At 38.4% G+C, this 144179-nt stretch overlaps 3 protein-coding genes across 4 annotated transcripts; all 3 read left to right on the forward strand.

The window, feature by feature from the left end:
* The first annotated feature begins 2082 nt into the window (after window positions 1-2082).
* Window positions 2083-69376, forward strand: gabrb2b (gamma-aminobutyric acid type A receptor subunit beta2b). Of its 2 annotated transcripts, none has more exons than XM_080867578.1 (10): window positions 2083-2363; window positions 2501-2598; window positions 3145-3212; window positions 30451-30671; window positions 42941-43023; window positions 53486-53623; window positions 55563-55715; window positions 63147-63391; window positions 64863-65000; window positions 65127-69376. In XM_080867578.1, the coding sequence occupies exons 1-10, from the start codon at window positions 2281-2283 to the stop codon at window positions 65472-65474; spliced, it is 1575 nt and encodes a 524-aa protein (XP_080723704.1). In that variant the 5' UTR covers window positions 2083-2280; the 3' UTR covers window positions 65475-69376. The 2 variants fall into 2 exon arrangements, with proteins under 2 accessions (XP_080723704.1, XP_080723705.1); XM_080867579.1 differs by having other exon boundaries at window positions 30478-30671.
* A 15837-nt stretch (window positions 69377-85213) lies between these two features.
* Window positions 85214-87731, forward strand: LOC308387160 (uncharacterized protein). Its single transcript, XM_080867054.1, has 5 exons — window positions 85214-85383; window positions 85957-86081; window positions 86357-86456; window positions 86562-86671; window positions 86904-87731. Exons 1-5 carry the CDS (start codon window positions 85302-85304, stop codon window positions 87090-87092), a joined length of 606 nt encoding a protein of 201 aa, XP_080723180.1. The 5' UTR covers window positions 85214-85301; the 3' UTR covers window positions 87093-87731.
* A 17854-nt stretch (window positions 87732-105585) lies between these two features.
* Window positions 105586-106916, forward strand: LOC308387310 (putative nuclease HARBI1; the record flags this gene model as incomplete). The annotated part of the gene is made up of 4 exons (XM_080867254.1): window positions 105586-106241; window positions 106318-106430; window positions 106516-106627; window positions 106708-106916. Exons 1-4 carry the CDS (start codon window positions 105809-105811, stop codon window positions 106914-106916), a joined length of 867 nt encoding a protein of 288 aa, XP_080723380.1. The 5' UTR covers window positions 105586-105808.
* Between the last annotated feature and the right edge of the window lie 37263 nt (window positions 106917-144179).

Consider the following 144179-nt stretch of genomic DNA (forward strand, 5'->3'; position numbering starts at 1 on the left):
CATCTTGAGTTTCCAAGTCCCTAAATTTCGTCCTTTTTTGTCTATAGTTATAGCTGGGCTTTGTGCCAGAAATAATTTTAGCAAGACCAAATAAATAGCTTACAACTATAGCAGATTTGAAGCACAATTAAACTTATCTATGGTGGCTTCCAGATGACAAAAATGGGGACAAAGTCATTAAAGCACCATAAAAATAATTTGAGTTTGAATGAATTCAGCCAAAATAATGGTGGTAAACATTCTTACGGGTGATCATGTAAAGTGGAATGCCAACTGTTAACTACCCAAGAGGAGCACAGTGATATATGAGTTTTCAAGGCTTTATGAGGACCAAAGCATCTGTGCATGTGTTTCAGTGTAAAACCGTACAAAGACTTATTAGTAAAACAGGCCAAAAGCCCATAATGCTGATGTGCAAAACTTCAAACTTGTTCAGGTTTTTTCTTTTTTTTAGGTAGGATTTGTGCATTTGTGTGCAAAAGATGATTTGCAAATGGCCAGTGTTCATTAAAGACTATTGAAATGATTGTACCTCCCTGTAGTGAAATGCAAGCTACTTCATAACTTACAGCAATAAAAAATGTTTGGTTTTGATGTATGGGGTTGTATAGAATTAACGAAAAATAAATAATAAATCTGGCAACCTAATGTTTGTCTCTTAACGTGTCATATCAGCCCCCTGCAGATAAAGTTTCAATGTGTGCAATGGGGCTTCAAATATACCCCGATTATTATTTGATTTACTTAGACTTTAAGTTAAATTTACTTTGGTTTTTGTTTTCAGATTTTTGCACAATTTTTAGTTCCAGAAACGCCATCAGGTCGAATAAGGTGCAAAAATTCCACCTGTTGTCTTGATAATACAGGGATTCCATTGATTTATGTGAATAAATCACAGTAATGAATAGAAGTCTCAATATGAAGAGAGTTGTGCTTTGAATTGAAGAGAAAATTCTGCAGCTTCCTGGCAGGATCCCCCCACCACCAGTACCACACACACACACAGAGCTGTGAATCGCTACTGGACTCCTACACGGGGCTCACTGCCTTTTGCATCTGCCTCTGATCCCACCATATTCATGACGCTTCGTGTCCGAGTTTACACAGCGGCGCACATCCTGCTTACCGGTGCGTGGAGCCACCAGCGTGCACGGCTGTGTGAGACGCGCAGAGTGCAAGCTTCAGCGCATAGTGCTCTCCTCCATGAAACCTGCTTCCAACCTCGAGGCACTGCGCTGGCAAGGCGCTTCCCAGAATGTAAAGCCAAGCTGCTCTTTTTGTCAGAGGCCTCAATGCGTTGAGGTCGATGTGTGAGCAACTGCTGGTTTAGACACGATATCACGATATACAGGAGAGAGAGAGAGAGAGAGAGGGAGAGCTCCATGGGCAATGTCAAGGGGAGCGGCTGACTGAATTCACTGGTTTAAGCATCATGGATAGAAAGGCTTTTTTTTCTCTTTCTCTGGGCGTTGAGCAAATTGCGGACCTGTTGTGTACCCCAGCTGTAGGAAAAGTTTTTTCTCCTGGTTTGGACAAACAATGTCACTGATGTATACTCATATCTGATAATATTTGCACATATCCTATGTCGATTAGATCTTTGGTTTAAGAACGTATCATACATATCCTTTCCTCTTCACCAACGCTTAGGTCTGTGACCAATTCCAGAATCTATAAAACTAGATTTTAGTTAAATGCTTCACCACAGTGCTGCTGTTTCACAAACAAAGATGCTAAATTTAGAATATGAACTGTGTCGTGCAGACTTCAACTGAGAGCTGCCGAGTTGCTCTGCAGGAGCAAAGAGATTTAGTGCCTTCAGTGGTTTGCTCGGGGACTGACGAGTTGGCTAACTGATGTCCGGAAAAAAAAGCTAGTGGAAAGACACAACCACACCCACAATTTTCAGTAATCTCACGAGTGTCGAACTATCGCTTTTTCTATCACAGTTGTTGCTTTTTAAACAACCGCTCAACGTGTAAAAAATCAAAACACACGCCCACGCATTCTCTCTCTCTCTCTCTCTCACGCATATCCAAAACAAACAAAACAAAAAAAAGGAAAGAAACGGGGAGACCCCCATATGCCCCTGAGCAACCTAAAGTCTTGATTCTCCTTTAAATTTTCTCCTAGATTTGCCAGTACCATCAGCGGCAGCGGTGCTGCCTCTCGGTGTTGTGGTCGGGAGTACGCATGCGCCCGGCATTGGAATTACTGCGCTGGCAAGAATAAGTTAGACCTCGTCTTTCCTAAAAGAGCGAAAAAACACAGAGTTTAAATATGGTAGTGTTCAGAAGACGAAGAATGATGTGTTTTATCGTCTGCTTGCTCCCCGTCATTGTGGCCATGGTGTGCGCTCAAAGGTAAGTGACGGAGGATGCTCCACTCGTTTTACTAAGTGTATTACAGACGGCATGGGAAATACTTAGGCACTTCTGTTTGAAGAATATATCCTGTTTGAATCTGATTTTGTCTCTTTCTGTGTTTTCTTCGTCCATAGTGCCAGTGTCAGTGACCCTAGCAATATGTCTTTGGTCAAAGAAACGGTGGACAGACTGTTAAAAGGTTATGATATACGATTGAGGCCAGATTTCGGAGGTAAATGTACTTCTATTTTCCGATACTATGTTAAAGGCAGCGCGTTGTCAGCCTGTGAAATATTACAGTTAATGTGTTAACTGGGCAGTTTTAAGCAAGTAAGGAGGGGGGGAGGATATATCAGCTTTAGAATGACAGTGTAGATAAAATACGACTAACGCCAGAACACATGTGGATGATAAATTGCACCAGCACATTTATTTGAATGACGAGTCTCCAGAGTTGGGGAAAAAAACAGTATCTGCTCATTTTTCTTAATATTAACGTCCAACTCAGGCGTTTATTGTCACGGAAATACGTTAGAACTATCTGAGCTAAAGTCAGCAACTTTTAGAGGCAATACCAATACTTTCACTGCTGGCCAACGCATCTAATCCCACCCGAAATGAACACTGTAAACTGTTATTCAGCTGACAAGAGCTAAATTCACAACTGTGTGCTTCCTAGTCACGTACTCATTATTAACCGATATGTCAGCGAATCACTCGGGCTACATCTGATGTGCAGTGTCTTCTTTTTTGTGTGTGCTTGTTTTCATCTGCCCAGGTCCTCCGGTTGGAGTGGGAATGAATATAGATATAGCCAGCATAGACATGGTATCAGAAGTCAATATGGTAAGTAGGCCATTATCACCTCTACTTTTGGGACAGTGTGTGACGATAGTGATAGCTGTTATGCTTAAGCCTATGGTGGGAGATGCCCACCATAGGCTGTGTGAACGTGCCAGATCAAATCAGTGGGCGTGAGTTTGAGACTTCAAAGCCACTGATCATTGTGTGTCATGACACGAATTAAACCTCTTTGGAGCTTTTAAATTGACTGGAATAGATGGACGATTGGTTTTTGGTCTTTTAAGCTGATTGCAGCCTCATTTTCTGAGCAAAAAGGCTGCACAGCCAAGCATCACTAACCTAACACAATCAATTGTTTTAGGGAATAAAGTTCAATCTGCATACATGGCACGCACCTGCAGTGTACTTCCATCTATCTTGAGGGAAGTTTTGATATTAACAAAAGTCTCAACGCTGACAAGATTTTCTGAAACATCGTTTTTGACGAGTCTGTCAAAGCTGGGATTTTGCTAGTAATAGTGACAGTGGAGGAACTTCAGCAGCTGTAGCTATGAGAGGTGATTAAGTTTCATACAAGTGCGCCTCCTAGTGACGATATTATAGAACATCACCTCGGTTTTGAGAGAAACAGAGACATGTATTTTATCACACTGGAAGGTCAGCTTGACACTTATAATACACCAAGCAAAGGGGGCCAAAATGATATTTATGATGTTATGCATTAGCTTTTGATAGGTGCATTGTCACTCCTACATTTTTTTTAAACTTCTTCTTTTAATGTTTTACTTCAACAGTGGGAGCTGGCACATTAGTATTTACAACTTTTACATGAAATGTCTAGCTGTGTCCTGCTGCAGCAGTTGTTTTGGTGTTGCTATCTGTGATATGTTGCATATGTTTCACTCTAGGAAATTGTGGGCTGCAGCACCCAAACACTGTCGCTTGTGTTGTTATCTTCGTGCCTCTGTTGATTCGCAAGAGTGAGAAAACAGATGATAATATGTCTATTTGCATGTATTTGAGGACTTGCACAATCAGTCACACACACACCCACATACACAGGTACGCACACACATGCATACACAATGCAAGTCTTTGGAGCCTAGGACTGTGGCTTTGAATTCTTAATTAAAGCCATGTTTTCTCTGTGTGAAGGATGTTGAAAGCTGCCTTACATAGAGGTTGTTCATGTATATGTACTTGTTAAAGAGAGTGTAGGTTCAGAACTGTACTGTAAGTGCTAAAATAAGATGTATTTTCATGTATCAAATGCATTCATGATGTTCTTTCCATCCTCATCCAGATTAATTATAGAATAACTAAGCATGTGAACATGTTTATGCAATTTATAGATGCAGGCTGGTTAGGAAAAAAGGACAGCATACCATGTGTTACGTTACTAGTGATTCACATTATTTTCAAACTCATTAAACCACATTAGGACCCTTATGCCCTATGGATGGGGAAATTGTCATCCAGGATGACACGATAGAAGTGTTTCATCGTAGCAAAAAGTTATTATTAGAACAACCTTATACTTTTCTCCTATTTTGATCAAGTCTACCCAAATGGCAGGGTTCAGGTTCCCACAGCATAACAGGTCGTTACATCACCTCACTGTACAGTGGGGGTCGAGCATCATGGTTTTTCATTTAATTTGTGTCCTCTCTGTATATTTTCTCAGAAAATGCACAACAGCAGGAACTTATTATTAAATGACAATAGTGCTAGAAAGTAAATAATGATATTTATGTTATTTAGATTACATGGAGCAGTGCGGGAAGCAAATCAGGAAACTGTAATAGATTATGAGCTAGATACCATGGTGTGCCAAAACTATTTTTGCTAATACTTTCAACTCCCAACAACATTCAGAAAAAAAAACTGACCTAACCTAACATCATTATTCTTGCCTACAAGCACACCACAGCTGGGATTTATATTCATGCACCCCCACACGGACAAACAACAAAAAAAAAAATCCCACTCTCCATCTAAACACAAAAAAGCTGCTTCTTTTGATCATGAGAAGCCTTTGTTAGGTTTGGCCTACTAAACACCCTCTAATGTGAAAGCAGAGTCATTACCACCTGACCCACTGGAGTCTCATAAAAAGAAGAGGCCACATGTGTGTGTAATGGTCTCAGCATCTTTGATCTCTTGTCTTCCTCTAAATGTAGCCACTTTTCAGGATAGCAGCTGGTGTAGAAGCACTTTCCTTTCTTCCATTTCCTCTACCCCATCTGGCTCTCTGTCTGCCACTTATTTCAGTGCAGGGATAGAACCTCCCTGTGTACTTTCTTTATTGAACGGAAAAGGGTTGAGGGTCGAGGATAATGGAGAGATGTCACAGAGGAATGCATCCAGCAGAGCTGCATTTATCTTCATGGTAGAACAGAACATCCATGTTTTGGTATGTATATATCAATTGAATCTGCTAGTCTGGCATTACTCTATGTTGGAGGCCTCACATCTGAAGCAGAGACACCAGGTGATGGCATATGTATTTGTTGACATTTTGCAAAAGACCTTTTAAAATAAATACATCTTTTGCAGCATTTGTCCTCAGTGTCATAGATCCATTTGCATCAAACTCACTTTAGATGAGTTCTCAACCTAAAAGAGCCTTTAAGCATGGGTGGCCGTCTCTGGTATTCATCACATAACCCCTCATAATATTTATGAGGGGTTTTAATATTAAAACTGTACATGCATATCTTCACTGATGATTGTGCCATATAGAAAACTATATTACATGTTTGGGTTTTTTTAAGGATTGCGGCTTGACAATGAAGAGGATGTGGCCAGTGAAAGGTCACTTGTTCCTGTGTTTTGGACCCAGTGTCACAATCTTTGGCTTGGGACTTTGGATATGATTGTCTAAGACCTAGGGGTCACATTTTTCACTTTTCAGTATGTGACATAAAGAGACAGAGAGAGAGACAGAGACAGATAGGAGAAAGAGCTCTGACATTAACAAGTTACCATGTGGAGAGCCAGCAGCGGTGCTGGTGTTGGAGGGAAGGTCATGTACCTAGTGCTGCAGAGGGTTCATTCTGCGTGACTCAGAGGTGGACATACAGAGAGGGACGCACACTCGGAATACCAATGACATGTTAGACATTCAACCTAAGGCAAGTGGCTTGCAAGCCTTGATTCATGTCGTGGTCAAAATAAAAAATAGAAAAAATAGTGGAAGTGGGGTGCCCCCGGCCTCTCGGCCTGGGGCTCGGTCACTCAGGCACAGCTGGGGGCCGGCGGAGCTCACGGGCGCGTCACTGCAACTCCCCCTGACTTCTGCTCCGCGGCTGCTGGGCGAGCCCTCATCTGGGACTCTCCTCAGCTCTTACTGGAACAGTGGCGCGGCTGCCCCTCTGTTGGTCTTCCATGGTCTCTTGTGTTCTGGGGGCCTCTGGATGTCTGGAGTTTTGATCTCCTCCATACCCGCTTCACACCCTGGAGGACGGGGCTGTGGCCCCCCCCACACTCCCTAGCAGATCATTACATGGAGAAACCTTTGGAATGCAAGCATGCTGATCCACACAGGTATGCACACATGGGTATTCACAGACGCGGACTAAAGCTTTCTTGGCTGCTACCTCAAAGCACACTGTGCGCTGTCTATCTTGCGTGCTGCACAATATCGTTTATTATTTAGTAAATATTGATATCTATGGCTAGCTAGTTTATTGTGATGGTGCTTTGTTTTCTCTATTATTATGTTGCTCTTTGTTGTTTGCTGTCTCCTCTGTTTGTTTTTTTTGTTTGTTTTTTTTTTTTTTTTCTCCATACAGGTGACCCAGGAGTTCTTTTTTTTTCTTTTTTTTTTCTTCTCTCTCTTCCCCCCCCCTTCTCACCGTCTCTTCTCCCCTTTGGTTTTCTTTCTTTCTCTCCCCCTCTTTCTCTCATTCATTCCCCCTGTCCTATTTATTAAAAAAAAAAAAAAAAAATGACACAGGATGAACTGAAGCTCTGCCATCACGTAATGTCGCATACTGCTGTTTCTGATGTCATTTAAAAAAAAACAAACAAAAAAAACAAGTTACCATGTGGAGAGCCAGCAGCGGTGCTGGTGTTGGAGGGAAGGTCATGTACCTAGTGCTGCAGAGGGTTCATTCTGCGTGACTCAGAGGTGGACATACAGAGAGGGACGCACACTCGGAATACCAATGACATGTTAGACATTCAACCTAAGGCAAGTGGCTTGCAAGCCTTGATTCATGTCGTGGTCAAAATAAAAAATAGAAAAAATAGTGGAAATTAAGTGGGAATATAGAGGCATTAGTAGATCTCCCTTCAATCCTCTCAGTAATTGTCTTCTGCTTCTCTGCTGCTCAAGTCTCAATATTTACTTTTGGTTTAGCTCCTGAGCAGTTGAAGTTTAAGCCAGCAGTTTTCACAGGAGAGAAATATTCCTGTCTGAGGATGAAGAAAAGTTCTTATCCCCCTCCAAAAGGCAGAAATACCATTATTGATGCACATAAAGGTCGAAAGGAGCTTATTGATTGTTGGAGAGGGACTGCAAACTTCAGACCCCCTTCAATTTTGGTACCACCTCTCAGCACGTCTGGTGTAAATGCATGAAGACTGTACGGAAAACTCTACCGCTTATACTATATATCATAAAGATACATTATAATGGATGTTGGCTGAAAGGCAGGAGATTATTGCTTACCACATGATATTAAAAAGGAAGAAAGATTGTGATAGCACTTATGTGGTATTGCACAATATCTCATCCCAGACCTAAGAGCTTTAAAATGATATTAAGCCTGCTTCTATAGATATGTCTAAATCTATGTCACAGCCACCTTCAGTAATCTGGATAGAGCTGTATACCAATGAGCAGATGACGTACGGAGGAATGTTCAACCGTGTCAGTATTAGTTTAAATAGGTTTCCATGACATGGGTTTGAACACTGAAGAACACTTAGTATAAAATGTCAGTGGGGAAGAAAACATCTGCTTAATCAGATCATAATAAGGTTAAACCAATTGATGGGTGTCATGTAATCTTAGAAAATAATGAGCGCCACTAAATCTATTTTCATTAAAGAATACATCAGCTCTATTGTCTTTTTTTTGTCAAAGCCCACACACTTTGGCAGGGTTTCACCAAAGCTATACACAGGTTGATTGCTGCAGGCTTTGCCAGTACTCCAATTACCCCCACACTCCTGCTCCATGGTTGTTGCATAGTAACTAATGGAAGCGAAGAAGCAATGTGTGAAGATTCACAAACTGAAACACCTTTCATTTGTGGAAGGAAATAAAAAGAAATGTGCTAAAACTCAATCAACATGTGTGAATTTGTGAAGACACACCAATGTTTTTTGGTGTGCAAAGTGTCAAATTAAATGTGAAACTATTAAATCGTCTTTGCTCAGATATAAATTTGACACAAGCTATTTAGAAAATATTGGTAATATTTATTTGAGTTGGAAATTTTGCAACTTGATGGCATACTTTGATTAAAATGACTAAAAAAAAATCTTCTTTTTTCAGTGTAAAAGTTATAACCATGCCTCTAACTTTGGGAAGGCTATAACTAGTCAAAACGTCTTCATTAAAAGTTACACTTGCTAAAAGCTCATTGAAGTGCCTCGTGTAGTGAAGTGACTTCTTATCCTCAGTCTGTGAACAGACATGGACATACTTAAAATGTCTTTAATGAGAAGTACAGTGTGTCTGTGTTTCTCCCATGCACATGCATACATTCGCAAATCCAAAGCCCTCGCTGGTCTATAGTCATGTCTCATCTCATAAACTGGTATTTTAACAGATCCTCAGTGAAGTTGTTGGAATAATGCAAGAGACCAGAGTTCAGACAAATGCACCCATGGTCACATTCAGGGTTTTTATTTATTTATTTAAGAAAACAAGCTGAACACAATAATTGTACAGTTGCGGGCCATAAAACTACTTTATAAGCTAAAAGAGACTATGGACAGATGCATAGCAGGTTTGCATTGTGCGTTGCAGTCTGCCACAGTAACTTTTGCTTCCAAAACCTACAACATCTGAAGCATCCTTAATTTGTAGTATTTAATCAGCTGATTATGAAAGCGCTGGAAAATGTTATGTAAGAATTGTGAACAACCTTTATATATCAATAGAAGAACACATTTGGAAATAAAAGACCTCCTTCATTGTATATTGATGCTACCATGTTATTTGGTAGGAAAAGCTTATAATTTATTTGTGAATACTTTCAGGTTTGTTTACTCTTATTGTAGCAAAAGTTTGAAAGGGGAAAAAAGGCTGATTTGGAGGTCAGTCCAAATAAAAATATTTATCACAGTGAGTATTTTAGTGAAACGTGTTTACTCATACATTTATATTCACAGGGAATATTTTCAACTCCCTCATTATTAAGCTGTGATGCATTTTGAACTTTTCTAATAAGTTCCTGTCCTTGGCATTCACTTGTCTCTCCCACTGCTTCCAGGTGTAACCTGTTTCCTTGGTATAGTTTGTTCTTCAGACAGAAACCCTTGTGTCACAGAATATTCTCCACCCTCTCACTCTCTTAATATTTTCTTTCATGGCAGTTTTCATTGTGATACCTCTTTCCACCTGTAAATCTGGCCATGACTTTCCTCTGTCTAATCAGCATGAAGAGGAAAAACATGAAACGGAAATGGAAATTCTTCACCTTGCATAGAAATCAACAAGTAAATATGACATTGTGCAGAGGATGTTGGAGATGAAATTGTGTTTTAGTGATGACCCTGTTCCTCACTGGAGAAAGATTCTAGGTTCTGAGGCATTTTTGTGTGTTAGTACGTTCTCCCTCTGCATGTGTGGGTTCCCTCCTAGTGCACCAACCTTTTTCACAAGTCCAAAGACGTGCATATTAGGGTAATAAGCGATTCTATTTTGGCTGTATAGTTGTGACTGCTCACATTCACACCTATATCCATGTCGCTGTCTCTCTGTGGTAGACTGGCAACCTGTCATGGGTGTCCCCCACCTCTTTCCTATGTGTGATAGGCTCCAGCTCTGCCTATGATCCTGAATTGGATACATGGTTATGAAAACAGATGGATGGATGCCAGCCTATAGAGTTTTAGTAATCTATTTACAGTTAAGTCATGGGTCACTTGAATCTTGTTTTAAAAAAAGGCATAATTTATGTGGGTGTTTATGTACACAACATAGGATTACTTTTTTATGTCAACAATAAGAACACATAACCTACAGGTAGGTGTTAGCAGAAGCTATTAGCAGAATATAAATGAGGCTGAAGCTAATAATTGTGTTTCTGCGATAAGACCATGATATAATAAAGCAGGTAAACAGAAATAAGGTTCTAAATGATCCTCTTCATCAGGGAGATTAAGAAAATGAATGTAAAACTTGAACAGAATAAACATAAATGAGGAATTTCCTCCTTTGATGAGCACTGTACACGATAAAGTGATCACCGAGGATGTGCCTCACCAATAAATACCAACAAGTTTAGGGTAAAAAAAAAACACGTGTCAGAGCCTTAAGACTCTGTTTGTTGGCTTTATGAATATAGTATGTAAAGTAAATTTAAATTCTTTAACACATACAAAGCAAGTAATACATGTTCCATCAGTGTTCACATATTTTGGAAACTAGCTGGAATTATTCATTACTAAACTTCTTTATTTTAAGTATTGATTGTTTTAGAGACAGGGCATGGACATCAAAAAGCACTTGTAATGCAATTTTATTAAATGTTATCCTAAAATGTTTTACAGTAATAAAAACAAAGATTTCCACTCGTGTTATCTTTTAAAAAACAATTGCAAATTTAACAAATTAACATATTTCTTAACTAGACCACTTACCATTCACACAGTGTCTAATAGCAATTAAAAGCAACTAAAGTAGTACCAAACTGAGCGCCATGACACAACTGCCTAGCAACAACTGTTATAAAGAGAGTGCTGAAGGATCTCCAATCTGGATTGCTGAGTGTAGCCTGAAACTGTAGAGAAGATTGAGTATTTAGTTGCTCAATAAGCAAGCTAACAGTTGGAACCAAAGTCAATCAGATGTAGCAAACACATTTAAAATGCCGTGGGTAGGCAGTAAATCAAAAAGGAGGCTGATGATCATATAAGCAGGTACAGACAAGTGGAACACAGTGAAGGCTGCAGCAACACGGGAATAAGACAACTTAGGCAACCTGGAAAATGTTTTCTATGTGCTATTAATTTCAGATAAGGTAGAAAGAGAGGTCATTGTGATCAGTGTCAAGAAGCAACAGGAAAATTCAAAAACAGTGGCTGGTGGGCATGAAGAAAGAATGACATAGCTGAAAGTGATATTATATTACTGAGAGCACAGGAAATAGTCAGAGGCAGAGGAGGGAGGAGAGAAAGATGGAGCAGCTGTCCCCATGACAAGATTACCACAGGTTTTTGTGCAGTCGAAATCTCTTAAGCCGTGTGTACAAAGATGTCTGACTAAATAGGGACTAAGGAGTTAGCTTGCCATTATTTCTCATCTCACTGCAGGTATCTTTTTAAAATCACACAACTCGTCTTTACAAAACCTGTCCTCAGCCCCGAGTTATGATTCAAAAGTAGTTTTTCGATCACTGTATTTAATTAGGCGTAGCCAAGTGTTGAAAAGCTTTCACTTGGGCAGTCTAACAATCCCTTTTTGCAGATGATGTGGTTCTGTTGGCTTCATTAGGTGGTGGCCTCCAAGTCTAAGGCCATGGTCCTCAGCTGGAAATAGGTGGAGTGCCCACTCCAGGCCAAGGATGAGTTACTGAAAGAAGGAGTTTAAGTATCTCGGGGTCTTGCTCACGAGTGAAAAGAGCAGTAGATCAACCGACAGATTGTTGCAGTGACTGCAAAAATGCCGGTATGTCCATCAGTTCGTCATTCTAAAGAGAGAGCTAAATGTAAAAGCCAAGCCCTCGATTTAACGGTCAATCTATGTCCCTACCCTCACCAATGGTCACAAGCTTTGTGTAGCGACTGAAAGGAAAAAGTAAACGGATACAAGCAGCAGAAAAGAGCTTTCGCCGAAGGAAACCTAGCTTTTCCCTTAGAGATAGGGTGAAGAGTTTGCCCATCCGGGAGGGGTTCATAGTACTACTCCTACAAATCGAAAGGAGCCAGTTGAGGTGATTCGGGCATCTGATGAGAATGCCTCATGGGCGCCTACTCGGTGAGGTGTTCCGGGCATGTCCCACCGGCAGGAGGCCATGGGGCAGACCCAGGACACGCTGGGCTGGCCTGAGTACACCTTCTTGTTCCCACGGACAAACTGGAGGTGGTGGTTATCCGCTTAGGCTCCTGCCCTGTGACCCAGCCCCAGATAGGTGGAAGAACATGTACGTATGGATGGATGGTATTTAATTAGGTTCAAAGTTTAGGCACAGTTCACAGCCTTGCTATACTTAGCCTCTCACTTTTCATCCTGTTCCATCATAAGGTTAAAAGTGTTGAACCTTAAGCTGTTAAAAAGTTTCTGTGCTGGGTTGAATGCAAGCTAAACAGCAAAGATGGATATATTTACTGCCAGAATACCATTGTCTTACTGCACTTTGCCTCTCTGCACTCTTTCCTGTTAAGGAAACTGGATAGGCAGAACAAAGAAAGGAACATATGGAGTTCAACACTTTCGCAAATGCAAAAAAACAAATTCACTAAAACTTTTCAAAATATTAAAAGCTGGGTGTCCCATGGGTACACTAAATTGTACATGGAGGAATCCTTTAAGTGTTTGGCCACTGCATTTTCACATCTTGATATAACTCAAATCTGGTTATCTTTGAAATATCAGCTGAGTTTCATACACCCATCACTGTATCCACACATGCACCAGAAATGTACTTCTTAGATTGCTATTAATATTACAGACATTGCATATTGTACAATTAGTACCATAGCTCTAAATGTCAAGGGAAGGAAGGCATGTAATCAATTCCCTCTGGTTAAACAAGCTCACTAGTTAAGCATCTGATTCACTGCTGCCTGTGACAGAGAATGATGGGCTGGATGTTCAGACAACAGCACATTCCCTGTAGCAGTAGGTCTAAAATCATCTTGTTTTCGTGTCGGTGGGCAGAGCAGGGCGATTTAACAGCATATTGCCACTGTTCTATTGAGTATTGCAAGGTAATAATTTCTACCCTTATATTATGTTGCTCTGTTATATTTTCCCGTCTGTCTCTCTCTTTCTCTCTCTCCCTCCAAAGTGTATCTCTCATTTTCATTTTTTCTTTGCCTATTTGATAATGACACAAGGCTGAGGCCCTGCTGCAGGGGGGATTAGACAGAGTTACAAATCAAAGTGGGTTAATCGGCTAGCCTCCCATTTTTGCAGGCATCTCTCAGTTCAGTGGTCCCACTACTCTATTTGTTTGTGTGTATTACTGTAGTGTTTGCGCACACCTGCTCAATGGTTGTTGTTTTTTTTTGTTAGTTTATTCGTTAAAACAAAAACGAGCAAAAAATATCACAACATATTTCTTTTGAACTTTTTATGGACTCACCTTTGGAGAGACAAATTAGGAGTGACAGTACAATCAACCATCCGCTTTCAGGAAATAAACCCAAGATGGCTTGTGTGGTTGCATACAAAGTCAGTTGATGAGCATGGTTCTGGTGATTCTCCTGCCTTCAGGTTTGGACATTGTGGACTCTTTTTTTGGAGACTGCTGTTTGATTTTTTGTGTGCAGCAGAAAACTCTCCACGCCAGGCATCATCCTGCACATGAAGATTGGGTCACATTCAGAGCTCTTTGCACAAGTTTGAAGTCCATGTTTAAATCACAAATGAGGATTTGCAAGTTTAGTCCTAGACTTCCAAGGAGAAAATGTAGCATGAACTATGTGCTGAGCTTTAGAACCTTTTTATTCAACCCCACATACTGATGAATATTCTTAAAATCCTGTTAGTTGCTGAAACTAAGACAGTCAGCACAGTGTGGAATGGACTGGACTAGGACACAAACAGGTCTAATCTCAGATTCCTCAAAGCTAGTGTTATTTTTGCCAAAGACGCTGAGCCTATATAATTACTTAATTCCCAGTGTTAATCAGTGATAAATGTTTAGTGGCAGCTATTTTCCTTTGATTGAAACATTTTTTTAGCCATATGCTGTCATGGCTGGATGCCAGGTGACTATTTATGCATTAAAGATGGTATGATATGTCTCTGACACTCACAGTTTACTGTGCACACATTTATCTTCAAAGCTGAGAGCTGCACAGTATGTTGTGTCACTGAAGTTGTGTTACAGAAAAGCAAAGACAGATGCATATAATACTCATAGTCACAGCCACATTTGGGTGCACTTTCCATTTTGCCTGCTCTTTTTCTTAATAGGAAGGGCACGAGTTGAATCACGATCGACTGTGTGTTCAAAATATGAGTGTTAGTGTGTAAGCATTGCTGTTGAGTGTTGTGTACCAGGGATAACACTCATCACTGCGTGGGATCTATTTTTAGGTTGTTAATCAAGTAACATGTTCTGACTGACACACTCAGTATGATATCCCATGAAGTGTGAGTGCAGGGAGATTGCTTCATTTTGGCTCATCCCACCGCAGTGACCTACCAGAGGTCAAAATGATGTGTGTGAGAGTGCAGATGCAAGTCTTTGCTTTAGTGCCTGTTGTCAAACAACAAAATAGCTCTGTACAGTGTTTCCAGATGCAAAGGGTGCCAGACACATTTACAGAGATTTGCTTCTCTTTATTTGTATGTGTTTGTTCTCTTTAAATGCATCCCAAAAATTGGACAAGAGGGAAGGGTAAAAATATGTTTTTTTTCTAAAACGTCTATTATGAAACAAGAACGGTCATGACACAGAAAGATGCCGTAATTATCCAGGGAACAATACGACACAGCGTAGCCACTCACATTTAGTACAACCTTTTGAACAAAGTTAAACATGTCAGTAGGGCAAAATTTTAGAGTGACATGAAGGTTACAGGTTATAAAAGTCAGATGACATTTATAGTCATCAGAACTAAGCAAATAAGACACTAATAATATGTAATATACAATTGTTTGTTTGTTTTTGTTTTTCATAATTCTATAATGACTGATGAATTAAAGCCAGTTAAGCACCTGCACTACAGCAGGTAATGTTTGAGATAAAGGATTAGCAGTCACCCTCTACTGACCAATCAGTGCTCAGGAAAATAACATAACCATACATGGAAGACCCCTTATCTCCCAGTGATAGGACAGTAATAGGGACTAAAGTTTTTTTTAAGTGTTAAAGGTGTTGTTCTTGTTTTTCTTTCTGATTAGCAATATATAATGATTTGTAAGATGGACATTGTAAACACCTTGACCAAAACACAATTGAAAAGTGTAAATTATAACACATAGACATGGACTTCACACCTGACATTTGAGGTAAACAATGATTTCACAGGCTACCCTTACCACAGCAGTTAAAACATTTGAGTTGAATCACATAAAGACAAGGAAAATGACACAAGTCTTTTTTTTTCTTACTCTCAGTTTATTGTTAGTGTAGATGTTATTCACATACATTAAAATACAGTGTGTACAAAAGCGTGGCCACTAAGAGATACAGTGGTTTAATCCTAAAACAGGATAACTATTTGCATTTGCTGACTTTTAATCCAAATTTATAGGCAAGCTGAGTCTACATTTGATAACCACCATAGTGTGAACACATTGCTGAATTGCTAGTATTAAGATAACTGAGCCCAGATAAGACAAAGTTATCCTGGGTATGCTAAACTTGCTTTGTAGTACAGCCGCCGCAAAAATTCTTAACAATGCTGGGTTTTTTTCTCCTATTATAAGAGAATAATGATCCAATCAGTGATACCTGTTAAATACAACAGTAATACTTACCGGGGTGCTACATTAGGAGTCAAAATCAAATCACTATTTCATTAAAATTATTTCATTTTACCAACCAACTGAGAATGTTGTCAGTTGCAATAACTATAATGTATAACAAACCAAATGAGAAAGTTATTTGGAAGATTCTTGACGCTAATCTTTTAATAAACCTTACATGAGGCCAGCAATTACAAAGTTACAATATTTTTTTTCCTTGTGTATATTCTTGTGTGTATATATTTTCTTCCTTCTCTGATTAAACAGATTTATTAACGTGTTTGTGACTGTTTATCTTTGCTATAAATTTGACTGTTGGTCACATGATTTGCTTCATGTCTGGCAATAACATAGATTTTACAGTGTGTGAAAACTCATGATACTAGCTGTCAATGGAGCACAGGACTATATCCTACTTTATCGCAGCTTGTCAAAATACGAGAAGTTGATAATGGCTTGGCAGGAGAACCAGGGGGTGTGGATTGGTTTTCACAGCAGTTGAACGTGGCACAGAGTTGATAATGGGATAGCGCTGAGCGGTGTAATGCAGCAGTAGCACTTGGCCTAAAGGATATGTTTGCTCTCACTTCTGTCTTATGGGAAAGCATTTTAGCATTGTTACTTTTATGCAAGTTACAAGTTTAGTTTAAATTTAGATGGCTAGTTTTCGGTCCAAAAAAACCCAAAACACAGACAATACAAGCTTATTGATCATAGTCTTAGGTATGGGCTAGGTATGATTTTCCCTCTCGTATTTGTTTCCAACAAGATAGAACAAGTTCTGTGGTTGCCTGTTGTGCCATTAAAGGGAGTTTTATGTCCAGCACCCGTGTTGAATATGAATCATGAAACAATTTCTATCTTATTCAACCTTGTATAGACAGCTGTGATAAAGTATGAAATGAGTCTTTTGAAGGGCTTTTCCTTTTGCTGTTGCAGATTCTCTCTCTCGTACTTCTCTCTCTAACTGTGATTTGTGTTTATGTATGTATAATATAATAAGTACATTTCCTAAGTTCAATTCCATTAACAACAACATGTAATTTATATTACATGGCAAAGAAACTATTATAAGGAAAACCCCCAACAATCAGTTGAGCAAACACCTATGAGCAAGCACTTGGTGACAATGAGAAGGAAAAGAAGAAACCTCTGGAAGAACCGCTATCAGGGAGGGGCAGCATTCTGCCATGACCATTTGGGAGATCATGAGAAAGAGGGGGGAAAAGAAAAGCTTAGAGAGAACGGACAAAACAAATACATTTTATATTGCAATACTAACAGTTTCTTGATTGATAAATGGTGGTACAACTTGATAGCCAGAAGAAAGTACTGTACTTTTTGTCACTCCCATATATGAAATAAGGTTTTTTTTCTGCACATTGCAATGGCTTAAAATGTTCATCAGACCTTTGGGAATTTGTGAGATCACTGTCGAAGTTACAATTGTAGATAAACAAAATAATTCTCTTCGAACAGTTATATAAGGATCGAATGGCTCCTAGCAGTGGGACAGATACCACATGCTCCCAAAGCACCTCTCACAGAACACACAAGTGAAACAGTCGAATGCCTTCTCCAAGTCCACAAAACACATGTAGACCACTTGGGCAAAATGTCATGTACTCTAAAGTATCATTGAGGGGGTAAGGAGGTGTTCCAGTGTTCCATGACCATGGACATGACCAGTTCTTTTCCAGCACCCTGGCATAGAGGCTGAGGAGTGTGATCCACCTCTAGTTGGAGCATATCCTTCGGTCCCCTTCTTCAAAAATGGGAAGCACTACCCTAATCTGCCAATCTAGAGGTACTGCACCTGATCTCCACTAAACATCGTGGAGGTGTGTCAACCAAGACAGCCCTACAACATCTAGAGTTTTCAAGCAACTAAGGAGTTGTTTAACTGGCTCAGTGACCTTGCCCCCGGTGATGGACGAGTCATCCCCCTTGTCCCCAAATTCTGCTTCCTCTATGGAAAACTTGTCGATGGGATTAATTAAGTCCTTGAATTATTCCTTCCACTGTCCAAAAATATCCTCAGTTGAAATCAGCAGCACTTCACCCACACTCTTCCACCATACACAGTGGAAAAAGAGAACCTCCTTAGTCGCCTGACAGTTTGCCAGAATCTCTTTCAGGCAGTCTTTTTCCGTGGCCTCTCCAAACTCCTCCCACAGCTGAGATTTTTCTTCAGCCACCACCAAAGCCACGTTCTGCTTGGCCTGTTGGTATCTATCGGCTGCCTCCGAATTCCAAAGGCTAACCAAGATGGATAAGTCTCCTTCATCAGCCTGATGGCTCTGTTCATCTCCAGTGTGCACCATCTGGTTTGGGGGTTACAACCATAGCATGCACCAACCACCTTGCGGCCACAGGTCAGTTCAGCAGCTTCAGCATTGGAAGTGCTAAACATGGTTCATTAGGACTCAATGTCCCCACTTGCTCTTGGAACACTGTTGAACATCTGCCAGAGGTTGGACTTGTAGAACTCATGGATGGGGGCTTCTGTCAGGTGTTCCCAGTTTACCCTCGCTATACGTTTAGTGACCCCAGGTCTGTCCAGCATCCTCCCCTGCAACCTGATCTAACTCATGGCCAGGTGGTGATCAGTTGACAGCTCAGCACCTTTCTTCACGTGTGTGCGGAATTAATGGTAGCTCTTATGATGCGATTACAAAATCGATCATCAACCTGCGACCTAGGGTATCCTGGTGTACATGCACTGATGGATACCCTTATTTTTGAACATGGTGTTTGTTATGGACAGACTGTGGTTTGCACACATTGCCCACATGAGCGTTGAAGTCTCCCAGTTAGACTACAGAATCCCCCAGGTTGGTTCCACATTAGACAGATCAAACCACACAAAGATATTCAGCCTTTTGGAGTTGCCATGTAAGACCTCAAACCTTAACCAAACAGACATGATCTCAAGGGACTTATTCACATTGGACATTCAAAGAATATGGCTTCACTAACACAGCTGTGTGAAAACGGATTGCCCTATAGTCATCTTGAATAGTATGCATGACTAAAGTTTCCGATTAAAAGTTAATGTTTAAGTAACTGTGGCCAAAGGAGATTTTATTATTAATTAAATATCAAAGTTCAATGTTTTTTGAATGCCTAATTGGTGTGTTAGTAAATGCACACAAATCTAAGAAACTTACCTGTTACTGTCTTCTGTGTACTTTTTGAAGCAGATACTTAAATATTTTTAAATGGAAGGTGAAATATGAAAAAATGTTGAATTGTATTTTTGTTTGTAGAGCACTTTGAGCATTAAGGCTTCTTGATGCTCATCTGAGATTATTAATGGTATACATTCATGATGGCAAATATAGTTCTCAAAACAATTCAAACTGATCTATTTGCTTAGGATCTCTCCTGCACTATCATATATGGACTTGCACCTTCCTAAAAAGTGATACATTTGCAGCCTATTACATTTAGTTTCAGTGAAAGCAATGCAAGTTCAAGTATGTAGGTCATCTGTTTCAAATCATCATTTGTTCGTACTTAAAATGGCTTTGCAGTTATCATTCCACTTTATGCCCTTCCCATCACTGATATTTTATATGTTTTTGTAGTGTTGTCAAGACAGATAGAATTATGGTCCACAATAACACATTTCTAGTGTTATCCTTGTATGGCATTGCCCCACATACACATACATACATTTTGGCACTGACACCCCTAAAGCACCCCTGTGTGTATTGTAGGTCAATCCAGCTGTGAGGAAATATTGCTTCTTCAAGGGTATCCTAGCTCAAGGAGATACTGTATTCAGACCATCAAATCTGAAGTCACAAAACTATGTGCATGAAAAAGAAAGAGACATTTGCTCCTAGCTACATAGGTAAACTGGAATAAACTGTATTTGTGGGTCATGCATATCTTTATAGCCAATTTTTTTATGCTCACTGTGGTTGTATATTTTCCTTCGATCTGGAGATACTGCATTAGCTCACTGTTGACAATGTGTATGTGTGCTGTGTACTTCTTGTTACACAACTTGAATAACAAACAGGTTCTTCCTCAGTTCCCCAAACGTCCATAATGCATGAGATGCTGGAGTCCAGTAGATCAGCGTATTTCTATGTGCATTGTATATGTGCTGTAGTAAAAGGATAGTTGTAGAGAGCCTCAGGAGCATCAGAAAGGTAGATATTTGACAAGTTTTCAAATGAGTATATGCATGCAGTGTGCACCACACATTTAGCGTCATGAGACATGCAGGTCACACACATATACCTGCCCACACACACATACCCCCACCCAAAACCCACACATGCAATCTTTGAAAGCAGGAGCGGTAAGTGGAACAAATAACATGCACTGAGACAGACTAATTTTTTTTCCCCCTTCATCTCTTTGGCTAGCTAGCCATCTGATGTGAATGAGATTGAAAGCTCCATCAGCTACACCCTGTCTTTAAGTGAAATTCAAAAGCACCCTAATAATCTGCGTCCTACTCTGTCCTCTCTTCTCTTCCCCATCACCCCCCACTGACCCCCTCTCTGAATTGCCACTCCACTCTACTACTCTCCGGGGATGCAAAAGGGCCTGCAGATGCTCCAATCGTCTCTAATAAATTGTATGTAGTCAGTTACGCTACACAGCTGCCAACTGGCAAAGATTTTAACCTCTGCTTTGGGAGAACTCTGGGAAATAAAGGTTCCTCTAAATTCAATTCACCTTCAGCGATCGCTTTTGAAAGCTATGTCCAGGCCAAAGTAAATGATGAAAAGTATAGAGGGGGAAAATGGGTGACACACAGAAAGAGACAAAATAGAGAGACAGGAGCTACATGATGGAAAGAAAGATTAAGCAAAGTAAACAAACAAGAATCTGGCAGTTATTAAAATACATCGTCTGGATTTTGACCAGATGATGTATTTTATATATAAAAAGAGTATAAACAGTTTTGGTCAGATAAATATCCTCATGGAAATTAAATCTCAAGACCTGAGCAACAAACAAAATTGATCATACTCTTTCTAATAAACTCACATTTGCTACTCTTATCACTCCAATCTCATGTATTAATCAAGAGAACACTAATAATACTGGTCCTAATAATTTGGGAAAATTTTACAAGAATCCCTTAAATTTGCTTACACTTGTGATTATGAGGTTTAATCACTGAAAAATATGATTTAAAAAAACTCATTTATTTTTTTTGCATCTGTTTGATATATTTTTACATTATATGTATTTTCTCTCAGCTTGACCACCTATAAACAAATACTAGTGTTATTAATTCTGGAGCAAACAGGCCAAACAAAACCCCCGCAGCAGCCCTTGTGTGGTTTCCTGTTGCCTATTTACTCCATGCAGTGTGCAAGCTGTTCTAGATACAGCTCTGAATCATAACCCCAGACTGAGAAATATATGTCACTCTGCTCTGGAGGGATGGATGTTTATTATTAGACTTCTTTAGAAATGCTGTGCCCTATTCCAGGTTTCCCGTACCCTGTCGATGATGGGGTGAGGGCCATGGGAGACAGGAAATTGAAAGCCACTTGTTGTTGGAGGGCTTTTTTGGAGGAACTGAAGTACTGGTGTACTAAAGTATGGGCATATGGGTGAGTGGCGAAGTGATCACTTCTCGTCCTCACTAAAGATATTGCAAAATAGAGGAAGAACAAAGAAAATGAAGCAGAAAGAGTGATAGAGGCCTTACAGTCAGGATGCTTTAGTATTCAACCCCAGTATTCAAGGTTACTGCACTTCAGAAATAAATTTAAACAAAATTAGGTGAATGTGTTAAATATGAAAATCATTGTTTTGTGTTTTTTTCAGTCAAAATTTGGTTGATTTTACCTGAATGCAGGATATACAGTTTGGGGTAATAAACTGGAGAGGAGATATTTAAATCAGAATCCTTAATGGAATTGAACAGCTACAGAACTCATATAGCACCTTAGAGGCTGATACACCACCTGTCATAAGATAAGATAAGATAAGATACTTTTATTAGTCCCACAAGGGGAAATTTCATGTTCTCAAGATGGCTTCCATCTGCTTAGTGATCATGATACCAGCTATTAAAATTCCCCATTGATGAATTCCCACCTATTTATTTCCCAAACCACATGCAGTAAATGCAACAAGAAGTCCTCTGAGATTAAGAAAGATGGAGAGAAGAATCTAGGGAGAGAGGAAAAGCTCCAGGGGAAATAGATGGAAGGATATTCATCAAAGGAGTGGGGAAAATCTGAGCTCAAATGGGAAAAAATAGCATGAAATAAGAAAAAAATAAATAGTTGGAGGAGATGAGGAAATAAAAATGGAGGGGAGACAATGTTTCAGAGGGAGGTCATAGCTGGTGCTGACTGGGAATGAAGAGCAGTGAGAATAAAAGCAATTTGCATTACCGTTCCACTGAGCTTTCCAGTGCCTTTCATTTGCCCCCATACCTCTCCACTCCACCCCACACACACACACACACACACACACACACACACACACACACACACACACACACACACACACACACAATTCCTTTCTGCAAACTAACCACACTGTTCCACATCTCTCAATAGGAAAACTTTCTTCAAGGTTAGTTAGAAGAAGGAGATCTATAGTATTTAGTAATCCTTATTCTGGCCCTCACCTTTTCTCTTTTGATGTAGACTTTGTATTCCCACTCTAGTCCAGCCTTGTTCACTTACAATCAAAACAAATCACTTTCCATGACTTCTGCTATTTATTTTTCTGCTTTGTGTATTTGGTTCACAGTTTTTGTTAATTTCTTTACCATATCTAAGTTACATTATGCCTTAGAATATATAGCTATATATACTCCTTAAGCTTTAAAATTGTATATATACTATAAACACTAAATAGAGTGTGAGCTGAGCAATCAGCTGAACACAACTTGGTAGTAACCTGGATCAGGTGGTGTACCGTCCTAGTGTACCATTCAATAAGGTGGCAGTGTACCATGTTCCACACCTGCATTGCTAAAATGTCTGTATGGAGCTGTGGCTTTAACACAGTTGGGGCCTATACTTGTGGTGGCAACCCATAAACTGAAGGTGAACAGAGGGCCATCAAGCTAAAAAGACCTTTTCAAGGGTGGTAGGCCAAGTGGAATGCAGCTTTGGCAGCCATGTTGGTCTTAAACTGATTTTTCCAAACTGTTGGGGTGTTTGTGTCTCAGAAGGTGGAGTAGGTTGTAGTTTGAAGGTTAGTGGTTTGATCACTGGCTGCTCCAGTCTGCCAAAGTATTTTTGGGCAAGATACTGAATTCTGAGTTGCTCCCAATGCATTCATCAGAGTGTGAATGTGTTTGTGAAGTTTAGATAGAAAGCATGTAGACACTAAAAAAAAAATGCTTGTATGAATGTGTGTGAAGGAGTGAATAAGCCTGCTGAGAAGGGGAAAGCGCTGCTCTGCTCACACAGTATACAGTGATAATGGGATGCTGCTGCATTTCCTCAATCCAATTCCCATATTGGGAGAAGTCTGCGGACTAGGCAAATAATGTGCCAATCACTGGAGTAGATAATTAAACAACCCTGCCACTAAGAAGTTGGGTCAAATGAAGTTCACATTGAGTTTCTTAATGCCCCGGATATTGTGGGCCTGACCTAGGTTAGCTGACACACACCTCTGCAACATTACATGGACTGGTACCTCAAGATTGGCTGGAGGGTGTATTCCAATACTCTTAAGCCTCCCTGGGAAGGTCTGTTCCAGGGTACTGAAGAAGCTACCTCCATTTGTCAAACCCCATATTCAATAGCAACAATTTGGTTTGCATCCTGGTTGCAAAATACTGGACCAGTGGGAGTTTGCCCAATAAATATGTTTTGTGGACTTAGTCGAGGTATCCAATCACATCCTTCAGGGTGTCCTTAGAGTTGTTCAGAGTGTCAGATATCAGTCCAGTTGTTGCAAGCTACTGAGTCCAGTCCGTGTGCTACCATAGCGTGAGCTTGTTTTACATTGGTAGCAATAACTCAGACTTAGAGTCAGCCACTCAGCCAGGTCACAGCCAAGAGGTTGAGGTTATCAGGTTTGGTGATTTCAGGATGTTGTCTCTGCCTTTTGCTGATGTTGTGCTTTTGACTTTACCAAGCCACGAACTCCAGCTTACACTGGAGTGGTTTGTAGTTGAGCGGGAAGTGCTTGGGATGAGAAATAGCACCTCCAAGTCTGAAACTATGAGAGGGTCGTGGCTTCAGACTGGAAAAAGATGGACACTCCAGGTTGGAGAGAACTTGCTGCCCCAAGTTCTAATGTGGCGTTCTAATGTTACTGTTTTGTTTAGAAGCAAGGGGAAAGGGAGAAAGGTGTAGTGAGTTAATTTGACATCTAACTAGGATGTCTCTTTGGAGCCACCTAAGTCAGGTGTTTTGGTCATGTCCTGCTGGAAGCTCCGAGGGAGTCCTAGGACATGCTAAAGGCAATATACTGGAAAAGTTACCTATGGAGAAGGATGTCTGGGTGCCTCTGCTTAGACTGAGGCCCCTGTGACCCAGACTTGATACTGGATAATTGGTTGAAGTTGAATGCAAAAACATACCATCTTTTTTGTCTCCCCTAAATATGAAGAAAATATTTTATCATTCACTAGAAAAAATTGAGATAATTGTATCAGGAAGAGCATTCAATGTAAAACCTGTACTCAAAAACAAATATGTAGATCACAAATGGATGCTTGTATATATTTTTGTGTCGTCTTGGTAAGACGCTGATAAAAAAAAAAAGTATGCTACTATATAGTTTGTTTGTTTTTTGTTGTTTTTGTTTTTTGTTGTTTTACTTATTTTTCCAAAAACAAGAAGAAAAAATAATTGTCAGATACACAAAGCAGAGTTTATACAAGGGCTTACAACACAAGACAAAAAAGAATAAGACAGAAAGACCTGAAGAAAAAGCTTTAATGCCGTGCAGCGATGAGGATGAGAGGGTTAGTAGACAGGGCGGCTTGAAGGATGAGTGGGGTTGACGAGGTCAGACTGGGTAGCTGGAGCACCTTTATTTTGGGGTTTTCAGTAGTTTTTCTTCTTCGTGAGTTCACAAAACTGGTCTTCAACAATGTATTTGAAAAAGATGTAGAAGGAGCTTTAGTTTTATTTTTTTCTAGTGTACTGGAGAAAAGATATTCAAGGACAATTTATGACAGAAATAATAGTTTGAGCATTTCGGGAACAAACCATCTGCATGGCCTTTCAGAATATGTTGAAGTTTGTTGCAGATTACCTGCTCACTTAAGATACATATACACACATGGGCATTAGGTAGTTTATACTATATAGAGCTACTGATTATCACTTAATTTAGTGCGTGACTGTGAGTATCTTTTTTGTCACTCTTTCAACATAATGGCCTGACCTAAACTGTCTGGAATTGAATCACTTTCCTAAGTGGATGGAGGGGCTTTCCATGTGTTCTTCTGTGTTGTTTATGACTCATAACTCTCCCGTGTACTGTTTTTAGATAAGATACGTGCTTGGATTAAACACAGATTTGTTTTATTTTAGAAGAAATCCTGGTCATTACGACTAATTGAGGGTCATCATCCATAGCTAGGAGTAAGATAGCTCAAGATTATAAGCAGTCTAAAGGACTTACTTGAATATGCTCTGGGAAATAATTGTCGCCTTTCCCATTTGCATTTCACTGAGATAGCTGCAACTTAAGACTTATAATGACAGTACCTCTATAGCGATGAATGCTGTTGGCAAGCTGAGCAGAATAAGCATATAGAAACAATCTTACAGCAGGATATAGAGTGGAGTGCACCCATGACATGATTGACTTTACTGCTTTTTCAGAAGAGTACTATATATTTCCAGTGTCTATATATGGAGTTGTAATTTCTGTAAAATAAAATTTCTACAGTATTTTAACAGACTTACTTACTAACAACATGTTATAGAGAAGCAATCAAAAGCAGTTTGACCAACTGTCTTATAGATTATAGAATTTCTTTTTTTAGTTGTTCCAAAAAACTCTAATAATATATTTAACCTTCCAAAAAGAAACAATTATTGCAGAGTGTAAAGCATCCTGCTGAATTGGATATTGGTTATTAGATATAATGGATCATGTCATAGGGTTGTGTGTGAAAATTTAATGATCACTTCGCATTGTCCCCTCTTTGACAGTGTGGGAGCACAGCATATTCTGCACACGTAAATTCAATATCATTCTTCCTGCTTCACTCTGTCTCCTTTTTCATTTCTCTCCATCTCTCTATCTCTCTCCAGCATAGTTTATATACCGATGCTCATTATGACTGTTGTTATGACAGCCTCCCTTGCACTTACATGCACACACCCGCTGCAGTTATTCTGGTGATTTACAACCTCTTTCCTCCACAAGAGAGATGCACTATAACTGTTTTTGAGGGGAGCTTTATGTTCACTGTAAACTAGCCACAGTGGCACCTCCACAGGGCCTGTCCTGCTCAGCAAACCACAGCCTCCTCAAGCAGATCGGTGTGCAATAATAGGCTCTCAGGGATGACAACTGAAACATTCACTCAGTTTAATAACCAAACCGCAGGCCATTTAACACCCTTCTTTTTCCACCAAGGCTGTCCTTTATTTATTTATTTTTTTACACTATTTCTAAAGAGTATTTCAAATTCAGAAAGTGGACTTTGCCTTGTGGGAATTGTGGCTTTAAATGAAGTTTTTGGGCAGTGGCACAGTTTTGTTTTGTTTTTTGTGATGTTGCCTCTGTGCACCATTGGAGTGGATATTGAATCAAAAAGATACAATTTTAACCTTTAAATCAAAAGCATTGAATTAACTGTTTACAAATTATAATCAAATTTACACATAATCCCAACAGTTCAGAGTCCTATACCTAAATGATCAGACTATGCAGATGAAACATCTGTTCATTGGAGCTCTGAATTTGAGCGTGAAAGAAATCACGATGAAAGTATCATCAGTGTCGTCTCTGTGTGTCGGCCACAATATTGTCATTGTGCAAATAGATATGGACCTAACTGTGAGTGCAACATAAGATCGAAAAAGTTATTATGTAGTGCAAAGAATTCTTTAAGAATGGAAAACTTGTAGAGAGTTGTAGGTAAAAATCACGGTTCTTTTCTTGTATTCCTTTATTAGTCAAGACTGTAATGCCACAAGAAGAGCATACACATTTACAACACATTAACAGACCCTTGTGTACAAACTGCAGTTCTACAAGGAACATTTGTAAAAAGGTGCAACACATAATTGAAATGTCATTTTCAGTGTCCAGACAAAAACATCTGTGTGTTTGTGAGGAAGAGGTACAAAAGCATTCCTATTGTTCCATGTATCACATGAATGCTTTTGTGTGATGCTGTGTCTAATAAGGGCATCAGAGATAGTATAGGAGGGGAACATTTCAACAAGCATCTCTTCAGTCACACGTGCTGTGGTGCATAGCATGGCAGAAAGAGCAGAGTGTGAGCTGTTACGTAACCTCCAATCCGGGACAGAAATGTTGCAAAGGCAGCACGTGCAGTAAAGGATCTGTTGGCGCAAGACTGAGGCTACCCAGAAATTAGATGACTATAGTTATTTACTGAAAAGACACAATAAAACATTTGTTTTAATTTTAATGTCTCTTTAACGTTGGGTTTTAGCATCTCTTGTTTCCAAAAGTCTTCCAACATGTTATTAAGCCTCCTAATGAACTTTTAAATGGAGATGCAGAAGTAAGGTTTCCCATTATTATTATTTTATTATTTTTATCATAAATTAAGTAAATAATGTACATTCTTGATTTATTGCCAGTAAGGTATTATATGGATGAATCCATGTAAATGGCACAAAGACTATAATGAAATTATATGAAATGGGTGTTTACACAATTCCAAACTATGTGTGACCCTAAATTTACCAGTGTCACTCTGTTCCTATTCCAAGTCTAATTATAGTATTGGATGCTAGTATTGCCACTCTACTGTTTATGTCTTGAAAAACCCAGTTCCCAAACTCATGGTTGTCAGCACCCAAGCCAAATAAGGTACAAACAACAGCAACATGACAAAACCGATTTAAGTCAGACAGCGGTTTTACTCTGAAAGCTGCTCCCATTTTCCTGACTCCATACAGTCGATATCCAAGCCTCTAGTTCCCAAGGTGCTGTTGGATGTCAGATCTGTAGCCAACAGGCATACTCAAAAATGCATGTTCAGCCTCTTTGCCAGGAAGTGGATGTGCCAGTCATGACAAAAAGTTCCCTGAGACAGCAAGTTTGTTTAACTTAGTTTTTCATGGATGATTGGTAGGCTTCTTACTGCAGTAAGCTACATGAGCATCTGACTGCTGGCTTGACTATTTTTAACGTGCCCCAGATTTACCAACAGGGAATTTTCTTGCAATTTATCACACTTCTTGTATTTTTAAAAAAAATAAATTATTAAGCTGCTCTATGAGTTTCAGGTGATGTGTGCACTGTAGATCAGATTTCCTTGTACATTTATTCATATATTCATTGCCGGTTATTGACAGCATAGTTTCTACCACAAAAGTACTGTACTACTGCTCTATACTGTAAAGTACAATATAGAATGATACTGTATTATTACAGCAGTAGATGTTTTTCACATCTACCGCTATGACTTATGGGTTTATTTTGACAAAACCAGTTTTTTACTGACAAATCCTCATGTTCAGTTTTGCTAGTGTAGAGAGTTTGATCATTTATTCACCTGCTAGGCCACAAGGTCAGCTTTAATACAACATAAGTGGAAGGAAGCTGCAATGTTAGCTATATAAAAATATAAGATTAAATAATACAAATAAATAGTTCAATAGACTGAGCTGTGGACAATGCTGTGCAGTGTTGTATACAAACTTCGTGATAAACAATTGCATTCAGAAATAAACAAATTGAGCAAATTGTGCTTCCATAACTGCAGCTCATATCACCATTTCTCTTTTTTTTTCAGTAACATCCTACAAGTTGCATGTTCTGTGTGATTTAATGTTGGTGTCAGTATTTACTGTAATGTTGTATTATTGTCATGACATTTTACAGACAGAGCAAGGTGATAGCAAGCCTAAATTAGCTGTGACAGAAATCACAGTCAGTGCTTGCTGCTCTTTGAATTTAAATGCTAAGATCACAGTCAACATCCTGGCTCACATAGTAGATTTGAGGGATTTATTTGATCATCTTTTTTTTTAAGGTTTGCTAATGTAGTTGTTTTTGCAGTGGTACATTTCCTGGCACATTACCCCACTAATTGCAGAAGTGAAATAAACAGTCAGAAGTAATTTGCATTGCACTCCATGCACCCTCAACCTTGAATGCTTGTAACAGGAACTCTCTTATCAAAACATTGCTTCACAGCAGAACTACTGCCCAAATCCAAAAGCCAGTGGCAGAAAAAAAAGGAATACCATTCAGCTTAATTCAGGTCACACATAGAACTACAATGATCAAAATGTATAGAATTTATTAAGGGTTTTAACAAATTTTGAACTAAAGAAGAGCTCAGCTTTCCTTTGATAAGCTGAGCCCTTAGTTGTGTGGTAGGCAGGTGAGCTCTCTGTCTCATTACTAACAGTTACTGTTGGTTCTAGATTTCCACGTCTTAGGAGAACATTAAGCAAAAGCCAAAATCCTTTCCTGTTAGTGATTTCTGCAACTCGAATACATTCTGTGAGAGAGTGCGCTTTCTATACATTTCTTCATTTGACTTGACTGAGATATCTAGCGTTCCACTTTTGGGCTGAGCAAACAGTAGATGGGTGAATATGTTATGCAAGCACAACACAGCAAACCCAAACAGTTCTTAATCCCAGAAAGACAGCCACTGTCAAAGGAAATAGAGCATGTAGGAAATACTCGGTAAAACTTATTTTTTGAGGTTGCTTGGAGGTTATTTAGAGTTTTCTCAAATATGCGGTCTCTCTTGCTTTGTCTTTCTCTCTCTCTTCTATGTATGAGTCACATGAGTCAAAAATACACAAACACTCGCATTAAACCAACTGGACATGCCACTGACATGTGCTATACTCCACAGCCATACTGACAAAAACATACACACACTTACACACCAAACACGAGCCATCTTTCTCCCTCGCTCTCTTCCTCTCTCTGACACATACACACTCTTTCACACTATCTGTCTTAACCTCATGTTTCTATGAACAGAAGGAATTCCCAGTTGCTTTGTACTGAGGGTTTTTTGGCCTGTAGTGCTACTATTTCATTTGCTTTAAAGTGAACTTCATCCAATATTGAAGCCTGTCTAGTCTGGTCTAATCTAGGAGTTTGCATAAGAAAAGTCTTACAGACCAGCTGTGTAAAATGCTTGTTTTTTGGGGGGAAGTAACCACCTCTTCTGTTGTTTTTCTCCATCTCTCTGTTTTATTCATCTTTCCTCCATGCTTCCCCAACTCCTTTCCTACCATTTTATCTTTACCCTCTATTTTCTTGCTCTTTTCTTTTCTCTGTCCTCCTTTGCCCATCTTTGTGCACTTGCAGGACTACACATTGACAATGTACTTCCAGCAGGCATGGCGAGACAAGCGGCTGTCCTACTCTGACATCCCCCTCAACCTGACCTTAGATAACCGGGTCGCTGACCAGCTCTGGGTGCCTGACACCTATTTCCTCAACGACAAGAAATCGTTTGTCCATGGTGTCACAGTAAAAAACAGAATGATCCGACTGCACCCAGATGGTACCGTATTATATGGTCTAAGGTGAGATTTTAATCTCTTAAAATAACATTTTTGTCAACACAAGAACAAGAACTAAAATGTTATATGCACAAATGCTGCATGACCTTGGTAACAAATAATGACAAACATGTTGCACAAGAATTGTGTTCTCTTTTACTTCATGTTGTCAAACAATTCATACTTAATCCTTGTCAGCATACTTTCTATTTTAAACATCTTGAAAACATCCTGGAAAAAAGAAAATCTTGCAGGTGAGGTAACAGTGAGACAACCATTGCTGCACTGGACCAAGTCAGTAATTAGCTCATTAGAGCCAGATGAAGAAAACTACTGATGGGAGGTGCAACATTCCCCCTAAGCAAAAATGATAATGTTGAGGAAGTGACCTACTTGTGTCCTCATTTAAAAGACGTCTGCACATCACCAAGCCAAGCCTCACTAAAGGCTTGTGTAACACTAAATTCAAGTCTTTTGCATGCTCTCTGCATAATTTACCTCACCACCAAGTATAAAAAGCAGATGTACTTAGAATAGCTGTAGGTGTAAAGCCTTAAATTACTTAATTAAATTACTTTTTTGTTTCTTTCGAGATCCAGGGACGTTCAGTACTAACATTGCTCATTTGAAGGCTGATTAGATAGTCAGCTACAGCACACTGAACTCTGTAAATGTCATTTCAGTTAGTTTAGATCTTGTTCTTCAGTACCACTGCTAATAAAACCGTTTCTGTTGTTGCCTTGCCAGCTACACCTTTCTGAGCACATTGGGTTTTTTTTTCCCGTTACCCCAATGTTACTACATGTCAACTAGATTTGCATAAATGATGTTAGATTACTTTTTCTTCCTAACAATAGTTAAACATTTTCATGATCAAAGTAATTTTGATGGGGTTGACTAACACTGTGAGATGATTAAATATTTAAGCCATTAAATTTATTTAACCTACTGAAAATCAAAGAGCATTAGGTGACAAATTATGAAGTATGATTGGTAATTTTTGCTGACAACGATGCTGTACACATTCAGCAAGATACTTCTCTACCTAAAAAACACCACAACTTTTGCAACGTTTTTTAAAACAAACTTTTAGGAGGGCAACTACTTTAAATATCTCAATGGTTTTCCTCCATGCAGGTATTTGATATGATAATATGACATAACCTAGCTCTTTCCCAGAGACCCGAAGCAGAAATCCTAGTTGCACTATATAAATTGATTGATCATTCCACTGAGTTTCAACCTCTCTGAGTTAACATGATGACCATGCGTTTCTTACTCCTCACTGATGTCTCATCATTTCATTTTGTAAATAGGCCTCTTATGCCCAAAGTCTATAAAATGTTATTGAAAATCATAACACTTTAATGGCTACCATGACGATGAACCGGATCTGCTCTGGGACGGTGAAATTTAATAGAGATTGAGAGAGCACAAGACAAAGGATGAGAGATGTGTTAAGAAGAGGATTAAAATGGAATCTTGCTATTATATTTTTCTGTGATACTCTTCATTGCTGTTGTTGGATAAAGAGGATGGAGAAGGAAGAATAAGACATTTTTTCTGAGATGAAGAAATGGAAGAAGAAAGCACTATGTGGAAAATTCTAAATAATACATTGTCTTGTGCTAAAATCAGAATAATCAACAGTCAATTTTCATGGAAGAAATCCAAAGCTCTCATGCAAAAAAGGGAAAATGAAAGAAAATGGGATAAAAAAACAACATACACAAGCTTTAGAGATGTATTGTTCTATTTGTGAATTTGTCTATAAATACTCTAAATTTTATAAGATTTTTTCAAATGTTATGCCACATTGCATTATAGAGGATCTCCACTTTAACAATCCAATCACGTGGCCAATCATGAAAGAAAATCAACAAAATCATTTGTTCTTTTCAGCTAGGGAGATAGCTCAAAAAGGTTGTCTAGAGATGTTCGGGGTCAGGATGACTTTACCTGTATGTTCCCTGACCCTGAAGGTGCACAAAGGCTGGAGAGAATTCTCCTTTTCAAATTTTTTGAAGCATGGTTGAAGAACTAAATAGCAAATTGATCAAAGAGCCAAGAATAAACTCAATATAATTTTAAAATGCTTTGAGTTTCTGCTGGTAGGGTTTTTGTTTTGTTTTTTAATTATTTATTCAATAATTTGTGTGCTTGAGTGGTCAGTACGGATTGCAGCCCAGTGTCTCCAAGCATGTTTAACTGCAAGTTGTTAGAGCTGCACCATCAGATAATCCACTTCTCCTCCTTGTTTTGGCAGATGAAGTGATAATTATGAGCACTGTATCATCAGCAAATTTCAATGGCCTGATCATAGGGTTCACTTAGCTACACTTCTTAGGTTATTATTGTTTTGTTTGCCCATCATATACTATCAATTGCTTGATTAATTATGCAGAGCAAGCTATATTTGCAAAATATATCACTAGTAATCTTTTAAAAGTGTAGTGTAAGAATAATAAAAATATTTTAATTGACAAACCTTTCCTTTATAATTGGGAGGAAATGTTTTCCTTTGTTTGTTTTTAATTCATTTGTATTTAACAGTTTTGGACTGATATATTTCTCATTTATACTGTCTTATCTTGCACACAGTTCAATAAACTTTTCATATAATGGACACCTACCAGATTTAAACTTTGATGGATCGAGCAGCAGCCAAAAAGTCTCTGTTGCTTCAAAGCCAAAGCGCTTCATGTCTAGAATGTCTAAAGTGAACAAAACCCAACAGAAGAAAGCTCGAGGCAGTAGCAGATTGTGGAGGTCAGATTATACTGAGATAGAACTCAAATAGTACAAATCATTCTTGTGTCAGGTCATCCAAGTTAAATGTAAAATGAACAGCTATCAACACACTGATGCAATATCCAAATGGAAAAAAAAATCCATAATCACACGAAATATGGGTTTGAACGTTTCCCATCCACTGAAGAACTTGACACAAAGTGCAAATATTACTTTGGATGGAGTAGGATTAGACTGAAATTGGGGGAAGAAATCCATCACCTTTGACACTCAATATCATGTAAGTAGGATGACCAGATTTTTGCAAATCCTAAATTGGGTCATGGAATCTTGTGCAGGTCAGTGAGTGCTCATAAATCCACACAGCACATGCAGATACAGCATATTAATGCCCACTGAAGACCTACTAAAGCTGTGCAGTTATTCAATTTATTATGTTAATAAATTCAATTAGACTACAAAAATGTGTAGACACAAGCATGCATTAAGATGAAATTCATGCAAATGGAAATTCTTGTAGTCTGACATCAATTAAAAATATTTGAATGAAAAAATGTAACAATAATGCATAATAAAATCAGGACGAAAACATAGTGGCACGATGGACTATCAGCTTCTCTAGAACGTGCCCTCTATCTCTACAGCTCTATTTAGATAAATGGTTTAGAAAAATGGATAGGTGGATGCAATTCAAAAGATTAGATTTAGGTTAGACTGGAAGCAGTCTGAACTAAGTCCATCATATATCTAACAAAACCCGTGACAGATTAATAAATTTTGGCTATTTTGTTATTATAGGCGCATAAAGATAAAACAGCAATTTCAGGCTTTATAAAGGCTTTTAAAAGATTTATTTCTAGATGAAAACAAGCCAGGTGCAGGGACTTCTGCAGTTTTGGCATATGAAGTTACAGGATGACAAAAATAAATATCCCTAGAACCATGTTCAGTGACCTGTGGTGTTTCGGGAAGATGTACTGTCACAAAGAAAAATGTTTTGAAAATATAATTAAATGTAGCATCTGCAGATGTTTTAGAACTAAACCCACAATTGTTGCTGCTTTCAAGAAAAGCAAAAAGCTAAAATTGACTCCAGGGCAAATATTACCTGTGCAAAAGCAAATATAAAATAATAAGACTGCAAGCATTTTTGGGCTGAGAAACCAAAACAAGAGTTGGTGTTTTGTCTTTGTTATATATAGGGAGTATTTGTTGGTAGATAGGGTGTTTATCACTGAAAAATACCCACCTTTAAACCCAGCTTTAGGAGAGCTCTTAGCATACACAACTAATGCCTGATTGAGAATTAACAAAAAAATGTCTTTGAATATTAAGATTAAATGTTAATGTTTTACCTAGAGCATCCTACTTACTATATTTTCATGGACAACAGTGGGTGGAAAGCAGCTGGCTATGGGGAATGATGACTCTCTAAATGCTGTCATTATCTTAAATATCAAATAATGCAGCTCTGGTGCACAGCACATTCACTGTTTCAATGAGCTCTGAGCTCTGCCAGCAATCAGAGTGGAGTATTTTGTTTATAATCACAGAAAATGGCTAGACTACAATTATGCAGGGGTACTCCTTTCCAAGTACAGTGCAAGGAACATTTACGATATTTTTCACTGAAAACCCCAAATAAAAGGGACCTACTTCTCTGAGTCCTACTATTTTTTTATGTATGTATAATTTAACTGTACTAAATTATAATGTTTTTGTACAATTAATTATTTGTTATGTTTTTGACTGTAAAAGTTCAAATGTTTCTGTTGCAACTACTATAAACTAAGACCAGCATAAATTGAGTACAAATAAGTGACTGAGAATATTTAAGTAAAAAACAAAAGTAAATCATTGCAACGCATTAATCACTCATATTTATTGTGATTGTGACCAACAGCCCGCACATTTCTTTGGCCTGAAATCCAGTCTCTTCCCTTAAAGCTACTTGGCCCTGATTTGACCTCACAAGTTAGATCAATCCAGCAAGCCAATCTCTGAGCACAGCTTGAAAAATATGGAGGGTCACTGCAGGTGATGCAACATATGGGACTTAGTGTGGTTGGCAGCTTTTTCAGGGAATGTTTTTTTTTTTTTTTAGCAACCAGGGAGTGTAAGCAGACTGAAAAATGTGGCTTTGCATCATTTAATGGATGGAACAACTGGGGGAAATGAGAGGGTAAATGGAGAGCAAGACAGCAGTAAACATAGGCAATCTGATGCACACTTCTACAGTGTAACAGCTACGTAACATGCTCACACATTACCTCATACAAACATGCATAACATTTATGTTTTCTAAAAGCCCTGCCAGAGGCTTGTGCTCTGAGTTCTACACCGGTGACTCCGACTTGACACAGAGATCAGAAAGTTGCCGAAAAGTAACCGGCAATTTACTCCTTGGTTAAACACATGGAAGCCACAGAGCCCCATCACCAGCAGTAAATCCATCAGTGTGAAATAAATGCTGACAAAGACAGGGGACAAGAGAGAAAGAAAAGGAGAATCTATCTAAACCTCTTAGGCTCAAACAACCTCACCGTCACACTCTGTGGGGTGGTAATCCCTGAGGTGTGTAATATGAAACAGCATGTTAATGTTAGAACTCTTCCCTTTGAACTTCTTTACTGGCATTAGAAGGAAATGTTATGATAGACTGCTCACTGTCTCTCTTCACATCCTCTGTCCTAAAATATTCTTTCTATGGCTTTTCCATTTTTTGAATAACTAAGTAAATTACAACATTTCTTTTTCTTAGCAAAAATATTTAAAAAGTAATACTTAAGTTTATCATAAGAGCTGTCTGATCTTATTTTACTATACCTGTAAAGTAATAGTAATGTGTAATATTAATATTGAAATTATAAGTAACATTAAGTAATCTCCTACTTTTTTTTTTGTATTTGCTTTAAATGGGAAAAAGCTGGGGAAAAGATGGGAAAAGCCTGAGACTGTAATTGTCGCTATGTGGCTGTGAAAATTAGGTGAACCAATGACTCCACGATTTCAAGATTTAAGTGTCACACTTTCTATTGGCAGAGACTTTCTTTTTCTTTGTGTATATTCTGGCTAACAATGATAGGAAATTATAATATTATGTAATCTGAACAACAGGGAACATGCATACTGTACGTTAAATGGTGGAGGTCCAAGAATGGAACCTTGAGGAACTCCACATTTAAGTGTTGTTTGTTCAGATTCGGTACTGTTCAATTCAATTTAATTTTACGTAGGGCATTGCGATATGACCAAAATCTCATATCCCAATATAAGACATTTATTGTGCCGACAACGATACCGGTATATAGATCACAAAAATTTTACATTTTCTGTAAATTCTGTGAATCTCGGCAGCTCTACTTCCGTAAAGTGTTTTCAGCTGGGCGTCGTGTACCTGGAGTCGAGTGTTACATAAGTTGAAACAGCTGCAGTTTTCTCTGAGTATTTTTTTTTACCTGATGGCTCTTTTTAGCTTCTCGTCTGTAAACACTGTGCATACTATTTCACGTGATTTGGTTTATTTTGAAAAATCTCAACAGGATCTTCAGCTTTATTGTGAAAGGTTTATGTGGAAAATAAACAAGCAGACGGCAGAGCCACGCGATGGTTTTACCGTCATTGTTGCTAACGACAACACATAAAAACAGTCGCTTGTCCGTCCGTAGGGTGATTATATTAAGTATAAGAGAAAGAGAGAACTTTAAGAAATTCTACAGTGACCATCAAAACGATGAAAAATATTGCCGTAAACAGTTTATTTTGCGACTCCACGAAACAAACAATAGCGTAATATGAAACGATAGACGTTTTCATATCGCCATCTGATATATATCGTTATATTGAACAGCCCTAATTTTACGTATACGTTACCATAAACACAAAAGCAGTCACCTCAAGATTCTTTATATTGTAAGGTAAAAACCCTGCAATATCAGAAAGACAAGCAATCACACAATCCCTACGAACAAGCACTTGGGGACACTGGGAAGGAAAAACTTCCTTTTGATAGGAAAAAAAACTCTGGAAGAACCCGGCTCAGAAAGGGCAGCCATTCACCACAATCTATTGTTGGTGAGGGGAGAGAAAGAGAGAGGAGAAAAGAAGGGAGTGGAAGAGAGTTTAATAATAACTAATGATTAAATACAAACACAGATTTGTAAAAATACAACTCAATACTTTGTAACATAACCTTTGTTGGCAATAACAGAGGTCAAACGTTTACTATAGGTCTTTACCAGGTTTGCACACACAGTAGCTGGTATTTTGGCCCATTCCTCCATGCAGATCTTCTCGAGAGCAGTGATGTTTTGGGGCTGTCGCTGAGCAACACGGACTTTCAACTCCCGCCACAGATTTTCTATGGGGTTGAGGTCTGGAGACTGGCTAGGCCACTCCAGGACTTTCAAATGCTTCTTACGGAGCCACTCCTTTGTTGCCCAGGCGGTGTGTTTTGGATCATTGTCATGTTGGAAGACCCAGCCTCGTTTCATCTTCAAAGTTCTCACTGATGGAAGGAGGTTTTGGCTCAAAATCTCACGATACATGGCCCCATTCATTCTGTCCTTAACACGGATCAGTCGTCCTGTCCCCTTGGCATGATGTTTCCACCCCCATGCTTCACAGTAGGTATGGTGTTCTTGGGATGCAACTCAGTATTCTTCTTCCTCCAAACACGACGAGTTGAGTTTATACCAAAAAGTTCTACTTTGGTTTCATCTGACCACATGACATTCTCCCAATCCTCTGCTGTATCATCCATGTGCTCTCTGGCAAACTTCAGACGGGCCTGGACATGCACTGGCTTCAGCAGCGGAACACGTCTGGCACTGCGGGATTTGATTCCCTGCCGTTGTAGTGTGTTACTGATGGTGACCTTTGTTACTTTGGTCCCAGCTCTCTGCAGGTCATTCACCAGGTCCCCCCGTGTGGTTCTGGGATCTTTGCTCACCGTTCTCATGATCATTTTGACCCCACGGGATGAGATCTTGCGTGGAGCCCCAGATCGAGGGAGATTATCAGTGGTCTTGTATGTCTTCCATTTTCTGATGATTGCTCCCACAGTTGATTTTTTCACACCAAGCTGCTTGCCTATTGTAGATTCACTCTTCCCAGTCTGGTGCAGGTCTACAATACTTTTCCTGGTGTCCTTCGAAAGCTCTTTGGTCTTGGCCATGGCGGAGTTTGGAGTCTGACTGTTTGAGGCTGTGGACAGGTGTCTTTTATACAGATGATGAGTTTAAACAGGTGCCATTCATACAGGTAACGAGTGGGGGACAGAAAAGCGTCTTACAGAAGACGTTACAGGTCTGTGAGAGCCAGAGATTTTCCTTGTTTGAGGTGACCAAATACTTATTTTCCACCCTAATTTACGAATAAATTCTTTACAAATCCTACCATGTGGATTCATGGATTTTTTTTTCACATTCTGTCTCTCACAGTTGAAGTGTACCTCTGGTGCAAATTACTGACGTCTGTCATCATTTTAAGTGGGGGAACTTGCACAATCGGTGGCTGACTAAATACTTTCTTGCCCCACTGTATATGGTCTTTATAGTCCCTGACAGTACTGCAGCATTCTGGAGTAACTTAAGCATTGCAGGGAGGTTTTAGAACAACATGATAATAATAAATGAATTACAATAGATATCCTAGAAGCAATAAATGGATGAACTAGTTTTTCAGCATCACTTTGAGACAGGATGTTTTTGTAATTTGAGAGATCCTGCACAAAAGGAGAGCAACAAGTGTCTGGTTAGACACTTACACTGGTAGGCATCACCTTGTTTTTTGTACAAATACCTCAGTTTTACCTGATTTTAGAAGCAGGAAAGCTTCTAAATTCATCTTCTTTATGAAAGCTGCTTGTCACTGGCATTGTATACAATGCCCATTCGCACTCCTTTTTTTGCCTTTTATAGTCGAAACTATGAAATGGAAACGCAGAGGAGATTTTTGAAAAGTAATCATAGCACTGTTGTGTTCGTTTAACCAGGCTTGGGTTAAAAACATAAAATCAAGATCATTTTTTGTAATATATTACTTTATAAATTAAATGCATTAGCTGTGCACTCTGAGTACACTTGGTTAATGCTTTTGATCTTGCCACATAGGATCACTGTTTAGACAAGTGGCATGGAGTCTGTCTCATCTATGATACGCATCTGATTGGTGATGTGTGTAACCACTGCTGCGTAATATATCTTCAATTTGGCTCAGCTTCAGTGTGGAACGTTGACCAGTGAGTGAGTTCAGGCCAAGCCACCTGTCACAGCCAGGTGGCTTGGCTGCAGGTTGTTACAGGGACATCCTCTGGAAGCTTTGGATAATAGGGTGGATGGAGTTAGTTAAGGAGGAAGGAGCATATTCTGTCTGACTATGTATGGTGTCCTGCCTATGTATTCTGTCCTTGTTGCGACTTGAGGCGACTGTTGTTGTGATTTGGCGCTATATAAATAAAATTGAATTGAATTATTCACAGAGTTTAATTAGTATTAGATGTTCCAAGAGCAGGACATAGATTGGCAGCAAGTATCTTGGAGTGATCTTTACAGTTCCAGAATAAACTGAAGTTGTCAATAAACTTTATCCAATAGGTGAGACATGCTGAAGTTAACAAGGTGTTTGAACTAAGTAGTCTCCTAAAAGATCCTATTCCCCTCTCCATGGTAGGAAGTGGGCCACAGAAGAATAACTGATGTGATGGATGCTCAGTTTAAGTGAGGCAGGGATAAGTTTTAGGTCTCCTTTTTTAAAACGCCCCATAATCCAGCAAGTGGAGCATAAAAGGAGAATATTGTCTCCAATTCCGCTGTTAGCTTCTTTGCAGACATGTTGTCAGTTATTGGATTTTGTTTTAATATATTTGCCATAGACACAGACTATGGGATGCCTTTTAGGTGTTAGTAAAATCTTGTAACGCTGGTGCATAATTGTTTCCAAATCTTTGCTTACAAATAATATCATGTAATGTTGATTATATCCTTAATTTGAATGTCCATTAATCTTTCTGTGTTTGTATAGTAGGTGTTTGTAATTTATGAATATAAATGTATTGGCATTATAGTGGCTGTTTGAATAATGGCATAGTAAAAGAGAGATAGAACAAAGAAAGCGAAAGAGGCACAGAGGCACACAAGCATGGTTATCTCTGCTGTGTAACAGAGGATTGGACTCAAGATGAGCCTCTCCTCTGGCACAAATTTATCTATGTTGTCAGGTGTGCCTAGACGATTACCCACCATGCTGTGCTGCTCTGTGGCAACTCCCTCAGTGGGAGTGAAGTTCTCACACAAGACCAGAGTCAAGGAAAGAATGGCAGCCTATTACTCACAGCCTCATCCTTATGTTCCTTTCACAAAGTCTGATGGACAGCATAACCTTATCTATTGACTCATGGTTGCCTTCTGTTATTATCCCTTATTATCCCTTGCTGCCTATTTGTTTTGATATTGACTGAAAGGCTGAATGCCTTTATGGTGATAGATACAGTATCCACAGAATATGATAGGATAGAAGTAGTAAAACAGTAAGCTCTGGTTCTTTGACCAGGGTTGTTTACACATATAAGCACATTTACCACAGCAGTACATTTCTTTGGTTAATTTCTCATAATCCATGACAAGAAATTAAGATAGAAACTGCTTTAGGTTGCTCTGTTATTCACAAAGGGTTAACACAGTGGTTGTTTTAACATGCCCAATTTAGCTAACTCTACTTTTTCTTTTTCTTTTCCTCTTTCTTTTTTTTTTACACTAAATGCCTCTCCTGATGCAACCCCAAAGAAATTTGTGTCTCCTCCTGGTCTCAAAGCTTTCATGTGTTAGGTGAATGCGACACTGTGGAGTAACTATAACAAACTAAAGCATTAAATAGTATTAATAGCTATAAAAAACAGCAAGTCAGAAATCAGAATAGTATGTGTAGTGGAACTATAAAGCTCTATATGCTCCTGATTGTGGTTCACATCAAAAGAGTCAGAGTTATGTGGTCAAAGAGGGTCTTGACATATTGCTGAGATCAATTCCTCGAGTGTCTTTTTAGTAAAACATGAAACATAGAAATACCATCTAATAAAAAATGTTAAACAAAACAAACAAAGAAAAAAAACACCAAGATTCTATTTAGATTGCCTCTCATCCCTCATTTGAAGTCATGACATATTTTCACATTTGAATTATTATGCTAAAGGGAAAGGATAAGTTAAGCCTTGGGGGGCAGTAATCTAACATTTCTCTTTTCCCCCCAAGCTGTTTTATCTATCTTTACCATTTCCCATGAAGATAATAATCTATCATTTTATTGATGTTCGCATGCTCCATGGAGTCATGAAGTGTTCATTTGTGGCACATCAGGTGCTATATTTGAAAGCCAAGTCCCATTTAAGCTTGGAAACAGGAAATTATGTGAAAATGTCATTTAAAGTACTTTTTTAATGGAATGTATTAACTGAACAACTCAGATATTTGAGGTTTTTATATAGCTGTATGTTAGGAGTGTTAACCCATCAGTACCATGCTGTAATAATGCTATAATAAAGATATTTCCTTGTTTAATATTCAAAGGAACTTAGATTCTTCTTTTAATTATTAAAAGAATAGCTTTGTACAATTTATGTCATTTTTGTTTGTCTGTGCAGCATCTCACAATAAACAGTAATGTTCATGAAAAGGTGATGTCTGACAAGACGAGTGCACACTTAAATAAAACTCTGACACTAACGTAACATCATACTTATTTAAGTTATATGACATTTTTTGTAACTGCTATAAGTAAACAAATGAAAGTATAATATTGATCTTTCAGTCTGAAATTTTTTATTTATTGTGCTGATTCCAGTTACACTAACATCATCATTTTATTCACACAATAATACTGACCTACAAAGTCAAAGTTTTCAATAAGGTTAATTTGATCCCATATGGCATTTTAAGGCATTATTACATTCATTTTGACTTTTACAGTATATCTCTCTCTTCTGCTGCTGTCACCACTGTCTCACAGAGAATAAACCCCACAGTGATTCATATCCCAGGTGAAACCTAACAGAGAACCCACAGGATTATCCAAACAAAGCTAGAATTGGGACATAAGGATTAGCTATTCACCTATAATGCCCAGTGGAGTTCCCACGAATTTGCGTGTCATCCTTGCGCAGGGGCCATGCTAATCTTCTCTGTATCGTTCCAATTTTAGTATATGTGCTACCGAAGTAACACCACTACCACCGTTCCAGTCTTTAAAAAAAAAAATAATAATAATTTAGGGTTATTTATTTATGTATTATTTTATTTTTACAAGATTTGGATTTTGTTCAGTTACTCAGTGCCATGCAGCTAGCAAATGGTCATCAAAACTGTTTAGAAAATAAATTAAAAGTAAATAAAATGAGGCAATTAAAAGAAAAACAAAACAAAACAAAACAAAAAGTTGATTCTCACAACTAACAGCATCTATATTATATATCTTTGTCTAGTCCCTGCTGTAGTTACCCTGTTAAAAAATAGAGTTTGCTCTCTAATTTTGCTGTGATTTCTTTTCAGGATAACTACCACTGCTGCTTGTATGATGGACCTGAGAAGGTATCCACTGGATGAGCAAAACTGCACACTTGAGATAGAAAGTTGTAAGTAATTGATTCATTCTTTTTTTTTTATTAATGTGTTTTCTTATCAGAGTTGAATTAATATGTCGACTCAGTTTAACAGTTTAAAATTCTAGGTTTATGTCTAGCAATTTAAATTTGTCCCTTTTAGCCCGTGTTCTTCCTTTGTACTTTAATAGTAAAGTAAAGTTAAAGTAAAATGAGTGACTGTGCCACTCATTCACAAAGAAATTTAATTTACCTCCAAACAAAAGTGGTTGAAATTTAGCTTTAATAAGAACTAATGGTGAATAATGATAAATACATCTGAATGCCTGCAATGCTGCTAAAGTGCATTACACCCTGAAAGGCATAAATCTGGTGTTAATGTATGAAGGGAATTATAGCATGAAGGTTTAAAGGACATCAGGATCACACAATACATGGATTTTAACACAAAACAGTAATGCAAATATGCTTCTTGTAACAGTTATCTGTTATTAAGATTATCATAGTTTTACGATGACTGTCATGTCAGATGATTTTATTTTGACTGGAACTTTACTTTCTGTACTCATGGCTAAGGGTTCATGCAGCTTCACAGCTGCTTTACAAACTGTTCAAATGAAACACGCTATTTGTAATCTAGCAGCCTGCTACAAAAGTATCTGTGAGAGTATTGTTGTAGTAATCCATGATTATTATACACAAACCACATTGTTCGTACCATAATGTTTGCTTGGTTCATGATAGGCATATAAAGCTCCATAACTGCATTTCAGTTATGGATATATTCTGTATCCATTCTGAAAGACATTTATAGAACAAAAAATAAATTGACAGAATAAATACCAATAAGAAAATAATTAAAATCAAGCTTTCTGTATTCAGTTAAATAGTTACAAAATACATCAAGGCATATTCTGAAGTGGAAACTGTATAAATAAAAATAAATAAATACATACACACATTTGTAAGTAAATAAATAAATAAATAAATGGGGTGATTTATTTGAGGAAAGGGGTAATAAAGGGAAGTAGAATGGAAGAAAACATTTTAAATGTATCATGCATGTTTTGTCAGTTTTTGTCATTGTTGTCATTTAGTTATTGCTTAGAAAGTAAACTGATTGCTGCATTTATCCCCCCCCCCCCCCCCCCCCCCTTTCGCAAATACTCGAGTTAAACCCCCAATACTCATTTTACTTTTGGGCAGCTTTACTTTCAATTTCTACTCCAGCTGGTCCAGCAGCCTCTGATAGTTCTCAGTGTTCTCATACTCCATCTTTCCTATGTTACTGTAGAACTGCTAGATCTCACAGTTATAATTAGCCCCATGTCAGCCACGCCCATGTCTGGTTGGTTAGTTCGAAGCTCTGTTCTTTCAAAAATTTTGGAACTCTTCCATAAGTACTTTGAATTCATATGTGGCACATGTATGTACGACATGTGCTATATCTTCAGTACATCGTTATGCCTTTCAGTGTATGTCTTTCCAGCTTGCAACCTTAACACTGCTACTATGTGCTTAACAGTCTCCAGGGCACCTTTTCATAATTCTTCTCTGGTAGAATCCTACCTTTATGGATCTAATGTTAAGGGCCTGCTCTCAAGCTGTTCTTCAGGACTGCATTCTGTGGCCAATGATAGGATTTCTTGATCTCAGTCACTTCCTTTATCTGCTGATGATGCATACATTGCATGGAGGGGCTTGTATCCCATAGATTTTACTCCTCCTCTTCATTACTAGATTAGATTAGATTAGATAGAACTTTATTAATCCCTCGGGTGGGTTCCTCTGGGAAATTCGATTTCCAAAAAAGCACAGCACCGACAGAAGTTACAGAGTTACAGAATATATATATATATATATATATATATATATATATATATATATATATATATATATATATATATATATATATATATATACACACACACACACACACACACACATATATAAATACAGAGACAATATAAATAAAATATACGAAGGGGATAAATAGAATAAATAGGAATAAAAATAAAAATACAAGTGAATTGCACATTTCAAGTATTGAGTCTATTGCACCGAAGGTGAAAAAAAGTTTGAAAAGCCTAGTCTAAAAAAGTTAAAGTTAACAAAAAAGGTGCGGTGTTGCAGAGCTACTTGGAAAGGCTGCTGTCACTCCAGCGCCATCTTGTCAACATACTATACATCTTCTGCTGCCTAAGGCACTCTCATAGCAGTTCATCCCCAATACCCATCTTCCTAATGTATTCAGAAATGTTCTGAATACATCAGGAATATGTATTGGCTCTCACAACTGGATCTTGGCACTGACACTCACTAATCCTCACCATCCTTCTTTTCATGGCTGGTGGAGTCTCATGGTGCTGGACTTTAGATGGAACCATCAGTGCCCTCAGAAGTTTGTTTGTATTGATGTTACTGCCATACCAACTCTTGTGGCCACTTTATTATTTAAGCCAATATCTATTTTGACATTGAAAGCGTTGATGGTATGGGTCTTATTCCTACAATGGAAAGGGCTCATCAGCACTTGTTCGTTTCAATTGAGCTTTATTTATATAGCACCAAATTACAATAACAGTTGCTTCAAGGTGCTCATTATTGTTAAGAGGCTTCATATTGTCTCACTGTCTATTATCTATTTGCTGCTTTACCCGCCAGTTCCTGGTCCTTTGACATTTTGTTGTTTCAATACCCTTTTGAGCTTTGCTCATATGTGTGGAGCTTCCATGTTATGTAGAAGAAGTTTATCTACCAGTTTGTTACCTGGTATTTATACGAATTATACCTTTGTGGGTATAGCCAGTATGAGTATTGTTAGCCACTCATGTGATATTCGAATAGAAGTGGATCATGGCAGGTCCTTGTTGCTGTTTGCATACACAAATGCACACAACTGCCACATATCATCTATATATAGTTTGTCATGCCAAGGGGACAGACAAGAAAAAATACTATAATAAAATCTAAATGGGAACTTCATGTATATTTTTACTGCAAATGTAACCCCCTGCTTTGTAGTGTCCAGTTGAACAAATTGTCTGAGTTCAGAGAATGATGGTAAACAACTGAGAGGAAGATGGAGAGGAGTGGAGCATTAGTGGTGTACATATGAGCTCACCTCACAATATGTCCAGTCATTAGTACCACAAGCGCACATCCTTCTCTTTTAATGTGGTTGGAGTGTTTTCTTTCTCTTAAGAAACTAGCTGGATATTACTAACTGTGGCTGTGAGCATCCATCATATAGATTATGTATGTGTAATTATCATAGCCACTAAAACATACCCAATAGACAAAACCTCTGAAAACACATGCACACTTAAAAGGTTTAAAGGACTCCCAGTGCTAATATAAAAGGGTAGACTACTGGTTTCCATCCATCTATCTCCTTTATAAATTCATCAGTGTTTTTTTCCTTTCTCAAAGTTCCACCACAAGTGTTTCTTTCTTACTCTGTATGTATCGCTCCATTAGCCATTCTATTTTCAAATTGAACTTTATGTGACTTAGAGGCAAATGTAAAACCGCTGATTTACCAGCTTTTATTCATGCTATGGCAAAAGTGCTCCATAACAAGTAAATAAGGTTTTGGAACAGTGGACACTTTATCAGCATAGCGAGATGTAAAACTGTTAAAGTTAATTAATCTGTTACCGTGCACACAAATCTCAAAGTATTAATCATGCTTCAATTCAGATCAACTCAGATCCTATGGTACAAAAGTTTGTATTAGTATACAAAATTTCACACCTAGACTATTATTGAAGGATTTTCTTGCATTTGAAAATGCCATTCCTACATTATTTATAATGCTCAGTGTCGCTGTTACAGTAATATACAGTCTATATGCTGCTGTATAGCCCTACCTTCAAAAGAAAACTGATTTGATCAAAAGATACAACACTGACTTCATAACAACAGTAGCTGTGAACCTTTTCAATAAATCATACCAAGATTAGGATCAGTCAGCCGTTAAACATTGAACACTAGCCAAGAAGCATCTTCGTGTAGCAGCTTTACAAACTTGTAGTGTAGTAACTTTACAAAATGTATGGCTCTACACAAGACGACAAAATTGGTCATTTCAGCAAAGCTGTTTTAAAAGCCATAAAATGAAACAAAGTAATTAAGACAGCTATGTACGTATTCGATAACTTTTACATGTACTGAGGGGAAAGTAAAAGGCACATTACATTAGATGTTTCAGTCGATATGTGCTCACTATGAAACTATCATTTCATTACAGCATCTCTGTCAAGTTATAGTTATATTTTCTGCACCAGTGATCCCCATCATATGGACAGCCACTTCCACTCTATCTCGCTGTTGCCATCACTGCTTATCAGAGCCCATTTTGGAAACTGCAGACATTCTCTGGGGTGTGAATGGTTTCCACACGTGGGCTTGCATGGCTTATTTATTTATCTTATCTTTAGATGTTCCGCCCCTGTCCAGGCATCCAAGTGAGCTGCAGCTTGCTGTATACTGCAAAACTTTAAAGATATTTTTTAATTACTAGGAATAACATTAAAGTCGCTTTGAACTTTGTAAAATCAAAGTTAGTTGCAGACATATTTAGAGTTGAGTATTCTTCTCAGCTTCACTGGGCTATGCGTGAAGCAGGCATTTGTCGGGGGATGGATTTCAAGTATCGATTTTTGTGTGAGAGTGATGGTGATGTTTGTGAATGTGTATGTGGACACATGTGTTTACGCATCACAGAATGTCTATTAATATGTATTAAGTTGATATGCATTTCGTCTGATAAACTGTGGGGAAAAAATAATCCAAAGGACTTGCTTGGTGACTTTAATAATTTTCAATAAACAGTCAAAATTTAGGGAGTCACAGCATACTGTATTTCAAAGTATTCTTATTTCAAATGTTTGCAAATGCCAAATGTGTTTACAAGTTTTATTTACAATATATTTAGAAAAAAAGTATAGATGTGAAGAATAACATGATTGTTTTGATTCATAATGCTTTATCATGACCTTGCATGCCAGTGGTATTTAATATATGTATTAGAACTTGGTATTCTTTTATAATAAGTATATAAAAAAACACTTTTTTTATTATCCCTGATTATCTTCTGCCCATAGCAATATCAAAGCCAGTGTTTTATCTCCTTCCAAAATCCTTCTTTGCCCATTAAAACAAATCAACTGAGACATTATTTCATAAGCTTGATAAAAATGCCTGGAGTCAGATTTGGTCAGGGAGATATGCCAGAGTCCCAGTTAAATAGCTTTAGTATTGTATTGCTATCTCCTCTGATGTTATCGTGAACAATTTCATTTACTTTTGGTCTGGCGGTGCTCTCTGACATTGGAATCCATAAGAGAAGGTTTTGTGCTAGTGTAAAATAGATATCGTCACCCCGTGTTTTATTATTATTTAAAACTTATTGTTTTTTTTTATCTAAGTTCTGTAATCTTGTGCCAGTTAATAGTTACAAAGCCAAGTTTCTTATTTCACCATTTTGTAATTAATAGATATACTCTCAACTAATTATTTATTTTGTGTCTCTTACTATATTCCTTGCAGTTAATTTCATATGGGATGGGAATTAAGACAATCTGAATGTGCTAAACACTTTGACACAAAAACTTCAGTAAAATAAAATTGCAAAGTCAGTCTAAGGGTTAAAGTTCTTAGGTAACTAAAAACTAAGTTATAAGAGCACTGGGTCAAACTTCTACTCATCTATGCTATTACAGTACAGAGGTGTGTGTAGTCCTTGTTTGTTGACAGTTTGTTTTTCCTAACATGCCCCCATTCAGTCATCCACTTCAGTCATGCAGTAGCTCTGTTCCCCCCTGAGTGTGTCCACAACACAGATTGATAATTACTGCTATGACCTCATATTGTCAATTCACCATAAGCACATGGCTCAGAAAGACTCTTGTTGTCTAGGTAACCCTCTCATGTATTTACTACCAGGTCTTCTACAAGTCAAAGATATCCTTCGCACTCATTGGCTGTCATCAGTGTTGGTCAAGTTACTTGAAAATAGTAATTAGTAAATAATTACTGATTATTTCTCCAAGAAAGTAATCCAGTTACTTTACAGATTACTTATTTTCAAAAGTAATTAGTTACTTTTAAAAAACATGATACACAACCTGAATACGTAATAAAGCAATAGACCTTTCAGCCCAATTCTATTTTTTCTGCATAATCGATCATATAAAATGTATTTAAATGAAAAAGTCTTGTTTTAAAATTTGTTTTATTAGTTTTAATATTTTAACTTTATGCATCAAGCAAAAATTTAATTATTTGCAACAGTCTTGTTTAATCTAATTTGATCGGATATCGGAGAGAAATAAAAATTATCACAAAAACGCCTCACAAAACTTGCGACATGGCGTAACTCGGCTCATAACCGTAGCACGTCAGAGCAGTATGCGTCACGTGATAGAGCGGCTGTGGCGTGCGAGACCTGTCGCTACCAAACCAGCATTTCATCTCAGAGAAAGTTATCCCAGAGAGAAGTAAAGCAAGTGTGTAAGTTCATCTCTGAATGTTTGTAAAGCATTCCAACGTTAAGCATAACAACCGATATATGGAGCGACTGCCTCTTCCCTCTCCCTCGCTCTCCTGCTGCTACTTCAATCATGAAACTGATCAATGATCAGCTGATCGGCTTTTCTGTCGCGAGTCCGTCTCTCTTGTTTGTTTTTGGCCCACTTTGCACCAGAAAGAGGGAACCAGCGGCTAAACAACAGCAGCACGTTTAAGCTTGATAAGCTGTTGTTAGAATTTATTTAATATTACTTTCTACACCAGGATCCATTTCTACACGTAATAAGCTAGTACTTTTGGATTTTTTGTCGCTTAAAAAATTCATCCAAACTAAAATTATTTCTGTCTGCCCCTGACCAGTCCTGACTTCATTTCAGTCATCTCAACTAATATAATTTCCTTATACACTTCACTCCATGAGGATTTTTTTCTTTTCTGGCACCTGTACTGAGGAAGTCATTTTACCATTCCTTCTTTGGAAACTTTTTGTTATAGAAGAATGACCGAAAGTCACATACACATTAACAAAAAAAAAATTACAATAAGTAAATAAATAAAAATAAAAAGCAGACAGATAAGCCTCCATCGAACTTCTGCTTAGAACTTGTTCCTGTGCTGCCATCATTAGTGCCTGTGAGCTGTCTTTCAGTCCACCTTTGTCTAACCATTGATAGGTTTTCTTAATATCAGCCACTTCTTCCACCTGTCAGTGGTGCATGCAGTGCAGGGGCCTGTCCTTCCATGATATTTCCTACTCTTGCTCCTCTTCTTTCTTGGGTTTCTTCTGCCTGAGGTATTCACTAAGCACACGGTCAGTTGTGGCCATCTTGGATTTGGGTGTCCCATTCTTGGTTCTGACCAGAGGTGTGGACTCGAGTCACATGACTTGGACTCGAGTCAGACTCGAGTCATTAATTTTATGACTTTAGACTTGACTTGAAAAAATGTTCTGAGACTTGTGACTTGACTTGGACTTTTACACCAATGACTTGGGACTTGAATTGGACTTGAACCGGTTTACTTGAAAAGACTTGATATTTTACCCAAAATATAAAATTTAACATGCATATTATATAGAGATTGAAAATGTGACGTCATTCACGGGTAGAACCACAAAGGATTCTGGGAACTCGTGGCAAGCGGTACTAGCGCACGCAGGCTTTCAATTGAAATCAGTCACACAGCGATAAAAAGAAACACAAAAATGTCAAGAAGCCGTTGTATTATTAACTGCAATAGCCGGTCGCATGACAGCCACGGGAAGCCGACGGGTAAAGAGATCGGTTGTTATCGGATTACGTCGTTGAAGAGAAATTGTTCAAGCCATGTTTCCGAAGTAACAAAGACGCGACGGATGGCCTGGATTGCAGCCATTCAAAGATCAAATATAACGTCCCAGAACACTCCAGCTCACAGGTTAGTCTGCTCCAAGCATTTACACGAAGGTCAGTATTTTTTAGTAGTTAATACGTCATTTTCATAACATAATTGGTGATATAGGTTACAAGCAAGTCTGGCGCTGAACAGAAATTGTCGCGCTATGCTCCTGTGTTTATTGTGCATAAATAGTGAATTGTCCTGACACAATATTGTGTTTCGCTTCTGTTATTATGGTACATTAACAAAAACATACTTTTATTCACAGGATAAAACAGGTTTTTTGTATCACTAATTGCCCAGTACGATTACAGCATACAATATTGTTGTCACTGCTACATTTCTGTGATGCTACCAGAAATGATTTCCACTACTAATTAATTACCGTTGAGCTCAAAGGTCCTATTAATAAACGGTTAACGAATGTGTATTTATGACGACAATTTGTGAGACTGGTAAACTTATGATACGTACGATGGTCTTTCGTTCTACACGGTGCATTTCAAGGTCCTGTACCCATCCGTCGGTAAACTGTACCTGGACTTGTTGCAGTGACCTGAAGTTACTAAACTTCACGAGTGTATGCACTCACTCCAAGAACCGTATGATTATAAATATGCATATAAATATGCTACAATGAGATAGCTGACTTCATCTAACTAGCAAATGTTGTCCAGGCTACGTTGGTGATGCAGTTCTTTTTAATGTGTATGATATTTTTGTCATGCGATTTTAAAGCTGGTCCTACAACCGCATCCAAGAATAACATGCAGCGTATCTCAGAACTGTCGGTGAAAATTATTCTTGGAGCTAGGTTTAATTGAGCTGCATTTTAAAGAGGTGCAATTTCACAATTTGTGTATATTTTCTAAGTTCACTATTTTGTCATGTGTTGAGAAAAACACAGATTTTAAAATTACATGGTCTAATATTTACATTTAGCATAACTGCAACATTATTTTTTCGTTTTTTTTTTAAAGACTCGAAAGGACTTGAAATTCAAAGTTTCAGACTTGTGACTTGACTCGGACTTTTACACCAGTGACTTGAGACTCGACTCTGACTTGCCTGACATTACTTGAGACTTGACTTGAGACTTGAGGATAAAGACTTGAGACTTACTTGAGACTTGCAAAACAATGACTTGGTCCCACCTCTGGTTCTGACATTCACTAGTCCTAGCCCACCTTCCTTACACTTAGTGTACTGTCTCAAGGTGCTGGATTTGGGGTGAAACCATCCCTGCATAATAGGGAAGTTTCTTTTCTTGCCGTCAGTGGCTTCTATCTCCTCTTTTGGCCAGCTTATTATCACAGCACGATATTATTATCAACTAGAAGGACATAGGTGTTGATTGCCTAGATGTTGTTCTTCTCAGGACTTTCCTTACTCTCTGCAAGAACTTGATGATTGCAGATTTCCTAGCGGCCTCTTGATGGTTCCCATTTGCCTGTGGAATTTGCAGGTACTTGTAGCTGTCTTCGTTGTTTGTAGTGTTGCCTTCTGGTAGTACAATCCCCTCAGTTCTGACTACTTTCCCTCTCTTTGTTGCCACCTGGCTTCAGTCTCTCAGGTTCAAGCAGCTGGCCATAGCTGTGAGACTTTGCTTGACAATTTCTAAGGCCTCAGGTATGGGCAGCTTACTTCTTATGCATCCATTTGTTATATTAGCAGCACCAATAGTTGGCTAATCTTCCTCCATGCTGCCTTTATCTTGATGGAGGGTACTGCCTTTTGTGGCTGTTTATCTTGTAGCCAAGCATCTCAGTGATCAAAGTTGCTGTGGTGTCACAGTAGTGATTGTCCATGTTCTAGTAGACCTTAAGAAGGTACTTCACGTAGTCTTGGTAATCAGCCACAGAAGGTCTAGGTTTTCATTTTAGCTATGATCCTAGCTATCTCTCAGGTCATCTCCTCTCACACTCACAACCGTTAGTTCACATATAAATATTTTGCCACATTGCAGTTATTGCGAAGTGCACAGTAGTGAGAGATCTAAATAGTAAGGGTATCTTCATGTTGAGATGGCTTTGAATAAGATTTTAACACACAGTAATTGCACTACTGAGCTTTACTTGTGTAACTAACAGAATTAATATGTTAGTTACACAAAAATTAATGACCAGCATTCATTCTTCCAAGGTTGCAGTATTGCGAACTGTTATATGTGTGGTTCAAGGAGTGTTAAGAGCACAAAAGTCGATTGTTTTGACTAGAAAATAATAACAGGTAAACAAACCCACAACTTAGAAACATTTCAAACCATATATACACTATGCAGGCCTTTTGAGGAGAAGGAAGCAAATAGGAATAGGAAGCATATTTAAAATGCACATGCTTTTACAAAAAAAAAAAATTCAAATGAATAAAAGAGTTTTTCCTTGCGGACTGCCATGAATTTTTCATCAGTAAACCAAAGCCCAGTGACTGCATCTAAAGTCAAAAGACTGTAAACTGGTAACAAATGCAAACCTAATCATTACTAATTAAATATACAAGAACGACATGGGATAGATCGTGAACAGATATAGTGTGTAGACCTTATTGTCAATCAGTTATTCTTGTTGCTTGTACTGTCTCGCAGATGGTTACACTACAGATGACATTGAATTCTACTGGCGAGGAGGAGATAATGCTGTGACAGGAGTAGACAAGATCGAACTTCCCCAGTTCTCCATTGTGGATCATAAGCTCATTTCCAAGAATGTTGTCTTCTCCACAGGTAACGCATCATAAAAATCATGATTCATTATCATTGTTACTATTATTACTAGTAATTTTACTTCATTATTATATCTCTCAGTGTCTCTGTATATTCATAAAATAGTTTAGATGTTTCATACTTTATCAGTACTGACTTTTTTCACTGTTTCAACTTATATATATGAAAAAATAATTTCCAGAAATCCTAAACATCATGAAAACAAACAGGCATACAGATCTTTGAATGAATCATTGTCTTCGGAGGCAGATGATACCATGACATTTTAACAACAAACAAAAGAGAACACTGCCTGATATAATGAAATATTCATATGTTCAAGTTTTTCATATTCATGATTTTGTCATGCAAACAAGCATTTGTGAGCAGGACAGTGATTTTTTTGGTGATTAGTTAAAGCCGCTGCACTGAATGATAGCGTAACGTAAATTCAATATGAATGTTGCAGCTGCACCAATGAAAGCTTGTTTTGTCTGCACACACTGCTTGTGCGTGTATGTATGTGTGTTGTTGTGTATTGGTATACTATTAGTATGCAAGAAACTTTACCCAAGTGTCTACCTGAAGTGTGCTGGATTTTATTACCCAATATAGAAATGGGGGAATTCCCCTGGTGTCAAACATTCACTGGATACAGCTTGGTTATAAAACTGTCATAATTATAGTGCTAATTTGAAAAACTCTGTAATTGAAAAAAAAAACCCTCAAAGAAATGTGTTGTAGTTGGACAATTGTAGTAAGACTTTATTGTATACCAAATTTGTATTTGTTTCTATCACATATATGCTGACATTTCAAATAACAGGCTATACAGGAATAACCTGGATTTGTCCTCATTCATCTTCATAGAACAAAAGTCACAAGATCACGAAAGTTAGACTTTATCCTCTGGATACCACAAAACAAATTTTAGTCAAGAATTGCAGAGATTTTTCCTCTGGCCTGACAGAACACCACTGTCATTGACAGAACCACGTGATCAACATGGTCACAAACCCCTGTTTTCCTAATGAAGCATGTTTCAGCCTTCAGATTTTTAAGCTTTATTTTGAGTGTGTGCCATGACCTTTTTTTTAAGGAAGGTAGTAAAAAACAGTTGCTCATCAGTCAGTGATATTGGAAAGAACAAATTTAAATTACTTGGTTCAAACTGATCCTGATTACTGATGATTGTGTTCATATTTTTTGCCACACACCTGATATCTTTGGCATTTCACATCTTTTCTGCCATGGTCCTGGGTTGTGCGACCCAGTGTTGAGTTTTATGTATCTTTTGTATTCATTTATGCTCTAGCTTAGTTCGTCTAGTTAATTTCTAGGGTGCTGCTTAGCCCTTTGTTTCTTAGTTGTTTATGTCATCTCCTCCTGTACTCAGTCTCCCTGGTTCGTGCATCTACCTGTCATGCGTCATGTCTGTGTGGTTAAGTTCAGGTCACGTCTAATCTCCATGTTTCCTGTTTTACTTTGAAAGTCTGTGTCTAATGTCAGTGTATGTAGTTTCGCTTTCCCTGTCCTGTCATTAGGTCCATGTGTATCAGCTGTTCCCCCTTATGTGTTTCCACTTCCCTTGATCATCCCTTATGTGTATTTAGTCTTTGTGTTTCTTTCAGTCTGTGTCGCGTCATCTGTGTTCCCACCCTCCATGTTTTCACGGCCAGTCTTTGCAGTCATCGTCATAGTTTTCTGAGTCTTTATAGTTTATCACAGTATCAGTTTCCCAGTTTAGTTATAGTTTAGTTTGGTCACGGTATTTCTGCTTTGTTTGAACTCTATGTCATCAGCCATAATAAAGGCTCGCTTTCAGTTTAAGTTCACTCCCGTCTACTCACTTGCGTTCGCACCTGGGTCCACCACACACACCAGCATTTCTTCTCCACAGACCGTGACATTTTCTCTTTTTTAAACATTATTTTTAATTATTATTCTCCTTTCTCCAAAGGTTCTTACCCTCGTCTGTCTCTGAGTTTTAAGCTGAAGAGAAACATTGGTTACTTCATCCTACAGACATACATGCCTTCTATTCTCATCACCATCCTTTCCTGGGTCTCCTTCTGGATCAACTACGATGCCTCTGCTGCCAGAGTGGCTCTAGGTAAGGTTCATAAAACAATAAATAGGCCAATAAAAGGGGAATATGTAGTTGAAAGCTTGCCCAACCTGTGTGCTGGTTGTACTAAATACAAAAATGAAGAGCATGCATCTTACATTCTCTTGTTCATCTTTTCTCATTTTATCTCTAGTTGCTTATTTCCTCGATTTTGTGAACTTTTTGAACTTTACACATAAACCACACTGTTACTGTATCTTTTGCAAGTATTGTGGGTGTTAGTGGGTCAAATATTAATCAAGTATAGGGTTAAATCATAGAACTATAATGATGGTTGACTAGGCTGATTTGTTTCTACTTTTAAACCAGAAACCGTCTGTTCTTTTTTGGGGAGCCGCAATTTCCTCCAGTCATTCTTGATTATGTAAATCCCATGTTGCCTGGGAGATTTGTAACGAGCTACTCTGTGTTTATCAGTGGTTCACTGTCTTCTTTTTACCGAATTCCATTCATTCAGCTTAATCTATATTTCTACCCAACCCCTCCTTTTTGTCAACAAGGCAATTTTGCTGATTGACGACTGGGCTATATGTAGTGGTGCAGGGGAAGGCATGCATGGGATTTAATGAAAAAAGTTAATGTTTTATAATAGAGGCAGGTCAGAGTTGGGAAATGTTTGGCCACCTCCTTCGCCATACTAGATTCAGAATCTACTTTATCCTGACCTCCTTTCAGGCATTAAAATGGACTTGTAAGGGCTATGTCACATGATCACTATGTGCAAAAATCTGTTGTTATTGTTAAGCTCTTATCACAACAGCTTGGGAAAATTGTTTGAATCCTATTTTGACCAGTATTAATTTATATTAATTGGCTAGAACTCTTGGGATGCTCTGAAAAAATGTTTCTTAAAGCCTGGATGCAATGACTAGCACAATTTAAATGCTATAAAAATCAAATTAAATATATAAAAAAAGTAAAGTAAGTCTATAATGCTGCTCATTTTGAATGTGATGCATTAATAATAATAATAATAATGATAATAATAATAATAATAATGGATTGCATTTATATAGTGCTTTTCGAAACCCTCAAAGCGCTTTACAATTCCAATATTGATTCACTCTCACATTCACACACTAGTGGAGGCAAGCTACAGTTGTAGCCACAGCTGCCCTGGGGCAGACTGACAGAAGCGAGGCTGCCATATCGCACCATCAGCCCTTCTGGCCAACACCAGTAGGCAGTAGGTGAAATGTCTTGCCCAAGGACACAACGACCAAAACAGACAGAGCTGGGGATCGAATTGGTAACCTTCCGGTTACAAGATGAGCGTCCCAACCCCCTGAACCACTGGGTTTCCTCACTTGCAAAAATATGAACAGTGTCTAATTTTCAAATTCAAATTCAAATTTTATTTGTCACGTACACAGTCATACACAGTACGATATGTAGTGAAATGCTTGGACAACTGCTCGTGACCTAAAGAAAACAAAAAAGGAAAAGGCTATGAATAAGATAGGAAATAAATATGAAAAATTAAAAAGGGTAAATTTAACTAGGAAGGAATAAAATATAAATTAAGGTTAAAAATGAAATAACTGTACAACACAAATTAGAATGAAGGGTAAATTTAACTGGGAAGAATAAGATAAAATATATAAATTAAAGTTGAAAATAAAATAACTGTACAACAAAATACACAATACACAATATAGAACTATATAAGAATGTATGAAGAAATATAAATATAAATAAATATATACACAATAACAGCAGCTGTACAAGTATTAACCGGAAATGAAGAATATAGTGACCAGTGTTGTGCAAAAACAAAGTCCAGAAAGTCCAGTGTGTGTAAGAACTATATGTGTGGGTCAGTACTGTGTGGTGGTGTGATTGAGAGACCGTATCGCCTGCGGGAAGAAGCTCCTCCTCAGTCTCTCTGTGTTGGTCTTCAGGGAGCGGAATCGCTTTCCTGACCTCAACAGAGAGAACAGTCTGTTGTTGGGATGGCTGAGGTCCTTCACGATCTTCCTGGCCTTGGTCCAGCACCGCCTGCTGTAGATTGAGTGCAGGTCAGGGAGCTCGGAGCGGATGGTGCGCTCAGCTGACCGCACAACCCTCTGTAGAGCTCGTCTGTCCTGCATGGTGCTGTTCCCGAACCAGGTTAAGATGTTTCCCGTCAGGATGCTCTCTATGGTGCAGGAGTAAAAGTTCCTGAGCACCTTGGAGGGCAGTTGGAAGTCTCTCAAGCGTCTGAGGTGGTACAGACGCTGACGGGCCTTTTTCACCACGGTGTTGATGTGACAGGACCATGACAGGTCCTGCGTGATGTGAACTCCGAGGTATTTGAAGCTGTCCACTCTCTCCACTGGGCACTCGTTGATGACAGGGGTCTGGTAGTTCCTCTCCTGCTTAGTGCTGAAGTCCACTATCAGCTCCTTTGTCTTACTGACGTTTAGAAGGAGGTTGTTCCTCTGGCACCAGTTCTCCAGATTCCTAATCTCCTTCAGGTAGGCCGTCTCGTTGTTATCAGAGATCAGGCCCACCACGACGGTGTCGTCAGCAAACTTGATGATGGTGGTGGAGCTGGTAGTGGCCACACAGTCATATGTGTACAAAGAGTACAGCAGGGGGCTCAGAACACACCCCTGGGGGGCTCCAGTGCTGAGAGTGGTGGAGGCTGAGACATGTCCGCCCATCCTTACTGCCTGTGGTCTGCCAGTTAGGAAGTTGGAGATCCACTGACACATAGATGAGCTGAGTCCCAGATGCTCCAGCTTGGTGGTGAGTGTGGAGGGAATTATGGTGTTAAATGCAGAGCTGTAGTCTATGAAAAGCATTTTAACATAATTCCCCCTTCTAGTGTCCAAGTGAGTGAGTGATGTGTGGAGGAGATGAGAGATGGCATCGTCTGTGGAACGATTTGGACGGTAAGCAAACTGTAGTGGGTCCAGTGTGTCTGGTAGTGAAGAAATGATGAAGTCTCTGACCAGGCGTTCAAAGCACTTCATCACTACTGAGGTGAGGGCTACAGGGCGATAGTCATTGAGAGAAGCAGGGTGGGGTTTCTTCGGGACAGGAACAATGATGGACTCTTTGAAGCATGTGGGGATCACCGACTGAGATAAAGAGATGTTGAATATCTCAGTGAACACAGGAGCTAGCTGGTATGCGCAGTCTCTTAGGATACGACCTGGGATGCCGTCTGGTCCTGCTGCTTTCCTGGTGTTCACTCTCTTGAAGGCTCTCCTTACTTCATGCTCGGAGATGACGAGCACGTTTCCGGTGCTGGCAGTATCTTCCTGTCTGCAGCCGTTAGCGCCGCTAACACTAGCATTGTTGGAGACCTTAGCTGCAGCCTCGAAGCGAGCATAGAAAGTGTTCAGCTCGTCTGCCAGAGTCACGGCCGCGTTCGTCATACCGGTTGTTGGTGCTTTATAGTCCGTTATTGTCCTTAGTCCCCGCCACAGGCTCCTAGAGTCACTCTGTTGGAGTTGTGACTCTAGTTTCCTCCCGTAGCGCTGCTTCGCCTCTTTCACCGCCCTCCGCACGTTATATGACGCGGCTTTGTACGGGTCCATGTCCCCCGTCATGAGTCCCGTGTTGTAGGCAGCGGTGCGGGATCTCAGAGCGTCGCGGATGGTTTTATCCACCCACGGCTTCTGGTTGGGAAACGTTGTGATAGTCTTTGTCTCCACGGTATCATCCGCTAGTTTCCCGATGAATCCCACAACCGCTTCCGTAAACACGTTGACGTCATCGTCTGAGCTGTTTCTGAACATGCCCCAGTCTGCGTCATCGAGTGCGTCCTGTAACGTGGCCACCGATTGATCCGTCCAGCGCGCGACCTTCCTCTGAACCGGAACTTCCTGTTTCAGCCTTTGTTTGTATTTTGGCATGAGGAAGATGGCGGCGTGATCAGATTTGCCAAACGGGGGGCGGGATTGTGCCTTGTAGCCGTCCTTGACCGTAGTGTAGCAGTGGTCCAGTGTCCTTTCACCCCTGGTGGGGCAGGTGATGTGTTGATAAAAGTTCGGCGCTGCGCGTTTGAGGTTGGCGCTATTAAAGTCCCCCGTCACAATAAGCGCAGCGTCCCGGTGTTGTGTCTGGTGCTGTGTGAGTGCCTCATGCAGCTCGCATAAGGCGGTGACCGTGTCCGCTTGTGGTGGAATATAAACGGCACTTACAATGACCGATGTAAATTCCCGAGGTAGATAAAAAGGACGACACATGATGGACAGTAGTTCCAGATTTGGTGTGCAGGAGCGTGTGAGAGGAACAACGTTCGCACTGTTGCACCAGTTGTTGTTCACCATTAAACACACGCCGCCTCCCCTTGACTTCCCTGAGTCCCGTGTCCTGTCCATGCGGTGAACCGAGAAGAACTCGGCCGGCTGGATGGCGTGGTCCAGCACCGCTGGGTTCAGCCATGTCTCGGTGAAGCAGAGGAGATTGCAGTCCCGAATGTCTCTCTGGAACTTTATCCTGGCCCTGAGGTCGTCAAGCTTGTTCTCCAGTGACTGGACGTTGGCGAGCAGGATGCTAGGCAGAGGTGTGCGGTGTGCACGAGCTCTCAGCCTGTTCCCTCTAGGCCGCCGCCGCTTCCCTTTGTTCTCCCTCGAGATCTCACTCGGCCAGCTCGGATCCGGAGTTAAAAACTTCGAATTGTGAGTATATTGTATACCAATAGAAACAAGAGTGTCACTGTCATACCTAATGTACCCAATGGTGATGATTTTGCCGATTTAGAAACGCTGAAAACTAACTTAAAAAACAAAGACAAACAAAGACAAAGAAAAAGTGGTCGGAGCAGTCGTGACGGCAGCCGACCTCACCGACCTCACCGGCGCCATCTTAAAAAATTTTCATGGTATTTTCATTTGAGAGACAGGATATCATGGCCCTACATGGGGCAGGGATAGCTCAGTAGGTAAAGTGGTCGCCCCATGATCGGAAGGTCGGCGGTTCGAATCCACTTAACGGCTACCCTGAGGTACCCCTGAGCAAGGTACCGTCCCTACACACTGCTCCCCGGGCGCCTGCTTAGTGGGCTGCCCACTGCTTCACTGAGTGAATGGGTCAAATGCAGAGAAAAACAAGTAATTTCCCCATGGGGATCAATAAAGTATCCATTATTATTATTATTATTATTATTACAGAATATTGTAAGGTCATGCCATTTGACCCCTGATCTCAGTTTTACATTTCACATCTTCCTTTCTTTCAGGTTTACCCCAAAATGTGTTAAATCTTTAAAGAAAGTATTGGCAAGAGAAAGAAAATGAACTGCATAGTTAGTTAGAAATATACTGTAGTGTAATATATAATAAAGTTACTCATGACCACTTATATACAGAGTAGTACCCATTGTTTATTACCTACTCCTACATAATGTTTGTGTAATCAAAGTAAACACACGTCGTGCTGCCCTTAACCAATTTTTACTGTACAACAAGTACGTTAAAAACAACAACAAAATTAACTAAATTAACTAAATAGAGACTGAGATTACCGAAAAGCACCACTGAACGACACAGGAAATCATTCCTGCCTGTGGCCATCTCCCTGTACAACGCATCCACTTAACACACTGTTTGCTGCTACAACTACACGTTTCTTTTCCAAATATTTATTTATAAGTGACTTATGTATGTATGCATGTATATATATGTATATATTGTACTATTCTTAGTTAGCGTATTGTCTGTCTTGTCTTAATGTTGGTTTAAAATGGAGCACTGTAACAAAAAATTATTTCCCCCAGGGATCAATAAAGTATTCTGATTCTGATTCTGATTCTGATAAATATACACTGAATATGCAGTGTTTGTGTGCACAAACTTGGCCAAACAAAGATAATCCTGATATACAAAACACAATACTACTCCATTAAAATGAAATGAGTGAGCTGCCTCAGCAGAGTTTGCACTTTTATAGTACTTGATGTTATTTTTTGTTGTCGTTCTTATTGTAATTTAATTTAAATGCAGCATTTTAATGGTTGTTAAATTAATGTATTCTAATTTATTTATATGTTACTCACTACTTTAGAAATTTTGTTCCAATTGTTCACTAGAATTGAAATAGTACTGCTGTTTTTTCAATGAATGAGGCATATGTAGGAGGACACGTAAGCACTGTAATTTAACCATTTTAGTAAGTTCTCATATAAGCATTAGAATCTGGCTTCTCTTACCATTTCTCATTTCCTTTATATGAATAGAACAGTGCTAATGTAAGCCCAACACATGTACATCCAAGAGCGAACATTGTGTTAAAAATTACAAAAAAAAGGGAAAAATTGCCATGTAATAACTCTTGCAGGGGTTTGTGTGCCGTGCATAATAAGCAAATTCTCAACACATTGATATGCATAGTCTGACAGTTTGCTTGGGAAGGCTTTGGAAAAACTGTCTTTCTCAATAGGAGTTCTCCACTAATGAACAAGATCAAGGTTGACATTTGAATTTCAAAATACTCCACTTCAGGTTCTTCTTCTAAAGCATATTTTTAAAATCATGGGGCAAACCCTTTACTTTCACTGATCAAGGTCACCTAATCAATCGAATCAGCAGCCAGCATTTGGAGGCATTTCAGCCAATGGTGCGCAGCAAGTCACTGAACAAACCGTTGTCCGTCTTGGACAACCCAACACACCAGCTGCATTCCACAAAAAACCAGCAGTGCACATTCTCCCACAGACTTATCCAACCCTGCTGAAACAAAGGATGCTTCTGGAAATCATTCTTTGTTTTCTCTATAAAACTCTACAACAGCTTTCCATTTTTCTGATAGGTGAACACAACTGTCAGAACATAAGCTTCCTCACACATTTCTATATTTGTCCCTCTTACTGACATTTTTAAAAAAGAGTACATATTATTGAGTTGCTCTGCTATTTGCAAGAAATCTATTTTCCACAATCTCAGTCTTTTTTCAATTTTATTTCCTTTTATTTGGTCACTATTATTAAGAAAATTTTACACTTCCCAATATTATACAGTAAGGCCTTCACCTTATATGTGAAGGCCTTACTTTCACAACATTATTAATATTCCTTCCTTCTTGAATTATTGTACTCGTGAGGTTTTTAGAAAAGTTGACTTCTGACTTTGTCATTGAGGTTCAAGGTCACTTAGATTTGAACTCATTTGAGATTATTAGTTGATTCCCGTATGGCATCAATTTGAAAATCCTACATCGCCACATTCATGAGTTATTGCATTGATAAGATTTTCAGAGAAGTATACCTCTGACCTTGACCTTAGACTCACAGGCCGGGACTCAGACTTGTCCAAGATTTGTCGTAGATTTCTCTATGGTATGACTTCTTTCTTGAGTTATCAGATTGACAAGATTTTCTGAAAACTGGACCTCTGACCTTGATCTTGAGGTCAAAGGGCAAAATTGCAGTTTTAAATCTGACTACTGAATTTCTCAATATCTTTTTTTGTGTTTTTTGTGGTTAAGGTATTACCACTGTGCTGACCATGACTACCATTAACACTCACCTGAGAGAAACGCTCCCCAAAATCCCATATGTCAAGGCCATAGATATGTACCTGATGGGCTGCTTCGTCTTTGTTTTCCTGGCTTTGCTGGAGTATGCCCTAGTAAACTACATCTTCTTTGGCCGGGGCCCTCAGCGTCAGAAAAAGGCAGCGGAGAAGACAGCTATGGCCAACAATGAAAAGATGAGAATGGATCCAAACAAGGTAACTATCTAATAGCTTAGCTTGTCCCTGTAGTTTGGTCATCTACCTGCCTACGAGCATTTAGAAAGGACTTGTTGAGTCCAGTATACTCACTGCATTGGTCACTTTGCACAACATAGTTGACATCTTCACACAGCCACATCCATTTATGCTCGCCTGAGGTAAGGTACCCACTACAGTATTCTCGTGAACGATAGGTGTTGGCACTTAGATAATAAGAAGCCAAAACTGGAAGTCAAAAAATTGCTAAGTTTTTTTTTTCCCCACAAAGTCTCATCTTTTCAAACTGCTGCAACATCTCACTTTGTATAGTCTGCAAATCTCTGGCCTTCATCAATAAAATGGTGATAAGAACCAATGTGATCCTTGTGTCTTCAACCCAGCATTGGCAGCAGTAGTACAATGTCCCGGGTTACACAATTGGCAAAAGGGTGGCTTGCAACAGAATTATTGCAACTTGGTGTCAAATTGACGTCAACGTTGTTGTATAATGCTGCTCTGCCACCACAAGAGGACAGGTATAATGGGGCCCTTATTGAGAATTAGTATGGTTTTCAGAAAAATGTTTACATAAACAATTAAAAACTAGAAACATATATTTGAATACATAGGCAAACCACATCTGATGTTTTACCTCTACATGCATGAAAATGCATGAAATCGCATTTACAGTGAAAATGGATTATTCAGATTGTCTAAAGAGTCCAGAATAATAATTAACAACATTCACTGTTAAAGCAGCTTAGTAGGATTGTTGTAGCCCGTGTTTGGAAGCCAAAATGACTCGTGAAAAAGAGGAGGGTCTCGGAGACAGATGGCTTTTCGCCTTGACAAAATGCAAATGATCACCATAACATGGCTGCACCTGGACTGCTGAAATACTCAAGGCAAAATGCCAAAGAAAACCAAATAGAAAAATAACTGCATTTATATCCTTTGACCTATTTCAAAGAGTGCACAGTCTATATAGCAATTTAGGAATTCTGTTCTGTTAACCATTTAGGTTATGTCTACATGGAATTTGAAATGGAAACACTAGAACAGCGGTTCCCAACCTTTTTGCGCCACGGACCGGTTTATGCCCGACAATATTTTCACGGACCGGCCTTTAAGGTGTCGCGGATAAATACAACAAAATAAAACTAGTACCGGTACCGAAAAAAAGAAGATTTATTCATAACACACGTGAAAAGACCCAGGAAAACAGAGTTAACGATAAAAACGATAACAAAATAACGCTGAAAACCGATAAAAACCCTGAAAACCATACATTTCACACCTGAGCCTCAACTCTCGCGGCCCGGTACCAAACGACTCACAGACCGGTACCGGTCCGAGGCCCGGGGGTTGGGGACCGCTGCACTAGAAGATAATTATTTCATAAACTGCAAAATGTAACAGTAACAATTTTTTTTAATCCAGTCCATCAACTGAACCACAGCAATATTGTTTTGTTTGAATGTGCTTGCAGTGGCTGGTGGGGAATGTAGTTGGCAGAGATGACACGCTGTATGCAAGAATGAAACAACGTGATATGGATGGCCATGAGTCATTGTGGGAACCAATCTTTGTGGATGATGCAGCAATTGGACTTGATCAAAAAAATAAGGTATCTGAAAATGATGTGCAGGTGATTTCAAATGAGTTTTGTGCTAATGTCAATGCCAATGTCTCAAAAATAAACCCAACACTACATAAACTTGAATCTAACAAACTTTACTCTTTTACTGGGCAGATGGACCCACATGAAAACATCCTTTTGGGCACCCTGGATATTAAGAACGATATGGGTGTTTCAGAGCTGGCTCTGGGTCTCAATGACCCACGGAATACCATGTTGACATATGACAGCTCAGCCCTACAGTATCGCAAAGCAGGGCTGGCCAGGCACAATTTTGGCCGAAATGCATTGGAGCGTCACATGACTCAAAAGAAAAGCAGACTACGGAGGCGTGCTTCACAGCTAAAAATCACCATCCCTGACTTGTCTGATGTAAACTCTATTGACAAATGGTCACGGATGATCTTTCCAACTGTATTTTCTTTCTTTAATGTTGTTTACTGGCTTTATTACGTTAATTAGGATAAAAAAAATGTTTTTAATAAAAAGGACATTCATGAGGGCAAGACCAAACAGCAAATATGTTGCTAATTTTGTCTTTGTGTCTTGTTTGTTTTCTATCCATGTGATCTTGTAATTGCTAGACTGAATCGGTAAATTACGGACTGGATCTGTCATAACTTGGAAAAGAACATTTGCTGGCTTACACGTGAAAACCTTACACTAGAGATTACAAACATAAGGTGCCTGTTCCTGAGTATTTGTTTAACATTTTATGTATTATGGGATGTGTGGATCTTTCCGTTATTTAAAATGTTTGCGTTTCTTATGTTTTTATTACTTTAGATTTAAACTAAACAGTAATTGCCAAACTGTTATATAAATGAGATATGAATGGATAAGCTGACACTTTATAATGACCATTTACTTTTACCGATACTAATTCAAAGTACTTGAAGCAAGTTTCAGGTTAATAGGGCTTTCTGTCTCAATTATATCAAAATGTCATGTTTATATGGGACACGGGGGCCTGAAATATACTTTTTTTAGGATTTTGTTATTTGAAAAATCATTGAAAATGGGGAAATTACCAAAACATTCCAGATTGATTGAGTAAGAGTTGCATGTTAAAAGAAAATACAGTGAGTTTATTATGATTGTTGGGTGCTATCCACTGTGTCAGACAGCTAAGGGAACAAACAATATTATTCCTGTTATTCACTTAAATGAGATTTATTTTAACAGATGCATGACAAATTAAAGGATAATCCAACATATAATCTATTAAGATGGTGCTGGGCCACCATGTGTCACAAAAATCAATTCAGTGCATTTTCACATTCATTCCCCAATTTTGTGGAACTCTGCTGAAGAGATGGAAAATTAATCCAAAACATATTCTCTTAGTTGTATTCTAATGTAATAACCAAAATCTCTGTTTGGTTTATTGGTTGGTAGGTTTTTGGACCACCTTCCCACAAAATGCCACTATCGGCAAAACAAAGCCACCGGTTCTCCCCACTTGATCACTTCAGTGATCAGTGACTTCATTGTTTTTCCTTTAATTTGTTTCTTATCTGTTTATCGTTGTTACATGGGTTTGCTTTAAATTGCTTGATGATATAATGATTGTTTCTTCGTCTCTTGTTTTGTACAAAAAAAAAACAGTCAGTGAAATTAAATGGGTGCCTGTGTTCGATGGAAAGAATAGAATTCATAAATATACAAGCATTATGTCATTATAGTAGCAACTGACACCACGATTTGAATATTTATTTTGACTTTTTTGTTTCTCTGTTTCTTTGACTCAAATGTGTTTATTTATTCATCTTAATCCCAAGCTAGACTTGTATACTATATATGGGTATAAAATTACCATGTATTGTTTTTACATTGAAAAATATGTTGACAATCACAAAATATACAGCTGTCAATACACAATGAATTTAGAACAATGACAAAATACTTGCTAACAGTACTGCCCAGAAGGTGGAATTTATGTGGAACAACTGATTATGCACAAAAGTTGTTATAAGCCATAGAGGCTCAATAGTTCTTCTAACATCTGGTGCTCATGGGAGTGTTTTAAGAGAAACCTTATTGATCTTTTTACACTATATATTTCAATTTCAATTTAAAACAAACCTAGGGCAGCGATACACCAGTTCCAAAGTCCCTTTCCTGTAGCTCTATACTATTTAGATCATCAAATTGCTCTGTTAAAAAACAAAAACAAAACTAGAGGTAAAAAAAAAAAAGAGAGTAGCAAAGCCTCACATGTGAAATTGTACCTACATAAACATTGTTAAATATAGTGGAAGAGGGGAAAGCTAACTTCAGATATTTACCTAAAACACAATCTTGCGCATATTGCTGAAGTCCTCTGGAGTGATATTCATTTTGAGTCTTAAGGCATGAGTGAATACTCTAAGCATTAATATGTTAATGTTTAATCAAAGTGTGGCCAAGAACAGTTATGACCCACTGCATGCTCTGTGTAGAAGTAAATCTTTTTTTTTTCTAATTACCCAAATATTCACTCAGTTTTTGTGTTTAATTCATTTCACAAATACATATACATAATGTTTACAGGTTTATTAAAAAAATGTCTTAATAGTTACTTGTGGTGTTATTAAAAATACAATTTTCTTTTCTAGAAATAATTTACTTAACCATTATAGTCACTCTCCAACAGCTCACAAACAAGTTAGACACACTGTGCAGATTCAAGTGAGCTTTCAGCTCTGGTATTTATATATGTTAATTATCAAAATAGTCAATTTCACACTGCTTTCTTAAGATTGAAAACTGTGCATTGTAAGTGAAATATTGTATTTTTGTTCAATGGTTATGGTGATTATGTCACAAAATTTGTCGTCTTTGTTGTTTTAATATAGCTTTCTATCTCTCTCTCTCTTGCTCTCTTTTTGGGTCACTTTTAGAGGGATCTACTAGAAAATGATTGTTGGTGTGAATCTCTGAGGAGTTCAACAAAAAATTTGGGAACATGTTCCAAAAGCATATTTATATATGTATATAGCAAACATATATATTGTTAATCAGAAATTGAAACATATTAATACATATTAATAAATACTTAAGAACTTTCTACACAACAAAAAAAAAACAAAAAAGATTTTCAATAGCATTTATATTGTAACATGGAAAGAGAGAATGCAAAAGCAGATGTAATGTAAATAATCTATTCAACAATGTCACTTGATCACTTTGATCTTATGCTATTAATCGGAGAATAAGTATTTGTTTTTGCCAAAATGTAAACATGTCTTGATGAATGTAGTTGATGTTCCTTTGCAGGGTGTTTTTGCTATAATGTTTCAGCAAATGTATACGAGATTTTTGTACCAATAATTAGCTAAACACAGCTTAGTCCACACCACCACTAACACAAAAACACACAAATACAAAAGGTCATGTGATTAAGAGGCTAATAATACCTTGTATCAGACCAAAAGTCAAACATCTCAGGTCAGCACAGTTCACACTATTAACAACACCGACTACAATATACTTGTACTTAAAAAAAAGAAAAAGAAAAAAGAAAAAAAAGCGGCTTGGTGCATTTGTTTTATCTGTTCTCCCTGTAATTTATTTCCCTTCTCCTGTTTAATATAATGCTCATGATACAGTACAGTACACAGTAACTATATTAAAAGTATGGTACAGTATTTGACCATAACCACAATCTAGACATGGCTAGTATTTAAAAAAATATATACAATAATAAACAAAGTTATTCTATCCACATCAGCTGTAGACATATAAAGATAACTCAGATTTTAAAAACAAATCTTAATAATAGTGCTGTAACACATGATGTATCTGAGTATGAGTGTGGGAAGTGGGTGCATGTTGGCCAGATAGCAATGCATTTCCAAAGCACAGTTTGGATGTGTGTTTGTACTTCACAGCACTTTTTTGTTTCATATATTTTTATACTTCTATATTCCAATGTAAAAATGGCAAAACCCATTTTTCTCTAAACCTTGTAAAACAAGTTTGAGCATTTTTCATATTTATACAATGCTTATTGGTTGCATTGCCCCTTAGGGATAGTGAAAATGTAATGATTTGTATGATAACGAAATCCTGTCAAGATACCTTGTTTAAAATTTAATTCATATAAAATACATGGTTGTAAATGGTTTGAAAATGTTTTTTTTTCTTAATTCCTGGAAAGTTAAGGTTTTTGGAAATTCTAGATTCTATTTAGGAGAATCTGGAATGAATGACATCTTAAAAGCCTAAATGGCACATCTTTCTGGCTGAGTATGTCTGCACACAGTCACAGAAGAAGCCTTAGCCTCCTGCTGCCCTGGACCTCTTTCCAAGCAGCATCAATCCTACTCACTCTCAACACCCTCCACCTTGGAAAACCCTTGTATATGGCACTCATAAGAACATAGCTGCACATTTTTGAAAGACAAGCTCTGTAAAAATTATGTCTTTTCTTGGGAAGTGAAATTATTTCCCTGATAATAAATATTATATACAGTTCAGAGAATGCCTGTTTTGCACTTATTTCAAATGAGGGGGAAAAAGCAGAGTGATCTCAATGCATGGCAAGTATTCCCAGTTGTGTAAAATTAACAAAAAGTAGACAAATGCACTTGAATTATGACCGACTGCAACATATAATGCAGTTGATGCTTATGCAGTACAAAAAAGCTAAAACGGGTCATTTTCTGACATGATGGCTTCTTTTTGTGATTCATCTTCTGGAAAGCACATACCAACACTTCAGAAGGTTAATGAGTCATTCACATATGTATGAACTTTGGAATATTGTACACAAATCTGTAAAATTAGTAAAACTGCCATAAGAAGACTCTGCACCTGTACATTTCCCACTGAAGAATTTTGTTGAATGAATAATTGAAAGAGCCCATTTTCACTGGAGCAGAGTTTTCTCTAAACACTCTTCCCATTATAATGAAACACACACGCACACACACACACCTATGTTTTAACATGACTGTAGTCCAGCCAAAGCCAGATAAATCAAAAGAACTTGCATGTGATAGCAACAAAATTGTATGTAACTATGCATAACCTTTTCCATTCCACACAAGCAGAATGTTATGCTGAGATTTGAAACAGAGCCACCGTGGTGTAGAAATAGAGCTCTTGTGGCTCTGAATAGGAGTACATGAGTCATGACATAGAGCGGTAGGCAAGCTTGGCATCGCAACAAAGACATTAGAACGAGTGTGAAATGTGTCTTTTTATCTTTCACCCACAACACCTTTTTTGGTCATCACCCACAGTCTTCAGTTTGCGATTAAACTTACAAAGGGAAGCAGTGACTGTTCAGCCAATATATCAAACCAGCATTTTTTTTAATGGTGACTCAGTGTTGAGGGATAATTGCAATACAAAAGTATGACTTTGTGTTAGAGCATCTGGATAAATATAGACACCGGAAGTATATGTGCGCGTGTTAGTGTGTGTTTCAGTGTATTCTAATATAAAAGCCCACCTTCCATTTTTATATAAATGCTTATGTGATTCAATTTTTGATAATCCAAGACTCAACTCTAGCAATCAGCTACAGAATCTGTTCCAGTTCTTTTTCTGCTTAGCCCAGGTAAGATTATTCTGACATTGGTTTAGGAATTGCTTGATATTAGGAATGCAATAGTTGTAGCCCATTTCCTGTACAAATCTGTGCATAGCGGCACTTGATGCACCTACCCATGAAATGATGATTCTTGACAATCTTCTGAAGCCTGTGGTCATCTGTGTTCCTCGTACCCCTGTTCCTAACACATCTTTCTCTTCCACTCAGCTTTCCTTTTATATACTTTATGTATTAAATCTGTGTTTATTCAGTTGTTGTCTGATACTAACCTGTGAGATAACTGACCAATTACTTTCACATTCCTTTTCCTTATCTAGAGTAAAGTAATGGTTAAATGTGTTAGTTGACTTTGCTTGAAAAGCTCTTTTCCCACCGTATCTATTGAGATAACCTTTTCCTATGAGAAAGGCAGAATAAGGTTGGTGGATTCAAGCTTTACTTTTGTTATTCTACTTTGTTAATTTATTTTCTCATATTATGTAACTTCATGAAACATCTTTAATTTCTCTGCCTCTGCTTCTCTTCTTCTGCATGTGTGTGTCCCTAGTTAATTAGGAGGAATATATGTTAATGGGACGCTGCTAGCAGACTAATTAAGATTCTGATTAGACTTAAGATACTGTCAGCCAGTCCCACTGTGTGTGCCCTTATGATTATGTGTGCTTATATGTGTGTCTTGCCTCTGGTTTACTTGTTGAGGAAATCACCCAAACTCTAACATGCATTTTGTCTATGGTTAGAAAATGAAACTAATTCTTAGCTCTTATGGTGACTCATACTTCATGAAAATATCCCATTTGATTATTTCTCTCAGACATAACATTAGCAGTAGATTTTTAAATAAGAGGGTACAAACTTCTAGTTTGGATTGCAGAATAGGCAGAATTTAAATCAGGAAGATACTGGACTTATTGTCAAGTCTGTGCGAAAAATATTGATAAGAGACCAAAAAGTAATATGAAATATTAAATAAACCTGTATTTAAAAGTACTTATTTCAGGGGGGTTTTCCCCACTTTCACTTTATTGTCTACAAGTCATCAGTATCAGTTATGATATCGGTTTGGATATGTGGTGAGAGGGAAACATGAAGATGCAACCAGGAGATGTCCTTACTGAGTCATCAGAGCTGAACAGGTGATAGAGAAACAGGTTTACCTTTTAGGTGACATAAATGAGTTGAACCGAAAGTTATGAACTGTTTCTGAGAGGCAAATAACACCAGGATCCTTTGTAGCTGACGGCTGGTAACTGTGCAGGGGCGGGTCTCATTAACAGGGAAAGGGGGGCACAAAGAAATACTTTTCTTTCTTATTCTCATTTAAAATGTCCAGCTTTTAATAAATAGTTATCTGAATCTTACAACCAAAGTTTTTATCTGATATAAAATGTATATAAATCATACATATACCAACAAGTTGTATCAAACCAGAAATTTAATGAGCTGGATTTGTCTCGCATTAACTGGCTGGACACAGAGGACATCGAAATTCAGCTGATTGAACTGAAAAACTCGACTCTGTCGGGGTCAAGGTTTGCAGAACTACGAACGCAGCTGGAATCCATAGCTGTGTGTGTTCATGGGGCTTGCATTTTCACCTGCTGGACATCACTACCTGACAAGTTTAACTGTCTTCAGAACATTGCAGAGGCCTTATTGACAGTATTTGGCTCTACATATCAGTGTGAGCAGATTTTCTCTCACACGAAGAGTACTCAGGTAGCTTTCTGAATGCAGGACACTCAGAGACCTGTGTCTCTGAGTGGGAAACCAGAGATCACATTAACATGAGTATCCCTGTATTTAACAAACATGCCATATTGGTCCAGTTTTTTTTTTTTTTTTATCATTGTTGTGAGGAGACCATAAATAGCACTTGCATTTTCTGTTGTACAGTGCATTTTCAGTTATGGAGTTCATGTTATGGATAAAATGTGTCCTTTTTTTTTGTTTCAAAATAGTGGAAAACTATTCGCTGATAGCTGCCAACATCTGCGAACAAATATAATTCTATAAAGTTGTTCTATATAGTGTGTAACTGTTGATATAAAGCATTATTAAATGTATTGCTAGTGCAATTCTATGGCACATTGACTTCTGAGGAAATTTTAGATGGCACTCATCATCAGAAAGGTTGCCGACCCCTGGTCTAAATAATCTAGAAAAATATTAGCAATACCTTAAGGGACAGCAGTGACCCAAAAATGTCTGATCTTAATCCTTTATTGATACAGTACATGCATTAGTGGACTTCGATGTGTACTAATGTGAGAAACACATTGGTTGAATTAAAAGAATTACACATCAGATAATAAGGTGGTGTCATTAGGTATCATCATGAAAGCACACTCTTTTCTCCTTATGTACAAACAGGTTGTTGGATGAAGAAAAACAAACGTACAGATCTGCTACAACCACTGATGTCCATTTGTGGGACATTTAGAACTGCAATAATTTGTCTACTTTGGGCGTAGAAAACACATTTTCTTAATGCATTGCTTTGGTCTTAGAATGAGCGTAATCTATTGTAAGAAACTGTTTTAAAATTCTGGGCTAAAAGCCAGATTTTCCCACAAATTGAAAAAAATGTTCTAGCTATAGTTATCATTCCATTCAACAGTGATTTAAAAAAAATGTACTGGCAGCTAATCAACAAAATGCATATGTTCCAACTTTGTGTAGTAATGTCTTTTGTTTTCTTAGATGAATACATTAAGCTCTTTAATTAATTATTCTCTTTTGTGCAGTCTATTCAGAAATATGTTTAATATAGGTTGGATAAACACATATAGTAAAAGCAATTTTGCTATGCATCTACATCAGGAATCTGTAGATAATTAAAGAAATTTTGATAAAGCATTCATTAAGTGAGCAAAACACAAAGTGAGTGTAGATAAAAATGTCACGTTGCTGTCACAAAGCCCAAGATTCAAAAAGCAAATCTGCTGAATACGAGTGTGCACAGTTTTTCTAGATTTTCAACAATAAAACAATTTTCAGACATTCCCAGTGTAAATTCTGTAATCATTTTAAATCTTCTAACGAGGCCATGTGTTCACATAGCATAGACACAAACAACTGCAGTTCGGTTTCTTTTTAACACTACTCAGGATATGGAGTTAAGGTCATACTGACTGTCACTAGGTGGCTACCGTCTTGTGCTTTTTAACAGCGTCACTTCTCACTTCACGCTCACAGAAAAATCACCAGTGAGGAAAACTGCTTTTTCTACACCTTAATATCAATAGCAGTTCTCATCGGGTATATTTTCCTGATTCAAATGTCATATAAAGCCAACTGATGAATGTAGGCATTTAGTATATTCTATTATGAATGAATATCACATACCAGCAAAGACCCAGAAGGATTAGATAGATACAGTACATAGAAATATGCATCCACATACAAACACATTTACAAACCAAATACATGACTCTTTATTGTCTTGGTCATCCATATTTGGTTATGAATATTATTTATGTTCTCACTTTTGTTTGATGTTAGACATTTTTAATGCTTTTAAAAAACAGAATGTCTCATTTAGTCTCTTTTGACAGTGACTTGGTTGATCAGCATACATCAAGATATAGCAAAGGTTCTTACAAATGTGTTGCTACATGTGCAATGTTGGGTGCTTGAAAAAGACGACGACTGGACTTCTTTAAACATTGTCCTTAATGTTGTTATAAACTCCCTGAGATAAAAGTCAATTTTGGGGCTGCTTAAGTTTAAAGAAGTCTACTCGCCTTCTTTTTCAAGCTCCAAAGACTACAATTAGCTGCATGCCTGAAAAACTACAGATGAAATTTACCTATGGAGTATATGGATGGCAGATTGAAATGTGCATTGAATAAGGCTGCAAGAAAAGAAAACAGCAAGAAAATCATGAGGAAGATGGAGCTCCCTAGAGGGAGAGAAAATGGACCAAAAGAGCAGGCTTTATACCCTTGGCTACTTCTACCTCGCTGCTATTTTTCTGACAATACCAGCTGCCCTCAGAGGTATAGCAAAGGGGGTAGCAGGAAGTAAGAAGGGTACACGCAATATGTAGGACAAATGGGATAGTGTAGTAACACAAATACTGTAAATATTTTTACGTGTTTCACAATTTCCTTTTTGTGTATGTATTTTACGTTTCCGTGCCCAGACATTTACAGGTGTATTCAACGCATCATGTATGGTCTATATGACAACGTAAATTAGACAATGATGGCCCCCAGGAAATGTTTCTTGGTAAAGATCCAAAGGTGACCAAAAATAGACCAGATGGAAAATGATATATCAACCAGACTCTCCTCCCTCCACTCCTGTCCTGCCATTTTCTAAAGTCAAGATTAGTGATGTCATAACTTGTGTACAGTATAAAAGCCCACTGAACACTTAGAAAATGACTTATTTCTTTTAACATGGCCTCTACTTCCTGGGAGTAGCATGAGAAGAGGAAGAGAGGCTCTTTGAATACCACACCATGAGATGCTTACACCAGGTGGAACCCACAGGGTGCCCTAGCTGTGCAGAAATGTTGTACAATTATGTGTTAATTTGCCCATGTGGATAGGAAAGACGAGTGAAGGAAGACTGGACTGTCTGTCAGTGCCAAGAAAATGGTACATTAGCTACATTAGCCCTAAATTACATGGCTGAATATATCTGAAATAGCTCCACTTCCACTTAAAAGCACTAACATCCTTTCTGTTACACAACATTAGTAGCATTAAATAAGGCCAGTTTAGCAACATTATTTAAATTTTAAAAGAAATTCAGACAGAAGTTTCTCTGTGCCACCCTTGAACAAAAATGTTTTTGATTCCTTGTGGTTAGCGAGTTTAATGAACAAATCCACTTGAATAGGATAATCTGTAAATGAAGACACAATGCATGAATCCTTGTTTGTCCCTAATCTTCCAAAGCACTTGATGCTATTAAAAGGACCGGCAATTGTATTTATAAAATCACTTTTCTCTGCCAGGAATATTATTTCAATACGTTATTCCGTGTGTCTTTAATTAATTTCACTGTGGAAAGATCCAGAGGAATAAAAAAAGCTATGGAACAGAAATGGTTGCGTGGGAGAACAGACCCGCAATCTCTTTACATTAGCAGGGATTAAGAACGTGAAAGCATAATACATAAAGTATATTGCTTTCATGGGCAAATTATTTTCAATATAATTTCCAGTTTCATGTGTTGCATTCATTTTTATTGGCTATGTCTATGAAAAATTTCTGAAGCCAAAAAAATCTATTCCAATAAACGAAGTACTGAATAAGCTCAGAATTTATACTAATATGATGGTGAGAAATTGAAAAAATAGTACTCATGTTTTCTTAAGAACTGAAAAATGTCCAAGTGTATTTCCATAAGGATTTTGGCACCATTCTACTAATCCATATGCAAATACATAGAGATTACCCATTTTATCTTTAACAATAAAGAAATTCTAAATGGCAAAACAGATTAATTGCATAACACTGAATAAACAATTTGTCCACCCAACCTGTGTTACAAGATAAATCCCAGTATCAGTTGCATTAGGATGGGCTGCATATAATCCATGTTTGCATCAATGACCTTAATTTATATAATGGGAGAAAAGGGATAAATATAGAATAAAAGTCAGAAAAAGTGAAGGACATAAATGTAACTGAAAACAACAAATAAGAACTAGAGTAGGACATATAGAGAAATTAAAACTGACTGATGTGTCATTTTAATTTGCAATGAACTACATTACCCTGCTTCACTCTCTCTTCCATCATAGTTTTATTGTAATAAAAAGTAGGAGCTGACGTCAAAACAACAAACAAAAGGAGCCAATCTCGAGGATTTAACAAATTTACCTTCTCAAAAGAAACAGACCAAATGACAGCAACGTGCCTCCCTAACTAAGAAAAAACATGAGAAAACTACAATCAACAAAAAGGCAGTCCACCCCTACTTAAGTGAACAGCGCTGGGCAAGTAACAAAAGGCCTGCTGGTTGGAATGAGCCGAGGATAAATGACTGGCCGTCCATGGCGGTGTCATCATATAAGCTGTCTACAGGTAGCTAGCCAATCCGTATGAGCCGCCCTCTGGAGCCACCAATCACGGAAAGGCACCTACACACTGAGATTTGCATATAACACAACATTACAACAGCAGTCGCAACACAAAGTTTAAACATTTTAACACTTAAATTAAAGAATTTAGCTCTCAGTTTTCTTAGCGAAAAAAACCTAAACAAATAAACAAAGACCTGAACAAGGTGGCTAACATTAGGAATTTAAGGGATTATATAGGTTTTGGTTTCAAAAACATGTTACCCTGCTACCATAGGGTTACTTGTACTATATGTCCTTGCACAAGGGATTAAATATCTTCTTAGCATTAAAATGCACTGGACTGTTTTAGTTATTCTCAACAGACCCATTCAGTGCCTACATTGAGCAGTTGAGTGCATTTTGATTTTTGAACTTCATGCAGAATATTATTTGGAAGCTATGCTACTTGTTAGCATAATTGTGGACCCATGAATAAGTAATAAAAATATAAGACCACAGTTTTTCTTTTATTTGAAGAATAATGTGTACTCAATAGACCACCAACATTAATGTGCTCTCTGCCACACTGGCTTGCAAAGAAGGGGAATTGAATTACCTGTCCAGAGTGTACCCTGCCTCTCACCCTATAGTAGCTGGGAAGAGAATGGCTGGATGGATTTCTAACAGCTGATATAACATACCCCTTATTAATTCTAAAAATTTCCCATTTTGTTGCTAAATAGAAGTTTAAAAGTAATTAATTGAAGTGTTGCATATAAATCATAGATATTAGAGGTAGGAAAATTGAACAATTTCAAAATAAAGCATAACCTTTACTGATGACCCCAAACTGTAAAATTATGTTGCCAATTCTTACACCATAGTTTTCATACAGTTACCAAGCTTCAGTATTGTTAAGTTGTATCTGTTCTAGGAGTCTGGATGCATGTGATATTGTATGTGAATTCTAATGTGCTTCATCTAAAGCATCTAGCCTTATTTTTGTGTGTTGTTTTACTGAAACCATGTGGCTGTGCACGATGAGTCATTCACTTGCTCAGTTAGCCAGCCCCTCTTGGCTCCTCCTGAAGGCCATTTGGTTAGTAGATGTGTGGCCATTTAAACTGGCCAGTGCTGAAATGGCACCACAGCACAGACGGTGCCTGGTGAGTACCTGCTCTTAGCTCATTATTGGCAGCAGTCTCATGTTGGCATTGCTTCTTTGCTGATTCTCAGCATGTCTGCAAGCAATAACCAAGCATTATTGGTTATTGCACATCTATATGGAGAAAAGGGCCTCAGCTGGAGAGGTTGCAAAGTTCACATAGGTTTGTACCTGCATCGAAGTCAAATAAATTAGTTTATTAATTAAACTATGGTAATATTATGTTTCTCAAGAGCTTATAACGAATAACACACAACTAGTTTTGTTTATTGTTTACAAGCTAACAAGGAGTGTGTTAATGAATTTTGCTGGGAGTTTTTTTTTCCCCTGTAGCTTCAATCAAGCTTTCTGCTCCTGTGTCAATATTACAATCCCCAAATCAATTTTGAACAGTAGATGTAGGGTGCTGACACTGGCCTGTTGTGTTAATTGATGTGCTAACAAATGGCAACACACCAGAGTTGATTTAATAAGGCTATCTCTATTTGCAGCGTTATAGAAAAACACAGGGGAAGAAATTAGGGCTGCAAAAGAACAGAGACCAAAGATATGATTATAACTCATATTTTTTTGCAAATAGAAAACAGTCCTTTTTCCCTGGTTATGAAGCCACAGATTCCATAAAACATAATTTTCTTTGCATATTTACGTTATTATTTTGTTTGTTTTAAAAAAAAGAAAGTCTATATGAGATATATGTCTACATACATCTCAGGTTTTCCACCATGAAATAGGTGCTGTGAAGAGAAATTAACTAAATGTAAACTGTGATGAGGCCCATTTGGTCCCAATGTACACAAAAGGTTTTAAAACTAAAACCTCAAAAATGTCTACTTCACAAAAGACATTTGAGGTAAACTAAAGAGTTGGAGACTAAAGGGCACAACAAGGGGTAAGTTGCAACACAATACAAAAAGCATGCAAAATAAGAGGCTGTTTTAAGAACTGTAAATTCTAGAGCTTCTTGGTAAACACTTAAGCGTCATTGTCCACAAACACCTACATTCATCACTCCATCAGTTCATGCAGAGATTGGAATAAGGCATTCTCCTTTTCTGCCCCATCTTCATGGAACATGTTGCAAAAGGATTTGAAGCTTTCTCAATTGATTTCACTTGCAGACTTCAAAATACATACAAATGTTTTTGTGAAATCGTCTCTGGGAAGTTGTTTTTGTTTTTAATATGACTATGTACATTAGTTTTTGTTTTGTTTTTTTGTTTTTAAATTAATAATTATTTAATTTTAATATGACATTTTAATATTTTTGTCTGGAACAGGTTTCTCTTGCAAATGAGACATTGGGTCTCAATGGGACTACCTGTATAAATAAGGGGTAAATTAAAAAAAAAAACACCAGTTTTTACTTTGGAAGTGTCAATTTTCAATAATTTTCAGTTTCGGTTTCAAACGATCTCTGGTCCTCATTCAGTGCTCTTCAGACAATATTGTTTCAGTTTCTTCAGTTGGACTTTCTCCTGCTTTTTTGCCTCAGCAATGCAGGATCCTCTCTTACAACACAAATGCTTTCTCAGCTTCACCTTACATAGAGATATGGGGGTCTGGCAGTATGCAGATAGTATACAGATTGTACAGGTCTGTTGGGTTAGATTGATTCTGACTGACACATGCACAATAGTAAGAATAAAATACGGTAATTCATGAACCCAGTGGTATTTTCATGCACATGTATTTTCTAGTTAATGGGTGAATACAAATGAATGAAGCCCGTTCTCATAAAAGCAAATTTAGCCACTAGCATATTTCCATCTGAATTCATTGGATAGGTACACACAGTGAATAAGCTATAAAATGCAAACACTCCAATAAGCAAAATGCAAAGAGGAAGACAATGAAAAGGTACCATCTGAAATTGAACAATGTTGACAAGTTTTTCTTTTTGCAAAAGGAAAAAACATTAAAATATACTGATGATTTCAACTTGGTAGGGAGCTAATTTCATACGTTAATACCTCAAAGGCCCTGCAAGAAATATGTTAAACAGTAAACACTAAAACACAAAGTTGTCAGTGAAGCTCTGTTCAGAGGAAACAAAAGGGCAAAATCAGGCTCTCACAGCAATGATTCCAGCAATGGTTTCGTAGTACTTTGCAAGTAAGTAAAGTAAATGAAATCAAATCTGTCTATATTCTAATATTTAAAGATCAGTGTATTGTTTTTTGTGTATTCTCTGTTTAAATGTTATGAAACAGTACAGCAGCAGGAGCTGTAAACTATCAATACTCAAAGCTTTGATTTCTGTAACAGGACTGCTGTTACTTTATTCACAATAACAGCTTAACATTTTCAAGAGAAGCTTACAAAGCATGTGCTGTGACAAATGCATATGGATAAACAATAAACGAAATTGAAGAACTACCGTGAATTATTTCATGTGTCCCAAAACATAAGGAATAATGAAAAAACAACAACAAAAAAAAAACCAATCCCTCTCTCCTTGACTCATTCTCCAATTTTAGCGTCTTGCTTGAATTGTAACACTGTGTTGGCAATATTCTATTTGTTCCTTGGGGTGTCATGGGAATCTGAAACGAGATGTCGGGAGAAAGTCTTTCAACAAGGAGTCTTACATGGAGTAAACCCCTTGTGTGGATTGTCAGAAAATTGAATCAGAGCCCACATTGATGTGTTAGCATTACTGAAAAATTTCTAAAGCGCTGTGCATTTCTAGTAGGATTTAAAATGCAAAAGGGACATTGCTGCAGTTCTCAGAGGGCCGAGGTAGAGAACTACTTAAGGGATTTTTGGTTTTTAATGGAATCTGTCAACATACATCCCAGATTGGCTAGTATGTAAGCAATATCAGCCTTATTCACTTCTGTGCTTCCTGTAAGTATCTGTTGTTTATTGTACCATATCAGTTTTACTCCAAAGCTGTAAAATGTCGATGGGGTATTGTCGTTACCCCATTGGCCGGGCGGGAAGCGTGGACAATTGAGTTGTGTAAGTGAATACAATAAATGAGTCGACATAAGACTTTCAAGTTAATACAATAGATGCATCTACTAAAACTCTGGGTTGAGTTCAAATCCTGGTGACCTGAACGAATATCATAGGTGCATCTACTAGGAGCCTGACGGGTAGCACTGCCAGCTTCCAATATTTTTATACAAAAGAATGATGCTTTGATGTTGATGTTTTAGCAATGAAAATAGGCTTTTTTATTTAAAAAAAATAACTATTAATAAGAGCTTATTAACTCCAGTTAATAGCAGATAATAAAATAACGTGCTTGACATCACACCTTTATATTGTATCAATCCATTTCATTCATATAACGTTCATTTAATGCTTTTTCAGAGTTACATGATGCTATTATTCTCACCCTCTCAAGAACTGACTTTGAAAGAAAAGCACAAGATGTCATAACGTTTGTGAAGTAATTGACAAATTCCTGCTTTTGGCTCTTTGGTTCCTCAGCATGAAACAAATCTCTTTACTGTTGAGACTTTTACAACAGTTAGATGTAATGTTATTCCCAGTAGATGAGCAAAAACCTCTAAAAAAAATAACATTGAAATGAATTATTTATACTGTGAAGAAACCACTTACCTCATGGGACTTTGTGTGACTCTTTCTCAACATAAATGAGAAGGAAATGGCTTTAGATTTAAATAACCTCAGGCCTTTTTTTTTTTTGGTGTAATTGCCAGAAGCCTTGATGAAACAAAAAGGAGATGTAGCACCCCACAGTTTAATTGTGTAAACTTCTCCAACTGATCATTGGATGGCCACGGAGCATCAATTCCAAAAAACCGACGTAGTCCTTTCAGTCAAATAAAAGACTGAAAATAAGATAGATAGCAACCTTAATTATTTGTAGAGTCACAGAGGTCACCAAAGTAATCTGAAACAAATTAAAGTCACTGTTGTTGTCCTTGCATCTCAAAAGAAGGTGAATTTAAAATATTCTAGCCCTAATGAGACTTGCCCTGCAGTCCTTCCTCTTCATTGGCATGTCTTATAGGATTTCTTGTAGTTGAGAAATCCAATTTGAGATGAAATTTTACAACTGTTCTCTTGAGAGATAATCACATTGTTGATAAACAATTGTACTGCTGTTAAAGCCATGTTTTTATGGACTATATTTAAAGACGGAATGTCTTGGTGTGACTTTGTAGCCCTTTTGTTTTTTTAATTTTGATTTAACCATCTTGCTGAAGAGAGGGTGATGATAAATTACTAGTTAGTACAGCAAAATAAAAAAAATAAAAAACATTCATCTATTTTCTTTGGCGCTTATACAGCAAAAACGTGAAGTGTTTACATTGTTCCATAACATAAATCTACTTATTTTTATGTATGCATATTTCAAAGGACCATGGACTGGCAAGGCTTGAATTCATCATCGGGGGACAAATTAGCCAATAAGTAAAAAGCTAGTCTGGAAAGTAATTATAACATGTAACCCACTATTTTATGCTGAGTGTTGAAAGAGTATCCAATAGACAATGCAACCTCAAGGAAAAAAAGAGGGTGGGAAACATGTCCTAGGCACGGTTTAATTAAGGTACATGTGATGGGAAATTCATCAATCTCTTACAGAAACCCAAACATGTTACTATGATTAATTAGTGAGGTTTTGCCTTTTAGTAATTGGATTGTTAGCCTTTTCCAATAGGGAAATGTTTGCTACATTACTTAGAAGTAGGCACACTCTAACAAACTGCTGTGGTGCATTGGGATGTTTTCAATAATATAAACCACCATAATAATATGCTATACTGTGGAATCTTGGGCATTCTAAAAATAGTAAACAGTGTCTAAAATTTCATCTTTTATTTCCACCAGACTGAGTATAGTGATTGAAGTGAAACAAGGATCAATGCTGTATTTATTAACACCAATTTAAAAAAACAAAAAACAAAACTGATCTAACGCATCCACTGAGAATACTGATACTGAGAATACTGATACTGAGAATACTGATATATGACATTAGGCAAGTGTACGCAAACATATATTTGTGTACAGTAAGTTATATTTTGTAATTATTAAATACATACATACAAAAAAATGTGTTATTTTAACAATGTGCTTTATTTTGAAAAAACAGAACAAAACAAAACATTAGGACACATTTAAACTGCTCGTCTGTGGTCCCTAAATATCATTTAATTACTTCTTTCCCAGTTGTCATGACACTAGTTCATTTTACCAAGAGGCTGTAATCAATAACACTCCCTAGCCAAACAATAAATTTGCTTTCAGATGGTGAATGCCAATAACAACTCACTACACTGCAAAAAACAATTTTCAAGAAAGTAAAAAAAACCTTGTTTATGGACATTTTTTCTTATTTTTTGCCTAAAAAGAAAATATATTCTTAACAAGCAAGTTTTGGACAAGAAAATAAAGCTTATTCTAGGAAAATATGTCTAACTTTTCCTTAAAAGGATATTTCAGCTCATCTTGAGCTTTATTTACCAGTTACAAGGCATGACAATGGTTTGGTTGAATTTCCAGAATAAAAATAAGATTATTTTTCTCATTTCAAGAGTAAGGGCATTTAAACAGCTGCTCAGTTTAAGAAATGTATTTATTGACACTAAAGTTTAATATAATTGCTGTCAAGTTTGACACAATATGCAGTATATGAACAAAGGCAGGAACTAAAAGCACATGGTAAACATGAAATACAGGCCCATTTGAAAAACAGAAACAGCACAACTCATTCACTTTAGGCCATGTCAAACAGAATAATAGATCAGCATCAGTATATCTATACTATGGCAATGCTAAAATCGCATTCAACTGTCAGAATTTATAGGAAAACAACAACTTCATTTTAAAAATTGTCACAAAACTGTCCAAAACAATAACCTGAAAATACAGTTCATGCATGTAAAGCAGTGTACCTTTTATAAAACATATGTTGAGCTCACGTGTAGTCCAATTACATCACCCAGGTAATATTTCATGACCGCACATGTCATATCTTTGTGTGTGAAACTGTAATATGGAATGGAATCTCATATCATATCATTGTTGGCTGGCTTTCCACCACTGAATCAGTCCTGTATGCCCACATGTTACTCAGATTTCTGTTCACTGCTGATGAGGGTTCCCTCCTAGAACTGCAATTGAGATTGGTTGATTAATTGACTAGTTGCGGATAAGGAAATTAAATACAAGGTACACTGATAATTTCTAAAAAAATTTAATGTCAGAAATATACTGCATTTTATAATTTACTCTAAAATATGCATGTTTTCAAGCTGAGTTTAATAAATGGATATTCATTTAATGCTCATTGCTATTTGGCAGCTTAACTGTAGTTTAAAAGCCTTGAAAAATCCTCAAAAACCTAAAATGGGAAAGCTAAACTAAAGAACACAGGAAACATGGAAAATGTTGCAAAAACCTTACAACCTTGAACAAGGAACATAAGACATGAAAACATCAGGGAGGGAACACAGATGATAACACAGGAGAGAATACAGACGATCCGACAAAGAACACACTAAATATACACACACAAAAGGAAACGAGGAATTGGCAGACAGGCACGAAACACAGCTGACACTAATCAGATGAGAAGAGACCAGGAGGAGAATACACCGATGCAGGGCAGGGACTATCAAAGTAAAACAGGAATAAACACGAATATCGAACCAGGGACAATACACTGAAGACAAGGGAGGTACAGAGAACACCTAAACACTGGAAATAATTAACAAATAACTAGGAAACTAACTGACACAATGAATATTAATAAACACAAACAACCAAGGAGACTGCGGACCATGACAATTGGTTTATTTAAAACAAAAGTTTAAAAAAATACAAAATGTTGTTTTCTCTAGTAGAAGAAATTAAACACTATCAGAATATTCTTTATAAATAGATAGCATTGTTGTGGATTATAAGGAATAAGCATTAACATATCTACTGTTAAGCTGTAAAAACAAGTAGACATCTAACATGAATATTTTATATGATTATTTTCAAAGATATTAAAGTATATAGTCAGTCTCACCTTACAGATTTTTGTGTCCTAATCGATCCGCTGCATCGTCCATTGGCAAGGTGGTCGGAGTGTGTTCGAAGAATGTGATACCAAAATTAGCTGTAAACACGATATTCTTTGACACATCCATCTATGCCACAATCTTCACGGAAATCTGGACTATGGCTATGTGCAGAATTAATATGACTCAGTAGGGATTTGAGGGTCAGACCCACAAAAACGATGTAGATAACACAGCGCCAAATCATTTTGTTTTACTGGTCTGTGAACTACTTTTCCCATAAAGTCAAGATAACCAGGATTATTCCATTATGGGGTAGGAATGGCTATCCTAATTCAGTGCCTTATAACAGCTGTAGTAAGTAACAGCACCCACACGTCAGTATTTACAGAACATAATCTAACTAAATAGTCAAGTATTTAAATATATATCATTTTATAGGTATAAAAGAGCGAACTAAACCATTTCCGTACACAACCCCATACTCCTGAGTTGGTACAGCCCACCTTCCCGCCTCTAGCTCCGTGCCTAAGCGGTTGGATTGCAGGATTTTGGGGTCTGGGTGTAGATGCGATACAGTTGGTACAGTGTGAAGAAATTAAGGCACGCTATGGAAAAACTGGACGAAATAACAATTGCCAACCTGAAAGGTATGTGACTGTTTTGTTTTTTCTATGTTTTGTGTTCTGGTATGTTGCATGTTAAGTCGCTAGCATGGCAGGCTATACCCGGTTGTTAGCTTAGCTTAGCTGTGCGGTTAGCTTAGTTGCATTAGCATTTTTAAATATGCTAGTGCAGAAAGTTATGAAAGAATTCATGTCCAGTTATTAGTTTCAGTGTCTGTGAATTTATTCAACAAGTGTGCAAAGTGCCATAAGTTAATGCCAGTTTTACAGAAATTGTAGGAGTTTCAAATTTCTATTAGTGAAGTTATTTCATTATACACTTTAGCCCAGGAAGCAAAAAAAAAAATACATTTATATGTATACATGCATTTAATTGATGTATCACAAATATATTACTTTTACCAGTCAATAGGAGGAAGGTAATTTAGAACCTGTGGAGCAGTGAGGAGGGAGAATAATGGAATAGAGTCATGGTTTTAAATGGTAAATATTAAATTATGTTTCCTATGTATCCTGTCTGTTACCCAAGCAAAGCTGTCAGCTGGCTTGCACATGAGGATGATGCAATGTAGTGATAATTGGAAACTCCTATTGCAGAAGCAAATGTTGGAGAAGACCTGCTCTCATCACTTTCACGAGATGACATCAAAGATCTGTTTCCTGGTCCTGAACATTGCCTCAGGCGTCGGGCTCTATGGCTTGCAGTGCACAAATGTGAAGAAGTAAGTTCTGTCCTATCGCTGTGTGACAAAACTGAGAACACACCAGCTTGTTTTATGCAGTTTCAAATAATTCCACCAATACTCACTTAACAGATAGACAGTAGAATCTTCTTTAGTTTTGATTTAAATCAAGTGGCCTACACATTTATTAAATATACATATTTTTTATTGTTCAACACTTTACTGATATTTTGTTGTACTATCTTTCATATTTAGAGACCTAAAGTTCTTGTGCAATTTTATGTGAAATTAGCCCTATGTACACTGTATTTTAGAACAAGACTGCTGCTGAAAAAACGCTAACAACTACTGGAGATGGTGACTTCTTCAGAGAGGAACCCAGCACTTACCTCCATCCAAAAACTTTGGATGGAGGTAATGCTACAGTATCTTGATTAGTCTACATTTATGCTTTGCAGATTACATTATTTGCAATGTTTAATGGTGTTGCCCTGTCTTATTTTTCTTTTTTCAAACCAGTGGAACATGCAGCAGCTGTGTTCAGAGCCCTTCCCATGCTTTTCCCTTCCAGCACAGTACCACCTAAGAAGCTGGGCATCTGTAGTGAGGCTTTTTTCCATGTCCTAAAGGTAAGGCTGCAATATTCTATGTGTATATATTGTTGAATTTTGCAGTTACTCATGTTTTCATTTTATATATTTTACTGTGGAGTCAGTCAAATATTCTTAAAGTTCAGATCCCCATAACATGTTGATGTTAATAAAACCTACAAAAAAAGTTGATCTATTTTAAACTGTAATGCAACTCAAAAATTGTGTTTCTTACAGTCTTGTTCTAATACTCTTTTTTTCTGTCATGTAGACTTCAGAAGACCCTGAAGGCTACCTGCGTCAGCGACCCCTGGCTTGTCCAGTTCTGCTTGTCTCTGAAGGCAACTGCATGATAGCTGTTGGAACCACACCGGTGAGCACTTTTGACCGGAAGGATCTTAATGAGGGACTGCTCTATCTGATGGCATATTACTATGCCCTCCACCTCACATATCCATAGTGCATTTCCACGCTGCTGTCTGTCTTGCAAACTGAAATACTCAAAGACTCCATCCATGACCGAGATTCAACCCCCTCTTACAAGAAGGCGCTTGGTGAGTGGAAGTCATTCATTGAGTGAGTCTCCCAGATGACAGACTCCATCTGCCTTGTTTATCAGACTCAGTGTTAGTCAGTGAGGTTGTTTTTTTTTTCTATAGAAAAGTTGTTCAAATGTAAAACACATGTTTGTTTGTGTGGTCGTTAAACTTGTTCTTCTAAAATGTTATGTAATATAGGATTTGAAATAGTGATTGTTTTAAGCTTCAGCAAAATTTATTTTTGATACCAGCCATGAGTGTGTTATACTGTTATTATTCATTTTAAGAGTATCTGGAATATGCACTTCTTATATTGGCCATGTTACACAGTACCCTGCTGAAATGTATAATTTTAGGCATGATTCTCCTGGAACAGACCTCAGTGAGTTACTGACCCATTGCTGTGTCAATAAAAGCGCAAAATCTAAGAGTGCTTTTGCTGTCTTAATTTAAGATGAATTCCCTTATTTTTAGTAGCTTTTTGAAGAGATGGTGTCTTATTCTCAGGAATTTTTGCTGATTATTGTTCTCAGAGTCGAAACATAATTCTTATAGTTAGCTCAATCAAGAAAGAAACAATTCAGTTTTAAGAAAATTTGTCCTATAGTAAGGTGTTTTTGTTTAATGTGAAAAATCTAAATTAAGGTGTAGAATCTTAAAGTAAGCAAATAATTCTTGAAAACAGCTTGTTCAAGAAAGCATAATACTCATTTTAGGTGCAGATTTTCTAAATATCAAAGTGTCTTTTACTTATAATAAGTCACATTTTCTTCAAATAAGCATACATTTTAGACAATTTTGTCTAGTTAAAAGGCATATGGCAGTTAGATTAATTTGCTAGTTTTAAGAATTCTAGTCAAGCAACTTTTGCTTACCCCATTGGCAGATTTTTTTTGCTCAAAACAAGAAAAATTTGTCAGATTTAAGAATATTTGGCTTGTTTCAAGTATAGCTGTTTTTGCAGTGTATCAGTCCCATGAAAATGTAACCCCCTTTCCTGATTTGCATATTTGTCACATTTAAATGCTTCAAATCATCACAAGTATAATATTAGACAAAGATAACCTGAGTAAACAGAAAATACTTTTTTTTCTTGATGATTTCATCCATTAAGGGGGGAAGCTTTCCAAACCTACCTTGCCTTATGTGAAAAATTGATTCCATCACTTGATAGAGCCTGTCTTACAAAGTGAATTAGGCTGAAATACCTCAAAAACCAGTACATAATTCTCTAATCTAAAGAGAAACATGAAACATGATCTAAGGAAACAGGTGAGAAACAAGACATCTATCAGTCTGGAAAGGGCCATAATACAATTTCTAAGGCTTTTGGATGAGATGAGCGCCATTATCCACAGTTGGAAAAAAGATACCTGGAAGTATGGTGAACCTGGTGAACCAAGAGTGATTGAGAGCTTATTCAGAAGGCCATAAAAAACCTAGATCATCTAAAAAACTGCAAGGCTTACTTGTCTCCATTAAGGTTTGTGTTCATGATTCAGCAATAATCTTTATTTATTCCAGACTTAAAGTCCAAAATTTAAAACAAAAATTAAACAAATCACATAACAAAAAAAAAAAAACACAACAAAAAAATCAAATAAAAGCTACACCAAAATCACCTTCCCACAAAGACATAACAACACCAGTGTTTCCACAATGAACCGATAACTTGTGGTCCTAAACCTTTTATCTGTCTCGTTCTCAAAGTGCTCAGCCTGAAAACTAATTTATATAAGAGGATACTCAGTTGTAAATATGTTATCCTACACTGGCTATAAATGTCACCATTGTCTTACATTTGATCTGCAATACGATATCCATGGTATTTGACCTTGTTACAGGCAGTAAGATTGTTTAACAATTTCAACTTTGATCTGAAACACACAGGCAAGTCATTGTCTGAATTGTTCAAGAAAAACAAAATGACAATTGTAGAGTTGCCTAGTCAAAGTCTGTGTCCAAAATGCTTTGGTATAACCTTAAACAAATAAGTAAATAACATTCCTCCACAATAAAGCATAAATTATTCATTACAGTTATAACAAAAGTTTGATGGCAGTACATGATGGCAAGGGTGGTAAAGCCAAAGAGGTTTGGATAGCTCTTTTCCCTTAATAAATGAGATAATGATATAAAACTGAATTTTGTATTTAAGCAGGCTATCTAAAATTTAAATTTGTTTGCTGATCTTAAAAAAAAGCTGAGAAATCAGAAAAAAGTTAAAACTTTTTCGTGGCGCTGTACGTTGCTGCTCTGAACCTGTCAGGGTGCTGGATTGTTGATGCAGCATTTTGAATGTCTTTCGTATTTTTGACTCCTTTTTGCTGTTTGGGGAAATGTTTAAGTTCTATTGTTTACAGTTGGTATGGAGTTTAGTCTTGGTTAGGTTCTAAGTTTAGTTAGTCTTATGATCTGTGTTTTCTTGTCAATGTGTCATTCCCTGTTTCCTGCGTGAGTCTGTCATGTCCTCTGTGTTTGTCTCTTAAATTACAGCCGTGTTTCCCTCTGTCTTGTCTCCCTTTCTGGTTTACATATTCCCCTCATGATATCATTCCGTGTCTCCCCTGTCTGCATCTTAGTGTTTCCTGTTTTACTTTGACAGTGTCGCGTCCTGTGTTTAGTGTGTTTAGTTTTGCTTCCTCTGTGTCGTTAGGTCAACTCCTTCCAGTTGTTCCCTGTGTGTTTCCAGTTTCCCTAATTCCCCTCTTCTGATTATATTGTGACTGTTTTCCTCTGTCCTTTGATTGGCTCTCTGTGTTTCTTGCATCATGGTCCAGTTCCCTCGTTCATGTCTTATGTTCTGGTTTCCTTGTGTTTTAGCTTAGCTTCAGTTTGCCCGGTTTAGTTAGTCAAGTCTCAGTCTCTCATTTTGCCTTTTATTTGTAGTTATTTGTTCCAGCCTTCGATAAACAGCTTGCTTCCTGTTCAACTTCACTCGCTTGTAAATGTCTGCATTTGGGACCTCCTCCTCTCTTCACATTCTCTGCCATTGCACTTCATTGTCAACCTTTCATTTACTGAGTTACTGGTACTTGAGGAGGTATTAGTGGTTTAGTGTGCACTTGCATCACTACATTCCTTTACACTTACATACTTAATGCAAATAAGCAACTGTACGGGAGTTGTTGTTGACTGTTCTGACCTAACCTAAACAGCATACTGTATGTAAGTGAGTTTGAGACACATGCACTGCTCTTTCATGCCACCACAGCTACACTTGAAAGAAACACTTAAGCAGAGTTTAGTGCTGAGTTAAGTACCCTTGGAGCAAAATTAGTATTTCCATCACAACGCTACCTAGAAAATAAAAGCATAAAAAAGACAGGGAAATGTATCTAGCAAGTGAAGAAGTCATGGATTATTAAAGAGGTTAGACATGAGAGGGAATGCTTTAAAGGAAAATGTTAGAAGAAGGAAGTGGTGGAGATGCAAGCTGTGAGGACATTTGTTTATGGAATGGGTGAGTATGTTTGGAGGACCAGCTGGAAGTAGAGATGGGACTTGCTTCTCTCAAGCTTTGCCAGCTGGTGCACCTGTTTCAACTCAGGACTGGTGGAGACTCATTCACTTACTGACATGTATTAATGTCAAGTGAACTTGTCTTCTGGCAGGAAAATTGACACACACGTGGAATAGTCAAAACCAGTGTGTGTGTGTTTGTGTGTGTGCAAAAAAAAATGTCACTCATCGCTTACTCATCACTCATTTGTTTGAGAGTGAATCATTAGCCTGGACTACAAGGCAATCACAGCATAATTCTGTTTTCCTAGCATGTTCTCTGAAGAAGAAAAGAAATCGGAAAAGTGATTTTAATGATTTGACAGTTATAATTACATGCCATGCTTGGCTCCGGTAATAGCAGGTTGTTGTAAATATTTTGTTGCCATATTGGTTTTCATTGTGTATAATGTTGATTTTATAAGATTACAGACTTAACAAAGATGCCAAGTTTATTACTGTTTTTGCCTTTAATTATTATATGCATGAATTAGTTAAACCATAAAGGAGTATAATGCTGCATAGGCATGCATTCATTTGTGCCTTTGTGCCCAGCTTTACAGATTTTAAATGCATAACTAGTGTGTAGGGGTTTTTCATGTATGTCCTAGTGGTGAAGATAGTTATTATGTTGCTTAACACATGAAATCACACTGTACTGTATGATATTACTTTTACCTATTATTATTATTACCATTATTATTGAATATAACCCTATCATCATTCTGGAGTCAAACAGGATAGCATATGAGCTATCCTGTTTATTTCGGAAAAAAAACCCCAGACATAATCCTTTTAGACCTTGTTTCATTACCCATGATATCAAGAAAGTTCTATCTAAATTACTTTAATAAGCCACATCTAGGTAATATCTTAATGGAGAGAAGGAGAAAGTGATAGTCTGATGATGGTGAGACTGTTCCCTGTCCATTCAATTTATCATTCCTGGCAATCTGTGATGTAAGTCTAGCCTATGCAAATTGTTGTGTAGAGACAAATGTTCTTCACTGTCTCTGTGTCTGTCTCTCTCACTTTATCTCTGTCACTCACTCACTAACGTACACGTACACACACACACACACACACACACACAGGGACGTATAATTTAACTTGACCAAACACCGTCACCCTTTTTATCCAATAAAGGGCTATGACAGCAACTTTATCTCGGCCTGCTGGTTCCTCACTGATGGTTTTCTTTTTTTGACAGCTTTAATGAGATTAGAAAGAAGCCAGAACCACAGAGACATGTAACGCCTTTAATGAGATGGAATGAAACTCAGCTAAACTATTCATCAACTGGGATTGTGTTAGGTGTACCCATGCAACCAGCCATGCACGCACGCACACACACACATACACGTGCAAACATGTACAAAATCTAAGAGTGCTTCCTAGCCTCCTTTGACTCAACACGACAGCCCTCCAAATTAAAGCAGTCGCGACTTGGTGTTGTACGCATTACCGGAAAACACTAGATTCCACTGCTTTGACTTCCTGAGATGAGTCATACCCTAGGGGGATTTATCTTACTGGCTAGATAGAAGACAGAAGGTATAATCTATTTAGATATCTCAGCATTTATCTTCCCTTCCCCATTGCTTCCATTTTATCATTATGGTATGTACGGTAGATTTTCCATCAAAAAACAAAACAAAACATAAAAAAGACGCTGTCAAAATTGCGTTAAATGAGCCCTGCAATAGCAATTGTTTTGGATAAGAATGAATTCTCTTGCTGACTAAATGATCTATTTAGGTGTAGTCATTTCCATCTTTCACATCTGAAAGAGACTTACGAATTGTGATTATCATTAGTATCATCACTATTATTATCTTAAAGTTTGTCTGGCATGAAGATTGTATTATAACTGTAGTATGCAGTAGCTATCATAAATGAGTTCGAGGAAGCGATATATTTAAATCCTTACTGTGACTATTCCTACTTGTAGTGCTACTTATCCTTACAGACCAGGCAAGTACACTTAACTGGCATTTCAGTGTATCTTAAGCAAAATATTTAACGAACCAAATCAATCCTGCTATGATATCTTTGACTATATGTCCTCCTGAAAGTTTTCCTTGTAATACGAATCATGATTTCTTTACACTCACTTTCCGTCAAATTAATTTCACAATAGAGTTGTTAAAATAAAATGTGTGGGTTAGCAGCCCTGACTGCCATGTATGTCATCTCTATGATAGGCCCCTGGGCAGGCATTTTTTTAGATTCTTGCCGCCACATTGTACCTGAGCAAACACACTATCTCACATTCTCTCACTCTCTGTCGGTCTCTTTCTCTCACACATACTGAAAGTGCAAAAATAAAATCATATGGCAATAATCATATCAATAACATCCTTCTAGTTTGTGATCAGTACCATAGAAAGCAAATGCAGCATTTGGGAATGGACACTGTTATTTCAGCTTATGCTATAAGCCAGTGTTTCCCAACCACTATGTGCTGCGAGAAATGATCAGGTGTGCCGTGGAAGATTATCTGGTTCCACCTGATTGGTGCTCTAAGCGACCGGCGTAATGGGCAGAACAATTATATTCTCTTCTACTAGAGGGCAGTACAACTACCTGCTCTAATTAAATGGGTTACCAACTGCCAGTAAAACAGAAGAAGACAGAAGAAATTACATAATAGTCATGCTGTGAGAAGAGGCAGCACTTAATAGCAATAGATAAATATTTGAAAAGAAAAAGCATTCAATCTGACGTGGTCCTGGAGAAATTTCCGACCCAGATGAAGGCCCTAGCATGAGTAGTGGTCAGAAGAAAGCAAAAAAAGTATACTGGGGACCAGAGATGGGCAGTAACGCGTTACTGTAATCCGATTACTTTTTTCAAGTAACGAGTAAAGTAAGTGATTACTATTACAAAAAAGATCATTACATTACCGTTACTTTTCCGTAAGCATGCTGCGTTACTGCGTTACTAAAACTGTGATTCTTTTGTGAGTGTCTCATGACAATGATGTAAGCGAGTGCGACATTTGTGGCAATAGCTGTGTCCAGATCAAGAATTGATAATATATCGAGTGTGGGAGAGAGTATGAGCGTGCAGCATTTAAAGCGTGGAAGTACTGACCTTACTTTGAGTTTGATTCCGTAAAAAGTGACAAAAACATTAGCGTCCGCTGTTCACTGCGTGGGAAGAAAACTTCTTTTTACAGCGAAAAAAACCCTTAACTTCCAAGCAAGCACCGAGTGCGCTACCACAGAATGTGAAATTCACGGAGACACTCGCGTATTTTTCCACTGACTGCTGCGGCACACCTGCACCAGGGCAAACCTCCACCTACCCCACTCCCGCTATACAGGTGAAAATAGAGCAACAGGACCGCTAGTCTTTGATTTTATTTATTTTCTGCTGTGTTTCACTTGTATTTATTTGAAAGACTGAGTGTAAACACAAAAAAATATTTTATTTTATGTGCAGGAATGTGCAGAAAATAGGTTTAAATGTTAAACAAATTTCTTCCGGTGAGTGAATGTTGCATATAATTTAATGTTTGTTTGATGCATAATAAGTGATGCATAATAAGTAGTAAGTAAAATAAGTAATCAGTAAAGTAACAGGATTACTTTTTGGGGGAAGTAATCAGTAATTAGTTACTGATTACTTTTTTCAAGTAACTTGGCCAACACTGCTGGGGACAAACCGAGCCAATTCTGCTATACCTGGTGCTTTTTGTGACATTTTTGTTTGGTGGTGTGCCGTGTGATTCTTCTAATGTGAAATATGTGCCATGGCTCGAAAAGGCTGGGAAACACTGCTATAAACCTACTCCATCTTCTTCAACTAGGTTACCACAAGACTAAAGTAAATTTAACCTAGCTAAAGTAACCGAAATATAATAATGTTTGTAACCATGGTCGGACAGAAGTCATCCTGTTCACTTCTCTCCACCCTGTGTTAAGCACCACTTTTTTTTGCTTTGGCATGTTAAGCTTTATTTAAGGTCACTGTGCTAATGAACTGCTCTATAAGACACTTGTTTGCATAGATGAGGTCAACGGGTTGGTGGACAAATTTTAATATATTTTTTGTATTATTTATATATTTATAGGCTTTGGTTTAAAACCATGGCTTAAATATATGAAATATATAGCTGAGTCCCTCCTTCCTTCTAGCCCTGTTTCAGTGATCCAGCTGCCCTCTCAAAAGATACATATTTCTGTATATGTTATGTTTATATACAACTCTGCAAAGCAGCCAAAGCGCTTTTGTTGCAGACCCATTTAAGACACAGTGTGATGAATTTCATTGAAACATTTCTTTTACCATTTAGCACATGATATATAGAGTCAAATGCTTTAAATGTAGAATCCGTGTACACAGTTTTCATTGTTTCTCTTTATATATTTGAATCCGTTTTCTCCAGCTGCAAATAAGCAATTTTCTGAAGCTGTAAGCACTGGCATTCTCCACGTGTGGGCAACTGTGAGTAAGAAGCTAATGAGCAAAATGGTCAATGAGACTTGAAAGGGACAGATGGAGTGACTGAGTGAGAGAATGGCAGATGGAATGACTGAGAGTGGGAGAATGATGACAATGAAGCCAAGGATTTGTGAGAGGAGTTGAATGATTTGTATGGGTGCATACATAGACATGTGGGTTTGATGTGTCAGAGGTGGGGGTGGGTTGTCCTATCAATGTCTAATTGTCTTTGTCTTAAATTGCAATTCCTCTGGTCTGCCAGTGGCCCCATTAAGATGACCTTCAGTTGCTAATGGAAGGGGAATGGGAAAAATGTTGCCCATGATGAGGGCACAGAGGAGCTAAAGAGTGTGTGTGTGTGTGTGTGTGTGTGTGTGTGTGTGTGTGTGTGTGTGTGTGTGTGTGTGTGTGTGTGTGTGTGTGTGTGTGTGAGAGAGAGAGATCAAGGTAATTTTGTTTATTTTGAGAGAAGATAAAATGAATAATAGCAAAATTGGTAAGTAAAGTCAAGAGAAAGGATAAAACGCCTCCAACCGTCCATAGTTTGATATTTGAAGCTGTTGGTAACTGAGGAAAATGAAAAGGCTTTTCATTGATGGGATAGATGGGGCTGGTGGTGGTGGTGGTGGTGGTGGTGGGTGGGTGGGTGGGGGGGGGGGGGGGGGGGGGTATAAGAGTAAGGCACCTGAGGCCTGAGATAATATGATGATAAACAGTCCCGAAGGAAAAACCCTTTCCGCCCAGTCATTTCTGGATGTAAAAAAATACAATTAAACCTACATTGAAATGAAAAAGCATACATAACGCACTCTGTATCCTGCCTAACTTCTCTAGATAGCGGTCACATGTTTGCTTGTTTTCTCAACAAGTACACAAAGAACAAGGTGTGACTCCCTCGTGCGTCAGTACCATTCATTGAACACGCGCACTATTCTCTGCATCCCTTTGAAACACAAATCCATTTCTGATTACATGTCCACCAATTTAATGAGTCATGTTTCTGAAGGGCACGTAAAGTTGACTAATTTTCATCCTCCAATCAGAGGAGATGGGCTTTGCTTTTGATTGTTTTTGAGTATGGCTGATACACGAGAATTACGGACCTGAGCAAACTAGGACAAAATCAAATCTAGATAACTGCAGCACAGGCAAAAGTGCACACACACATATACACAAACACACACACCTTTTCTCAGAGATACAAACGTGGCTTTATTTTTACAGTCAATTGGCTGGCATTGTCCTTAGTAAAGAGTTATATTTCTTAAACAGAATCAATCATGTTACGAGACAATTAGAAGCCCAGACAAAAACGCACTTTTCTTGTTTGTTACTCTGTCCCTCTTTGTCACTGTGCTTCTCTGCCATTGCCTTTCTATTCAGGGAACATTTTAGAGGCAAAACACCCTGCAAGTCATACTCCAAAGTCAAAGATCTATAAACAGAGAACAGTGTCACCTGGTGGTTTATTCTCAATTTATTAAAAACAGTGCGTGGTGAATAATTGATACACGACAATACCCATTGCTGGACTGACTCACTTTGGTTATTTTAGCTGTTAAATTAGATATATCTTTAAAGCCTTTACAGCCAGATTTATGACCCGGGATCATGATCCGGAAATAGTGGAAGTGTCACATTAAAGCCTTGACATTTCTATTTTGTCACGAACAAATTCTGATTATTTAGATAGGTGTTAATATAATGGTCATTTGGATAGTTTGTGTATTTTCATAACAGTATTTCTAAAAAGGTTTTATAAAACACTTAAGTGTTTTTTTCTACAACATTCACAGAAAATCCCATCATGCATTAATCCTTACTTGGATTCACAAGGTTGTAAATGCAGAACACATTTGAATGTTTGAACCAATCAACTCAGGAACAATTTCAAGAATTGAGACTTGGACAATCTTTTCTTCTTTTGTGTTATCATGTGGTTGCCATGGTGTTTGTCTTTTGGAGCAGACCAACAGATTCATTTTAGTATCTCAGTCACATCCTCATTTTTTTTTTTAAGTTCTCCTCCTCCCTTTCCTTATCGCTCACCTCTTCAGAAGCACATGCAGTATGAACACCAACTGCTGTTTGCATGACAAGGCTGATAAGGAAAGATACTGTTCAGAGTTTCAGACCATGATATTAAATTGCCCTTTTCAGTGGTTTGCCGTTTTTCACAGTTGTGTGACTCTGTGAGACAGTGTACGTGATTTCTGAAGTTAAGCCCACCATGGACCTGATAATTACATAAATTTGTGTTTTTATTTATTTTTTCAGCATGTCTCAAGTACATGGATGCACACTTAAACCCACACACGTGTACGCCTGTGGTGTCAAGGTTTTATGAAGCATCAAGTGCCTTGCTTCATTGGGCAGATGGTCCCCAGAAAACTGTAAGACTGAAATCCCAAAGGTCAACTGCACTATGCATAAACAGACATGAACCACTGGCCCGGATGTTTTCAGCGCACGCGAGGCAGCTCACAGATAAACATAAATCAGAAACGGTGCCAGTCAGAACTTTTAAGCCTTTGAGCACCATCTGGTTCTGAGCCTATCCAAGAGGAGCAAATCCCACCAGGTTAGGAAGGACAGGAGGATGAACAAGAAAGGGAGAGATGTATGAGCACGCATGGATGGATGTGTGTGGATGGCGAGTAAAAATTACAGCAGGAATGAAATGTGAAACGTACTCAAAGTAAGAAAGTAAAACATAGTCATTTTTATACTGAGCCATTATTACAACCATTTTCAGGCTGAAGCAAAGTGGATAAATGAATGGATGAACAATTAAAGTCAGAACTTCCCCAAATGACGCATTACTGGGGGAAACACATTATTATGTTGTTTAAATACTTCAATGTGAAGGCTTCAGTCTCTAAAATGAAATAAAAAAAACAATAAAAAGCCTCAATACACTGCCCAAGACACTGGAAAAGACTCAAGGAAAATAAATATTATGCTTTTTGCAAGTGTAAATACAGTCAGCAGCATAAAGACTAACCAGCCAGAAGGAAATATACTGGAAGGGACAATAAAAATTTCAATACCAGCAACAAGCAGCTGAGCCATGATGCCGCAGTGACTTTTATCTTGGACTGCTATTATAGCACAAAGAGAACTCATGGCAAGCTACAAATTCATTGATTACTTCAAAGATCTGAATAAGTGCATCACCCACCAACAACAACACCTGGAGGAACAGTCAGTAATGCAACTGTTTACTACACTTGCATGACCTACATTTTTGTGAGTGCAACAACAAATAAATGAAATTTATTTATTGACCTCTTTTTCTGATACAACTTTATGTTGAAGTGATTTACTTTAGCAGTAAAGCATGATAGAACTTAATTGTATGTTGCTATATGATTTATGAACTATACTTACAGGATGCATAACTACAAATTACGTTTAAAAGGGGGAAAAAATTCCAGATTCGAAACATAAAGCCTCAGTGGCTACAGTAGTTGCTTCATCCATGAATATATAGAGGGAAATAGTGAAGCAAAAAATAAATAAAATGTGTGGCTTCATAGTGGAGGAAAACTCATGTGATTGAAATTCATGATCCTACGCCATTAAGCCACTAAATCTCACTCTCTCTGGAGAATTTCTTGCTCTTGATATGGCTTTATCTCCACGGCCTGAATCAAATATGTCATCAACTGTTTTCTAAATCATGAAATCAAAGTTAAAAGGAGGCGCAAGTCTAGTTTTCTCCCAGGATACTTGAATTATAGTAGCTGAAAGGTTGCTATGGATTTTTTGCCAAATCATGATAAATATATAAACTTACTACTGCTTCCTAATGCAGAACAGCCTTGTTAAAAGGACCCATTATACCATGTTAATCATCAATGTAAACTTACCTATTGATGCAAAAGAACAAAAGTCATTTTCTGTACTTCAGAAAACATTACCTAGATAGGTTGGGAACAACAGCAAAAGAAAGCCAATAGCTGTACGCTAATTAGTGACTATTGTACTGTTGAAACCTATCCACAATTTCATTATATCAAGTCCCACAACCACTGCAGTTCACTTCCTGTTCTACTACTGCTGATTTTCACTGGCAAAATCAGCAGTATGTAAACCATAAGAAAAAAAGGAAGCTACTCCTTTAACACTTTGTCAGACCTTTTCAGCAATTATACCCAGATCTTTATGCATTTAGATCCATCTCAGGCAAATAAATACATGCTTAATTGGTTTGAAATTAAATGTTTGAGTTAGATGTTTGAGAAATTAGATGTTTGAGAATTTTCCACTTTTTACTTGAAACAGACCTAGGTTTTTTTTCATTGTTCATACAGAACATCAAGATCCCCTCAGTCAACATTGCTGTACTGAGTTTAGTTTGATCAGTAGGTATAATTCGGCCTATTAGTCTATTTCCATACTTGCATACATGTATAAATATGATATACAATTAATTATAACAGTTGGTTTATTTTGCTTTGTTTTTCCAAAATAAAAGACTTACTTCCAGTGCAACATCATCTACTTCAAACTCCACCACTCATTTTTGTGCTATGTGAGAATTCTCTGAATCATATGCTATGTGGCTTTCAGGAGTTTCTTTAGCAATGGTATAAATAGTAATACACAGTAGATGATTACTTTGATAAAACTGCCTGTGCAGGCTAACAATTTTTATGAGTCTCCTGAGACCTATTATCTTGCTGTAATTACTATTGAAAAGACTAAGGGAACTATTTGTCCCTTTGGTAAGTATTAATCATACTTCTTCATGCCTGTGGGCTGCACAGCTCTGCTGCTTGATAAATTGTATCACTGAAAAAGTGGGACTTTACCACTGAATAGAGATAATACATTACTTTTTGCACTCAGGTTCATCCATGAGCTCATCCCCATCTTGAATCATTGTGTCAGGGCTCTGTGTGCAGGCGGATGGAGAGGAGGATCCAAATGTGAGACTCTGAGACTCTGGAATTGAATTGAGACTGAATTGAAACTCAAAAACCTCAGCTTTATTGCTGGTACGAAAACAAAACATGAAGTGAACATGGAATATGGAGAACCGAAACACACAGGCATAATCTGATGGTACAACGCGACACTGACACAGAGAAACACAGGGCTTAAATACACAGACGGCAGTAATCAAGGGATGAGAGACAGGAGGGGAACACACCTGGGAGAAATCACAGCTGACGAGACAGGGGAAACGTAAACTGAGCACACTCACATACGACACAGACCTTCACAATAAAACAGGAAACTCAGACACATGGAACCAGACAAGACATTGAACTAAACAGACAGATTCACAAACAGACGGGGTGACACCATAGACAGACAGATACAGACGCAGACCGAATATAACACGTAGAACTCAAACAATAATAATAATTATGATAATAAATTGGAAAATGATAATAATAAACTTAAAGCGCTGGGTCACCGACCCAGGACCATGACACATTGTTATTGTTACTCATTGATTAAAAATTGCGATGTGTGGGCCATGAACTTTTCAGCTTCCGAAGTGGGTTGAGACAGAAAAACTTTGAACTACTGCCACAGACAAATTTTTAAAAAATTGTTCTTGAAAACCAACTTGTGAGTTACACAACTAAGAGACACCAACAGTGAAGCTCAGTCACCAGTTTAGGATTAGAAATCATTAAGTTCTGGTTATAGTTATAGATACTGAATATTTAGAGAGACACTAAGCTATTCAAGGCTTTAAAGACGATGTAGGTGGATGTAGCCGTTTTCTGTAATTGCCTCTTTATGTGGCAGAATCATTTTCATAGTCTTGAATTGAGCAAGCACTCATTATTAGGCCACATGTTGTATTAAATATTGGTGTTTGCATATGTATATTTGTCAAGGACAAAGAAAGGAGACCTTTTGATGTTTGTCTTGTTATTGCTCTGTGTGTGATTGTGTGGTGTTTGTGTTGTTCTATAACTGAGTAACACATGAAACTGGCAAAAGAGAGCGGCAGAAAAAGAAAAAAAGGATTTTGCACATTTTAACATTCGGCAGCAGCCCTCGGTTGGCACCTTCAAATATTTGCACGAACAGGGCTGTTGGTGCACTCTTCTCTGTGTGCATTTATCTGTGACTCCAATCGTCTTCCTGTGTGTTTGTCTAACAGTGTGCGCTCACCCACACTTGTAGTGATCTGCACTGGAGCCAACAAGCAGGCATTCTCACTGCACCCAGCATTTGTCTATTGAGGTCAGCTGTCCTCGTAACCTACCAACGCTGCAAATGCAGCAAATAGAACCTGACGCTGGTAAGTAGTCCTCCCCACACTTTGTGCAGGTGCCCTGTAATCAGCTGTCCTGGCTTTTAAATGGGGCTGACTGTTCAAGCACTTTAAAATACACAGGGCAACAGAATTCCAATTGCTTTTTTGATCTATGTGTGGCTGGCAATAACAATCCAGTTTCATTGATTATCATCCTCTTTTTGTGGTTTTGTTCCTTCAGTACATGCACATAAGGTTGGCAGGTTATTAATATGAACGACTCAAGAAACCCTTCAATGTACTAAAAGAGATCCGTTTTCATCACAGCTACATAAAAAAAGACCGGAAATTCAAAACCTATTTTCTCAGCTGCCAAGGCATAAGTAAAAGACATCTGTTTGTGTCAAACAGGTGGCAGTGATCCTTTGAGCCACTCACCATCGTCTTTAGAAAAAGCTTACTGTATGCTCTATGGCACAGTCTCACGCTTGAATCAGATTGATTGTGTCATAGTCAATGTCATGCCCAGTTTCCCTTTCTAGACACAGGAGTTTTCACTTTGAGGCTAGCTGAAAGGAAATGCCCACACATTTTAGCCCTTTTTGAATGGTTGTCAGTTGTACTGCATCAGGGGTGAAATTGTCTAACATGACATCAAAACAACATGACAAAAAGGGCCAAAGACTAAACATGTCCTGCTCTGTCATATAGACTTAATACTTTACCATCACTGCTCTCCTGCTTCTCTTGTTTTTAGTTAAATTCTCTTCTGGGTCTTTGTATTAATGTCCTAAAGGATGTACCCGTTTATGCTAAATCATTGTATATCAGTTAAATCACATCCACATTTCATCCACTGAGAATGGATAAAACTGTTTTTTATCATCTCCCTAAATGAGAGCTTACAAGATTCATATTTACTCAAAATATTTAGTCAATAGTATTGTTTTCACACTATGAAAAGAATTAAGAAAAAAAGCCTTTATGAAATGCTGAGACAGTTGTACCCACCAACCCCCCCCCCCCCCCCCCCTTTTTTTTTTAATAAAAAAGTGTGGTGGTCCCTTATTAAATTGTAATCCCATGACCTACTGACCTGAACTGTATGTTTTGTGCTGACTTCCTTCTATGTACAGTATGTAGTAAAGTAGCAGAGTAAAACATGTTTAAAATACACAAAGATACAATTAATTACTTTCCTTTCAAATTGCAAAACTGACTTAACAAAGTAGTGCTTTTTTTTCACTTTTCTGTCCGCTTTAGGCAGTGCGTGAATAATGCAGTGGATAATAATTTCCATAGTTTATACTTAATTTTTATCATTATAATTGTGATGAACTGTGTGATCCAAATGATCACTTAAATTGTCCTTGCGTAATTGTTATTTGTGTGAGTGTTGATATGGATCAGAAAGTCTTTAATGCTTTTTAATGCTAAGAATCATCTTTGGAAGCTGCAGAATACAAATAAGGTCATTTTAAATCATTTGGATGCATAATTTCACTTAATCTTACCATTATTGCAAGGCAGCTATTTTGCTTACTAGTAATTTTGTTGTTTTGTGTTACTGCACTTATAATTTTGAGCCCCGAGAGCAAAGAACGGTGCACATCAACAGACATCTTCAAAAAGATGCCGAAAATTCTGGGAGTCATTTTTAAGTTATTGCAAAACAAATTTTCTTTAGCTCATTTTCACTGCAGTCTACCTCTGTATATCACTGTCAGCTGCACTGACACTCTACAAGCAGGTTGCTCAAAGTGGCACCATTGGAACATTTATGTAGCCCTTAAACATAAGAAGTAAGCTGTACAGTTAATGCACATGTCATACTATAGCATTGGAGAATGACTGAGCACAAGGTTAAACATTCCTAACATCAACAAGTACACCTGGTGTCATAAAGGTTCAGAGCCACCCAACTGAAACACCCAAACTGTTTGATGTGTGGATTTTACATATGCATCCATATCCATACATATGCAATAATACTAAGTGCAATAATCCTTTCTGTCATCGTTGTATTTTTACTCAGTTGTATATAGTATTTGTATTCTATTTTTATCTTATTGTATATTTATTTTATTTTATTCTACTGTATATAGTATTTTATTTTATTCTATTCTGTACAGTTGTGTACTGTATTTATTCTTATTGTATTCTAATTTTTGCCTCATAACTTTTGCACTGTCCACTTCCTGCTGTGACAAAACAAATTTCCCACGTGTGGGACTAATAAAGGTTATCTTATCTTATCTTATCTTTACACATGGAGGAAAACAAGTTTTGGGAAGCTTTGATTATTCCTTACCTGCACGTTTGTGAGTGACCAAATTATATAAGAATAAATAGAAGAATAAAAAGAACTTGTGCATACATTCATACAACGCATGTGGTTGATGATGTGCATCATACATTGCCTTTTTACATTTCTATTTCTCATCCATAAGAATTGCTGATATGAGGAATCACATCCCTGCAGCCAGCAATGGTGCTTCTGTGAGCAGCTGGTCTCTTTCAAGAAAACAGATATGGGCTCAAAATGTGGTCATAAATATTTTGTACTTGTAAAAAAGATTTGTATGTGTAAAAAGAATTTGTGTGTGCGTAAAAAAGATTTGTATGTGTAAAAAAGATTTGTGTGTGCGTAAAAAAGATTTGTGTGTGCGTAAAAAAGATTTGTGTGTGGACTTAGAAAAAACCCCCTGCAAGTTACAAGTACGGATTTTGACCCTATTTTTCTTCCTTTCATCTGATTGGTCAATGTCATGTCAATCACAAATGTAACAATCCAATCAGAGAACAGATGGGTTTGGCTGTCGGAGGGGCGCTTTTTTGAACTGCAGGTCCTTGAAGGGTGATACAGTTTGAAGCTGGAGGATCGCTATATAAATATCCGATAGCAGCTAGGTCCCCTAACTTTCAGTATCTGTTGAAAGGAAAAAGTTGTGGTATATCAGTGATTAGAAATACCATTATTACTTTAGGATTAGTTTAACACAAAGTCAGGGCTGACCCAGGACCATGGCTGTGAGTCACAGTGGAGGCATAAAAGTCCTTTCACATCGGACGCAGGATGTGCTGCTAATGCTAACTGCTAACTAAAAGCAAAGGATCCAGAATTTGTTGCGCTGGCTGCTGGGCTCTGTGGGTTTTTGCAGCAGCTCTACCTGTACTAGATGCACCTGCTCCTTGTCTTTTCTATCTCTGACTTTATGTCCTCTACAAGAGTTTGTTTTTTTTGCTGGTTCTTCAAATGTTCAATAAAAACATGTATGCTAATTCATAACGAAGAAAGCTTTGTAATGAAGACTGTCATTTCCAAAACACTGCCCGCCCCCGCCCCGCGGTCCGCAGCGCTGTTGAAAAGGCTGTGGAAGTCCCTGTATTAAACACGTAGTCCTGTGACACAAAAATCACCAAACTCGGACGACCACAGACTGTTTTCCTTCGTGGTGATGAAGGAAAACGCTGGGTTGGCATGTAAAAGGGCATTTATTCCCTTCAAAGACCTGCAGTTCAAAAAAAGCGCCCCTCCGACAGCCAAACCCATCTGTTCTCTGATTGGATTGTTACACATTACATCACCAATCAGATGAAAGGAAGAAAAATAGGGTCAAAATTCGTAGTTGTAACTTGCAGGGGTTTTTTGGCTAAGTCCACACACAAATCTTTTTTACACACACACAAATCTTTTTTACGCACACACAAATCTTTTTTACACATACAAATCTTTTTTACGCACACACAAATTATTTTTACACATACAAATCTTTTTTACGCACACACAAATCTTTTTTACACATACAAATCTTTTTTTACGCACACACAAATCTTTTTTACACATACAAATCTTTTTTACAAGTACAAAATATTTATGACCACATTTTGAGCCCATAAACAGACACACATACACACTTACAAGCACACAGATACATGTGCATGTTTACAGATGCACACACCCACCCACACACACCATGACAGTAGTATTTTATTAAGTGCCATACTCTTGTCGATCCTACGTGCTGCACAATAATATTCAACATTTAGTATTTACTGTTATATTCACATAGATCAACGCGATGATGTTGTTCATATCTATGATCTTTCAACTGACAGACATGCAAAACACTTATTTACTCTCAGTACAGTCAAAGTGCATGACTAACCCATCATATCATATGAGGTGTACTCTGTAATAAAAGACTGTTGTATTTTTTTAACACTTTGGCCAGGGCCCTGTTTCAGGAAGCCGGTTTAGTGGAAAAACTGAGTAAGTATACCCTGAGTTAACGAAAACTCTGGGTTTTCGGTTTCACAAAGCGAGTTCAGCTGCAGCCTGAGTGAGTCACTATGACGACACACTCCGTGAAGCTAACCTGCCCCCTAGCAGGTTTACTACAACTAACCCTGACTGTCTCCGCCCCTTTGTCGGAAACCTGACAGTAGGAAGTGTCGGACATGGCGTGCCCCTTCCTTGAAGAGCCAGTAGATCGTGAAGCCCAAATTCTCCGCAGAGCTCTCCGCCGGGAGAGAGTGATCAGAGCGCGTTTGGACATTTTATCATTTCCTGATGATTTTCTGTGCGAACGTTACCGTTTCTCAGCACAATCTATAAGTTATTTGAATAACATCCTCAGGCCATATATTACGCATGTGACACATCGCGGACATGCTCTCAGTTCATTGCATATTATTTGTATTGCACTTCGGTTTCTTGCAAACGGGAGCTTTCTGTATAATATTGGTGACGCTGAGCACGTTTCCAAGGCTACCGTCTGTCGGGCAGTCAGGAATGTTACAGTTGCACTGAAACGTCTCCTGTACTCGTCTGTGGTGTTCCCCGGTCATAGACCCACAAGATTTATCAAAGAGGGATGCCACAAAATTGCAGGTATCAGGATGAACAAAACTTAATTTATGATGTGGTGATACTTGGACTACTACTTAAATTGCACATTTATTTTCAGGGTTCCCAGGCGTGATTGGCTGTACAGATGGCACTCACATTCCAATCATTGCTCCTTCAGTAAATGAAGGAGACTATGTGAACAGGAAGTCTTTCCACAGCATTAATGTACAGGTACATAGTTCCCTGTAGCATGTCAAACTAACAAATTATTTCATTATAGTAATGGATGCTAATTTGTGTTCTCTGCACTGTGAAGATCATATGTGATGCTGCCAACATTATCACAAATGTGGAAGCCAAGTGGCCAGGCTCTGTCCATGACTCACAAATATTCCGTGAATGTACACTGAGCACAAAATTTGGACATGGTGAGTTGAGAATACTTTAAAATATATAAAGACCAATTGCTTCAGGGACATTTGAACTGAAGTGTATCCTTCTGTCTTAGGAGAGTTCACTGGCTACTTGCTTGGTGATAGGGGGTATCCATGTTTACCCTATTTGCTTACCCCTTACCCTGACCCTGAACCGGGCCCACAGCAGCGATATAATCTGGCTAATTGCAGGACAAGAGCCAGAATTGAAATGACTATCGGAATGCTTAAGGCCCGGTTCCAGTGCCTGCAGACTCAGGGTCACCCCAGAAAGGGCATGTGACATTATTGTGGCATGTGTGATTCTTCACAACATTGCCACAATTAGAGGAGAACACTGTCCTTCTGAACCAAACATCAGCAGTGATCCAAACCATGAACATCCTGACCCTCCCACGGACATACAAGATGGAAGAGCAGTCAGAGACACCATATGTCACAATCATTTCCTTTGACCCATCACCTCAACATGTTGAAAGAAGAATAAACAGATTTTTTGTTCAACTGGCTTTATTGGTCGCCTGTGTTTCCTGTACACAAAGTATTAAAAGATGTAAACCTCATAAAGTGTCTCTGTTGCTTCCTCCTCTGTAACAGCTGTCAATGTTTCTTCATTATTTTCCTGTAGTAAAGAAATAAACAACATTGCTGTTCTACTGTAAACTCATATAATCTGTGGAGTATTACTCACAACTGCATGTTGGTCTGGCTCAACAGGAGGCTGCACCAGATGCAGTACACCATCACCATCAACTGATAGAATATGAGGTTTATACAGGTCACTTATAACTTACAAGGGACCAAATGGCAATTAACAAACATACCAAGCACCTTACACTTCATTGTCATTATGCTCTCAAAGACAACCAAGGCTGAGGGAAGGCAAAATCAGTCGGAAAATAACTTCACTACAAAATAATTCATTATGGTAAAGAGTTTATCAAATGAATGTGTCGCACTGCAAAGGTGACTGTGAAGAAAGGATGTATGCACATCATGTATTATTTTGAATTTACCCCTTATGTAGGCACTTGTGTCTTGCGGGGTTATTGCCTCAGAGGATGTCCCCGCAGAGATGCCTTCGGCCACAGGGCGCCCACTGTTTTGGCTGAGGGCCAACTGCTCAGCCTCTGTGAGTGGTGGTGGTGGAGGACCCCCACCTGTTTTTCGGGCCTCCGCTTTTTTTCTGTTGGCTATAACGGGCCACATTTGAGCATACAGAGTAAGCAAATATGTACTTGTAATGTGCTCAGATAATTTCAATAAGTGCTTACAGAAAGAAAATTAATGTAGCCTCTAACTGCAATTGATTTACATGGGACAAACAGACCAAGCACTATGGCTCATAATACAATTACACCTTACCTGTTTGGACTATATTTTTATATTTCATTTTTACTTGCTGCCAGGCACGTTTGGGGCCTGTTGGGTTGCACCTGCGCTCACATCACATCACAAAATAAAATGTATAAAATAACAAATAAAATAACATATGATAAAATAACGTGTTAAATGGGTGGAAATCCCTCGATCAATGTTTAAATTAACACTCACGCATTGACTCTGTCGGCTATGTTTTGCCATGCATGCTTTTGCAGCTGTGGCTGTGTTACTTTTTTCCGCGGAATTTGCATGTTATCGGCATATGCTGCCATCAGAATTTCGGCCTCAAGCGCTGTGAAATACATTGACCGCGCCTTCTTTCCCTCCGTCTCCATGGTGACTCGCTTAATCTGTGCTCCGCTTATCAGGGCTTTATGTATCCTCGTCCGCGCGCTTCACTTGGGGTTAAAGCAACTCCGCGTTGACTGAACTAATTGTTATCAGCCTTTCTGAAACGGAATATTCCGAGTTGGACAGTTCGGGGTTACTCAACCGTGAGTGTCGTTTTTCACTCTGAGTTTTCCAAACCGGCTTCCTGAAACAGGGCCCGGGTCTCAGTTCATTCTATCATGGTCCTCGGTCTTCAATCCAGTGTTTAGAGTTTTGTTGTGGACTCCTGATTTTTTTTCTTTTGCTTTAAGAAATTATTTAAGTTCAAGCTTTGTACTGATTAGCAGTGTTGGGCAAGTTACTTTGAAAAAGTAATTAATTATAGTTACTAGTTACTTCTTCAAAAAAAGTAACTGAGTTAGTAACTGAGTTACAATATTCTAAAAGTAATTAATTACTTGAAAAGTAACTATTGCGTTATAAAAAAATGTTTAACCCTCTGGGGTCCAGGGTATAATTGGCCTTTATTAACTACTTTTGATTTTCCCTCTACATTTCACCTTTAAAACTATTTCCTTTGCCTTGTTTGGTATCATCCTTTTCAGCACAACCTCACGTGTCTGAATTTACAGTTATGTTTTCATTTTGACATACTGTATTAACACAATTGATCTAACATCAGACAAAAAACATAAAATCCGAGTAAAAAAGGTTATATTTTTTGCTGTAACAACCACAAACATGTTTATTGAATCATAGTTCATAACTTTAAATGCAAATATAAATTGTCAATTTTAAAATCCTATGTACAAGTTTTGCAAACAACAAAGTTATTTGCAGCCATTTACCTTTTACCTTTTTTTAAAATAACCATTTCAAACTATTTATATAACAATCAGCTGTTCTGCATTCAGTAAGATGCCACATAAATTATTTGTGCCACTCCAAAAAAATAATTTCTGTCCACTATAAAGGAGAACATCACAGCCTGATACCTGCAGGTCTGACAGCAGCAGGTGTATCACTGCTCCTGTTTTCATTCAGCAGTCGCCTCATTGTTTTGACACACAACACAAAACTATCCACAACACTACACACAAACTACACAAGACAACACATTAACTGCACACTCCAAACACGCTAAACTTCACAAATCTCTCACATCTCAAAACTCGCTCTCTCTCTTTTTCTGCTGTCTTCCTGTCTCTCACTCTCTCTCCGTCATGCCTAAAACTTCCCTGTCTTCCTAAACAACCAAATGTCATGTTACCACATCATTTTTTTTGATTGGTCGACATGGTGCATTTTTCCACCAACACGAAAGGGCTGCTTTTGTTTTGTTTTTTTTGTTTTTTTGGTCATAAGCAGAGAGTGCTTGCTAGCACTGTCCTTGGACGTTAAATGTGACGAAACTATTGAGGAAAAAACGCCGCGTATATATTGTCTATCATGACTCTGGTTTTACATGGCCTATCAACACAATTTGAAAAACTGGTATATATCAGCTTATTGCTTTGTAATCTTGAAGTAGTCATGTGATTGGCTTACCACGACTACTTTGTTCTTCCTCAGTCAAACAGCAGCACACATGCGATTGTTTTGCTCCAGGTGTTGTGCCAAAAAGTGATCGTCTGCCAGCAAATGATTGCCGTCCGCGGGAGCGCTTAAAGCTGTAGCACCCAGATTACTTATGTAGACAGCTACTTCCATGCAACTGATATAAGAAGCGGTAAGGTGAAGACAGCTTCAACCGTCTGTTTGTTAAAAAATAGTAACGCGACCGCACCGCATTTTCTTGTTAGTAACGGTAACGGCGTTGTAACGATGGGAATAGTAATTAGTTAGATTACTCGTTACTGAAAAAAGTAATGCTGTTACTTGTAATGCTGTTATTCCCATCACTGCTCATTAGTCCTGAATTTAGTTCTTCCTCTACACTTCTAGAGTGGCTTCTCCTGTCTATCCTTCTCTATGCTAGTCCACTAAAGTTGTCCCATTTCATGACAATTACGGTGACTGGAAACAAAGTTCCACGGTGCCACAGGCTCAGAGATGTAAAAAGACAAATCTATTAATGGGTTTTACAGCTTAATAGGCATGAAAACAACACGTACAAACCTTTAACTGCTTGTAAATGAATGTAAAGTAATATAATCCAACTGTAAGCAGTGATACAATATAACCCTGAATTCCCTTTACTTCATTTAATACATCTGGAGGCCCACAAACGTTGGAAAAAATGATAACAAATACTATGGATGACAACATGGAAAAGAATTTACAACAGCACTATGCTAAAACAACATTTTTTGCATCTGGTATTCTTCTGTCAAGTTCCGCAAGTGATTTATAGATTTTTACTTAATGATTTATGCACAAGCATACACAGCAGTTCATGGCAATGTTATGCTTCTCTAGCGACCTCATTGCCGTTTGTCACTATGGCTCTCTACAATGATTTTAAGAGACAGCTTTATGCTCCTTGTATCAGTATAGGATTGTAATACACTTGAATCTGAGATTGCAATCTTCAGTGCTCCGCAATACATAAACAATTTAATTCATGAACTGTGTTTGGGGTTTTTTAAGTCTAAAATTATTCTGTACTCTGGAAATCTACAGGCTGTTCATGTGTACTATAAATCTTCTATTAAATGTATCATAAACTGAAATCCAAAGTGTCTCTGAATGCTGACAGGGGGAAAGCTCCCAATTCTTTTCTCCCACCTCCTGACCTCTTTCTCTTTCTCAACCAAACACACAGACATACAGAAGCACAGTCATGCTATGTTCACATCTTACTACATCTAAGGATAATTCAATTTTAAACCTTGCACATCACTGAACTGAACTTTTATTACAACAGACAGGACACTGCTGGAATTAACTGCTCCAGCCAGTCATGTTGCAAGAACATAGCAGCCAGAGTAAGATGACATAAAGAATGGAAGGAGAAAAATTAAAAAGACTGCTAAACAGGACTATGGTCTCATATGTTACCCACTTCCAACATCAGCATGAAACACAAAGCTGTGAGTAAAACTACATATACAGACGTCAACTATTATACAAAAGTGCCTGGTATAATAATGCTAGATGAGGATTAGTCTATTATAGTTTACTTGGGAGTTGGGGGCTTTGATAACTGGAGATGCTCAGCTCTACTAAATTTAGTTTCTGCCTACAGTCATATTTTTTAAATAAGCTGAAATCCACAAACTACAGATAACAATGACAATACCTTATGATAAGTGAATAAATAATTTAGGAGAAATAAACTTTTAACCTGCTAATCACATGAACTAAGAAGAACACATCATTAAACATTTTTGATAAAACATGCTTGGTAACTAACTAAAAAATCTTGCTTGACACCACCAAGTATTCAGAACTCTGACTTGCCCTTCACACAAATAACTGAGGAAAGACTTATAAAGAAAAGGCTAATGCTGAGTTTTTAGCAAGTACTTCAGTAGTTTTTTTGCTGACAGAAGATGTCTTCAAAACAAAAATAAATGATGAGTGATCATTTTATTTTAGGTACATTTCAAAACACTCAAGGTCACATTACACAGAATGTTAAAAGCAATAAGAATTAAAAAAAAAACAAAAAAAAAACTATCAAGTCAGCAGCCAGGTTAAAAAGAAAGTGAAGAGAGAGTGTCAGTGTCACAGATGTCTGGTGGGAGGAAATTGCAGAGGCAAGTAGTGGAGCTCTAGACCAGATGCCTTCCCTCTCCACAGATGACTACCACAGCCTCCTGCAGAAGATTGCAGTACTGGAGACAAAAATTCATCGCTTAGAAGTAAACGTGGAGGTAAATGGACTGTGTGGAAATGAAACAACCTTGCCTTTGATTCAAAACAATGGCGATGAGCAAGCTAGTACACAGCTAAGGAGCACAGATAACATGACCAAGAAAGTAGACTCTGTGCATTATTATAAATCCTCAAGTGATAATCCCCCCTTAGACTGTCTTGGTGCAAAACCAAGACATAAATCATGTCTCCTGGAAGGGGGAGGACGTATCACAGGCAGGGCACAGCGAGCTGAAATCTCTGAAACCGACTGGCCTTCACTTCCTACGAGACAGAGAAGCTCTTCTACCCCTGTATACGGGAGGAAACAGGACTGGACAACCGTGAATAGGAAGGTTAACAACAAACCTCCAAAACAACTGAATGTGAAACTGCAGAACAGATTTGCTCCACTATCAAAGGACCCTGGATCTATATCGGACAACCATCCATCTAAAAGCAGCGAAATAAGGTCTGAAAATCTGTTGAAAAGTGAAAGGCCACAGGGAAAGCTAAAGGCTAGGCCTGAAACTCTGATTGTGGGTGACTCTGCCGTAAAGGATGTACAAAGGATGTGCGGTAAGAACACTAAAGTCCTCTGCTTTCCTAACGATATGGTCAACAACCTGAAGGAGAGAATTCTTCAAATTGCAGATGAATATCCAACTGTGACAAACATTGTTCTGCATACAGGGTCAAACGATGTGTCCAAACAACAGTCGGAGGTTCTGAAACGGGACTTTACTGGATTATTAAATACTGTAAACTCTCTGAATGCAGCTGTATTCATCAGTGGACCTGTACCGCCGGTCAGAGGAGGAGACGAGAGATTCAGCAGGTTGTTTACACTGAATAAATGGCTTATATCAGCATGTGCTGACCACTCAGTGCGCTTTATCGACAACTTTAATATTTTTTGGGAACGCAGGCATCTGTTCAAAGCAAATGGATTTAATTTTAACAAGTCAGGGGTGAAACTGTTCACCTCCAACTTGTTTTATTCCATACGTCATCCATCCGTGCTTGGTGCCAAGGCTGAGATAAACGAGGAGTTATCTCATAAAGAGGAACAAACAGTACTCCAAGAACAGACAAAGCCCAGCAGAAACCTTGAGGAGGAGCTCCATTTGCCCCCACCCGGGAAGAGCCTCAGAAAGGAGAGACATCCATGGCATCTGAGGAAGAGCCTCAGAAAGGAGAGACATCTAAGGCAAGAAGAGGGGTCCCTATTTGCCTCCAACTCTCTCAACAACACCAACGACCAGGACAAGGGACCACGACCTTCCCCAGTCCCCCAAACCCCTGACAGGCCATCACCCTCCTCCCCCTCCCTTTCTCCCTCCTCCCCACACCTGAAATTCACTGAGGAGATGATGGAGCGGGTCAATGCTGGGCTCAGATCTACCCCCTGTCCCAATCCCTTTTTGTCCCCCATAAACCCCCCACCAGAGGTTCGCCATCGAGCCCCACCCTCAACAGAGCAATCGAAGTCACATTGCCCAGCCTCGCCCCCCTTAGTTCCTCTTCATGCCCTGTCTCCGCAGTCTGATTCGTGATGTGTGAAGGGTCCGGGCTGTGAGGATTATGGCAGTGATGACTTTTCCCAGGAGAAGCTGGGACCCTGTTTACTAGAAGGTTTTAAAATTTCTGTACTTTTAGGTGACAGGAGACATGTGGCCTGGTCAAAACACAGAGAGCTGCACTCTAAAAGATCTTTAAACATAGTAAACATACCTTGTGTGCCACAGACTGCTCCCAAACACGAGGGGACAAGTAATACCTCTAAAACACTTAAGTTGGCTTTATTAAACATTAGATCTCTAGCTGGGAAAACATTTTTAATTAATGATTTAATCACTGAGCACAGCCTTGATTTTATGTTTTTAACTGAAACTTGGTTGGACCAAAGTAACAGTGGAGCTGTTCTCATCGAGACGACCCCTCCTAACTACAGTTTTATCAGTGAGGTCAGGGCGAGCAGGAGAGGAGGAGGGGTTGCTGTCTTATTTAATGAATCATTTCAATGTAAGCAGCTATCTCCTGGAAGTTTTCAGTCTTTTGAATATGTGGCTTTACAGCTGAAGGCCCCATCCAAAGTTGTGTTTCTTAATGTTTACAGGCCTCCCAAATACTGCACAGACTTTTTTAATGACCTCAGTGAACTGCTGTCTGTGATCTGTGTTGATTTTGACTGTGTAATTATTGCTGGGGATTTTAACATTCATGTGGACAACCCTCAGGACAAAGGGACTAAAGACCTGAGTAACACTCTGGGCAACTTTGGGCTGACTCAGCATGTAACAGAGGCCACACATAATAGAGGACACACTCTTGACCTACTGATCTCCAAAGGCCTGAGCATTTCAAACGTTACTGTGTCTGATGTGGGCCTGTCTGATCATTACTGTGTTTTCTTTGAAAGTAAAATCTCAGCCCACACAAATATATCAACAACAGTGATCACAAAACGGTGTATAACTGAACACAGTAGTGCAATTTTTAACCAGGTCTTCCCATTAACACCTGACCTGCCCAGAGGGTCAGTCAATGAGCTCGTCAATAGCTTCAATGCTAACATGTTAAATGTAATGGACACTATTGCTCCCATTAAGGTGAAGGTTATCTCTGGAAGGAAAAAGTCTCCATGGAGAAACTCCACACTGGTGAAAAATGAAAAAAGAGAGTGTAGGAAAGCTGAGCGCAGATGGAGAAAAACAAACCTCCAGGTTCATTATGACATTTATAAAGAGAAACTTCACAATTATAATTTACAACTTGAGGAATGCAAGGAGGTCCTACTTCTCTGACATCATCACTAAAAACAGCCATAATGCTTGGGTCTTATTTTCTACAGTTGACAGGCTAACAAACCCTCCTGTGTCAGTGGCAGCTGAACTTCATTCGACCATGGCCTGCAATGACTTTGCCAAATTCTTCACTGAAAGAATCCAAAAAATTAGACAAGCAATTGGTACATCAACAGCAGATCCAGGATATGTACTGTGTCCACCAAAAAACTGTTTAAACACCATGAAACAGTTTCAACCTATTAACAGCAAAGACCTGGAGGACATCTTAGGTCAACTGAACTCCTCCTCCTGCTGTTTAGATGTCCTGCCAACAAGTTTTTTCAAAAAGGTCTCAAAGACTTTAGAGTCAGACCTGTTACAGATCGTCAACTTTTCTTTATTAGAATAGAATAGAATAGAATAGAATAGAATAGAATTCAACTTTATTGTCATTGCACATGCACAGGTACAGGGCAACGAAATGCAGTTTGCATCCATCCAGAAGTGCTTTAGTGATATAGATATATTACAATATATATTAGCAATAATATAGATATGTGAGTATATTACAGAAATGGGTCTATTATGGTATGTTATAATGTACACGGTATGAAGTATGTTGTGAATATTCTATAACTATAAGTATGTACAGGCTGTAGTGAGTACAAGCTATGTACAGGATATGAACAGGATATAAATATGAAAAACTATACAGAATATGAAATAAATAACTTTACAGAATCTGGGATATACAGCTATACAGAAATGGGAACTATGCAAGTTGTAAACAGTTGTAGGATTAAAGATTATCGAATGTACAGAATGATTATTTACACAGAGCTATACAGTAGTGCAGTTAAGATAAGTGAGGGTGTAGGTAGTTTCTACAGAGGCTATATAAAGTGCTAGTGGTTGTGAGTGGTGGTTCAGTCCATGTTATTATTGTGTGTTTGAGGGTACAGTTGTCCATTGTGGGTGTGTGTATGTTCAGTCCATGAGTTTAACGTGGGTAAGATGTCAGGAGTCTGACAGCTGTGGGGAAGAAGCTGTTCCGGTACCTGGTGTGTTTCCAGAATCACTAAAAACTGCTGTAATCAAACCTATACTGAAAAAGGACAATCTTGACAAGACACAAATGAACAACTACAGGCCGATCTCAAATCTCCCGTTTTTAAGTAAGATCATTGAAAAAGCAGTTTCTCAACAGCTCAGTTACTTCTTAAAACAGAATAATTGCTACGATGCCTTCCAGTCAGGTTTTAGACAGAACCACAGCACTGAAACCGCTCTGACCAAAGTGTTTAATGACATATGTCTGAATACAGACAGTGGAAAAATGTCAGTCCTAGTTTTACTGGATCTCAGTGCAGCATTTGATACAGTTGACCACAACATATTACTCAAACGACTGGAGAACTGGACAGGTCTTTCAGGAACTGTACTAAACTGGTTCAAAACATACGTAGAAAACAGGAAATACTTTGTATCAATAGGTAACTTCACATCTGAGCAGACAAGTATCACATGTAGAGTTCCCCAAGGTTCCATCTTGGGACCCCTTCTGTTTAACATCTACATGCTCCCACTGGCACAGATTATAAACAACAACAAAATAAACTATCACAGCTATGCAGATGACACACAAATATATATCACAATGTCACCAGGAGACCGAGGCCCTGTACAGGCTCTTGGTAAATGCATTGAGGAAATCAATGACTGGTTGTGCCACAATTTTCTCCAGCTAAACAAAAACAAAACTGAGGTAATAGTCTTTGGCGCCAAAGAAAAACGATTACAGGTCACCAGAGAACTTCAATCTATACATCTAAAAACCACAAACCAGGCGAGAAATTTGGGTGTAGTGATGGATGCAGACCTAAACTTAGAAAAACACATTAAGACAATAACAAAGTCAGCTTACTATCACCTCAAGAATATATCAAGGATAAAAGATCTGATGTCTCAACAGGACCTGGAAAAACTAGTCCATGCATTCATCTTTAGTAGGCTTGATTACTGTAACAGCATCTTTACAGGTCTACCTAAAAAATCAGTCAGACAACTACAGCTCATTCAGAACTCTGCTGCTCGAGTCCTCACTAAGACCAAAAAAGTGGACCACATCAGTCCAGCTCTGAGGTCCTTACACTGGCTGCCTGTCCGTCAGAGGATAGACTTTAAAGTTCTGATGCTGGCCTATAAAGCTCTGAATGGTTTAGGACCAAAATACATCAATGACCTCCTGACCCAGTATGAACCATCCAGATCCCTCAGGTCATCTGGATCCGGTCTTTTATCAGTTCCCAGAGTCAGAACCAGACACGGAGAAGCTGCATTCAGCTTTTATGCTCCTTATATCTGGAACAAACTCCCAGAAAGCCTCATGTCAGCTGAAACACTCAGTTTATTTAAATCCAGGTTGAAGACTCACCTGTTCTCAGCTGCATTTGAATAAAGCACCAAATCCACACTTTAAGCTTAAATTTCAAAACTTACATTTAACTACTGATTTTATCTACTGTTCTGATTTTATCTGTTTTGATTTTATATACTGTTGTTTGTTTGTTTGTTTGTTTGTTTGTTTGTTTGTTTGTTAATTAGTTAGTTAGTTTATTTGCTTGTTTTAATCAATTTTAAATCATGCTTTTTATTTGTTCTTGCTTCTAATGTCTCTGTAAAGCACTTTGAATCACCTTGTTGTTGAATTGTGCTATACAAATAAACTTGCCTTGCCTTGCCTTGCCTAGACCAGGAGTGTCAAACATAAGGCCGGGGGGGGGGGGGTCAGAATCAGCCGGACAAAGACTCCAATGGAATTATACAAAGGAGGGCATAGATTTTGGTCTTTTAACTGTATTTTCACAGGTTTTACAGCCTTTAGCAGTAGGAACTGTCTAGGAATCAAACTTAAACATGGGCGACCGTGGCTCAGGGGGTTGGGAATCGCATCTGTAACCGGAAGGTCGCCGGTTCAATCCCTGGGCCCTCTGTCCTGGTCGTTGTGTCCTTGGGCAAGACACTTTACCCTACTTGCCTACTGGTGTTGGCCAGAGGGGCCGATGGCGCGATATGGCAGCCTCGCTTCTGTCAGTCTGCCCCAGGGCAGCTGTGGCTACAACCGTAGCTTGCCTCCACCAGTGTATGAATGTGAGAGTGAATGAATAGTGGTATTGTAAAGCGCTTTGGGTGCCTAGAAAAGCGCTATATAAATCCAATCCATTATTATTATTATTAAATAAAAGACTTGTGCTATTACCACTTGCCTCTGGCACCTCACATGGCATTGTTTTGCTCTTCACATGAATTTAACTTAATTTAATCTAATTAATTTCAAAATTAATCTATTTTTTTAATATAGACACTGTTCTCTTCTATTCTTGTAGATTTCTACAGCTCTATCTTTAATGTAGTTCACTTGCTAATGCAAACCAAAAGGAACAATGCATGAAAGATGTGATGTGAAATGTTATAAACACTGATAACTGCCTGCAAATTTATATGTTCTAGTTAAAATAAATATCATTGCAAAATTCAAAACCATGGTTTGCTAGCTGTTAGGACATTTGTGTCATTAAACATATGGACTTGTTATGGTTAAAAGAAACTCCTTATCCAGACTCTGTGGGTATGTGACTATCAGCTGTGTGTGCTTCAGCTCTCATTGGGACTGTTTGAGCTACAGAAACGCGGTGTCAGAATTAAATGTACAGTAGCTATAGACAAGGTGCAACTATCCTTGTCTTTTGTAAGTAGAGGTCATTCACTTGTTGTCCGCTGTTATTAGCTAAACCTTATGTTTAGTATTGTTCCAAAAGTGAGCTGAAATCAACTAGCAAGCAGGTTCTTTGGCATACTAACACTGAGTAGGCTCACAGATCATACGTATTTGAGGGTTCTTTTTCTACACATTACATTTAAGATTCATTTCCCTTTTCAGGTCAATTAAAATGCACTCAGAAGGACAGAATTGCATTATACACATGTACATATATATGCATGACAATACACCTTTAGTGAATTAAGTTTTTTTGCTTGCAGTTTCCATTTCCATCTAATGCCATATAATTATTCAGAGGCTTTCCTGCATGCCCCATGTGCTCTTGTGCATTTGAGCGATTCAGAGAATAAATGATGGTATCAAATCACTTTGCAACAAGTAATACATTTAAATCAATCCTAACCTATTTGCAGGCCTGTGCATTATTCATAGCTGCAACCATTTTCAGTCTCTTGTGGAGGTACCACTTGGTTTTGCAGTAGATGTGCAATTGGTTTTGACATTTGTTTGCAGGTGTACGTGTGGAGTGTCTGAGTCTGTAGAGGGAGTTTAAATGGTTGTTCGTGTTTGAGCAGCTTTACAAAAACCTCACATGATAGAGAAAAAAAACACATTGTTGTTCCTGAATAGAGCATTACTGCATGGTTTCCACTTGGATTCAAAATTACTTTGCAGCAGAGCCATTGAACACTTCATAATGAAATAAAGCTTGTCGGCTAAATGAGAACAGCTTTCCAGATTTCCCTGCATCTTCCCATACCAAGAAACACAGTCACCACCTAATATTAATTAATTTATTCACTTGGTTTTTGAAAAGAGAATTTGTATTAACATAACAACGAGAACTTTCATTTACAAAGCAGATACTAAGAATACCAGAATAAACCCAAAGTCATTACTCTGTAATCAGAGGCTCTCTCAATCTGAGTTGCAGCTAATTTCACCATCATCAAGAGGAAATCAGTGAATCCCTGCTGCTAGCTCACTCATTGCTTTGGACAAATGTCAGCTAATTGCTAAATGCCATGTATATCAGTAAGTCTATTTCAGTCTTCATTTGAAAAATATTGTCTCAGTTTTACTAACTCGAGAATTCATAAGACTATGCAGACTGACAACAGAGCTTTAAGTGGCTCATATAAAACGAATAACTACAGCTAATAAAACTAAATGCCCTTTGTGTCATGTTGAGAGCAATTTTAAAATGATTCAGAATGTATATTCTGTGCATAGGGTCTTTACAATAATTACTGTGACAGAATAAAACTATAAAACTTCACTTTGAGTGCTAAGTTTTAAACCGCTTACATTTTCAGTGTGGGAAGACGTAAAGTTCTAACTCACAGAAGTTTTCACTACATTCCAAATGATTTCAGTTTCATTTATTGATCATCAAAAGTCCTTACAAGTTCAAAGAGAATTCATTTGTTGGGTTAAAAGGAAAACAAAATATAGAAAAGAAGACAAAAAGAAAGATGGTATAAAAACAGTGTACCTTCAGAAAGGTTTAGAAATGTGCTTTAAATATCACCACAGAAAATAAGTCCTATTAATAGCGCACTCAGTGTGCTTTGACCTTCTTTCCCATTTATGTTCTTGTGGGTTTTAAACGTTTACGCTATCCAGCCTCCCAAATGTAAAGGCAGTAAAAGCTTCCCTTAGATGAAATAAAATGTCATAGACTATAAACCTGTATAAACTAAGAGCCACTAAGTCACAATGGTATGGCATACCATTCCAAAGGAAGCTGTGGGAAATTTCACATTACAGATGATTAATCCATCTTAGTCTCAACAATAAAATTGAGAATACAATGCAAAAACAAATAACATTTAAAAAAAAGTTATTCAGGACTTCAGAAACATTTTCTGTCTATAGGGACATACATAGTCCAAACATAAAAAACACACACAGATCTTGATCATTAGCCAATACTGTGTGAGCTGTACCCATGAAGGCTGGGAGCCTGTATGCCAGAGCAGTTTATTACCACTTTAGCTACTGAATGTGCTGACACTGACATGGAGGCTCCAAAGAGGGTTTCATTATCCCAACACTTCAGGGCAGCCTCCCTGAGCCAAATTTGCATTACTGCTATAGAACCTAGTGGATGACTGCAAAAATGTCCTTAGCAAAGTTATGCATAGCTATAGATATAATGTACGTAACAGCCCACTCCATTTTATAATTGCTAGTTCTGCTGCCTCCACTTGTTTCTGTTTTTCAGACACAGGCCTGCCATACCTGTTTCCCAACAGCAAATCATTCACTCAGCACAGATAGTGAATGTTTCCCTTTATTTACTGTCAGATTATCTCAGCAGTTTGTTGCGCTTTCTAGTATTTTCTTGTCTCTCATTTGGACCCCTGACATTTTTAGAGCACTCCGTCAGATTTGCTTGTTGAAATCTTTGGGCTGTTTTCAGATTGTGTCCCTTTAGTTAACTGTTTGCTTCCTGAACCATGTACCTGTGTTTGCCCCAAGCTTTGACCATTGGACATTGATTGCATCTGAATGTACTGTTTGATTCAGCCATTACAATATATCTTGCCAGCTATAGCAAATCCTGAACATACACTCTGCAGCCACTTTATTAGATAAACCTTGCTGATGGTGGGCTGGACCTCCATTTTGCCTTCAGGACTGCTGTAATTCTTGTTCACATAGTTTAAACAAGGTGCTGGAAACGTTTGGAGATTTTTATTCATATTGATATGATAGCATTGCATAGATTCTGCAGATTTCAAGATTGCAAAATAATGACGCAAATTGCAATTCCGACACATCCTACGGTGCTCTATTGGAATGAAATATGGTGACCATGGAGGCCACTGAATATAATGAACTCATTTTCATGTTCGTTTGCATGTTATGCTCTTTGAAGCAACCGTCAGAAGATGGGTTCAGTGGGATCAACATGATCAGCAACAATATTTGGGTAGGCTATGGAATTTAAATAATTCTCTATTAGTACTAAGTGCCCCAAAGTGTGTCAAGAAAATGTTCCACCACCATCACCAGCAGCCTGAACCACTGATACAAGGCAGGATGGATGCTTTGATGTTGTTTATGCAAAACCTGACCCCGTACCACTCAAATCCTGCAGGAGAAATCAAGACTCGTCTGAACAGGAAAAGTTTTTTCCAGTCTTCTATTGCCCAATTTTGGTGCAGTCTGGCCAGTCTCGCCAGTTGACCTCTGGTATCAACAAGAAAGTCCCAGTATATCACCAGTTTGTCAAATGTTTAGGTGTAGATGAAAATAAAGTTATTACTGTTGCAGTTACTGAAGTTAAAAAGAAGCACATACAATAAGTACACTATATTTTCTTAATTGACATCAGTGTTTGGAATATTGCTTAAGATCCAGGTAACACTATTATTGCTAGGGGTTAATAAACAAACATTGATCTTTCTTATTACTAAATCACTCCACACATCAAGGGAAAACAGAGGACAGAAGCATGTCACAAATAAAAGGATGCTGTGGCAAAGTAAAATCTGTCTTCTGTTTCCATCACTGAAGGGATGCTGTAAGGCAGGTTAAGCCTTTGTGGGCTTTGTGTATATTGCTTCAATGTATTCCCATAAATAACTGAGTCAAGCAGTGAAAAAATTTATAGAGCCAGCGGGTAAAAGCTGGACTGTCACTAAAATTTTATAACCACCATTTTCATTTACTTTACTTACTTTGCCAATGTCTTGAAAGGCCGATTAGTGGCATACAGGTTTGTTGTTGTTGTTTTGTTTGTTTGTTTGTTTATTTCTTTTCCCAAAACTCAGAAAGGTTTACATACCTGAGCATGCAACCTAACTACTGATTTCACCAGTAATATGAGAGCTCAAGGGAACCATCAAACTATGTGCTATTAGCTAAAGAATCTCTGCCTGAGCTGTAGCAGTCTGCCCTCAAACCATTCAGCCATTCTGCAATTGACCTTCATTTCATGTGCCCATAGGTACTGTCTATAATCGCATGTTAATGGAGTGTTTCAGTGTCTGGGTCAGACATAAAGCTCACCTCCTATAGGTATTTGCATTGCCTCTATCCTAATCTCTCATAGTTACCTGAGTCATTATTAGATCAAGAGTTATTTATAGGATTACCTTGAGCCCATAAAAATCCATCAGCCACAACATTAAAACTAACAGGTCTTGTACTTTGGGGCTTGGACACAGGACCTCTGGGTGAATTGTGCTGTGTCTGTTACCAAGACACTCAAAGTGACACTGCCTTTAGGTCCATGGGATTATGGATTACAAAGTGAGGTCCGGGTAGATTAGAACTGTCCCAGTACATTGACAGTCAATCAATTTGTCAAAGTGATAAATTGATTACTGGTATTACTGACTTTTATATTTTGGTTGATTGGTGTTTTCTTCAATATATCTAACATACTTTCTTTTCAATTAAGCAAAAAGGTTTGGGGGTTTGTTGAAATTTGCTGACAATAGGGCTCAAGAGAAAAAAAATGTCTATAAAATAATACTTGTACTCCCAGCATCAACCTTACATTGTAATATCAGTTAGTTATCTTTGTCAGAAATGGTCAGTGGAAGGGTAGCTGTTAAGAAGCCATTTTTAAGGGAGGCAAACAGTGGCAACAGGTCTTATTGGGTGATGAATCCAAGTTTAAAATTTTGGGTTCAAATCACCATGAGTGTTTTTGGAGGACTTCAGAACAGAGCAACAATGGTCTACAATTTGTAAAACATGGTGGAGACTCTGTCATGCATTGAAGCTGCATTTCAACCAGTGGTTTTAGGGATCAAAATCTATGGAATTATGAACACAGAAAAGTACAGTCAGATTCTGATCCACTACAGCAAAGTGTTTGATTGGCAATGGTCCCAAACACAGTGCCAGTATAGTAAAAGCATACCTGGATAGAAAAACACCCAATGGGACACTATCACTCATGAATTGCCCTCTCCAGAGCCCAGACCTCCGCATTATTGAAGCATTGGGGAACAGTGGGATCATCTTGACAGAGAACAGAACAAAAGGCAGCCACAGAGGAGCTTTGAATTTACTTCAAGAAGCCTGGAGAACAATTCCTGAAGAAAGACACGAAAGCTTGGTTAAAAATGTTGGGTGTCTCAAAACTTTTGCATAGTATTTTATGTGTCCAAGTACCTGTCTTGAATATAAGTGTGTCATAATCCTAGTATGGTATGGCAATTGTCTCACTTGTGTGACTCTTACCAGGTGTTCCCCTTTCTAACGCCTGTGAGGAAAAAGAGTTTTCACTACATCCCCAGGAACTATGATGATGCTGTGCTGCATGAGACAGGCTGCAGAAGCCCACTTAACACTTACAGCATGACATTACACTTAAGCTTAAATTCTCTCTAAAACCCATATTACCATGAACTAAGGAACACTTCAGACTACCATAATTTAGAGGGGTTTATCCCCTGACCCTGGCCTCTATTCAATCCCTTCAAGCTCTGTGTGTGCTATATTTAAACCAGCATGATGACTTTTGCCCTGAACTGTCCCATCAGGTTTCCAGACAGGGCAGCATCAGTGCGGGGGGGGGGGGGGGGGGTGTAAATGAGGCTGCAGAGCTCACTTTTAAGGACCAGATGGAGATGATCCTAAAGCAAGGCATTGGGGAACAGTACTGTCACAGTAAAGTCAGGCCAGACACCAGCTCTTATCTCTAATGTTGTTTTCACAGCTGGCTTAGCATATCTTAGCTTCTTGGCTAACGGAGCATACAACTTTTTAATTCGTAGCATATTCATCTTTCTCCAGATATACTAGTTTCCAATCAAGTGTTCATAAATTAATGCAATTTTTTCCCTTTTTATTTTATTTTGAAAGCAGAATATTTACTATAAGAGGAAGTAGGCTCTCTTTAATTAATGCATTTATTACTTTCACAGTTAGAATCACATTAACCTAAACCATACTAAATTCTTTTCACTTTTGAGCATTTCAACATTTCTTAATATTCACAAATTAAATGTCATTTTGTTTTCCTTTATATTACTTATCTCCAGTGTCTTCTGATTATATATCTCAACACTACTTCCCCATCTATCTTCACAGATTAAATCATCACTCACCTGCCACACCTATTAAAACACTGCAGTATATTCATCTAGTACCTTGGCTGTGTGCAGGCAGGCAGAGAGAAAGGACCCAAAATGCAGGACTCACAGAGGCAAAGGTGAACTTTAAATAAACAGCTTTATTGCAGGTTGCAGACTGAACAGCAGACTAGCAAAACTGGGGAGAAATAAACTAACGGACAGGTAAACAGACCACACACAATAATTCGAGAGTACAACATGACAGAAAGTAAAGGAAAACACAGGGCTTATATACACAGGGGAGTAGTCAGGGACTGGGAAACGGGGGAGAGACAGCTGGGAGAAATTAGGCTAACGAGACAGGGGAAGTAAAACTGAATACACTGACATAAGATGTGAACCTTCAAAGTAAAATAGGACACAAGAAACAAAACAGAAAGACGTAAACTTGACACTGAACTAAACCTAGAATAATAATGTCCATTTATGCTACTCTGATCTTTAATGATGGCAAACCCAACCACTGCAGCTACCAATTGATTTTCAGCTCTGTTACAGCTCTTTCAGATCTGCCAGCCTTATTCTAGCCAACAATCTGTCACACCTTCAGTGGACTTTCACCTCTGCCAATCAAATCCAGCTTTCTGAGAGCCTTCTCTGCCTCTTTCTTGCATTAAAATAAACTTCCCACATTAGCTCTGCTTATTTGACTTTAGAGACGTAACCCTCTGGGGTCACGCTGGCATGTCCAAATACAATGACTGATTTAAGATGACATAGCGACAAGATCTAGTCACATTGAAAGTGTGGACTTCAAACTATATACAAGCTTTTAAATTGTGTTTATAGGCCACACAAAATCAGAGTCATGATAAAAAATATACCCAATTTTTTTTTCTGAATACTATCACCACATTTAGTGCTGGAAGAAATGGTAAAAACATAGTTTTCTAAGGCAGCGCTAGCAAGCACTCTCTGCTTGTGAGCAACCCCCCCCCCCAAAAAAAAAAAGACACAGCAAACATACCTGCTACACAGCATATAATTGTTGTCACCCAACAATTATATGGCAACCACAGTTGGCAAAATTCCAGACATTCTGTACTTAATTAGAAGTACAAATACTACTGTTAAAAATTATCCAATAAAAGTTAAAGAACTTATTCAACTTCTTTACTCACATAACAGTTAAACAGTACAGGTTCTTAAATGTACTGAAAATAAGAAAGTAAAAAGTAGCTCTTTGGAGGCTGTTCCTATTTTTGTGCAAAGCTAACTGAACCTTGTGCTATACTAACATAATGCCAAAATAATATCAGTTGAAGGGAATACAAACTGTAGTCTAAGTTTTTTAAAATTGTATCTATACTCAGCTTGAATCTGAAGAAAAAGACGCAAAATAAAAAAAACATATATCTATCTCTAAACAGGAAAATGTGTACAGTCAGGGGTTAAAGTAGATTCAGCGAGTGGGGGAAACCCTAAAATTGGGTTCGCTGTGGGAAAAAGAATCATAACTCACAACAATTTCTATTGAGAGCTCCTGTGATCAGCAGCTCTTTGGGGATTTACACAGCTGAATTCAGCAAGATGTGAGCAGATGTTTCAGGAGTTGTCCTGGCTGATTTCCATCCTCTACACCAACAGTACACTGTTTATGCCGTTTTTATACTAGACAGTATAGTTAGTTGTAAGTTGCAGTAAGTTGGTGTGAAGGTGGAATTTTGTGAATGGATCTCTACTGGCTTCATATTAATCTCTGCTACACTTGATGTAACCTAAATCTGATTATGAAACCACAGCCACCGTGCACCAGTCACACACACTGTTCTTTACTTTAAATCTGTCACAGTACAGCAAACTAACCTGTTTATCCTGCACTAACCTGCTTCTCTTCTGTCCTGTCTTTCTTATCTTTCTCCACCTTTAGTTAGCAACCACTGTGCGACAAACTGCACACAAAAGGTTTGCGTGTTTACTGATGTTCATTGACCCGATAGAAACAATGCATTTGAAATTACATGACACTTAAAAAAAGTCACTCCCTTTATGCTCGCTCATCTTCAGTAGGGCTAGCTAGATGCTGAAGCACCACAACCACAACTTATAAACACCTGCAGTCATTTTGGTATTGTGGCAAAAAACCCCAACAAAAACAGAAAACACAACCCATTTTTAACCGCTGACTTTAGCACATATCATCTCTTTTATGCGACATTCTCTGGTAACTGATAAACGAACAGGACTGCATGTCATACTGTGTTACTGTTTAGGTTTGATGTTTGGAGGCTGGCAGTGATGGAATAATAACTCCCTCCAAAAGCGTTAAAGCCAAAGTAACGAGCCTGATTTGAAAATGTAAGAAGTAGAAAGTACAGATATTTGTTTAAAAAATGTAGAAAGTAAAAAGTAGTCAGAAAAAAGCTACTTAAGTAAAGTAACAAAGTATTGTACTTACTTACTACTCTGATTTTGTGTGTGTGATTTTAGGTCAATTGTATTAAAAAGGCATGTCAAAATAGAGTAAATAAAATAACTGTAAATTCAGACATATGAGGTTGACCTGACTAGACAGACATGGAGAAATATAACGGAGAAGCAAAAGGAGAAATATAAAGGTACATTTTTTAATTATGCCCTAGACCCCAGAGGGTTAACTTAACTGTGATTGCTGTTTTTGAAAAAAAAAAAATGTTTAAATTAAGTTTTCATATTGTATTTTCTTGTTGTGTAGTTACTATCACAGCTGTGGAGGACACACTAACTTAAAACTGTTTCCAACGTAGAACCTGGGCAAAGTCAAGCTCTGTTCATTTTACTCTGCAGTGCCACTTACATTCTGAATTTAAAGAACTGGTTATCGCCTGTGTCATAGTCACAGATAGCACTTGGACAACAGTCAAGTCCAAACAGTCACACTGAATATCAATACAAAAAATATCTGCACATAGCCTTGCACCAAATCAAAATTTGCATCACTCAGACCCAAGTAAATCCACACATTCTCATGGAAGCAGAAACTCCATCTGTAATGGACCGTTGGCTTTTTATTGGGTTTCATTGAGTTTCTGGTTGTTAATGAGAGTTTCTAGTTTGCTTTTCGTTATTCTAGAGCTTTAGTTTCAATTACTTTTGTAGATTGAGCTTTGTCGTTGTTTCTGTGATTATTCTTGTAATATTATTTTTCCTTAGCATTGTTATTCTGTTTTCAGTTCATACAAATTCTGGTATTTATTAGTCCAGCCTTCTTAGTGTTTTCTTGTTGTCAAGTCTCTGTCTCTGTATTGCATATTTCCAAGTTCAGTTACTTCGTGTTTTATTTTATGTGTGTGTGTGTGTGTGTGTGTGTGTGTGTGTGTGTGTGTGTGTGTGTGTGTGTGTACAGGTAAGTCCTGTCTCTCTTGTCCCTATAGTCCGATTGTCACTTTGTCTTCTTCGTGAGGCCTTTAGAATTTTGAAACTTTTGAAAACAGCCTTAATAAAAGGCCATAAAAAGCCTTCTTTTGTCTCCTTTTACCTGAAACTCTTGCATTTGAGTCATTTTTCCTGGACCCCTCCAAGCAGTTGTATAACTTTCAAGAGAGGGTTAGTGTTCCACATGTCTGTGAAGGTTCTCAGTCATCCTGGTCATCGTAGTCAAAGGAGCTTGCAAAGAAAAGAGTCTGGACTTCTTTAGGTTACTTGAAGACGTTTCACCTCTCATCCGAGAAGCTTCTTCAGTTCTAAGGTCAAATGGTGGAGAGTCCCAGCTATAAACCTAGTGGGAGTATCCCCCCACAGAGGGACAAAAGGACCCCCTGATGATCCTCTAATCGCCTGAGCCAAGGTGTGAAACTGGGTGTGGGTCCCAATCAGCCAGAGTTTCGGGTGAGTTCATTGTGAAACCTGGCCCCACCTTATCACGCGAATTCCTGAGATCAGATGGCCCAGGATGTGAGTGGGCGTTAAGGCGTCTGGGAAGGGATCTCAAAACTGGATTATAGATGGCAGAGAGTTGGTGTCGTAAACCACCGCCTCTGTTCAAAGATGGTCGCTCACAGTGGACATAGATGGCTTCTGTGTCCACTGTGTTCCACATGTTGCTATTACTTTTTATAACACAAATACAAATATATTCTGGTTTAAATTACACTCACAACCATATTCAAAGTTTCATATGCGATTTTGCCAAGCTTTAAGAGTTTCAGCTCTATAATGCACCCACTCAAATAACAAGAACGAGCTCAATATTACACCTTATATTTGGAAAATACTATTAACACACACAGTTTTCTGCAAAACTGAGTTGGTCTGTGCAGGATACCTTCAGGCACAGTATTAAGATGTAGGTCACCGTCATATTCTAATGCATTCAGAACCCAATATACAATCACGTTGGTACATGCAATAAAATGCTTGAAAATGAACTGCATTCTTCAATAAGCAGAACACAGTCTGTTGCAGCACCAGTGTATTTTGTGTGTGTGTGTGTCTGTGGGAGAATGCGGCACAGCATTGGTGTATTGTTATAGTTAGTAATTTTTCATTAGGTGGTGTTCCTATCTGCACCATGCTGCATACCCTGTGGAATGTTTACCTGTGGTCCCTAATTTACTGCACGTGATTCTACTGTAAGTGCACGTGCAGATTTCAATTTTGCCGCTTTGAAGAAAAAAAAAGTTTAGTCAGCAGTTTGATGATATTGTGTCAGTAACTTCTCTTTAAGTGTAGGTTGATGGTTCATTTTAAAACATTAAGCTCTGTCTTAGGTGGGAGGTGAAATGGTCAAGAAATATTTATCATAAAGTTAAAGGATTGCACTGTTTCATATGGTTGTAAACAGCCTTTCTAAGATTGATCTGTGGGTCAAATCTGTGGTTTTTATATGTGCGTGTTTTCTGTCCCTTTTAGTAGAGATCAGCACTCCCCCCTGCTGGATACTTGGCAGATCTGCTGAAACTTAAATGTGTCCTTTGAAGCCTCTCAAAGGATTGCAGGAGCAGAAGGAATTATATGCAGAAAAAATATATATATGTGAACACCCTCTATCTGGACGAGATGTTTTCTTGAGTAGTTTAAAAATTACAATTGGAAAAAATCTTGTAAACAGTAAAACATTTCTGAAAAATGCTCCACTTGTCCTGGTGAAAACATACTGCTGGCTTGGTGCAGTGTAAGGCAGAAATTGAGGCTTCATAACTAGGGCAATTACAAACATTTAAAGGGCTATTACCAAGCTGACCTCTGTGGTAATAATCATCAAGAAAATGCATTAAAAGATTTCAATGACATACTGTCCTCTGCTGAAGGCTTATGGAAGCAGAAAGAGTCTCTTAGTATTCCACTTGAGACACTTTACCACCATATTGCAATTTCCTGTTTGAGTCTTATCTGGAGCAACCTGAAACTGCACTCCAGCGAAGCCTCACATAGCTCCCTCTGCTCACCTACTGCTATTCCATCTCTGGCTCTATTTCTCACTATTTTTTCCTTCCATTTTTGCTCTTTTATGCCTTCACTCTCACTTTCACCCTCTCGCCCTGCCTGCCTGTACAATGTCATGATTAGTATGCTACGAATCAGTAAAGCTTTACGTGGATATCAGTCACTCAGGCAACCAGTCAGCAGTTTCACTGTCAGTCAGGAGGTTGATCAGTTTAGTCCCTCACCTCACACTGTTGTTGAATTACTCATTCAATTTCTGGGTTGATCGCTCAACCACTTAGTCATCTTTTTTTTTTCTTCCTATTCCTGTTCTTTCATTATTGTTGTGTTTCTATATTTTTGTTGTTGCTGCTCCTGCTGTTGTTGTCTTTGCTCACCTGTTGTTTATGCGTGATCTATATAGAAATAGATGTATTAGAAGGAACATGTAGTTCTCTCTTTTTTTTTCTTTTTGGTCTTTTGTTGTTCTCCTCCCAGCATTATAGGGCTGGCTTAGATTCAGAACAGCCAAAACTGGATGTGTGAACAATTGCTCAGTTCTCTGTGAGATAGAAACAACCGCAATATTTCAGTGGGAGGCATTTTTTTGTCTGGCAGAAACAATTATGGCTTGTGCATTTTACATCTGGAAAGATTTAGAACACGATGCTCACAGCCAGCTGTTGCAAGATAAATTTATACTGTGAAGTGTTGACCTAGAGAACAGCATGACTTTTTTTCTTATTTGTTCTTATTCCACATTTGAGCAGATGTTTGACAGTTGATTTGAGGTTATAAGATTCATAAACGCAAAGCTTGTCACCACAGCAACGACCATAGTCCACTCAGTTCATGTTTTTACACTTTTATGAGCTTTGACGATGACTTTTTGCATATTAAACACTAACATTTGCTTTGTTGTTTTTTGAGAACATTGGAAATAAATACAGAGTGGCAGGTGCAGCAAAAGACTGATGCCCTGTTTCTACCATGATTACATTCTGTTCAGGCATTGTTGCAGGGAGGAGGAAGATCAAGCTTCGGCCACAGAATATGAATTTTATATCTGCAATGCAGCCAAGAGGTACACTCTTGTGTAACAGCACGCCTTGCCAATGGACAATAAAGATCATTGGTTTTTGTAATGAAATGTACATTATGAATTGGACCTCTCTGGTTTGATATTCACTGATCCTGTGGTAAAGCATTGCTTCTGTTTCTGCATTTAAATATTATAGAATAAAAGCTTCTACTTCTAACATAATCATTATTTTGAAAGGGTGTATGAATATTACTTATATAAAGATCAATGTAACAAAAAATTGGGTGAAATGGGGGAAACCGTGAATTTATATGGTTACATTGTAAATGATAAAGTTCAACCTTGTTGTAATGAAATATTCATGGACTATTGCCAGTGGGCTATAATAGATGAAAGGTCATTAAAGTCCACCCAACAGCAGGGTGATGGATGAGTGGACAGTTCTTGATAGGTGCTTTCTTTTGGCAAGTCATCAAAAAGGTTTTACAAAGTCAAAAAAAATCAAGGGGTTAATTAAAGTGGTGAACTCTTAATTGAAGTAAAGTTCATTACACCGGAGAGAAATTTGCAGAAATTGTGAACGTACAATATGCATTATTTAACAATTAACGGAAGACAAGATTTATTGTCTTCCAAAAAATATTTCATGTTGAGAAATTAATGGGTCAACTTTCCTTAATGTTTCTTTACGGCACAGCTCTGTACAAACACTTACTGAAATTTCTCAAAACAAAAAAAATTAATTGGATCTTAATGGTAAGTGCCAACAAAACAAAAACAAACAGATTTGTGTGTTCTAAAAAAAAAGTGCGTTCTAAATTAACCCTACGGTGACAAGCCCTTACCAAACCTTTGGGACTTTTTCTGGCTCAGAATTCAAGTTCTGTCTCCTTATAATAACACTTCACTTCAGCACTTTAGCCTCAAGGCATGTAAACAGCCCATCACATTATAGTGTTTTTTCTTTATTTTTTGTTGCATTTGTCACAACGCTTTGTCTTCTACTACAGTTGGAAAAGTTTGTCTCAGCAATGTTTATCTTGGTGGTTAGTGCATCTTTAAGAAATTTAGTGTGTTTTAAGTATAAAATAAATGACAAAAGCAATTTTATTTATATAGCACTTTGCAATACATGCAAACTCAATGTGCTTAACAAAGAAGACAAAAATATACTCATCAGGATTGGTAAAAAACATTTTCTGACTTGCCTTTTTGCGGTAATAAGCGTTGCATACCATATGAAAAGCACATCTACTATCTTTGCTTAAAGTTGAAAACCGGAGATCTTCATGTGAGCTATCTTTGGAACTTTAATTATTATTAAAGAAATTAACATCCTTATCAAATACATTGTGTGAATTGGCGTTGATGTGAAACTTAGGAATTACAATATATTTATCTAAGTAGAATTGGTACCAAACGTAAAGTTGCATTTTAATGTGTTTTTAGGCAGACAATTGAATGTAATGATTGATTTTGGATATTGGATTGACCTCCTCAGGTGGATTCTTTCGATAAAGAAGAGAACAGTGGCTATACTTTGATTCATTACTTGCAGTAACTACTCACAGCTTGCGACTGAAGGTGAGGGTAGGTTTATCAATCAACAAGTAAACTGACTTCTTCACTTTTATGCTCTGGTCTTTCTGCACCACAATCACGAGTACAGTATGTGCACCACTGCAGAGGCTGCACCAATCTGCCGGTCAATTTCTAGCTTCACTACCTCCCTCAATCATGAACAAGATCCTCAAGATACTTGAACTTTAACTCTTAAGGTAGGAACTCCTCCTCAACATGAAGTAGTCTATCCTCACTTTTTCAACTCAGAACACTGGCCTCAGTCTTGGAGGTGCTGATTCTCATTCCAGCTGCTTCACACTCAGTTGCAAACCAGCCCAGTGTGAGCTGGGGTCTCATCTCTCTGAATGACCACCCGATATGACACCCTTTGCCCCATAGTGCATAAAAATTCTGTCTATGAAAGTTATGAACAGAATTGGTGACAAGAGGCAATCCCGGGGTGTGACACCCATCGGGAGTGAGTCAGACACTGAGCAGTTTCACTTAAGTTCACATTTCCAATCTTCACCTGGACAATAAAGCACCAAAGGTGTCAAAGAATAGGTAATGACTTAAGGCCAGTATAACATTTTGTTGCCTGAAGCAATATAGCAATAAAACAGCTTAAGGATTATTGTATGAGAAAAAAACTCAGACAAGGTTACACAATAGAAACAAAAATGGATGAACAAAATGAAAACATTCACAAACTCAGTGTCAAAATAAATCCTTCAGTTATACAGGATGTACATCCGAACCTTAAACATTTATAGTGGCCCACTCATTAACAGCGCTGACCTTCCTGATGCAAAACATTAGGTTTCATTATTGGGTAAACCAAATCAGGCTGGTGTCAAATGTGAAAATACATTTTCAGTACTGATAAGCCTCAGGGAAATGTAAACTGGAGGTGCTTTGCAATAGAACACAATCACTGGGGGGGGGTTCATTATGCTGTATTTGTACGTTTTGAATGCTCACCCATTCGTGTCCAACATGAGCAAAAACAAGCAAAAACTGTATGTTGTGATAATTATCCTCAGGCTTCAAAATATCAAACCATAAATGGTTCTCTTGTTCTCTTGTTTCCTGTCAAGCCAGTGGGAGTGAGAAAAGAGGAAAAAAGAGTCCGGAGGGGGAAGTGGAGGGGCTGATTCAACATGCACCTACACACTCAGACCATCCACCTCAGACAATATCCGTAATCTGCATAACAATGTAATTATAATCTGCCTGAGTCTCTCCTCTGCAGTTCCTTGAGTTTCTTGCTGCAGCACCAAATCTGCCTGCAACTCCTTTGGCAAAGGACTGGCTAGCTAATCAGGTGAAGTGAATGATGACCACATTTTGTAGTCCAGTCTGCCTTTAAAGAATTAATCATAAAATAATTGGATTGAAAATTAGGGAGACGTTGTTTTTATATTCCATTACCCTGGAGTGGATTTCTCATCACTGTGTGTGCGTGCCTCTTTATTTACATACTTTGTGCTTTTTCTTTCTCCCCCAAGGCTTTTAGAGAATATGTTGAGTGAGGAAAAACGGATAACAAAAAAGCAGAAGAGAGAGAGAGAAAAGAGTAAAGAGGAGGAGTTTGGTAAATCAGATTGACTTAATCTTGTATAAAGGGGGCCGGTGTCCTCAAAGGGTAAATTGATCCAGTCACTGTGATGAATAGATTCAATTAATTCACCCAGTGTGGGACAGGGGTGAATACATGTATTAGGGGACACCCCCTCCGTTGGCTAATTTCTCAAACATCATCTTTCACCTCTTCATGTCAAGAAATCATTTACTGTCACTTTCTCCTTCCTCTGACTTTGTTTCTTTCCAAATATCCCACATTAACACTGAAAGAGATAAAGACACAATTAATTTGGGAAGCCACATTTCAGATTAGTTCTTCTATTATTCAATTGTAAAAGAGTCCTTGCTGATGGTAAAATGGGACAATAGGAAGCATGTATGGAAAAAATGTAGTAATAAAATTGCAGTTTTTGTTCAGTTTTGTTAAGACTTATTGTGCACTTTGCGACTTTTGCAGAGTACAATATAAAACTACACATATGCCCCAAAAAGATGATGAAATTCCATGCACAACTTACTGGAAAACTGGAACAGATTAGATTCTCCAAAGTTAAGCTGAACTTCTCCAACTTTTACAGAACTTTTAGCTGCATCATATGGTCCTCCTTAGCAGATGGAGTGAGCTCAGACGTCATAGATCTCTTGACACATTTCCGTTCCAGCATAGTCAAGCCATATGTTTAGTAAGTTCCCCAAAAATTATGACTTCACAAATTAAATTTCTAAAGACGCTAGCTACGCCATAGTGGTGGAACTATGGACTCGGAATCCGCTCCTTTTGGGAGTTGTCATTAGGCTGGTGCTTGTGTGTATATTTCCTGATGACTGAGATATATAATACAAACAATGTGCTTATAGCTGTTCATAAATCTGGCGTAGACTGTACATTTTTGCTTTTGTGCATACACAGGCTTTTACTGAATCTATAAAGTTTTATGCTTCTGCTCCCAGGAGTCCAGCCAAAGCTTTCAATACTCTGAGCACTTAGTGAATTGCACTAGAGTAATTTACACTGGACTAATATGATATTCTGCACATCTCTACATTCTAAGAAACCCCTTTACATCTCTTTCTTCCTATTTCTCATTGTACTCAGCTTCACTGTATTACTTTTTCATCACTTTAAATTGGATGTCCCAGAATAATAGTGACCCTGTCCATTATTAATACACTGAATCCATCATGGCAGGAAGAAGCAGGGTTTGGTTTCTCTGGACAGGCACCATCTGCAACTATGTGAGAGTGTTCCTCTTTAGTGATTGCTAATAAGAACAATCTACTGTACTTCACAAACAACACAGTTCACACAGAAGAGACGGACACATACAGACACAGTACATAATCCATCATCCACGCTACCTCCCCCCCATTGCTTGGTAGTCATAGGGAAAGTAAATCCACCAACCTCACTTGCTACTGATACAAAGTATTTAGGAAACTAAATCCTTTGATCCCAACATATTTATGTCTTTTTATATTTGTGTGTTTAAACTGTAGCTGCATCAAAATTCAACTAGGAATCAATTACCATGGTGCTCATTGGCTAATCATTAGTCCTCTTTCTGTGTTAACAGGACAAGTTGCTTTTTCAAAATCCAATGTTTCATGTCACCACGTGTGTGTGTGTGAGAGAGAGAGAGAGTGTAAGAAAGAGAAAGAGAGAGGGTGAAAGTATGTGTGCTTTTGTCACGAAATGTATCTGAAAATGAGGGCGGGAAGCTGCAGTAACCCATTCATAGCTCCCGGTCTCCAGGCGCACAAGAACCGCACAGTACTCGGCACAGTACTCCCTGCTGAACCCTAGAACCCTGCTGGACAAGAACACTGCTGGACAAGGGTGCAGGACCACATTGCATATATATAGTTCTGCAGCAGAGTTGTCTTTTCAATAGGTGCATAGGTTTGAGGCCATTTGGATCAACCTTTGTCCTGTATATTGTGTTCTATAGAGAATTTTAAGGGTACAGATATTTAAAAATTTTGTTACCGAAGTAGGTATTTCTAGATTCATTTGACTGGAACGAATTTTTCCTAGATAATAGATTTCCATTGCTGACATTAAAGAAATTTATTGTTGCTGATTCTCTATTTTGACACAAGGCATTTAAATGAAATAAACCTTCCACTATATAACATGTACTAGATTTTTTTTTCCCCTTTCTCATGCCACAATGAAAAATGATGATTTTCTTTTTCTGGCAAATATCTGGATTGTTCCAAATGGTACAGTGACCCTGAGAGGCCAAATAGACTGCAACTTAAGAAAACACCATAAGAAAAACAAAAATAAATAAATAATTAAATTAATACCAATTAATTGGTTCTTTAGGTTTTTTCATAATAGAAACTCATATTTCATGTAAAAGCATTTTGCATTACCTTAAAAAAAACCTTACAATGATAATGTGTATGTTTGGAGGATTTTGAAATTCCTTTCAAAGCTTCCTTCTTATATTTTTAGATTAAAGTAGTTCTCTGGTTGAGTTTTATGGTGTTTGTCTTCATTAGCTTTACTTTGACACTTTCTGGTACTTTCCAGCCACCCATCTTACCAAATACCTTGTTAACTGTTGTTTGGAAATCGAATAACAGTGGAGCGTGGGTTTAATATTTCTTTCCTAAGTAGCCTGAGGTTATGTTCATTTTTACAGGAAAAAGTGAGTGCTGCAGTTTTGCAATAAGCAAATCAAGCTTTAAAACTTATGGGATCATGGGTAATGCACAATGACCCTACCACACAGGCTGAAGAGTAGGCATCCATACCACTAATACATTTGAGTTTCATGTATTTAAGATATTTACGTTTTCATGACAATAAAGAAACCAAATTAAAAGTTTATGTAGCGCCTCTACTCAGGTCCAGTACACTCTCACTTCAAATAGAGACCCTAGACATCTTACTAGGTTCAGGAGGAGGTTTTGTTTTGGGGACTCACAAAAGGAGTTGGCTTGGAAGTGAATAACTGGGACCTTTATTGCCTCAGTACCATTTATATACATATACAACACAATAACCCAAATTGCACACTAATAGTGCATTTTAAAGGTGAATACATGTAAAACAAAACAAAATAAAGACATTTAAATGGAAGATTTATACTGAACAGTATCAGAGCTCTTGGGAATGAATGAAACAGATTAAAGTGTTCCTGTTGTGAAGTTTGAATTGTCCAGTCTGAATTGTCCTTTAAAGTCGTTGAAAACCCAAACAGGTGTACTGTAGGGGAATTGTCAGTGTGCAAACCCTATTATCCGGGTAGGAAAAGTAGTGCATAGGGCTTATCTGTAATCCAGGGTTGCTTGAATCAGTTTCTCAGGCAAATCCCACAATCCGATCGCATGGCTGGCCACACCATTTCACGATCATCCAGGATCTCATTTGGGCTGTTCTCGCCGTCAGTGGTTCTCCAGAATTCTTCTAGTAGTTCAAAAAAAACAATCTACACAAACAGTGCAGAACAATCAATTTCTTTTCCCACTTTGTGTTCTTAACATGAGCTCATTAACTTCTTTTCCAAATGTATTAATCACAAATGGCATTCCCTTTAGCTTTACCAAGTTACAAGAGTTACAGTAACTTGTTTGTACCAGTATCAACAATTTTATCAAAATTACATCACAACAAAGAACATCAGCAGCTTAAACTGTAATGTAAACAGTCATAGCAATGAAAGCGACATTCATCCTTAAGGCTTACAAGCAAATGTAACTTAATTCAGTGCAAATACTATTAAACTTGAAATATGCTCATATCTATTAAGACATAACCATTCTAATATAAACAGAGCTATTGCTTCTACTTGAATACCTCCCCGATCGGAATATGGCTTCAGCGGGGTGGGGTGGCTAACAGCTATTAGCAGCTAGCATCGCATCTAGCATCGGCATCGTTTAGCTCAAAGCATTCAACACTTATAACACACTGTAAAGAACAACAGGAGAAGTGAAACAACACGCCAGATTCTCATAGCTCCCGATTGGTTTTTGTTCAAAGGTTTCTGAGCTGAATCGGCTAGTGAAATACATTATCTAACTTAACAGGTAGCTAACGAAAGCACGTGACTCACCGGGATTTTCAGACACAAATAACTTGACAGACGTTATTCCCTTTGTGGTCAGAGTTCGGGGCCTAATAAAAGAGTACCTTATTAGCATTTATACGTAAAACAATCTGGTCTCATTAACCGGGTTGCAGTATTGCATACCAAGATACTTTTTCCATGCGCTCCGACACGTACTTGACCGCCATCAGAGGGAAGATCTCACAGGAAGAGAGAGGTAATACTTCCTGTGCACTAGACACAAGGTCGTCAGAACACAAGACTGCATCACAGCGCCCCCTTGTGACAATAACAGGCTATAGCCTTAGATTACAAAAAGGGATTTTGCAGCCCTGTATTTCACATGGGTTACACCCTCCCCCTTTGACCCAGCATGAGCCCCTTCATGCGTCACGCTGTGGTCTACAGATGAACTCTCATAGTCACCTATTGTATAAAGTGCTTGGTTAAAGCTCTCTATGAGGCTCTGCGCAAAGGAAATTAAGGGATTTCCCAACTCAGGATAATGGAAGCGCCTTGGTGGTCGACGTGTCCTTTCTGACTTACGAACATGGTCATTTTTTTCTCCACTGTCAACAGTTTCCTTATGCTCCAGAACTACCTCAGGGGTTTGTGGGTTCAGATCAATGGTTTCCATAGCTATAGGAGCCTCTACATCAATGGACGGTACATCAATGCTGTCTTCGGCCACAGCTGATTTTTGATTAGTCATAGTTGGTAAAGTTACATCGTCTTCAGTAGGGTGTTGCTCAGCCACAACATCTGGCTCCTCTCCTTCAGCTACTTCAGGAGGTACCCCTACAGGCTCTGCAGGCAGCAAAGGGGAGCTGCCTCTGCAAGGCCCATCCTGAGGCTGAGGGTTTACACAGTCTGCTGGCATAGCTGGTATACAACTACCCTCCGGTACTGTTTTTCCTGTTTGCTGTTGTCTCTTCGGGATTTCAAACACCTGAACCAACTTTCCAGGAATGACAGAAGACTGCCTAGGATAGACAGGTGAGTCGTCTTCAGATTCTGATTGCTCCTCCAGTAACAGAGGCTGACTGCGCCTCGTTCTTGGCCTGCAACTCTTTGGCTTGACCTGGTCAACTTCCTCAGCTTCAGATAAGTCACCACAAGGGAGTAAGAGATCCCTGTGAAGAGTTCGAATAGGACCATCTCCATTCATAGGCTGTACAACATACACAGGTAGGTCTACCATCTTTTCCACCACTCTGTACATGGTTGACTCCCACTTATCTGCAAGTTTGTGTTTATTCCGAAGTCGCAGGTTCCGCACTAGCACTTGATCACCTTTCTCCAAAGTTGACTCCCTGACAGTTTTGTCAAAACGGCGTTTATTCCGTTCAGCAACCTTCTGAGAGTTTTTGGCAGCGATCTGATAGCTCTCTTGAAGGCGAGCCTTCAGAGCTCTCACATACTGAGAGTGAGATGTAGGAGAGCCATCTTTAACTGGCAGGCAGAATGCAATATCCACGGGAAGCCTCGGCTGGCGACCAAACATTAACTCGTATGGGCTAAACCCAGTGGTCTCGTTCTTGGTGCAATTATAGGCGTGAGTTAGTGGTTTCACATAATCGCGCCAATGAGTTTTCTCTTTGTCTCGTAGAGTTCCTAACATGCCAAGAAGAGTTCGGTTGAACCGTTCAACTGGGTTTCCCCGTGGATGATAAGGACTGGTGCGCACCTTCGTGATACCAGCTAGGGCACAGAGCTCTTTAATGAGTTGTGACTCAAAATCCCTGCCCTGATCACTAAGCAGGCGCTCAGGAAAACCATAATGCACCAGAAACTGCTCCCAAAGACACTTCGCAACTGTTGTAGCCTTTTGGTCTTTTGTTGGCATAGCAACAGCGTATTTGGTGAAATGATCAGTTATGACCAGAATGTCTTTGGTGTTGTGACTGTCAAGCTCCAAGGATAAATAGTCCATGCATACCAGTTCCATGGGACGGGTTGTTTGGATACTCACAAGAGGTGCTGCTCTTTCAGGAAGAGTCTTTCTTCTAACACAACGTCCGCAAGACTTAATCTTTCTCTCTACATCAGTTGCCATTTTAGGCCAATAAAATCTTGACCTAACCAAGTCGAGGGTTCTTTCCAAACCCATATGCCCCATGTCGTCATGAAGGCAAGTGAGAATGGTGGACCTTAAAGACTCAGGGACGACAAGCTGAAAGGTGACATTTTCACCTGATTTGCGGGTTCTGTAGAGGAGACCATTTTTCAGTTCCAAACGTTTCCACTCTTTGAGCATTAGTTTAAGCTCTAAGGATGCAGAGTTCGGATTGGAATTTGCTTCACCTCCATTTTCTAACATGTTGACCACATACCCAATAATTGGGTCAGACCTCTGATGCTGTTGGAGTTCTACCTCACTATAGGTAGGTATGACAGAACAACCTAATGTTCCATCATCTGCGTAGACGTCTGGCACCGCATCGGTATGTAGAGCAAGGGACTCTACCAAAGTGATAGAAGGTAGGCTATTGTCAGATTCACCTAAGAGATGACGGTGGCACAAGACACTGAATGTGTCAGCTGTCACATCTTGTCTGTTGGGAGATGAAGAGAGATGATGGGAAGCGAATTGTTTCATTCGCTCTTTTTCTTCAAGAGAAGCATAGTCATCATCCACAGTATCATGTGGCCGCCTAGAGAGGCCATCTGCATCTTGATTGCTCTTACCAGCACGATACTTAATATTAAAGTCGAAGGTGGAGAGAGCGGCCAACCAGCGGTAGCTGGCAGCATCGAGCTTGGCTGACTTCAAAACATAGGTCAATGGGTTGTTGTCCGTTAAAACCGTGAATGTGTTCCCGTAGAGATAATCTTGGAACTTCTCTACAATGGACCACTTTAATGCAAGAAATTCCAGTTTATGAGCTGGATACCGCTTTTCACTGGGTGAAAGTCCTCTACTTGCGTAGGCAATAACCCTCACTTCACCATCCTGTTCTTGATACAAGGCTGCCCCTAACCCAGAGGTGCTCGCATCAGTATGGAGGACGTATGGTAATTTTGGGTTAGCATATCCAAGCACTGGAGCTGATGTCAGTTTCTCTATGATTACCTCAAAAGCTTCCTGACAAGCAGGTGTCCAACGGCTGGAAAGAGGCTCTTTAGGGTTCAAGTATCCGCTAGGACCGGGTGTCACCTTTCTGCCCTTCCTGTATGGTGGGTAGCCTTTGGTAAGATCATTCAGGGGTTTGACAATTTTTGAATAGTCCTTCACAAACCGTCGATAGTACCCTGCAAAGCCTAGGAAAGACTTGAGGTCACTGAGCGTCTGGGGTCTTGGCCAGGTTTTGAGAGCTCTGACCTTCTCAGGATCGGTCTCTACACCTTTGGTAGACACGATGTGTCCTAGGTATCGCACAGAACTTTGGAAGAAGGAGCATTTTTTGGGAGAAAGTTTCAACCCATATTCTCTCAGTTGCTGAAGGACACGTAGAAGCCTGGTTTCATGTTCCTCCAAAGTGCTGGAGAACACGATGATGTCATCTATGAACACCAGAACTTCTTTCAGATTGAGGCTGCCCATACACCGTTCCATTAAGCGCTGGAAGGTGCTGGGAGCGTTGGTGATCCCCTGGGGCATACGGTTAAACTCGTAAAATCCCAAGGGGCACACAAAAGCTGTCTTGGGCTTATCACATTCCTCCATCTCAATCTGGTAATAACCAGACTTGAGATCCATTACTGAAAACCATTTGGATCCAGCAAGGGCTGAGAAAGCCTCTTCAAGGTTTGGAAGTGCGTACGCATCTCGTATTGTTAACGCATTGAGCTTACGATAATCAATACAAAGACGGACCTCTCCATTCTTCTTTTTAACCACCACAATCGGTGAAGCATAAGGGGACTCTGATTCACGGATTACTCCTGCATCAAGGAGTGCTTGCAAGTGCTTCCTCACAGCTTCATAATCATTTGGGTGGATTGGCCTGGACTTTTGCTTAAAGGGTGCTTCGTCCTTTAAGTTTATGTGATGTGTGACTTTAGATACATGTCCAAGATCCAAATCATGCTGGGCAAAAACATCAGCATAGGCACTTAGACGCTGGGTAACCCTCTCTTTCCACTCCTGCGGGAGGGGAGAATTGCCAAAGTCAAATGTCAAATCTGGGTGAGCAGGTTCATCAACTGGCTGTGCAGTAACATTACAACATTTCACAGTGTCATCATTTTTGGTTGAAATGGGTGATTCGTCATATATCTTTGCAGGACTATGGAGCTCTGCAATGACACATCTAGAAGGCAGTGTTACGTCATGCTCAGTTTCATTTCTCACCCATATAGGTAACCTATGAGGATGCTTCTTGGGCAAAGTGACAAGACAGCACTCCACAAAAATTCCCCCTGGTAAGGTGGATGTCGTTGGCTGTTCAACAATGGCACATTCACCAGCACTGCTGGATCTGACACAGCCTTCAAGGAGGACCCTCCCTTGAGCTGGTACTACGTGTTGCACCTTGCCCTTAAGAGTTACAAAGCCATCGTTTCCGGCTAGGTTTATCTCTCTCCTGACCTTGAGTGTACGGAGGATCTGCCTGTAGCCATAGACCGACGACAAATCATTGGGATCTTTACCTTGACAATATTCGTCGTACAGAACATCAAGTGCATTTGTCCCAATCAGCACAGGCAAGTCACAGTTAGAGCGTAAGTCAGGTACTACTAAAGCAAGGCTAGAAACCTCAGGCTCAGTTTCAATAAAGCTTTTTGGAAACTTAAGGCTGATGGGTATGTATCCCAAGTAAGGAACATTTTGGCCACTAGCAGCCTCAACATCCAGGCCACTGATAGGCTGAATGGGATGTTCTGAAAGATTGGTGTTGTAAAATGAAGCGGACACTGTGGTCACTTGAGACCCAGTGTCAAGGAGACAACTGCAATTGACTCCCGACACGGTGACATTTGCTGTACATTTCTGTCCTACAAGTCCCTTGGGTAACCTAATCTGGGGTCGTGCTGCACGAGAGAGAGAAGATACTTTGCTCTGAGGTTCCGGTTTGGGACGTTCATGATTACTTTCAGTTCCTGGTAGTCCCTCCCCAGAAACTGATTTTAGTTTAAAGCTGACATATTCTGTTCCTCCCAGACTTGTAGTTTTTGGTTGAACTCCTTACGTTTCATTTCAACTAGTTCAGGGTTTGGTTCATTGCTGCAAGAGGGAGCAATATGACCATCCTCGCCGCACCTGAAGCAGTACCATGGGCGTGGCTTCTTAGTGGGCTTAGTCTCACTTGGGTCAGATTTCTCTTTAGGAAGAATCTTGAACTTAGGTTTGGTTTTCTTATTTGGCTTGTCAGAGTTCTGGCTTGAACTGTCAATAGCTGATGCTTTCAGTGAAGCCACTTGGGCTTGTAGCTTTGCAAGTTTCCTTTCTAACTTATGTGCATCAAAAGGCACTAGCCTATCATTAACAGCTGATACGTCTGTATCATCAGTGACATACTCTCCTACTTCAAGGGAGTTCAAATGTGCCTTAGGTTTAGAAATGCCTAAGTGCTGTTTCATTCGGCTGGACTTTGCTGCTTGCCGGTCCTCCTCAGTACGTAGCATGAGGAGCAACTCTGGAAATGAAGGTGGCTTGTCCTTCTTCTGCTCAAGCTGCAAGGTTGTGATCAAGCTGTTGTTCCAGCAACCTCTACAAAACTGTTTAAGCAGTTGGCGATCTGAATCATTTGTAGTGATGCCACCTCTTTTAATGACTTTACTCAGGGTTATCTGCAACCGCTGTAAATAGGCAGAAGGCTTTTCACCTG

This window comes from Rhamphochromis sp. 'chilingali' (assembly GCF_963969265.1).
Source record: "Rhamphochromis sp. 'chilingali' genome assembly, chromosome: 19".
In the NCBI taxonomy this organism is placed as follows: Eukaryota; Metazoa; Chordata; class Actinopteri; order Cichliformes; family Cichlidae; genus Rhamphochromis; species Rhamphochromis sp. 'chilingali'.

Bases quoted from the DNA above. Each gene is read 5' to 3' on its own strand.
- gabrb2b (XM_080867578.1), top strand. From the start codon at position 2,281: ATGGTAGTGTTCAGAAGACGAAGAATGATGTGTTTTATCGTCTGCTTG. The intron at 3,213-30,450 runs GTAAGTAGGCCA...GTGCACTTGCAG, and splicing joins TGGTATCAGAAGTCAATATG to GACTACACATTGACAATGTA. The intron at 53,624-55,562 runs GTAACGCATCAT...CTTTCTCCAAAG, and splicing joins GAATGTTGTCTTCTCCACAG to GTTCTTACCCTCGTCTGTCT.
- LOC308387160 (XM_080867054.1), top strand. From the start codon at position 85,302: ATGCGATACAGTTGGTACAGTGTGAAGAAATTAAGGCACGCTATGGAA. The intron at 85,384-85,956 runs GTATGTGACTGT...CTCCTATTGCAG, and splicing joins AACAATTGCCAACCTGAAAG to AAGCAAATGTTGGAGAAGAC. The intron at 86,457-86,561 runs GTAATGCTACAG...TTTTCAAACCAG, and splicing joins TCCAAAAACTTTGGATGGAG to TGGAACATGCAGCAGCTGTG.